Source organism: Lynx canadensis, chromosome D2 (genome assembly GCF_007474595.2).
Source record: "Lynx canadensis isolate LIC74 chromosome D2, mLynCan4.pri.v2, whole genome shotgun sequence".
Classification (NCBI taxonomy): Eukaryota; Metazoa; Chordata; class Mammalia; order Carnivora; family Felidae; genus Lynx; species Lynx canadensis.
The window spans coordinates 13,106,280-13,250,458 of NC_044313.2; the positions used below are offsets into that span (position 1 = coordinate 13,106,280).

General features: G+C 42.0%; 1 protein-coding gene across 1 annotated transcript; it reads left to right on the forward strand.

Annotated features, from left to right (window-relative positions):
- The first annotated feature begins 39,107 nt into the window (after positions 1-39,107).
- RAB11FIP2 (RAB11 family interacting protein 2) lies at positions 39,108-78,201 on the forward strand. Its single transcript, XM_030334131.1, is given in 8 exon segments — positions 39,108-39,553; positions 39,556-39,715; positions 45,403-45,443; positions 45,446-45,844; positions 46,569-47,018; positions 47,021-47,036; positions 71,148-71,193; positions 76,995-78,201. Coding segments are annotated over 8 exon segments (1,530 nt in total). The 5' UTR covers positions 39,108-39,363; the 3' UTR covers positions 77,223-78,201.
- Positions 78,202-144,179: the final 65,978 nt, after the last annotated feature.

Below are 144,179 nucleotides of genomic sequence, written 5' to 3' on the forward strand. Positions count from 1 at the left end.
ACTCATACGTGACATTCCTTTCTATGTCACCACATTATCCTATCATTGAGGCAGTTCATTTATACCTGCCATCTCTCTTATTGGCCACAAACTCCTTGAGCCCAGGACCACAGTCTCTGTCCTCTTCAGTTTGCAACAACATATTTTGTCATACTTTACAGAGAATGGTACTTCAATAGCTATTTGGTGATTAACCGGCTGAATGAGCGAATGAATGAATGACTCAAAAGGACACAGCCTGTCAACGTCTAAACTTCCACCCGCTTAAGACTGTTGAATCCTTCCAGATTTGTCCCAGATCTGCTTTAACTCTCCACCAAATCCACCACTCGAGGTATGAGAGTATCAAAAAACCTTCATTCCTTCCCTCTGCGCAGTGAATAAAAGAGGCAGCAAGTAGCAAAACACTCATGATACCCATGGGCCTATTGGACTCTTTTTTGGCCACTAACTCACTTAATTTGGTGTAGTTTAGCACATTACAAGATTGTTCAAGAGTACTATAAATGATGTCAGATACCATCAGAAACCACTTCAGAAAATCATTGCCTGTAGCCGGATCAAAAGGTGAACACCTGGAAACTAGCAATGCTAGAAAAACAGAATAAATCATTTTTTTCTCTACCCCTTAGATATTTGCACCTTTTTGCTCTAAGGAATGTCTATATGAACTTAAATGTTAAGCTTCTATAATATAGTTATAAAGCCTTTGTATAATACGAAAACACTTTGGTGCCTGATTAAAGAGGAATCCTCCCGGGTTCTCTCACTCCTGTTTGCAACGTTCTGGGCTGTTTTCAGGTCATTTTATTTATTCAGGTCATTTGTTCAGGCTATTCTATTTTGCTGCTATTTTCAACATAAAAGCAGTCGTATTTAGCCCAATCACCATCTTGAGTTTCCAAGGGATGAACTTAAGCAAACTTTGTGAATTTTAAATGAAGTATTTTAAAATTGACATTAAAAAGCAACGTGGCAACGTTGAACTGTTTTGAGCCCACCAGTGTAGGCAGAAGGCAGGGCTTGTAACATAATGCTTTTACACCTTTATGTTTCCCTCTCAGAAGACAGTTGCAAAAGCAGGTTGGCCGAACTGAGTTCTTGTATGAACGACAGTTAATTTTAATCCGATTATTTATTTCTTGGAGCGTTCGCTCACTCACTTCTGCCTCCTCAGTGCCTCACAAAACGGTGAGTGTGGTCAAGAGGACCTTGCCTCCGCTGTCAGCGTGCCTGGGGAAGGTAACTTACACTAAACTGTGAGTAGATACCCAGCCAGCATCCAGCCATGGACATCTCTGCTGCAACTCTCCCTACCAAGAGATGCCAAAGCTGGGCTTTCTTAAAGTGGTGTGGGAAGAGGAAATGAGATGTGGGAAAAATTAAGACCTTTGGGGGGTTGTTTTATTGCTCGGACGTGGTTTATCTGAAATTTTGCGAACTTGATATGCTATTGTGTTAACGCATCCAGGCTGCAGAGTTCAAAAAGAGATGGTTTGTTTGAAATTATGACACCGAATGTGTTTCCACTTAAGATTTTGCAAAACAAATGCTTTGGAGATTTGGAGAAGGGCACAGCACGGAAAGAAAGATCTTTCACATTTTAATGTTAACATTCACTTCTCGGTGCTCAGAGGAATTCAGCCCAGTACAGAGAGAGAGAGAGAGAGCCCAAGCAGGGGAGGGGCAGAGAGAGAGAGATTGTGCGACAATCACATCTGTGGAGCCCGTTTTGGATTCATCTCGGTCTTGAGTGGAACGTTCAGAAATGCCCAGGAGAGTTTTGTTCCTCTGCAAAGTGAACCTACTTCGCTCTGAAGACACTTCTGAATAGACCGTTACTTTCTTGAAATGTCACTAGACCGGAATTATTGTGAATTGTGTGTCCCTGGACTCCCTTGTTTAAAAAATGGAAAACTATGAAATTAATCAACCGATCAAAAGTGTTTCCAAGTGAACAGTTTGCTCTCTAGATATTTTTCCTCCTTTATACTCAATAACCTGCAATAGAACAGATAAGGAAAATAGGCGTGTATGCAATTATGTGTGCATGGGGGGGTTAGGTGCTTTGTTGTGGTTGGTATGCATTCATTCATTCATCCCTCTACCCCCTCACCATTCACAGAAGGACTGGGGAGGAACAGAGACCTGGCTGGATGTTGGAGAGGGAGAGGTGACCAAAGGGCACGTGCACTTGAAAAAGTCAGTTCTCCTAAGAGTACATCCCACGCTCTGCAGAATTTCTCCCCTATGCTGTTTGGCCTTCGAAGGCGAAAGATAAGACACATAAACCAGAAGCTCCCAGATATGTTTCGTGAACTTGTCGTTCACATCTGATCTTCAGAGTTTTTGACATACTCAAGTGTCACTGTCCTGTATTTACCTAATCCTTGTTAGCAAATTTCACACACACACACACACACACACACACCACAAAACAAAGCAAACACAAACCTTAAATAATTTTGTTAAGGGGAAATTCATTTCACTATCATACCTGTTACCATGTGCCAAAATTGCATTCCATAAATAAAGAATTAGGGAGTTAAAGTGTAGCCATCCTTCTAAATCTTATCACAGGACCTGAGTCTAGTCTGAGCCAGAGATGCGTTCGGCTGTCTTTAAATGATGAAAAAAAAAAAAAATCAACCATGTCTCTTGAATGTTAATACACTATTTCACACGGTCATTAAATGAAAGATTCTCATTCACAGAAGTTACAAACTAAATTCTGAGAGGTTTATTCTGAACCAGAGCAAAGGGAAAAGAGGAATGTCATGATTTCGGCCTAAAAAGGGCAGATGAGTTGATTGAATTCTAATTAAGGTTGGGACTCAGCACAAGTTCGAGGTGGGATGAAATGGGTAGTGGGGAGTGGGGAGCCTGTAGGAGCCGCCTTCTGGCCTAAACCAGGGCCTGAAATGTCCACCTAAAAGAGACTCAACATACTGTTTTTTGTATTTATTTTGTGTTATAAAGCACTAATTTGTTAAAAAAAAAAAGTTGTTTAAAATTCACTAAAATTTAGAGATACTGAATTTGCCATTTCTTCACTTTTTTTTTTTTTAAAGATGTATTCAGAAATCTAGAGACATGCCAGTAACTTGATGGTGGCTTTTCTTGGTTTCTGTTCTCTGAATGCTGGTGATCACCAGAACCCAAACTCCGTGGGTGCTGGTAGGTTTGTCTCTTTTACCCACCGTGATATCCCCAGTGTCTAGAACATTCCCCGGCATACGGTAGACACGCCATCAACATTTGGTGAATAAACGAAGGAATAAGGACGATGCGTACATTTCCAGATTTGTGTTCTCAAAATGTCTGTCCCCTCCCTCCCCCCCTCAGACTTCCGGGAAAGCCCGCAGGATGAACTGGTAAATCTTTTTAGTCTTTCTATGGGATAGTCCTCAAAATCTGCTCTGATCTTATCTTTAAAACCAGCAGAAAGTGATGAACAAGTACCCAGTAATGCTAGGCCGCAGCCACAAATAGCCCCAATCAAAAGGGTAAGGATGCAACCCTTTTTTCCTTGACCAGTTAGCACTCAACCCTCTCTCTCGCCGAGTTGTTTCTCCGGCAGGAGACGTTGAATTCCTGAGTGAATAAGGTTGGCGAAGGCTGACTCTTTCGCCTCCGCTTTGAAAACTTAGCGATAGTAATAAATACCACGAATGATTACTATAAAACGAATTTGTACAAGGTGCTTATTTCGTGTCAGGGCTTCACACCTATGAACTCAAATAATTCTCGCAACTCTCCTGAGAGATATGCCCCGTGTCTAGCTCTGTCTGCAGATGAGAAACTGAGGTACAGAGAGATTAACCTGGCAGTCAGTGGTGGGTCGGGAGTCAGACCACCAGGAGCTCCAGAGTCTACGCTCGCAAGCGCTCCGATCTGCTGTCTCCGAGGCTCAGCAAAGAAACATCTTCAGCTTTCTTTAGCGCAAAGTTCTCAAACTTACTTGGCCGCATGTGCTAATTGATGTGTCCGGAACGTAATTTGGCAAACGCTGCAGCAGAAGATTTCTTTGGCTCCTGACAAGTCAAAGTGTTGTCACAAGGAAAGGAATTCTACTTGGAAATATTCCCCTAATTTCAGGAGAAGGTTAACATGGAGTGAGTTTGAACTCTCATCCTCCCATGCCATCTAACTCACCCACCAAATAAGGGGAGGAGGTGGATATTCTTTGCCATGTCTTAAAAACGAGACTTAATGTCTTTGGTTGAGATTTATGATACACAGCAAATAGAATATCCAAAAAGTACATCGCTGGTAAAGCACCATGACAAATGATACCATGAAGTTCATGCGGAAAGAATGCTGAGAAATGTTCATTTCTCCCGAGTATCGAAATCTGGGCTTTTTCTGTGCAAGCATGAGCATTCTAGCTGCCAGAGTCCTCACAGCCCAGTGGGATCTAGACGGACTCCGGGGCGAAGGTGACATAAAACCCTGCTTACGACCTTAGGTAAGGGAAGTAGGTTTGGCTCGGTAAGGATGTATTTCATAGGAGAAGAAGGAAGATGAGCTTGCCCTTCTGAGAGGCATGCGGTCCAGGTCTGCAATTGAGAAGAGGGAGCTTTTGACACATCTTCAGCTGTATTTTGAATTCTTACTCCCATCCAAGTTCAAGTTTAAGGTGGAGAAAGGCTACCAGGTGGAGGTGATGGAAGGAGCAAGGCCCGTAGGCAGAAGAAGTAGCTGCCAAACACTCATCTTGGGCTCAGTCAGTTAAGCATTTGACTTCAGCTGAGGTCATGATCTCGTGGTCCGGAGTTCGAGCCCCGCGTCGGGCTCTGTGCTGACAGCTCGGAGCCTGGAGCCTGCTTCGGATTCAGTGTCTCCCTCTTTCTCTGTCCTTCCCCTGCTCGCTCTCTTGCTCTCGCTCTCACTCTCTCAAAAATAAATTCAAATCTCTCCATCTCACTCCCAGTCTCCTGAGATGGACATCAGTGACAGCTTTGTCCCAAATGAAGGCTTGGGTCAAACAAGGCATCTTGCAACACTCCTACAGCTTCACTTTAGTTTCTTCACCACTCACCGCTGAATGGGACATGATTCAATATGTTCTCAAAACGAAAGGGCTTGGTGAGCTGAAGCTGTCTGAGTTTACCCTTGGGGCCTTTTTTTTTTTTTTTTTTCTAATTCTGGTTATTGCTGGTCTACAAATCAGATAGTGTCAGATGCCAGGATGTACGGACCAGGCCTGTGATATATGGCATAGCATGTGAGTCCGCTGTAACCAGGCTATTTTTAAATAACGAGTAGGGGGAAACTGGCTTTTAATTATTTCACTATTAAGCCCTAAAGTTTATTTTACTAACTTTCATTGTTAATGTTATAAGCTGACATAACTTTTGAACAAAGGAAATATCTTATATTGATGACTGCAAGAATCACACGCATATCCATTCTCATAGTGATCCAAAGTTAAAGGTACAATATGAGATAGATCATTGGAATACATAATAGAATCCTTGAATGGTTCAATGGATGGCTTGAATTAATAAAAACCTAGGGAAATTATTCTTTAAAACCATGAATTCACAACTACAAAGCTTATTTTTGCTTGCTATTATTATACAATAAGAGTTGACTTTGACCTTCAATCACAAACGTGGAAAACATTAACAGTATTATATGTTACATGTTCTGAGCCTCTCTTTTTCTGTCTTAAACTGAGGCTTCTGACTAAGTTTGGAGGAGTCCCTGTGGCACCAAAATAAAACTAAACATTCATAAAGACTAAGATCAAGGAGGTCTAGGGAACCAAAAGATTCCAGCTCCTTGATAAAAGGAAGTCTGTTTGAAAGCACTGGCAATTATTAATGTTTTAAAACTATAATTTAAGAAATCATTCTTTATAAAATAAATATAATCTTTTAGAAAATCTGTCCTTTATAATATGCTCTATAGCAGGGTTTTCAAAGACATTCAGGCTCATGTTGATAAAAAATCATAATCAGTAATCATTAATCATTAATGATCATTAATCAAAAATCATTAATCATTAATCTAGCCTTTTTCCTTTAGCCAGGATACGTTTAAACTATAAGGATGAATGAGAAGCCTGTATCTTTAATATGTAGCACATGCCTCATAATAAAAATAAGCCACCTTTTAAAATGTTATAACTTTTCCTCGAATATTTAATACTTAAGGTTGGGTTTCGGCAACGTAAATAAAATGAGATTTTTGTCTCCCAGATTGTCAGTTAGTCTACTCTGGTGTAATAGGGTGAAAGTTTGTTGCGAATTTTGAGTTTTGCAAGGCTTCTCTGTAACATCGCAACAGGCCAAATGCATGTGGTGTTCCTTTAGAGGAAGGCACAATACTGTCTTTCTCTTGCTTTTCAATCTCAATAAGCCAGTAGCCACGAATCATGCTTTAATGGGACATACTTCAGAGATAGGTATATAACAGAGAAGCAGGTAGGAAACAATGGTCGCTGGTCACCTGGCGGTGGTATCTCCAGTAAGGACTCACTGCCAGCCTTCCCCAAAGAAGATAATAGGCTGGAGACTTGGTTTGAAGCTTGTCGCAGCATGAAAAGACCTTGCACGAATCCAAGTGCCTGTAAATACTGCTGACTACAGCTCAGTGGTTCTTTAGACATCGTGTTTTCTTAGATTTCTTGCTGGAATTACCACTTTGGGAAAGCTTGCAGGATGAACCACATTTCTGAAGATAATTTCTGTCAGAGAAATGTATCAAAAATTACAAATAAAATAATTGTGAGTCTTTAAAGGGTAGTTCCTTTTCAGGCTAAGGTAAATGCAATGCTAAAAGAGTACATTGTAATGAGGTTTCCAAATTCTTAAAATGGGTTTCCAGCCTCACTGGTCTTGAGACACATTACAGAAGCAGTAAGTACTTCATTAAGACAAGGTGAGTGCTGAATCTGTTTTTTGGTTGAACGTTGGTAAATGTTGGTTTCTCAATGGCTAAAGGAAGCCATCTCCTAAAACAAAACGAAACGAAACAAAACAAAAAGCAATTTGGATTGACCTCCTTGATCTCAAAAAGGATGTGTTTTCATTCCAAAAGCGTATATACTTATGGTAATTGACATGTTCTGTTGATTTACTTGGCAAACAGTATTGGGCCCCAAGTTACCAGGATAATCTGACTCATTGCGAAACTCCCTAAGTGGAAATATTTTCAAACATCTTGGGTTATAGTTGACATCAGTTTCTGTTGTCCTTTAGTATAGCTTTAGTGTATTCGAAAGACTGTTTCTCAATTTATTTTTGCTGTAAACAATTGGTATCCAATTTACATAAGGAAAACCTTAAACTTAAGAATCTCTTCAGTCCATGTATAACAAATATTAACAAGTTTTTCAAAGGGGTTTAAAATAATGTTTGGTTTCATTGGTTAAACACCTTCTAACACTATAAGCTCTGCTTATAAATTTAATATATTTCTATTTTAAGTACTTCAATTATCTGAACTATCAAAACCCCAGTATAGACTTACATAGCTTTTATATATTTAGTACATTAAATTTAAAGACACAGTAACACTAAAGTTCTCTGGAATGATACAGTATTATACATGAGTTTAGTAAGATTTCATTTTAAAAACTCAGCTCTAAATTAAATGGCCAATCTTGCTAAACCAAGGAATGTTCAGGATGCAGGAATTTCAGTTTAATTTGATTTTTAAATTAAAAAATTTTTAATTTAATTTTTTAAATTACAAATTTAAATTGAAGTTCCAAGACCGTCATTCCTAATAGGCCAAGTACATAAAATAACAAATATGAGTGTTTTTTTTCTTAACCGCTAAATAGTAATACTTTAATGTTAATCATTGTAATCTTTTCTTTAGTAATTCTGAATCTTCCCAGGGTTAACAGATTCTCAACCACTAAAGAAAGCCTGTTACCGTCCCAGGTAATTTAGGTTATTTGTAAACAGATTTTGGCCTGGATGGGAACTGGATTTTTTTTAGAGACCCTGATGAGTCTCACTGAATCTTGTCTTATGGTTGAAATCTCACGGGCCCATTGTACAGGTGAGCTCAGTATCACTAACTGTCAGGGAAATGCAAATAAAAACCACAATGAGCTATCACTTCCCATCCATTGGGTTGGCCACTATCACAAACAAACAAAAAAATAACAAGAGTTGGCAAGAATGTGGAGAAATTGGAACACTTGTGCACTATTGGTGGAAATGGGGAAGGGTACAGCCACTATGGAAAACAGTATGGCAGTTCTTAAAAAAATCACGAATAGAATTATTATGTGACACAGCAACTTTACTTCTGGGTATATACACCAAAGAATTGAAAGCAAGGTCTCTAAGAGATATTTGAACACCCATGTTCATGGCAACATTATTCATAATCGCCAAATGGTGGAGGTAACCTATGTGTCCGTGGATGGATGCACAAACAAAATGGATGGATGGACCGAAAAAAATGTGTGTGGAATACACATACAATGGAATAGTATTCAACCTCAAAAAGGAAAAGAATTCTGACACCTGTTACAACGTGGATGAATCTTGGGGACATTATGCTAGGTGGAATAAGCCAGTCACAAAAAGACAAATATCATATGATTCTATATATGAGGTACCTAGAGTGGTCAAACTCGTAGAGACAAACAATAGAATGGGTGGTTTCCAGGAGCTGGGAGTAAAGGGAATGCGGAGTTGCCATTTAATTGGTATTAAGTTTTGGTTTTGCAAGATGAAGAGAATTCTGAAGACTGGTTGAGTAACAGTGCAAATGTACGTAAGATTACTGAACTGAAAAGTGGTTACTCTGGTAAATCTTATGTTGTGTGTGCTTTAAATTACATTAAAAAAAAATAAATTTGTCTCTCTTTTTTTTCATTTTATTTAAAGCCAAGTTAGTTAACATATAGTGTAATAATTATTTCAGGAGTAGAATTTAGTGATTCATCACTTACATGTAACACCCAGTGCTCATCTCAATAAGTGCCCTCCTTAATGGCCAACACCCATTTAGCCCATCCCCCCACCCAACACTCTTCCAGCAACCTTCAATTTGTTCTCTGTATTTAAGAGTCTCTTATAGTTTGCCTCACTCTGTTTTCATCTTATTTTTCCTTCCTTTCCCCTGTGTTCATCTGTTTTGTTTCTTAAATTCCACATATGAGTGAAATCATATGATATTTATCTTTCTCTGCCTGACTTATTTTGCTTCAGCATAATACATTCCAGTTCCATCCATGTTGTTGCAAATGGCAAGATTTCGTTCTTTTTAACTGCCAAATAATATTCCATTGCCTATATATAGACCACATCTTCTTTATCCATTGATCAGATGATGGACATTTGGGCTTTTTCCATACTTTGCCTATTGTTGATAGTGTTGATATAAACATTGGGTTGCATGTGCCCCTTTGAATCAGCATTTTTGCATCCTTTGGATAAATACCTAGTAGTGCAATTGCTGGGTCATAGAGTAGCTCTATTTTCAATTTTTGAGGAACCTCCATACTGTTCTCCAGAGTGGCTATACCAGGTTGCATTCCCATCAACAGTGCAAGAGGGTTCCTCTTTCTCTGCATCCGGGCTAACATCTATTGTTTAATGACTTCTTAATTTCAGCCATTCTGACAGGTGGGAGGTGCTATCTCATTGTGGTTTTGATTTGTACTTCCCTGATGAGGAGTGATGTTCAACACCTTTTCATGTGTTTGTTGGCCATTTGGACATCTTCTTTGGAAAAGTGTCTATTCATGTCTTTTGCCTATTTCTTCATTGGATTATTTGTTTTTTGGGTGTTGAGTTTGAAAAAGTTTTTTTTTAATAGATTTTGGATAAATTTGTTTTTAATTATGTTGAGAATCAAAACTTTTCACCAATGAGGGGCGCCTGGGTGCAGTTGGTTGAGCGTCTGACTCTTGGTGTCGGCTGGGGTCATGATCTTGCAGTTCGTGGGTTCAAGCCCCTGGTCGGGCTCTGCGCTGATGACACAGAGCCTGCTTGGGATTCTCTGTCTCCCTCTTTCTCTGCCCCCTCCCTCCCTCCCTCTCTCTCTCTCTCAAAATAAAAAAAATAAATAAGCTTAAATATTTTTTTTCGGTAATGAGAAGCATAGAGGCAGATGTATGGAAATAAGAGCCTGCACACGTTGCTGGTGGAAAGGTGAAATGATGCAACCACTTCGGAAAACAAATGATTAATCGCAGAGTTACCATCTGAGGATTTGCCAGTAGCAACTTCCAAAACTGAAAAACAAAGAGAAGTAAGACTGAAAAAGATGGACCGGAATATTCAAGGGCTGTGTGACATGTACAAAAGATGTAATATGCTCATAATGGGACTACCAGAAGGAGAAGGAAGAAAGTCACAGGGGCAATTTTGGAAGCAATAATGCCTGTGAATTTCCCCCAAATTAATGTCAGATACCAAAACAGAGATCCAGGAAACTCAGAGAATATCAAGCAGGATACATATGGAAAATGCTATATTTGGACACAGCGGATTCTAAGTGCAGAAAGCCAAAGACAAAGGGAAAAATCTTGAGAGAAGCCAGAAGAAAAATCAATGGAACACCCATGACACGTGCCACAACAGGGATGAACCTTGACAACACACACTAAGTGGAAGAAGTTAGTCACAAAAGGCCACCTATCATATGATGCTACTCATATGAAAGTCCAGAACAGGACAAATTTATAAAGACAGAAAGTAGATTAGCAGTTGCTTAGGGCTGGGGGAGACTGATGGGGGATAGAGGGCTGACAGCTGAGGGCACAAGGTTTCTTTCTGAAGTGTTGAAAATGTTCTAAACTCGACTATGGTGATGGTTGCATGCATATATCTGAATTGAACATTCTAAAATTTTTTTTAATGTTTTTATTTATTTTTGAGACAGAGAGAGACAGAGCATGAACAGGGGAGGGGCAGAGAGAGAGGGAGACACAGAATCTGAAACAGGCTCCAGGCTCTGAGCTGTCAGTACAGAGCCCGACGTGGGGCTCGAACTCACAGACCGTGAGATCATGACCTGAGCTGAAGCCAGACGCTTCACCGACTGAGCCACCCAGGTGCCCCTGAATTGAACATTCTAGATGGACGAATTGTATCATCAGGGAATTACATGTCAATAAGGCTGTGAACATGCTTTTGTGAAATGTATAGACTATTCTACTGCTGACTGTGATATGGTAAGACAGCTATTATTCCTCAGGTGCTTTTTTGTGGCCAAAGGATAATTTACAAATAATGCTGATTCTTTGAATCACCAATTTTCCAAACTTACAAAATTCACCAGAATTATTTAAAATTTGATTATGTTGCCTATCATAAAGTTTGCATAAATTAGTAATGCAGGGGATGATTTCCATACCTTTAATAGGTATGTTAAATTTGTCAGAAGCTAGAGATCACATGGCAATTTAATCTCGTGTGTATACTTAATATTCAGAAAAGGAACCACAATTTCCAGGAATTCATAGTAAAGCAATAATAATGAATATATGTGACCATAGGATTTATGACTTTTTTTTTTAATTTTTTTTTCAACGTTTATTTATTTTTGGGACAGAGAGAGACAGAGCATGAACGGGGGAGGGGCAGAGAGAGGGAGACACAGAATCGGAAACAGGCTCCAGGCTCCGAGCCATCAGCCCAGAGCCTGACGCGGGGCTTGAACTCACGGACCGCGAGATCGTGACCTGGCTGAAGTCGGACGCTCAACCGACTGCGCCACCCAGGCGCCCCAGGATTTATGACTTTTAATTCGTATAGAAATTTTGTCGTATATACTGTTATGGGCTGAATTATATCCCCACCAAACTCATAGGGTGAAGCCCTAATCCCCCAGTGGGATTGTATTTGGAGGTGGGACCTCTAAGGAAGTAATTAAGGTTAAATAAGGTCAAAAGGAAGGGACTTGAATCTGATAGGCTAGTGTCCTTAGAAGAAGAGGAAGAGATCCCAGGAGTGTTTGCACAGAGGAAAAGCCATGTGAAGACACAGTGAGAAGAGACCGGAAAGATCTCACCAGAAGCCAACCCTACCAACACTTCATCTTCAATTTCCAGCCCCAGGACCAAGAGAAAATACATTTTTGTTGTTTAAGACACCCAGTCTGTGCTGTTCTGTGACGGCAGTCCAAGCAGAATGATACAACACAAATTTTTAAAAATTATTCTGATGCTTGGGGCATCTGGGTGGCTCAGTCGGTTGAGCGTCTGACTTTGGCTCAGGTCACGATCTTGCGGTTCACAAGTTTGAGCCCTGTGTCCGGCTCTGTGCCACCAGCACGGAGCGTGGATTGGATCTGCTTTGGATTCTGTGTCTCCCTCTCTCTCTGCTCCCGTGCTCATGCTCTGTCTCTCTCAAAAATGAATAGCCACCAAAAAGAAAAAAAAAAAGCTATTCTGATACCTGATTCTATTTTGAGAAATCTTTTAGCCCTTTTTAGGATTATTTCACTGTTTTCCCAAGTCACGTGGCAACTTCGATGTGCTGTTTTTATCTAGTGGAAGCCAAAATTTAATAGGCAATGGGGTGGCCCCCTGTACCTTCGTAATTATTCTTATATTTGTTTTTCTTTTTCTTTTCCCATCTTTTAGCATTCTTTAAGGACTGGCTACCAGTTTACTCTTTCTTGGATAGTTCTTTATTTATGGCTAATGTAGTTCAAATTCATAGTTTGAATTTCTACTAGCACATAGGAATTCCTTCTTGGCATATCTTTACTTCTGCACATGGATGTGCTGTCCAAAGAACATAGCAAGATTTTAGCAAATCATGTAACAAAATGACGAAGAGTTTTTCCAAGTTTTGGATTTAGTTTGGTTTTAGTTTTGCCGTATTCCTTTTGCCCCAGGCATTTACAGTGGACTTGTCAGTGTGGTTCAGTTAAATGTCAAGTTCATTGAGCACCTGAGACATTGAGCTCTTCTCAGAAGCTTAAATAAAACACACGGAAATGGTTGTATTGGTCTGATTAACTAAACAATGAATTAAGGAAAGTACAGAAAGCTGGATTGAAAATATGTCAATAGCAAAACCTATCCCGTTGCTTATAAATCGTGACAGGCCACGCACCTACATTTGTAATTTGAAATATACAAGGATATTTTTCTTTTCTAAAGTATGGCCTATGATATTCTGGTTTGGTTAACCACTGTAGCTGCAGAAAAACGAAAACCAAATGAAAGCTTTGAAAGAAAAAAGAAATCCCTGGGAGATCGGCAACCGTCTCGTGCATCAGGGTTACTGATAGTACGAGACAAAATTCATGGAAACTATTTGATTTTCAGCAAATTGCTCATTCGACAAATTGGTTTTCCACCAAGCTGATTTTTCCCCTCTCCTTCTTTCTGAATGTGTATGCTACCAATCTGCGTCCATACAGAAGTTTAAGCTGTAAAGTAAACTCGTTCAGTAAACTGTGAGTCTTTATTGTGTATCATCTTCCTGGTTGAAACAGAAGCAAACAACATGTCTCTGTCAAAGAACATGATACATTTGCCATCTGAGGAGAACTTCACCGTCAGAAACGTTTTTAAGCTTAACTGAGGTTACTAGTGACAAATTTAATCTCAATGGAAACATCTTTTTGTGTGTTCTATACTAACTAGAAAGATAGCTTTATTCAGCTGGACATTTTAAAGCACTTAGTAAAACAGCTATTTGACAGGTAACATTTTTCCCTCTTGAAAACAAATTTATCTTTGTAAGGGTTTGAAGTGATAAATACACTGAACGTAAGTGAATACTTCGCCGTGGCTTCACATGGTTATCCACTGTGTGCCGTTAATGCGTAATAAATAGATGTTTTAAATATTTGCCCCTCAAGGTCTCTTCTTGAACTTACACAATAAGTTAACCAAACAGTTGAAAAAAGATTTATAGTTATGAAGAGGCCTATATGTCAAGGGAAGTTTTATGATATGTTCCATAATAAATTAGCAATAAATGGATACAGGTGACTGCGGAATTTATGACCTCTAATGCTTTAATACTGCACGAAAGAAAAACTAATTATGAAGGTCTTAAAGGGTAATATAAGAATACCATCTACAAATTGTCAAATTAAGCCGTTAGTGCTAGGTTTTTGAGGTGGGTGCTTTTTAGGTGAGTGGACTGGGGGCAGATGCATATATATACAAGAAAACTCAAGGCCATCAAGGAGTAGAAAAGCAAGGCTTTCCTGCAGAGATGAGAGAATTATTTCTAAAATTTCCTCTTCTGTTTAAGAAGAGTCATTCTTTCAGCATTTAGTGGCATGCAAAAAAAAAAAAAAATTGCCTGAATTGTTAGCTTCTCCCCTGGCATTTGCTGCACATTTCCCCCCAAGTCCCATGAAGATGTTTGCATACAAGAGGTTCCAGAAAAAGTTATCGGACTGAAAAATCAAATTGAAGCTACTTGCAGGTTTTAGAGCTGTCCCTTCCATAAGGGACTTCAATCAAAGCAGTCGTGGTGGGGAGGCATCTGTCCTTTCATCTTTAGTTTTTCATAAGAAAAAAGAACTCACCCTTTTATTCCTAATTTGAACCTCACCAGGAGGTAGATGAGTTTATTTCCTAGAGGGAAGAGGCTATTGTAAAAGTCGGCCTCCAAAGTGATCTTTCAGTTTCCAATCTCTCACCCTTTTAATCCATTCTCCACACTCACACCAGAATGGTCTTTATTTTTAGGGGAAAAAAATGCGATTATAGCACATCTCTACTTAAAATCCTTTGACGGGCTCCAACTGTGTAGCCCAACTCCGAAGCAAGGCGGATGGCCTTTGTGACCCAGTCCTATCCATCCTTCCAGGCTTGCTCCCTCCTGGGCCCTCCGCTCCCGTGTGTTGGGCCACTGGCCATGCCCATGTGGCTTGCTCAACCCCCTTTCTCCTTATTCTTCCTCTTCTCTCAAGGACCAACTCAAAGGCCACTTCATGTGTCCCATCACAAACACAACCATCGTCCTGTCAGACTCCATTGCTTTCTCCTCACTTCCATGGGATCGCATCCCTTTCCTCAGATTGTAGTTAATCGTGTGGGCGTCTACCTTGCTACTAAGTTGAAAATCATGGAAGGCAGGGCCCTCTAGCAGCTGTTCATCCTGTGCATCTCAGTGTGGAGGGATAGAATAGTGCTCAGGAAGGGTTTCTTGAATGAAAGAGCTGGGGACAGTGAATTGAAGGGAGAGGCCAGGGTAGATGGGTTATGAGTCTGAGACATGGGTCAGCAGGCTTTTCTTTCTTGTGGGTAGAGTCAGGGGAGATTTCGGGGACAAATCAAGGTGGACTTTTCGTGTTTCATTGTTTGCTGCAGAGGTTCCTAGATAAAAACATAGAAAAGAATGCACGTTATCTGAGTTTGAAAGATATTTATGCATGGGGAAAATGAAGAAAAAAATTGTAACTATAATAATAAGGAAAATAAGGTGAGGATATTATCTTTAATTTTCTAAAAAGGCACAATGTATTGGAAACTTTTTTAATGTTTATTTATTTTTGAGAGAGAGAGAGAGGGAATGCGAGTGGGAGAGGGGCAGAAAGAGAGACACACACAGAATCCGAAGCAGGCCCCAGGCTCTGAGCTGTCGGCACAGAGCCTGACGTGGGGCTTGAACTCATGAACCATGAGATTGCGACCTGAGCCAAAGTCAGACGCGTAACTGACTGAGCCACCCCGTTGACCCAAGAATTTTTAGTTTAAGACTAATCCAGGGGCAGGTTTGCTATGAATTAATGAAACTTAATGTTTGGGGGGGGTCCTTCATTTGCCGGATCTCTCTTCTAAATAAATGTTTACTCAAACCACTCATGTCTTAGGCCCCACAAAACTTGCAACAACCCCTAAACAGGTCGAATCTGAAAGTTTCCAGCACAGTTCTCCCCTGCTTATAACTTGGCCTCTGGGATTGGCTCACTTTCTTCCCAACTACTCATGTTCTTTGACTCATTGTACACGTCTTGGGTAAATCTAAGGGTAGGCAGGGCAGTAAAGGTTATTACCAGCAACTCCAAATATCATACCAGCTCTTTGTGGCTCAAGGTGTACCCTTCAACTTCCATTCTCAGAAAACTTCATCCTTCTCCTCTGAGTTTAAAGGAATATTTATGGTCACTCTGCTTATAAAATAAATGATTAAAAACGTACGACGTGAAGGGGTAGCCGTGGGTGTTCTTTGTGGTGATGGAACAGTTCTGTTTTGGATGGGGATGGTAGTTACATGAATCTATCCAAATGATAAATTTCATAATAGCATGCATTTTGAAAGAGTGCAGGTAAAAACTGATAGTCTGAAAAGGGCTTGCAGTTTACTTAATTGCATTGTATCAATGTCAGTTTTATAAGGTACGATGGGTCATTGGGGAGCTTTGTCATTGGGGAAAGCTAGTGAAGGGTATATGGGAAATTTCTATGCTATTTCTACAACTTTTTGTGGTACGTCACTTATTGCAAAATATAAAGTTGAAAATACATAATGGATTACTTCTACACTTATTTGAAAAATTTTCAAGTTTGGGGCTTGGCTGATAATACAGGTCGAAAACCATCTCTAAGACACTGCCTCAGTCCACCAACTCTGCTACCCTCCTCCCCAAAATGGAAGAACAAAACAACAAAGAACGTAGAAAAGTCTCGGTTTTCAATAGCATCTTGTTTTAATATATATTCCAGGGCAGAATAAAAAGTCCCGCTTTCTTCTGCCTTTCTCCAAGTGCCGGAAAGGTGAGCGGTAGATTTGGGGGCACGCCTGCTGTGATCCTCTTTCCCATCTATCACTAATCACAAACAAGAGGCGGGAGGCTATGTGACGGCTGGATGTGCAACACGCAGATCTTCAAAGTGGTTTAAAGAGGAAGTTTTACTCGGGTGGAAGGTTGGACTAGGTTGGTGGTTTCTAAAGTGTAAGGACTATGCTAGTACAATATGAAGATTTGCTGCTACGTGAGAAAAGTAAGGAGAAGAAAATAAACAAGCAGTTTTATATCTGATGGACCTATTTTGGGTAAGGATCAATTTTGTTGTTAATCCCAACATAATGTCCTTTGAATTTTGTTTGTGCATGTTGGACTTTATTTTTAAACCCTATTTTGCTTCTATGCTGTGTTTTATGAAATAATGATGATAGATAATTGTGTATTTAAAGCTCTTGGCAAAATAAAAAACTGGCGGTTCTAAGTCACCATCCCCATGTTTTTCCTTCTTATTTCACCAAATCTGTGAAATCCAACTGGATTAAATGCCTTTAAAGTATTTTCAAATTCTAATCATTGTTCATTCACGTAGCGGTTTATTCATGTCCTCGTCTTTGCAAAGCACAGTCTTCGTCATTATGGGGTTCTGCTCTCCAAAAACTAAAGATAAGACAGGTGCAGAAATAAAATAATGCGAGGTAGAAAGTGAAAAATGCTGTGCAAAGTTTGGAAAGTGAGCTGGGAATTTATTCTGACACCTATAAACCCAGGCAAAGCTGGAAAAGGTGGGAACTGAGATGTCAAGTGGCATGAAATGCATTGGCTCGACCTTTCGATAGACAGGGAGCCTCTCATATCAAGACTGACAAGGATGAAGCTGGAGAATGGCAAAGCCTGTCAAGCTCGAAATAAACATGCACTGAACTTGAGTAAGTTTAAAGGGGCTCAGACATGAACCAGAATATACATCTCGGATGGTGGAGGGGGGGAGGGTCCTCACAGCACAAAGGGAATGGAATCATTTATCTCTGTACCCTTAAGCAGGTTACAATGACACTTCTTTACAAGCTAATCCTGAAAAAAAAAAATTGGCTCTAACCTTAGAATTGGGTAGTAGATTTTTTTAAGCTGAATCCTTAAAGCCAGTAAATTTTTAAAAAATCAGTATCTCAATACCTGGATTTCTATAAATGATGAGCAAAAGAAAAAAGCAAAGCAACAAAGGGAAAGAGGACGCGAAAAGAAAGACAAATTGTAGAAGTTACCACTGCAAAAACTGGGGGGCAGGGGGAAGGGAGAGAAAGGTTGGTGAAGGAAGAAGCCAGAAATTCTTCCATTGAACAGAAGGCTTCATTTTTTCACTTCTTATTGTCACTTACAACTTTGTTCACAAAACACACAAGTAAGTATGAGTTTGAAAGGTCCAGGGTGGTGGCTGTATTTGTTTCAGTGTCTACACAGGTGAAATTCCAATCATCAGACTCATCATTAATTATGCTGACATTTTACCCCACTACTACAAGCAGGACAGTTTATAACACTACATGTTTATTATTCTTAAAGTTTCTGTGGTTCAGGAGTCTGGGCATAACTTGCCTGGGTCCACTTCCAAGAGACTACCGGGCCACAATTATAGTATTGGCGGGCCTCAGTCTCATCTGAAGACTCAACCGAGGAAGAATCTACTTCCGTACTTAGAATGTGGGAGAATTCGTTTCCTGGCTCTGTATGCCAGAGGCCCTCAGTTCTTAGAGGCTGCCCCAAGTTCCCCAAAGCATGGGCTTCTCCACAGGCAGATTCATAGCACAGCAGCTATTCCTTCCAGAGGGGCATGCGAGAGACGGTATTCTTAGGGTCTGTCCACCACGGCTGCTAAAATAAACTTTTCATATTTCCAGTATCTTCTATACGTCAAAAATAGAACTTAGAAGGTAAAAGTGATAATAGGGCACAGTGCTTTTTAATAGAGGGTGAAACGGTTAAAGAGAAGAACACTCTTAAATTTTTTTTTTTAATGTTTATTTTTGAGACCGAGACAGAGCATGAGTGGGAGAGGGGCAGAGAGAGAGAGGGAGACACAGAATCCTAAGCAGGCTCCAGGCTCTGAGCTGTCAGCACAGGACCCAATGCGGGCTCAAACCCACAAACTGTGAGATCATGACCTGAGCTGAAGTCGGATGCTTAACTGACTGAGCCACCAGGTGCCCTGAACAAAACTTTTTTTAAAAAAATGTATTTTAATGTTTATTTTTGAGAGAGAGAGAAAGACAGAGACAGAGACGGAGCCCGAGGGGGAGGGACAGAGAGCGAGGGAGACACAGAATCTGCAGCAGGCTCCAGGCTCTGAGCTGTCAGCACAGAGCCCAATGTGTGGGGCTCAAATTCACGAACCGTGAGATCATGACCCGAGCCGAAGTTGGCCAGTTAACTAACTGAGCCACCCAGATGCACCTGAAAAAAACTTTTTAAAGGTACTTTTAGTAAACTCAGAATAAGATTTTAGGAAATAAAATCCAAGTTTACACTTTAAAAATTAATTAAATGATAATTAAATGGAACTGAATAAATATGGTAGCTGATTTCTTGAAATGTTTACATGTTAGCAATATTTTTACATGTTCAAACAAGATACAGAAATCTAAAAAGAAAAAAAAAAGCAATGAACCAAGAGAAAATCTTTGCAACATATTTATTAGAGAATTCATATCCAAAGTACATGAAAAACTTCAACAACCCACTAAAGTAAAAGCAAACAACCCGAAAGAAAAATAGACGAATATGAATAGGCAACTCTCAAAGAATGTATATGGTAAATAAAGACATACATGCTCAATCGTTCTTATAATTAAGTAAATAAATGATCAAAATAATAATAAAATATAAGTGTTCATGCATACAATTGGAAAGATAAAAAAAAAAAAAGATTTGTAATCCCAAGGGCTTCCCAGGATATGAGAAAATGAGTATTCATATATTTAGTGAAAAGATAAGCTTTTTGGAAGGCAATTTACCAAAACCTATAAAATTTTTTAAAAACCTTACTATTTGACCCAGCAATTTCATTTCTGGGAAACTATCCTAAAGAAACACTCCCACTTTTCAAGAAAGTAATACACAAGGATATTCATTGTTGAGTTTTATAACACTAAAATACCAGAAGTAACTTAAATGTACTATAATAAGGAGCTGAATGTGATAGATTCATGTTATGGAATTCTAGGTAGCCAATAAAAAGAAAGACTTTGATTTGTGGGTACTTCCCTTGAAAGAAAGTTCTATGACATATGGAGCGAAAAAACCTAAAGGACAACATATAAATCATGATCTTATGTATATAAATAAGATATGGATAGATATGTGCATATATGTGTGAAGCACATGGAAAGGGAACTGAAAGCATGTACGTTCAGCTCTCAACCACCCATACCTGTGAGTGAGATGTAGCAGTGGGGAGGGTGGCCAGACAGATTCTCATGCTTTGTTTGTGAACTTGATTTGGCTGCCTCATGAGCATTGAGAACAGAAATAAATGAAGTGGGACTACCTTTTTCTTTGCCATTCTAAGTGGAAAAACACCCCACTTGAATAGTTAAAAAGTAACCAATATTTTTAAAAAACAACCACACCTAAATTCATTTCCATCCTTCCTTGCAAACTTCTGGCTGAGTCCACTAATTTTCTGGCTTCTGATAAATATAAGGAAGAAATGTACAATATAAGGGAAACTTCTAATATCCACCTACTGATTGACCTACCTGCCTACCTACCTAACAATGTCCCAATCCCGCTATGTATATCCTCTGCCTTTCCTAAATAGCTTGCACTGCCCCGTTGCCGGTCCTAAAATGTCCACCATCTTCCCCTCATGAGTTTTATTTCTCAAAGCCCATGAACTAACTACAGCAGAATGGAAGAATGACAAGACTATAATAACAAAAGCAACAAAATTAATAGAAGAACTGTATCAAAATACAGCTTGAGAATCGTGGCATCATCTGAAAAACCTTCCCTGCCTGTGCTCAGTTGTCACGTAGGAAAGATTCAGTAGCTCTGTTTTCTCAGCAAAATGATAACAAGCTGCAAGAGGTTTGCCATGTAATTCTGATTTATTTTGTCACAGTGAGGAATTTTTTTAACATGGCCTCGTGTCACTTTCTGCCGATATGAGTGTTTATTGTCATAGTCGGTGCATTTTATTATGATACAAGCAACATTCTTCAAAAAGCTAACCCAACTTCTTTTCCATCAAAAAGAGCAACTAAAGAGCTTAAAAATTAAACCAAAAATGAGAAACATATGGTTTTGGGTCTTTGGATTTGATTGGGTAAATATGTATATAAATTCTACTTAGACTTGAACACACCCTTTGCCTATTTTTACTTTATGATTACCTTAAGTCAGTGTAGTGCCTTGTAAAAATGTACCTATGCTGCAGCCATTCCATAAAATCTATGAAATAAAACACATCTCTCTGGCTCGGCAAAGTTCAGAAAATCTGGGTCTTTGCTCCTATAAATGTATCATGTTGCATTTACTGCCTAATAAAGTCTCAAAGAACAAGACTGCCCTTCTTTTCACAACTTGATCCTTTACAAATTTACAAATGTAATGCTTTAACCTATTTGAACTCGACTCTGGCTCCCTGAGGGAAGATGCTTAACCAAGTAAAAGTGTCTGTTCTCGGTTAGTTGGGCCTTGGCTAACAGCAGCGGGTATCAGGAGGGCAGCCCCCATGCCGGAGGGGTACAGCTGGCCTCCCAGCCTCTGCTAGAGGTCTGTGGCAATGAGATCAAAAGAAGAAGACGAAAGGAGTGGGCACTGAGAAGGCAAAAACAAGGCCCTGGTACCAGAAGGTTAGGTCACAAGGGAGGGCAAGAAGTGTTATCAAGCTGGAGGCCAACTCCCTGAAAACCAAACAGAGATAAAACCAAATAGGTGACATTCTTCAGAATTGAGGCATTCATTCCTTCCCAGCCACCAAATGCTTAGAGAAAATGTTCTCCACAGAGCTTCTGTGTCTAGACGACCTCAGCCTGAAAAGCAGTTGGGACATTCAGGTGGCGTGCTGGAGGGGCCTGCAGAAAAAAGCCCGGACCTGAAGCCCACCCCCAACAAGTCATTTCAGTGTCTTTTTTTGCGAAAAGGTTATAGTTTCAAAAGCGAAGCTCCAGGGGAGGTAAATATGTAAGGAGGGAACTATAATAACCCCGTAGGCAGTGACTTGAATGTGACCTCGTATGAAAATGGAAATTTCTTTATCAAACACTGAAATTTTGTCTACACAACTCAAAGCATTCTGAACGTGGAGTAGTAAACCAGTGAGTTTGTATAGGAAGCAGAGGCAGGTGGAGAAAGTAAAGGCCAAGGAAGAGAGAAGACGTAAGGGGTAGGCGGACCACAGATGAAAACATTCCCTCTCAGGAGCAGGGGAACACTTCCCCCGTCACGTAAAAAGAGCCAGGCTCTGCTAGAACCTCAAAAGTCTGAAAATTATCCTCATGTAAGGTTGGATATTTTCGGAACTCCCTGGATATTTGACATCAAGACCGTTCGCCTAGTGAAATGGGCGACTCAAGCTGTTTCCTAAATAATTCAAAGAATTGCTTCAACCACACCCCCCAGATGCAACACATACATCATCTAGATACTTTCAAATCAAAGCAATTGTATCTAAAATGATTATCTAGCTTTCCATTCTGACCTGTTCGTTGAGGAACACTAGAAAAAGTCCAAATGATTTTTTCGAGTGCGAAATGCACAGGGCCCATGTGTATGGAAGTTTTTAACTGGGCAGAGGCACCCTTCCCTGGTGGTTAAGAGCCCCCTCTAACTACCTTGTTACCTCCTCAAAGAAAAAGCCGTCCATGATCACCACCAAAATGCTGACAATAGAATCTGTCTGTTTCACTAAGCTTCAAAACCAACCACGGAAAGCACTCAATGACCACTGGCCACCTCGTGCATGTTTCCTCCATCTTTTAACAATTCAGAATCTTATGGAAAGCAAGCAATTTTCATCAAAATGGTTGTAGTTCTGGCTGTCTCTGGATGAATATGGGGCCCTCAGGAAATAACTTTTCATAAGGTCTCCAATTACTAACATTTTAATCCAGGTGAAAATCAAGTTACATGAGTCTTTGTGGCATCCCTAAAGAATGAAAGGAGATCAACCTGAAGGTGGAGGTGAGGAGGGGCAGGTAAGGAAATACTGAAAGGCCATATTTTCCGAAGAATGTTCTCAGGGAAACGAACACCCCCTCCCTTCCCTTTTCTGTTTCCACTCCATTTCCTATGATGTAAGAGATGGGTTTCTTTTCTTTCTTCTTTTTCATTTTTTTTTTTAAGCCTCTATGGGGAGCCACCTCCATCATCCCATGAGCTGCTGTCTTAGTCCCACAAGGCAGGGGCTGAAACAACTATCTTTGATTAACATAAGGAGAACAAAATCCACCCTAGGTCCAGCCGAAATACCAGTCGATCTTTGTTTTACCAACGTTTCTGTAGTTCTATCTTTATTTTGGATGCACTTGAGACAACATGTTCGTGTGTGTGAGTGGGAGTGGGAGTGTGTGTCTGTGTGTGTATGCATGTGTGTTTAACATTTTGAACATAAGAGAAAAGCTTTCCAGCGAAAAAATCTGTTTACAATGGTAACGTGCAAAATAACATGTCTGTTTGATCCAGAAAGCAGTTGTTCTAGAAGATAAGACAATAGACCCGTTCTGGAAGATAAGCCTGTATAACTGTCAATAGCTTACTGATTAAGCCGAGCAACTTGCTCAACAAGATTCTCTTCAAAACCCTAGCCTTGCTTTGCCCTTACCCGGAGCCATTATGGCACAAACTGCCCCATCTCCCCCAGTGAGCTCCTACCTTACAACACTCCCTTCAAAGCACCAGCTCAGACTCTCATCCCTTTCCCAATTTCTCCACTTTGAGGCATCACTGAGACTGTCCAAGTGGTATTCATTCTCATTGCAACGGATCTGATACGCTTCTCTTGGCTTGACCAGTTGCGTTTTCTGGTCGTTTTTGAAGATGTCAGTGGTTGACACATTCCTTAATAATATCTCCAGCAGGTTTCATATAGGCCATTCTGGAACTAAAACACATACCTACCTGGTCTGGCTTACAAACTTCAACTTATATCCTCTTCAAAGCACCTAGCAAGCCTTACCTCACCCCAGATGGATGGCTCAGGGGACTTGAGCTGGGGAGGCAACTTGGCTTTCTCTTTAAATCAGGGTGGGACAAGAGGGGAGGGACATGTGGTTTGAGATGGCCTTACCCTGTTTGAAGATGTAACACCTCTGGGAAAAGGAAGGATCTTCGTGGGTCACCAGTCAGCAGTGTGGAGAGCTGCTCTGGTTGGTTCCATATGTTTCCATGTCCACCAATATGGCGGGCCCTGTGTACATAGTATGCATGGCTTTCTCTGAGCAGAGTCCACACCACACTGGCGTCTCTCTCACTGGTGTCCCATCCGAAGAGGATCGTCCCCTCCATCAGTTTCCTGGTTCCATAACCTTTCATGCATTTTTGCCCTGTTCTTCCCCCTCTTATAAACATTGTGTCCCTTTGTAAGGAGACACAGGAACCAATGAGAAAATGAGAATAAAATAGAATATTGTTCTGAGAATTAGACACACTTTTCAAATATGTGCCCCATAGGCAGTGACTAGTAATCTTTCTTTCCTATTATACACAATACACTATGTTGGCAATATTACTTTTGTAATTAAGAATGAAATGTGAGAATATTGTATTAATTTAACAATTTTAAGAATATAAAGAAAGGCTCATAAACATTTGTACCGCAAGAACTAAATGACTTCGGTTTCGTCAAAATAGAAACCAATGCAAATTTGCCAACAAGTATTTTAAAATTCTAGTTCAGATCAAGAAGGAAGAAAACTTTGATGCTGGAGTGACACTCTGTTTTGGCTTCTTTGTTGTTGCCCCTTAATAAATGCTCTTCAATTTTCTTTAAAAACATGGATATTTCATTGTTGCTGTGGTTAGACGTGATTCAAGGTGTGAAATTAGTATGTGGCAACATGAAAGGGGGGTAGTTCTCTGCCTAACATCGTCCATGACATGTCTTAAACACTGCGGCCATTCGGGGGACACCCAGAAGAGCAGAGTGAGAAATACTTATAGCATATGAGTGTAATAAAAAATGTAATCATGAACAAACAATACATTAAATTGGTAGGACACAGTTTAGATTAGATCACAGGAATGGATATCAAAAATATAGTCAATATTTTTGAAAAAACAACCAGCAGTGAAAAATTTATTTATAATACAAACCAGACACTCCAAAATAATTTGTGGTTTACTTAATTCTTACCGTTCATCCTATATTCTTTTGAATAAGCTGAAGTAAGGCACCCGAGTAACTACCTCAGCTGTTTTTAATTTTGATATTGAATTTTCAGTGAGATGAAAACTCTGGTCTATGTAACAAACAGAGATGGCATTTTTAGAAATTTGGATTTTTCCCCCTCAGTGTAGATTCCTATTAAAAAGAAATGTATTACGATAAATTACTATATTTCCAAATTGTCTCATTATTGCTGGGCAAACAATAATTGCGTATAAATTCTGAATAAAGAAATATCACATTGCATTTTATGTGTTCTGCAATATGCACTCATAGAAAATCATTACAGTAACAGAACCAGCTGCATGTAATAGAAAGCAAATGATTTACAATGTTACTATGAGAAACTACTTTATTTCATATTATCATAAAAAGAGCAGAACTGAATATTTGCATGACAAACAGAAGAATCCAGGAAATTCCAAAAGCAACTCGGTTTTTTTTTTTTTAATAGGTATTAATGCTGGAAGGTGATTTGAAAGCCTTCTACTCTAGAGAATATTAGCAATTATAATTTGCAGTCATTATTAGGCCAACAATTGAGAAAGAAAAAATCTACAAACATTAATAGGATATAGAAAGAAATACTTGAAGTAACATGTTGTGTTTCTATCATACGACATCTATGTTACAAGAGCTTACATTTAGTGATGTTGAACATTTCATTTAGGCTGAGAAGTAGAGTGTGTTTTGTTCCTAAATGAAGCTCAATCCTGAAATTTGAGCCACACCGAAATCTTCAATGTCTGTATTTTAATGTGTTTTGCATGCCAATCAACGTATCTGCCTATCAACAGCTCAGTCCAAGTGAATTGGCCCCGCCCACGTCCCTAGTACAAGGGGGAAATCATCTGCAGACCTCAGGGCCCTGCGCCCTCTCCTCCCACCCATCGTGTGCACAGGTGCAGGTGGCATAGGCAGAGCTATGATATGGCTTGCAGAAGAAAAGTTGGGCTGGGTTGATGAGACTCCCTCTCAGCCATGAACTTAAGTCCTGGCAAAGGGGAAGGAGCATTCAGATGAGGAAGAGGTGGCAGCATGAGGCAGAGATCATCTACACAGTCCAAGGTGGGAGTGGGTAGTAGGCTACACAGCGGGAAGCCAAAAGCAGCCTGGGCCCAGAGGAGACACACATCGGTGGTGGATCACTGGTGCAATACATAAACCCCTGCCACCAAGAATGCCAACCGTCTCCAACTCCAGCTCTGATCTCCCGGACACCAAGCCCAGAACCGACTCCTAGGCTTAAGTACCCATATCTCTAGTACCTCTCTCTAATTTCACTCCATATATTATCAGTGTAGTAAACAAATTAACTGGTAGGAGTCTCAGTTTGTGCAACCCCAACACCTATAAATTATATAATATATATACACACATATCATATTAATTATATACCTTATACACAGTTCATAAATAATAAAATAATGGCATATAATATGACATAATTGTATACTTTATATTTATAATATGGTATAGTATAATATATATAATAGTATATAGTATATATAGTATAATATATATAATATAGTATATATAGCTACTACTATATAATAGTATAATATGTATTATATATATATATAGTATATAGTATACTATATACTATACTATATGTATATACCATATGTATATATATGTATATGTATATGTATATATGTAATATACTATAGTGTATATACTATATGTATATAGTATACTATATATACTATAATATATATACTATATATATATATACTATTACTATAGTATATAATAATATTATATATATACTATATAATATATATATAATATTTATATATTTTTAATATTTTATAATACTAAATATATGGTAGCCACATATATGTTATATGCTATATTTACATGTATAACACTGTATGTTCTTATATAAAATGCATATTATGTATAAGTATATAAATCAGAGAGAATATATATTACCTATATAACACTGTATGTTCCAATTAGCGATTGCACTTTTCAAAGGATCAACTGGTTTGAGTTATTTAGTAAACTTTATGGTAGGAGCAGAGTAAAAACATATTTTAAACATAATTTTACAAGGCACTAAATGAGTACAATAAACTGATTCATGTTTTCATTGCTTACCGTTGTATCTCACAGTGACCTTACACAGTCACACACCAAATGCTACAAGAGTAGGTCATCCCTCTGAACCTTGGTGTTCTTGTAGGATGTCTTTGCTTTATAAATTTGAACATTAATGGTCCCTAAAGGATGATAGATGTAAGTGGTTAACTATGTCAAGTGTTGTTAGTCGGCCAAGGAAGATGACTGAAGATTGACTCAGGCAATATGTAGGTGTAGAGTGGCCAAAGACAAAAATCTGATTGGAGCATGTTCAAGAGAAAATGGGAGAAAGAGAGAGCAAGTATGGACGAGTCTTTCAGGAAATGTTTCTTTGAAAACAGAGAAGCGGTGTGGTAGCTGGAGGGGATATAGGGTCAAATGAGTTGTTGTTTTAATATGAGAAGTATTAGAGAATATGTCCGTGGATGAGATTTGAGCCAGCAGAGAAGAAAACAATTGAGAATGCAAGAGGGAGAAGGGATACGGCAGATGCAATATTCATGTGTTCATGAGAACATATGAGGAGATGAGGCCCATTACCTGTGCTGAGGAACTGTCTTCAGATGAAAACACAGATAGGCAATCACTGTAACAGGGGAGGAGAAGGAAGGATAGTATTGGGGCACCTTCGTGGACTGTATTTCCATTAATGCACCCAAAATTTGCATTAGCTTTTCCAGAAGCTACACCACAATATCAATTTCAGTGGCAGTTGGGTTCAACCATGGCCCTACATCTTTTCCCCGTATGCTGTTGTGAGGTTGTCCAGTTCACTTGCAGGTGATTTGTAAGACCACGTTCATTAGACACTTCACTTCAGGTTAATACATTTGTATATGTTTTACATATGTTAATACATTTTAACAGGCAGCCCTAATGTACAACCATAAGCTGATAGAAAAGGAGATCCGACGCTATCTTATAACATCATGGAGGGGCCTCTCAAATCCATGGGTTCTGGCAGTTCCCCCACTTTTCCTGCAATGTATTATCCCTTCTAGCAAATGTAGCATTTCAGGCCACGTACTCAGGTGATATGAAAGATGTGTAACTCCATTTCCCTGTCATTCAACTTCATCTCTATTTGGGTTCTCCCATTTCCACTCCTGTCAAAATTCATCCAGAAAACATCCTAACTGGATACATTCAGTCATTTCAGGTTTTACACTCAGTAAGATAAGAATTTCTGTCTCTCTATCCTTCTCCCCGGGACAGATGTGAAATTCTAAGGGCTAAACTGAAGCGGAGGCCCCAGGGGAGAAGCCAGGATGAGCCCATGGCTGTCGTGTCTATTCCCACTGGCCTGTCATGTGTCCCCCATCATAGTGGGGCCCTTGTCCTTGATCCCTGTACTCCATATCTTCCAGATCTCTTGAGTTGGGCAATCATTTAGGTCTACCGGTGTTTTCTTAGTCATTTTCACACCTTTGTCGAGAAGATAAAACTCTCAGAGTTTATCTGGTGCTTCTGATGACAGGGAGCTCATGGAAAGCTTTCCTCCAAGCTTCTCTGTCCAGGGCGTCTCTGCCCTGCTAATCTGCTGCCACTGATGTTCCTTCAAGTCAGCATGGTGCAAGGCACTGGGGCTGGGGGGGTGGCTCTCGGACCTTCCTCACTTTCAAGGACCCTCCTAGGAACCAAGATTCAACTGATGACTGCCTTTGGTGCTCAAATTGGGCTGGAGGCTCTATCAACAATTTGCTCAGTTCCCATTGCCAACAAGGGGGAAAGGAAAAGGTCTTGGAGACATTTAAAAATGTGCAGCAAACTTGATCTTCTCCCCCAGTCTTTTTTTCCTTCCCCCTGACCAGTGACATCTTTGTCAGTTCAGGCTCTTTCTTCAACTGGATTCCTCCAAAATTCTTCATTTACTGCGTAAGCTTTGCTTTTTATGCCTCTTCCCCTACTGGCTACTATGAAATGGGAAAAGTGAAAATGGTCGCTGGAGCAATAGTAAAGTCTGGCTCTGCCTAATGCTGCCTGAAACTGGGAGAAAGGTCACAAGGGGGACTGGGTACTATTGGGAATGAAAAACACACACCAGTTATTATCAACATATTATCAACCTTACAGCCACATGAGCTTGTGAGAGTGTGTTTTTCCGAGTGTGTTTATCCACTTAGCTATCAAGTTCTTTATCCGTTGCCCTTACAAAGTTGATTGTATTCAACATAGAATTCTCTTGCTTTTAAATCTGTTCAACTCTCAATCATTTTAAGCAACTGTGGATGCCAGAAGAATGTGGGGATGCTACGAGGTGTATGTTTAATAGATACATGCCTAAAAATTACGATAAAATCTTATATTTGTAAAATTTTTCACAGTTTAACAAACTGCTTTTCCATACATTGTTGTGTTTTGTTCTCCAGCAAATGTCCAATAAAACATAATGGGTAGGTTGAGATGGTGTGTGAGTTTTGTTCTCCTGAATGAATGAAAATCCAGTGTTTTTCTTTTCTTTTCTTTTCTTTTCTTTTCTTTTCTTTTTTCTTTCCTTTTCTTTTCTTTTCTTTTCTTCTCTTTTCTTTTCTTTTCCTTTTTTTTTTTTTGATAGAGAGAGAGAGAAGCAGAGAGAGCGAATCCCAAGCAGGCTCCGTGCTCCCATGGGCCTCAATCCCACAAACCGTGAGATCATGACCTGAGCCACAATCAAGAGTCAGACGCTTAACCGACTGAGCCAGCCAGGCGCCCTACGTACCCAGGATTTTTCCACAAGAGACTACGTATTGGCATTTTGTCTTTTGATTACGAAAGTGGAAGAATGGGGTGATGTAAAAAGTGACTTTTTTTCTCAATGTGTTCAGTAATACATTTCAATCCCTCTGCAGTTTATGGATGCTGAACACCACAGCCCAGGCCTGCTGCTTCACAGAAGATGCTATGAGTTGCAAAATCGATCAACTGCCTTGTGCTTTTCACTAAAGCAGCGCCAGGCTCTGGGATCTGTCAAGGGTATTTTGATAATGCTTAAAGCCAACTGAAGAACAAGCATTGGTCAAAGGGTATGAAGGATCTGGTTTCCAAGTTTCCTGCCTCATCCCCGTGTGAGCAATGCCTGAAGACGAGAATCCACCACACCGACGCCCTTCATTCTTTGCGATGGGATAGGAAACAACAATCGTTGTATTTGAGTTGACTATAGTGCTACCTCTTGGAAATCCAATGAGATTGTGATGTTAACGGCTTCGGCATAAGGTTAGCAGTCAGCATATGTTAGCCATTGTTTTTATCAAAAGAGATAACATGCTTAAAATTAGAGCAGTCCATGGGAGTCAGAAAACACCGATTAGTCATGCAATGTTTGCAGCTAGGTGTACCAAAGGATGTCACACTGGTGTTTTTAAATTCGTAACATTTCGATGTGAAAATCTAGTGTATTAAAATATTATCTGGTATCTGATCTGTCACTCAAGTTTCTAATTCATCCACTTATAGCGACGGAAGCTTATATTATTTCGCGAGTCCCTATTTTTCTGCGACTCGGGAATCAGATTAATTCTCAGGAAGATGTTGAAATGATTGCTTAAAACGTCATCCTTAAATTCCAAATGAAGGTTTGAAACATTACTGGGAGAATAGAAACATTCATTTCTATTTTTGTTTGGGAAAATGTTGGGTTTGGCTTAAGACAAGAGTAACTCAGGGTCTCCATTCACTGGCTCCTGCCTGCTGGGCTAGGAGGGCACCTGCCGCAGCCCCAGATCCTTAGTTACTTGGTGAAGAGCCGCCCAGGATGAGTGTGCCGTCCAGTCTTACCTTCAGAATGAGGAAAGCAGTTGCAAAGAGAAGTGGGGTTGATCACCAACCTCCCAGCAGCAAACATTTTGTGAGTACTTCCTACGCACCAGGCCCTCCCGAGCTGTGTCCAACCCTTCATTTAACCCTCCCAACAGCCAATTTAGGGTTGCAGACAAGCAAACCTAAATTTAGAGAGTTTACACGATTTGCCCAAAGTCACACTGGTAGTGAGTAGTCAAGGGACAAAACCTATCCCGGGACAGCCACTCAAGGGAAGCTGAGGGAGTGTCTGTATCCTGGGAACTTTGGAGAAAATCTTGTCTTTGAAAACATTGCCGGCCCTTGACTCCAGATGTGTCTAATGCACCAGACTTCACTTGTATAAAGCCAGTTTGCACCTTCATATGATGCACTTCATACTTGGATGGGAGTAATTTTTTTTTAAACGTCATCATTTTTTTAAGACCTCAGTTTACAAGAGCACGGTTATAGACACAGATTACACAGTGTAAACACCTTATCCTCCTGCGTAAGCCTGATAAACAACTACAGTAAAACAAAATGGCTCATTGGGGTGAGTCTACTGGGAAGACATTCTAGCTAATCTGAGATCCAAGTTTGGAGGTAGAAGAAATTTACAAGTTGCTATTTTACTGAGGAAGAATTTAAGTTGCTCAAGGTCGTACAAGCCATTAGTGGTTTGAACCAGATGACTTCTTCAGTTCGATGTTCCTTTCGTTATACCAGTTAACTTCCTGGAAGCAGGTATTTCTTCTCGGTCTACATTTCAAGCTAAGTCCTATGCTTAATTCTGCATCATCAGTGATGATTCCAATAGCTACAAAATGATTATGATACAGTCTCAGTAACAGTCTTGCTCTATGTTATAACCTATAAATGTTCTGAAGGTGACCTAATCCAGACTGGATAAAAGATAAGCACCCAGTTCCAAGTCAAAACTATGAGATATTCAGATGGACTAAAACATTGTTCTGGGTGGTGGAAAACTGCTTAGCAGAAACAGTATAAAATCTGACCCTGGAACAAGAGAGTTGGATTCATCCCTCAAATTGTTCCACCTAGTCAGCCTTTCTGTTACACACACACACACACACGCACATCAAATACTTTTAAAGCCCTTTGCTTTGGTTAGCATACATTAAATAAGTATACAGGGAGAGACTACTAGATCCTTTGTATGAGAAAAAAACACAACCACTAAATGTTTTTGCCAGCTGCCCACCAGTTTAATGTCCTCCAAATGAACGTATGTATCAGTTCCAAAAATATTATAATTCTAATTCCTTATTATTTGTTAAGAAATTCTCCATCTTGGATTTTAACTGAACATGAAAAAATGTTAACATGTTGACAAAGTACAAAGATACTAAGTTTACGTAACTATGATAAATCTTACTTCCAATAATATTCAGAATCATCCAGTGTGTGTTAACCTCTACATAAATCCATATAAGTTGCAATGTTCTAGGAGATTTCAGAAAGGCTCATGATGACACAATTGAAACTTGAAGATAAATATCTAAGTTTCACAAAACTTCTTCCCAGAACCGTAATCTTTGCTCTTCAGTAATTTTATGTATATGTAAATTTATTTTATTTGTATGTAAATATTGAGAGAAATAAATCATATACAAATTAGTATGCTATATATATATATGCTACATGATATAACTTAAAAGAATATGTTATAAATTGCACATAGTATGAATTATATATTAATAGTATAATAGTATAATGAGAAAGTAAATAGTATATATAAATTAATGAGTTAATAGATATATAGCATAGCACACATGATATATAGTATCATTCATAATATATATTATATGTTAAATTTATTATGTAATATATAATATATAATACATAATATTAGATATAGTATATTTATATATACAATAATATACATTATAATAAAATGTATATAACAGTTATAATACATAACATATAATATAATATATAAACATATATTATACATAATATAAAATATATAACATATGGTGTTTTTATATATATACTATATAATATATATATAGTAATATACTTATAAAGGGCTTTGAGAACTCTGAAGATGGAAAGAAACTCAGTGGCACAGAAAGATTATGACTTGTCAGGATTACAACTCCTTAGTTGTAGATCCAGGATTAGAACACAGATCTGATGCTCAGACCCCTAGATTTTCCACACTACTATTCACAAACTCATAATAATTTCAATGTCAGCTGTCAGAAAGAGGCACAATTATGAAAAAAAGTTCCCTGCACATGTATACAGGAGACCTACACGGATATCTCTGCAGCATTGTTTATGATAGTAAAAAATTGGAAACAATTGAAACATTGTTCAGAAAGAAAAGAGCAAATGAGACTTACTCATCTTGCCCAACACCATATAACAGTTAAAGTACATGAATTCACATTCTGTGCATTACCATGGGTAAATTTTTAAAAAAATTTTTAATGTTTATTTATTTTTGAGACAGAGAGAGAGCATGAGCAGAGGAAGAGAGAGTGAGAGAGGGAGACACAGAATCCAAAGCACCTCCAGGCTCTGAGCTGTCAGCACAGAGCCCGAAGAGGGGCTCGAACTCACGGAGTGTGAGAGCATGACCTGAGCTGAAGTCGGACGCCCAACTGACTGAGCCACCCAGGTGCCCCAACATGGGTAAATTTTGTTGAGGGAACAAAAATCACACAACATTAATAGTATGATAGCATGAGGAGGAAATTAAAAGACATCCACACAAAACTTTCTGATGTGTAAATATCTATTCTGGTCCATAAATTCTTGTCCTCCTCAGTCTGCATGTCTTTGTAGCTTGAAAAAGTTGCAAAGAATATCGATAGAACTTATGTTTATTACTACAAGTGAAAAGTTTAAGTCTTTCCAAAACCACTTATATAATTTCTTCCAAATCCTGGGCTGTTAGTGTCAATTTCCTCATGTAGAGTCTGTTAATAAAAGTTGTATTTACTTCCTTTCTGTGATGATCATTTTCATTTGGGAGAGAGACTCTCCAGACATTTTGAAGATTTTTTTTTTCTCTTGAATTAGAGGATCCTTTATGAATAAGTTACATAGAAAGGGAATCTGCTTTAGTGTGTTGACTGAATTCAATTAGAAAATTAAAATGCAATTTGCTTCTTTGTGTTGTGGACGTACTACTTAGAATTATTAAATATTATAGAATGCTTTAGTGATTCCCATTATAAACTCTTATTTTACAGATGAAGAAACAGAGGTCCAAGGAAGGAAAATTACTTCCCTAAAGATATGTAGCTAGTAATAGGCAGACTGGGGATTAAGACCCAAGTTGCTGACTAGAGCTCTTTATGTTATACACCCCACTGCTTCTCGTGCACTATATGCTGAATCCATATACTGCCCAATCCCAGAAGACAAATTCACCAATCCAGCAATGAAAACAATCATCAACACCTCCCAATAGTAGTTTATTGTGATTATAATTGTAAATCAACTTGCCAAATACTCTTTTATTTTTTCACTGATTATGTGAAAATTAATCTATGTATATATCTTCAACGTGATTCTGGAATTTTGCCATATGTATATATATACAAGTTATCTGTATCTTTGAAGTGTGCGTGTGTGTGTGTGTGTGTGCATCCGAAGTCTGAAGATTGTAATGATACTTTGGAAAAGCTTCTTGCTGCCCTTATGTCTCTGAACCTCCAACTGAAAATAATTAACATCTGTTACATTATGTATATGGGAATGACCTAGTGGGTTATTTAAACACTAAGAGCATTGTAATTGTCCTACAATAGATTTGCAAGTTGCAAGTTTAGAGATGCTGCTGCCCAAAGGGAAGAGTCTTTCACAGTGCTTGGAATAAGTCTCCCTATGGGGCGTTACTTAAAGGTGCAGCACTTAGTAAATATTTTAAACTGGAATCTTCCACTATTGGAGAATAAATATTGACTTTATTTTCTGGTCAAATTTTTCCTAATCATTGCAACTGGCTTTGTAACAGTTTAAAATGAGAAATTTCAGCATTTTACTCCTTTAAGCTGTGTTATTTTCCCAAGCCCTGGTGTTTGGTTTCCCAATACTAAATATTTCTGCGCATATCATTAGTCATAGGATAATAAAAACAAGTGACTGTTCAACTCTGGTATGTTGTCTTTATGTATGTAATCCTTCTTCCTTTTTTAAAAAAATTAATATTTTTATTTATTTTTGAGAGAGAGAGAGAGAGAGAGAGAGAGAGGGGGAGGGGCAGAGAGAGAGGGGGAGACACAGAATCTGAAGCAGGCTCCAGGCTCCGAGCTGTCAGCACAGAGCCTGATGCAGGGCTCTAACCCATGAACCATGCGATCGTGACCTGAGCAAAAGTCCAACGCTCAACGACTGAGCCACCTAGGCACTGCTCCTTCTTCCCTTCTTAAATTACCTTCCATGTATATCTTAAAATTAGTAAGAGATTTTTAAAACTGTAAGACAATAAACATTTTGCAGAACCACTTTGATCCCGGATCTTATATAATTGCCATTACTTTTCACTGTGAGCCAACCACATATTCGATCCAACGGACAAGTTTTTACTCTCTTAGTAAACAATTGAGAAATTTCTTACAGGCAATCACTTCACTTTTACAATGTAATTCTGGCTTCTTTTTAGCTCATTTTTGTTGCTGTTGTTTATTTGCTTCCCTGGGGCAAAAATACGCTATTTTCTTATTCTGGCTTACGATCATTAGGTCGTAACTTCTGATCTTGCCAGATAGTAAATCTAAACAATTTTGGCCCTAGCTAGGTTTGGGGAAAACTCAAAAGAAATTTCGGTGCCACAGGAAGAGATGTTAGTAATTCCAGTTGTTTCGCTCTTGCCTTTAGAGTATTCCTTGAATTGTGTTGGAGTGTGTGGTTGTGTTGTTGTGAACTATTGCTGCTAACTCCTACCCTGGAGATGGCTGTATTTCAGAGATGAGTGAATTGATACTTGTAAACAAGTTGATAATCGTTAATAAAGCTTACCAAACAATTTAAGCTCTTTAGAAACACACATCCACTATAATTAATTGCCTATTGTTTATTTAATTACAACCTTTAATAGAGGCATGAAGGCTTCTAAAAATGCAACTTATACAAATCTGAACTTACATTTGTTTTCACGATGTTTATTTTGTTTCCATGAGTTTCAGGTGTCAAACGATTTCTCCCTGGAGATCCTGGTTGAAATTCCACCATTGACTATTCAGTGCCCTCTTTAAAAATCATTAAGAATATTTTTCTTTAACGTTGACAATGGCCCACTCTGGGATCCAGCTGCTATATTCACAGTATGATGGTGATTTTGTTTTATTTTCCACACATGGCCTTTTCATACACTGTGTCTCAGAGATGGAAAATTCTCTTTAAAAAAGAGAAAAGAAAAAGAAACCCCACTTTTATAGCATGCTTTCTTTAGAATGACCTAAAACCAGGTCTTTTCTTTCTAGATGGTGTCTAGCTCAGGATTATTCAAGATTCATCTATAGTTTATTCCCCTGAAGATTTTGGTGGCAAATCCATCCAGTGTCTCTTTTTGGAGTGCCTACTTCATGCAGAACTCACACCAGCTTACTGTGCGTAAGCAGAACTAAAAACTGGGAGTTTCCAATAGATGAGAGAAAATCTATAGACACTAGCAAGTGCCAGTGGGTCCCTGAAAGAATGTGCTAGAATCTGGGTAGTCTTTGAGATTTGTGGTGTCGTCCTTTAGAATTAGGACAATATCTTCTTTCTTCAAGATTAAAATAATGTATAAGGTCATCCCCTCCCTAACTAAAGTTTTTCACTGGCTGCTCTGGTGATACAAATATATTAGGCCTTCACACGCCTCCATTCAAAAAACGTTTAATGAAAAGACCTTGTTTGTTAGTTTTAAGTGCTGCAGCTAGTATCCTGTAAATATGGGGCACTGAGGAATATGGATAACATAATGTCCTCAAATGGAAAAGTTGTAAACCTTGCCTAAAAATAATAAACACAATACCTTACTTTTACAGCCATTTATTTTATTTTATTTTTACGTGTATTCACTTTGAGAGAGAGAGCCAGCATGTGTGAGTGAGCAGGGGAGGGGCAGAGAGAGGGGGAGAGAGAATCGCAAGCAGGCTCCTTGCTGTCAGTGCCGGGGGCTTGATCTCACAAACCATGAGATCGTGACCTGAGCCAAAATCAAGAGTCAGAAGCTTAACCGACTGAGCCAACCAGGCGCCCCGTTTTACAGCCATTTAAGTCGGAAAAGTATATGCACATCTATCGTATTGTTTGGGTCTCAAAATTAGTCCTATAAAGGGGAGAAAAGGCAGTAAGTCATTCAATAGGTCAAGTACATACTGAATGTCAGCCACTGTGGAGGGAGGATCCATGATACACAAGGCAGTTCAAAGAATTTAGAATTTCCTTGGGAAGGTAAAACATGAACAGAAAGAAATACAATAAAGGTAGTATATGCAGGTCTTGTCATTGAGAAATTGAGGGGCAAAGGAGACTCGGTGCCACACTATGCTAGGAAACGTACATTATCTCAGAATACTCCTCCAAACTATTTTATTCACAATCAAATCAAATCAAAACCTATCTACAATCCAACAGCCACTTTATCTACAAGTTACGGACGAGTCGGAGGCTCCCAGAATCTCAGTTCCTTGCCTCAGGAGGCTAAGTGCCCGTCACAAGCACTATACTGAATTTCTGGCAGAGGCAGAGGGTCAAGGAAGGCTCCTGGCTCGTCAGGCATTATCCATACTTTCCCCACCAGATCAGGCTAGTCCAGAAAAAGCTCAGCATGAACAGATCCCCATTTCTTCTCTTAAAAAAAACCCCTTCCATTCCAGCAGCACTGGTGTCCATTCGGGTTTGCCCTAAGGCGCAGGTAAGGCCATAGTCTGTAGCCCTTGGTGAAGGAGAATCCTCTCCGGGTTTGGCTTCCGAAGTAGGATAGTCTACCAGACTGTGCCCACGAGGTGTCCTTTTGACGTGAACCCATACAGTGGCCAGCGGTCTCAGACGCGGTCTTCTCACCCTTGAAGAAACTGGGGCTCAGGGCGGGGAAAATGACTTGTCCAAGTCACACGGGCTGATGATGCAGGCATGGGTGTAAAACCAGGCCTTTTGACTGCAGCCCAGTGTCTCTCGCGATCTTTATTAAATTCCTGTGCCGGTTTTGGAATCTTTTATCGGCTGCCCTCTCTTCTTCCACTGAGGTGGAGGGTGGGGGATGTGTTTCCAGTGAATTTGAGAAGAGTGGATAAGGGGTTGGGGAAGTGTGTTTTCGGTCAAGGAAGAGGGCCCATGCATCCCACCACCATTTATCTAAGGTCCGCTCGGTGCCGAGCGCCAGGCATCAGGGTACCCCCAAGACGGTTCCCAAAGATTAAAACTGGGTCTCTTCCTAGATCGGGCTTGCCCGGGCCTTGGTTGCCACCTTTCAGGAACGTTCCCTGGCTTCCCCAGCCGCCCCGTGCAGGTGCCCGCGTCCCCAGAGCCCAGCGCCGTGCCAGGCCGCAGCAGCGGGCGCGAAACCCAGGAGGAGCACTCAGCACTGGGAGAGGAGCTCGCGCCGCGCGCCCCCGGTCGCCACGGCAACCAGGGAGGCGCTGACCCTTGACCCCGCGGCCCCGCCCGGCCCCGCCCCGTCGCGTTTCCCGAGATCAACATGGAACCCAACCCGGAAGTGCCGCCGCCGCCGCCGCCTCCTCCTCCTCCTGTTTTAGCATCATCCTCCCGTCTCCCGTGAGCCCCTTCCCTCCGCCTGCATCCCGCTCCCTCCTTCTCCTGTTTCTTCCTCTTTCCCCTTCCCCCGTCCCTCTCCCATCCAGGCGACCCGCCCCCCCCCCGCCCGAGAGGAGCCGAGGCGAGGGGAGGATGAGGGAGGATGGAGGGGAGGAGAGGGAGAGGGAGTTTGCGAGAGGGAGCCAGGCCGCGCGAGCCGCCGGCGGTTCGTATTACCGGGTCGGAAGGAGGAGCCGGGCCGGGCCCGCCGGCCTGCGCGGGCGGGCGGGAGGTGCGGAGGAGGCGGGGCGCCCGGCCGCGAGGCGGGCGGCGGGGGGGGCCGGGTGCTGCGAGTTGGGGCGGCGATCCCTCCGGCCTCGGGGCGCCCTCCCACCCCCGCAGCCCTCCGCGTCCCCGGCGTCAGGCCTCACCTGCCCGCAGCCCGAGTCCCTCCCGCCCCCCCTCCTCCCTCAGCCCGGCCCTTCCCCTCGGCCGCGCTCGTTGCGTTTCGGGTCCTCGCGGAGGCCTGGGCGGCGCGGCCTGGGGATGGTGGGCCCCTGCGCTTCTGCGCCGGCGAGGGCACCCCCAGAGCAGCCGTGCCCCGGGGCTGCCCCAGCAAGGCGCTTGACAGTGAGCCCTGGCGAAGTTGGGCAGCTGTGAGTCTGCCCGTCGCCGTTAAGTGCCCTTAGGATGCAGCGATTAAGGAATTAGGCTCTCCCTCCGGGAGGGGCACTGCCTGCGCTTGAGAACCCGGTGCAGAGAAAAAGGACAGAATGATGCTGTCCGAGCAAGCCCAAAAGTGGTTTCCTACCCACGTGCAGGTCACAGTGCTCCAAGCCAAAGATCTGAAGCCCAAAGGCAAAAGTGGCACCAATGACACATACACTATAATTCAGCTGGGCAAGGAAAAGTACTCCACCTCTGTAGCCGAGAAAACCCTTGAGCCAGTCTGGAAGGAAGAGGCCTCTTTGAGCTACCTGGGTTGCTAATGCAGGGGAATCCAGAGAAATACATTCTTTTCCTCATAGTTATGCACAGGTCCCTGGTGGGTCTGGATAAATTTTTAGGGCAGGTGGCAATCAATCTCAATGACATCTTTGAGGACAAACAAAGAAGGAAAACAGAGTAAGTTATATAATTTATTTTGAATTTGGGGGGAGATGATATCTTATTTATGGATTTTCTGTTCTTGGAAATTATTTGTGTAACTGGGGCGTTGGTTTTTGGACTGAAACATGACCTAGTTTTGGGCACCACATTTGCACACATCTGAAGTCGAAGTAGCCCTTGTGAAGAAATATTTTTTAAATGGAGTCGTTAAAGATCCATTACTCTCATTTTGCATTTAAGGGAAACATCTTAAATAATTGAATATTTTGCATTGAATTGTAAGTAAATTGACATTGTTTCACTACTCCTAGGAGGACTGGATCCCAGTGTTGACCAACTAAAACTTGATGTATGTGTAAATTGTTATAATCATTAAACATTACAATTTTCCAGGAATTGGAACATCAGAAAATTAAGTCTTCCAATATCAGGTCACAATTGAACTCTGTCAGAAGATAAATTACCAAATTTAGAGCTCAGTATTTCATTGCAGCTTTATAAACTTGGCCTTTATTTAGCTCAACCATCTTTCAGGGTCAGTACAGCTTGATGGAGTCTAAAGCCGTTACAAGAAAAAAAAATGAAAACTATGTACAAATATTCTCAACCTTCAATAGACACTAACATTTTTCTTTGAATTTACAACGTATTGGAGGGAGTGTATTACTTCAGAATTAGTTCTGTAAAGTCGGCATGTTTAGACTATGTGGAATGTTCTCAGATTGGAGACAAGGGTTCAGTTCTGATGGAGTGATTTGATGACCTTTTCAATACAAACATGACCTTTTACCTGTGACTTTCAAGCTTAGAGTAGATACGTTCTCATTTAAAAAAAGGATAATATTTAACACTGGATGTTATGTCTCAAGTCGAAAAAGTAAATTTCCAGGGATAGGTGTACTCACCCTTTCTTAAGCCTATAATTATTCCGGTCTGAGAGACCCTTAAGATTAATGGAATTAATGAGAGAAAAATACAGGTTGAATTTATAACAGGACTTCAAGTTTCCGAAGCAGCTTTGGTGTTTCTTTCAGTCATAACTGAAATTTATTTGCCCTTTTAAAAACTTTTTATAAGCGTAACTTTCTTGAGGTTCGTGTTAATTTCTTACATTTTTAGAACAACCGTGTCTTATTATTTTCTGTACATATCTTCCTGCAGGCTTCTCCTGGTTGCAGTTTTTATTTTTATTAAAAAATGTCTTTTGAAATCGGAACTGTATGTAAGATTTAATATACGCAGGGTAAAAGGGTACAGGGATAAGTACTGGGAATGCATGAGGGAAAATGGTAAACGTTTAAGCTCACCAAGAGATAACAGTATTTTAAGAAAAAGAGAAAGGGCTTAAAAAATGTAAAGTTGAATATAAATCAGTGATGTTGATCACTGTTTGATTCCTACAGAGTGGTATTCAGTTTCCCCTGAGGAGTTCTTCATCAAATTTAAACTGAAAAAAAAGTGGATAATTAGCAAATAATTTGTTTCAAATCACCAACTTTGGATGGCACTCACTCTATAATATTTAAAGTGCTTTGAATGTAAACTTTTAAGTATATTATAACTTGAAATATTATGCTGCACTTTTGGTACTTTTTAGGTTATCGAATGATGTATCTCAGGCCTTCTCTCCAATAGAAGTTTTCTGAGTGAAAGTAGGCCCAACTGTGAATTCGGAAACTCAGAGGATGAACTAAGCTTTTAAAGTTCCTTCTTGTTGTACTCTTTATCTTTGTCAGCATCCGAGTGACAATAAATTTGATCATAAGCAACACTCTCTTATCGTAGTCTCCCTACGGGAATTCTCTATTGGCCACTACATAAAACTGATAAGAACTTTTAGGGGGAAAACGCTTTTAAATGTTATCAACAGGGCTTGTGATGTTTATTGCATGTGAAGCGATTTTCATATGTTATTAAATCCCATTTTCTTTGTGGATAAATGAGGACCACATATTTGATGAGATATCTTTATTGGTAATATTTCTGGGTTTTTAATATTTAATAGCTTCCTTTTGCAGCACAGCTGTGCACGTGGCACAGTGAGCGATGAACTTGAGCCACCGGTGTATTGCAAGAAAGATATTTAATATTCTGCACAGTGCTGAGCCTTGTCGGCCTATCCCCAAGTGCTTTTTAGAAAACCGGTATGAGTGATGAAGGCCACCAGCTGATTTAGAAGTCCCATGAAGCTGCTGGGTGTGACACTTTTTACTCTCGACGCTGAAGACAAGTATTTACAGCTTGTCTTCCAATTGTGTCATGATAGGGAGAGAAGCATGAAGGCTAAAACTCTTATTTTGCTTATTTTTATGATTTGAAATTAAATGCCTTTTTTTTTCTTTTCTTTTCTTTTCTTCTCTTCTCCTGTCAGGAGAGGGAAAGGGCCTGAGCCAGAACACTTTGAGTGGGGCACGGAAAGAGAACTTCTGTATCTCCCACTTTTATGAGTGTCTGGGTTGGTTCTGGCACAAGATTTAAGGAAATAATACAATGTTTAATAATAGGATGGTAAAATCGTTCATGCTGTTATGTAATATCTATTGATTTTTTTTTTTTTTTTTTTTTTTTACAGCAGAACTGGGTGATGTTGATTTTTTTTTTTTTTTTTTAAATGCTCATGAAAAGTAATAACAATCAGAGTCCCTCGAGTTAGGTATGACTCAAACACATGCAGATTTTAGGACTTTTGTGTGAGTCTGCAGTGCACCTGTGTCCTGGCCTCTGGCACCCTTCCTGCCAATCTTGTCCCGTTTCTGACCACACAGCATCGATTGCTTGGGAATAGTTCCCACATGTGTGGTGGCTTTTGAACATGGGCCTGTGCCCGCTAAAAATTGAACAGAGGCCAGACGCAGTTGAAACCCGGTACTCCAGAGGTGAAAAAAATCAGCATTAATCCACTAAGCCCCAAATGATGTCTTCATTTTATCTTTCTGAAGCCTGGGAAAATAAGTACTATCTCTGGAATGATTCTTGAAGGTCTCATTAAGACTTCTTCCCCATTATATCACTTTCAAAACAAAGCAGCTGAAGTTATTTGTCATGCCTAAATTTTAAGTTATATATTCGTTAAAAGTGCTTTGCAGTTTTCTCCTTGGGGCGGGGTGGGGGAGGATGGAAAATATACTATATTTACAGTTTGTATTCAAATACCGACTTGCTTGATCCTTCAAAGCTTACCTAAGTCTTTAGTGTTCCCTACCATAAAATAAAACAATGCAACACACACACGGAATTATAGCTCGGTTGTGTTAAAAATAGAGTTTTAGAAAAAGTATTCAGTAAACATTTATTGAGTGCAAGGCAAACTCTTCAAGTAGCTTACCCTTTAGCAGTAGGAAACCTGTGCTGCCTTCCTCTTTGGCTGTCACTGTCTCTTGATTAAATAGAGTGTTCTATAACATGTGACCAGCCCTGCCTTTAATGTTACTAACATATGTGGTTCATCACATAGGAAAGAGCAACTGTTTTCATGCACATGTTGTTCATCCACTTGGATATTTTCCTTATTGAACTTTAATCTGACATTGGGAAGTTACTTACCGTTTGTGCCTCAATTTCCTCTCTGTGAAAAGTGGATGTTAAATTAGATGATTGGTTTGGCCTTATCTCTGAAATTCAGTGAGTTTCGATTACTTCTACCCTCTTCCATTTATTGGGTTATTGGTTTATTGGTTTATTTTTTTTCCCAGATTTGCTTTGATTTGTTATATACATGAAAGGCCTACATGCGTAGGTTTTTTGTTTTGTTTTTGGTATGTTTCTTGCAAAGTGTATTTCGCTTATTTTGTGTAAAGCCTAAAATGGTACAGAATATTTCCCATGTACCCTCCGTCAGAAGCATTTCTCCCCTTTAAAATGGCTTTATTATCCCAAACTGGGAATTAATAACTGGGTATATAACCTTGTTTTATCACCAAGCTTTTCAAGTGCTAAGTTCTGTATTGTTCAAGGTTTTCTATTCCACAGAGTTTATTGCTGTCATTTCTTATTTCTAGTCCCTGTGTCTTCAGATTTCACCATTGGCCTCAAGGGCTTTTCTCGGTTTAGGGTCTCTGATTAAGGCTTTCTGTTATAAAATACTTTATTTTAATAAATTGCTTGCTTTGATGCAACTAAATCTTAATTGATTGAAATGCCTCAAATTAACGAAGAAAATATTTCTCTTGTGTGCTGCTTGCTAAGATGTGGCTGGTATATATGCTATGTGCTAATTTCCTCTCCTGCCTGGAAAGACCCGTGAACCAGTCTTCGCTTGGTGTATGGTAAACATAAGCTTCTTCTTGGGTATCTTCTTAGTAACAAGGAGAGAAACTACTAATGTAAACTTAGATCAGAGTTCCTTTGTAGCTAAGAAAATGTGTTAACACTTTATTAGAGCTGTATTTAAGTACTAACCTGTGTGCGGTTTATGCTTCATTGTTAAGTAATGGGAAAACACTGTAGAAACCTTCTTCTAGGCTCGATTTTGCAAATTTTTTTCTTTTTCTCTTGGCTGTTTTCCCTATAGAATGACCACTTGTAACACTGACAACTGAAGACTTTCTCATGGATAAAAGTACTGTGAACAAAACCAAAATAAACTTTGCCTCTTATCCAGTAGCCCCTTTTATCCACGGGGCATCCGTTCCAAGACCCCAGTGGTTGCCTAAAAGTGTGGCTAGTACCCCACCCTAGATACACTATGTTTTTCCCTATATATGTGTGCCTGTCATAAAATTTAACTTATAAATTAGGCACAGTAAGAAATTCATAATACAACAGAACAGTTGTAACATATGCTATAATAAGAGTAACGCGAATGGGGTCTCTCTCTTCACATCTCTTACTGTCCTGTAATCATCCTTCTTGTGATCATGTGAGATGATAAAATGCCTCCGGATTGAGACGAAGTGGGGTGAGTGATGTAGGCTTCGTGACCTAGCATGAGGCTACCGCCGACCTTCTGAGGAAGTACCAGAAGGATCATCTTCTTCCAGAAGGCGGTTGACCACTGGTAACAAGCCGTGGAAAGTGAAACCGCGGATAAGGGGGACTCCTGTAACGTCATTTGAGAACGGGCAGTGCAATTCGGCGAACTGACTAAAAGCAGAAGATTTGGCCCCAATTAAGAGAATTTTTATTTGGTATTGTTACGGTGGCAATAGCAAATGAAGCAAGTCCATTCTAACAGGAAGCATTTAGGCTTTCTCTTTTCTTCAAAACCCTTACAAGAGTTATTAGTAATTGTCACTTCCTACGTTTTACACATTTTTCAGATTTTATTCAGGAGAAGACTTTGACCCACTTCACATGGATCTAAATTCACATCACATGTAATTTTCATGATTAGCAAACTCCGGTGCAGTGGTCTCCAATATCAACAACATTCTTTTAGTAGTTTTTAGAGAAGAAATATTTGGGGGTTGGGGCTAAATATGTATTTGTTAAAAAATGTGATCCTTTATCATTTTATAGTGCTCAAAAGTAGTTTGTATTGATGAATTCTTTCAGTAGTCTTTACCTCAGTGTCTTTTAAGCTTAAACAGTGTTCTTGGGCCACTAGCAATATTTACGTCAGATGGACACATAATCACTGTCATGCTTAGAGTGCCTTGATTTGTAATAATAGCTTAGCCTGAAAAGCTATTTGTACATAACAAGCACATATCCTCTCTTTGTTACATGTTACAACCCAGTTTTTTTTTTTCCTTCTCTTTAAGGTGGTTTAGATTAGAATCCAAACAAGGAAAAAGAGCCAAAAACAGGGTGAGATAAAGGTCAATATTCAATTCATGAGGAACAATATGACAGCAAGTATGTTTGACTTATCAATGAAGGACAAAACAAGGTCTCCTTTTGCAAAATTAAAAGATAAGATGAAAGGTAGAAAAAACGATGGGACATTTTCTGATACGTCTTCTGCCATCATTCCAAGTTCTCACATCCCCGATGCCAGTACTGAATTTTCAAGTGGTGAAATGCAGATGAAATCCAAACCAAAAAAGCCTTTCCTTTTGGGTCCTCAGCGACTCTCTTCGGCACATTCGATGTCTGATCTGACTGGGACCCACATATCTTCTGAGAAGCTGAAGTCTGGCACCGCTGGTCAGACACATCTTCTTGGACGCCAGATAGATTCCTTCGGAGCGGTTCCGGAAAGTGGTAAGTGACACTTTCTAATCGTAGCCTCAGTGATCTGAACTACCCTTTTAAATTTCAGAGTTTCACTTAGAAAATTAGAAAATTAAAAATTGCAACTTCTTGATAGTTTTCAAGTTTGGTTATCAAATCTTTGTTGAGTGCTGACTATCCTCAAAATTGATGTTTATTAAAGGCAGAACTTGTCTGCATTCAGCATTGTGGTTATATTAAGTGATAACAAAAATAAGTCCCAGTTGCTTTTCAAAGCCTGGATTCTCTTTCTCTCTCTCTTTTTTTTTTTTTCTTAATTGCTGTTTCTTCAGTCTCAGAAGCCTGAGACGTAAATGGATATTCCACTTAATCAGAAAGTTCCTAGAAGAAAAACCTTGCGTGTGCAGGAGTAGGAAAGTATATTTAATGCTAATGATGAAAAACGTCTTTGAGAATTTATAGCACCATCATGCCCACAGAACCTCTGGTTTTGACATTAGTGTGTTTATATGATTGTTTCTTTCTGAGCTGAGTAAATTACTGATTGTCTAGCAATATGCTAATTATTAATAGCCTCCTACTTCAGACTGCTATACTTTAGCATTTTAAGATTGTTTTCCTTGATTATTTTAAAGGTTAATATCTTTAAATAGCTAATTGCTCTCATTCTAAAAGCAGCAGTGTGCACACAGAATCTGTCAAGTAGCATGATGCAATGTGTCACTGATTATGCTAACTACAAAATTGTTTGCAGGAAGTCTCAAATCTCCACACAGAAGAACATTAAGCTTTGATACTTCTAAAATGAACCAACCTGACAGCAGTGTGGATGAAGGTGACTCGTCTTTCGGAAGACAAAATGACCCATTTACAAATGTGACTGCTTCATTACCCCAAAAATTTGCAACACTGCCAAGGAAGAAAAATCCATTTGAAGAAAGCAGTGAATCCTGGGACAGCAGCATGAATTTATTTTCAAAACCAGTTGAAGTAAGGAAAGAAAATAAAAGGGAGAAAAGGGAGAAAGTTAGCCTGTTTGAAAGAGTGACTGGAAAAAAAGATAGCAGAAGATCTGATAAACTTAACAATGGGGGATCTGATAGCCCTCGTGACTTGAAATCACCCAATGCATTTAGTGAAAATCGTCAGGACTATTTCGATTATGAGTCAACTAATCCGTTTACAGCAAAATTCAGGGCTTCAAATAAATGCCATCTTCAAGGTAAGCCTAACATGGGGGAAGTTGGGCTATTTTGAAAATAGCGTCCTTAAAGTATCAAATATCCCTTTAAAAATACTTTAATGTTTTAAATTCCTTTTATTTGACTTGAACAAAATTCTTATCTTATTTTTATAATTAATTATGGAGCCAGGAATCATTGCATACATCTTTGGAATTGAACTTTTTATCTTAGAAGGATAAAAGATTCTTAATCCCTACCCTAGCCTATTTTCTACTTATGTGAGCCAGAAACTCAACTGAAACTTGTGAAGAGAGCAGCATAGCTTTTGATGAGACATGGTGAGAGTGAATCACCAGTGGGTGTTCATTTAAGCCAGAAATTTAGGTGATATGTTTGTTTCTAGATATTATTTTCCAGGGATTAGTTCCTGGGCTCTCTGGAGAGGATTAGTGGACCATAGCAACCCGTGGGCTATTCTCTAAGAATAGCTGGCTCATGTTAGGTCTTACTGGTTTTCATAGTAGGTGTCACCTGCCTTTAGCAAGTGGCTCTTTAGAAGTAGCTTTTCTTTGTGACTGTTTACTGGAATTTTGTGACCCTTGTGGGTACTGTAAATATCAAAGTGCATCTATATGATGATTTGTAGGCATGGGAATGATCACTCTCATGGTAATGATAAAGATTAGGTTTTCAAAATCTGAGTTCTCAGTTATGCATATAACGGTACTTTTCTTATTCCTTAGTACAAGTTGGAACTGCGAATATACCTTTAAATGAGATTATGGATTTTGCAGAAGTCCACCGTGGAACAGCTGATTAAAGAAACCTTAAGCAAAGACTAAGATGAATGTATTGGAATCCTAAGCAATTATAGAATAGTATCGTAGAGTGTCTGCCATGGGAAATAGAAGTTTTTCCTCAAGGCAGTAATGTCTAGAATGCAGACCGGAGCGGGAACCCTGGCTCGCTACCTCTGTGACCTCTATAAACCTCATCATCTCCATCTTTGAAACAAGGAAAAGAATACCTACTGGTAGGACTGGGTGATGATAAGTTACAAATCAAGTACATGGTATAAAGCCAGGGCCCAGATAGGGAACCCGTGAACGGTAGCTGTTATTATGTTTTATATACTGTCATATCATACTTTATTCAAAAGCAGTGCTTTGTTTTGTCCCACTATAAGCGAAAACTACAGTGCTAACAAGCACCCGTTTAGACCGTACTCTCCCACCTGTCTTCCGATCTCCTAATGACTCGTTAAAGTAGGCATTTAACATTTTCACGGGAAACGTGTTTCTTTCGTTTTCTTTTAGCAATAAATATTTGCCATGGCTTTAAAAAGTATTGTTCGGTTTTCTTTATAAACTACACTCCAAAGAAATATATTTTATCATGTGGTATTAATGTTTTATTGAGTCCGTAGTTTTGTTATGCTGCTCTCAAATATTTCATTTTGGGATTTTACGTAGTATATTGCATATATTAAGTCCTAAATTACAGGGGTAAATAGGAATATATTTGCTTCTCCCCACTTTCACTGAACTTCTTTTTATGAAGAAGATAATTAAAAACAACTGTCTGAGATAACTTAGAGATTGGGTAATTTATATAATTTTAGAGTCAAAGAAAAGCAAGAAAAATGGGAAATGATAGGAAAATAATGTTTTTAAATTATGGCAGCATATGGAAAAATAAGTGTCCTCAGCTCTTTAATTGCCCTTTACTTGGGCTGTTCACATGGACTGCCACAGATTTGAAAAGTGAGTGTGGCATTTTGCCCGATTCAGGCTTTGTTTGGGCGATTTCAGTACGAGTGCTATTTCTATCAGAATTAGAGTTGTTTCTTGATATATGCATAAAACGCTCGCAAGCATTTAAAAAAAAAACAAAAAACAAGATTTAAAAATTTTATTTCTCTTCTCCCTATTCTTTGGGATGTCAGGTATGAGGATAACAACCATCCAGGTTCCTGGGAAGTTAACCTTTCATCTGTGTACAAACCATGTTTGTGGTAAATGTAACACATTTGGAATAAAATGGTTGCGGGTTGCTCTAATTTATAGTGTAAAGAAGGAGGATCGACTATAAAGACCTTGGAAAAGAAAGCAGTTCAAACTTCCAGAAAGCAGCTTTATCTTGAATGGAATTTGGAGAATACGGTCAAGGTAGTTAATGTCGTTACGTAACAGTATGTTCCTGTTTCTCGTCCCGACATCAGCCGTCAGTGATAGGAGACATTTTAGATTGCTCACATTAATATCTCCACCGAAGGTATTTTTGAAGCTATGGACTCCTATCACTAGGATGTGTGCTGCAGGTTATTTTTTTTCCAGTTGTGCTAAATTGATCTGTTTAGAGTCTCCTGGACTCTTGGGACTAGTGTCCGAGAGAATGCTGAGCAAGGTTGAGGGTAAACTGGGTAGCTGTGGAACTGGATCGTGTTCTTTGTGATGTCTCTGGCTCACCTGTGATGGCAGGTGCAGGGAGGCCGTGGTATTGCCCTGCGTGTGCATAGCGTAGGATTAAAACTGGAAAGGACCAAGGAACACTTTCTTAGACATCACAGTTTTTCTTACTAAAAAGTGAAATCCACCTGAAGAAAGCACCTTGTAAACCACAAACAAATATGGTATTTTGCTTCTGTTCTTGGAATAGGTCCTACAGTCTTGCATCAAACTGATAGGAGAAATGAATCAGGCTTTTTGTGGGATTACTCCAACAGAGAGCGGGGGTTCTACGCTTGTCCTGGCAGTCACTAACTTGCAGTCTCTTTCATCTCCCTGCCCCTCTTCTCGGAAGCCCGGCCTGCTCTTTCTAGGGAGGTGGAGAGGGTAATTGATCCGTGTGCTGCAGCATTTTCTTACGTAAGTCTTCCTTTCTACGGGTCTCCCATCGTTCACTGTTACAGGCTGGTCACTGTTTTCCCTCCCGCCGCCGTGGAGAACTTGAGGGCAGTGCCCACATGGCATTCGTGTTTCTGCCCCGAGTCTCCAGCCTGATGCTTGGCAGGTAGCAGGTGTTAGAAAAAAACAGTTTTGAGTGAATGAATACAAAGCTTGGCAGACCAGTTTCCTAAAATGTGCTTTTATTCCTTCAGTCTCCTCTTCCAGCCCAGGGTGGGCTGCAGAGATCGAGATCTTCTGGGACGTGGAAGACAGAGCCACAAAGGCAGATACGTGCATTTTTTGTGTACAACTAAGCATTATTCAGAATCTGAGTGTGTTTAAAGGACTCCTGAAATGTAATATTCATACCCTAAATAGCACATTTTCTGGAGTTTCCTAAGAACCCAGTGTTAGGCAAGTTACCAGCTGTAATGTAATAACCCCAGATTTCAGTGGCTTATCACCTATCACGGTACAAGCATACAGCTCTGTGTCGTTGCCTCCTGACTCACGATGCCGGGGACGAGGGAAGCCAGTGTTTTGCTCCCTGCAGCCGTTCAGCGCCACCCTAGTATTCTGGAACCAGGCTCCTTTCTTGTGCCACCATTTACCACCTTGTCTCCAAGGTCAGGCAGCAGGCAAAGCGAGCGGAGGCCCCCACGCAGCACGCTTTCATGTGCCAGGCCTGGCCGTGCTGTACGTCACTTCTGCAGATGTCCCCTTGGCCAGAGCGCAGTCGCGTCCCAGCCTCAGTGCAGCCAGTGAAGAAATCGGGCTCAGCGATGGACCCGGAAGAAGCTGAATGGGGTGCGGTGAGTACACCGCATTGACTTTGTGGTCTGTGCCACCTCTGAAAAGTCTGGATGCCGTTGAACACTTGGCATGCTGCAAAGCACCTACTGCACGTGGACTGGAAGGTGTAGTTGGAATTCTTGCCATTTTCAGGAAGATGTTTCATCGCTTTATGATGGGTATCGAGTTATCTGTGATTTGAAATTGCTACGCTTGCTTTTTTTAATTACAAATCACAGGTGCTTTGGCATCATCAGCATCAACTAATGTGTTGTGTGGTTAACTCCACAATTCGTAAAGTCGTGCCTGTTTGCATCAGCAGTATATAATTTTCCGAAAACGAAAAACCCCTGTGTGTGTTGCACCATTTTTAAATAATCTGTTCACAGCCATTTCTTCTATGACACTGGGCCGGTCTTCCAGTGGAATGTGGAAGGGGTGGGTGTGTTCAGCACACATGATGCCCTTTCTTTTCAGACAGACACAGACCCTTAGTTAGGTGGGGACATGTGACGAAGTTCTGGCTTAATGAAGAGTTAGCCGAAGAGATGTCGACCATCTTCAGGTCTGTTGGTGAAAACGTACTGGATGGTCATCACTGTTGCCTCTCTTCCTCACTACCTTAGACCAGGGCGTTGGCAAACAAGGCTCGGGGGCCAAGTCTGGCTCGCTGCCTATTTTTGTAAGGAATGTTTCAGTGGAGCACAGCCTACCCGTTGGTTTATGGGTACTTTTGTGCTACAGTGGTAGAGTCAAGTAGTTGTAACAGAGGCTGTATGGCCAGGAAGGCCAAAGCCAAGTTTGGCAGTTTACTGAACTAGTTGGCGGAGCCCCAGGCTAACTGAGTGGAGATCTTTGAGAAGGGCAGAGCCATAAGATAGGGGCAGCCTGTGTCCCTGAACACGTGTGGAAGGCCACCTAACGAAGCATAACTGGTTAAACCTTGTCTGAATGATACATCTTTACAATATTAAGTGAAACTGCAGTTTTTGCATTTACTTCTCACAACCCTTAGCGCTATTATTAATCGTTAGGGCACAGGGGCCATGGTAACTTTGGTGTGCTTAAAAAGCCTAGTTGAAAAAAGTTTAAGAACCACGGATTTGTAACACCAGATCCAGACTTCCTAAGCTACCTAAGCTTCGTAACAGCTATGCTGAATTCTTCTTTTGTGGGTGCCCCACAGCACCTACATCGGTGCACACCCTTAGTGCTGATCATCAGGGGCTCCTAGGGACTTCTTTTCAACTTACAGTTTGTTGGGTGCTATCTCATACTGAGTTAGAATCTTTAGTGGAATGGGCCCTGAAATAAAAATCAACCTTTTTAAGACTTAACCACTGATTCTCAGTCAGGTTTAACAATCACTAATCTAAATTATATCATGTATTTCCTAAGAGCTCCGTAAATACTCATTGATGACTAGGAATTAGGAGTCCTGTTGGTGAACTCATAGTTGAATAGGTGACATCGTCATGTCAGTTTTGCCGACAGGGCCTTCGCTAAGGCGGAGGCCAAAATAAGGAGATCAGCTTGACTGTAACAGGGATGTGGAGAGGACTATGAGATTTGGCCGAATAGCTAAGACACATCTAAATCATGGTAGGCATTGAAATGTCTGACGGTTTAATATTTATGGCCTCTGTGCATGATTTGTTTCTCAGGGTTCAGGTAAAACCTAGGCATCAGTAGTGATGAACAACACTTACAAAACATGCGTGTGTTTATATGCTATCTATAATAACTTGAAGAGAAACTCTGAGATGGGTGTTCTTCTGAGCCTCCATGAAAAAGTGTAGGATTGAAGAACTCTACCCAGTCAAGGGAATTCGTTAAGGAGAAAGTTCGTTGGGTATGTCTTATTCTGAAATTTAAAAAAAAAACACAGTCGATAATATAAGCGTACCCTGTATGGAGAGCTGATGTTTGATGTTAAGAGAGGAAGCTCGTCGGAGAGCAAGAACTTACGGGAGGTATTTTTACTGGAGAATTTCGTTTTGGGAATATCCTTCCGTTTGTGACTCACACAAAGAACATGCTTTCCCCTCATTATTTTTCCGCCTTACTGTAGTTGTGAATACCATGTGGCAAAAAGTCTCAGTTGCTCTGTGTTCACTTAATGGTATGTTTTATAATATCATTCTGGGTGTTACTGATTTTATTGGAACATATATGCATGGATTTCCATTGACAGTATTTGCTATGGAAAACCCTGTGTGCCCCTTAGCTGTTTTTTAGGACAGTGCAGACATAGTGTCTGAGATCAAGAACTCCTATCTATCACTAGTATTTATAATTTTGCATGACAGAATGCCTTTTACTTTTGGGATCACATTCACCTACTTCCCTTTCTCCCTTCTTTCTTTCCTTAACTAGTCAATTCCTGTCTATGGTTGTATCATACCTTTCTTAGAAGGTATAAAAAATTGTTACCTAGAATGTATATTTAAATGTGTTTCTTATTTTCACAAATCACCAATCACCATAGGCTTATAAGCGTGTAATCATTATTATGGAGTTGCAGAACATGTTCATGAAAAAAAGACTGTTTACTATAGGCCTACATTTTGATTTTAAAAAGTTATAGCGAACAAATGCTCCTAAAGAAATAATCCCATTCATGGTTTTAAAATCTTCATTTTTATAACACTCCTTATGGACCTTTTGTCCCCCTCCCGTGTGAATTTACAACCCAGTCTTTGGCGTGGTAAACCTTAAAGTGCATGAGGTTTATTTTAATAGCAGTATTTACTTTTTGTTTGTCTAATATTAAAGATAATTTTGCCTATTATTCATGACAGGCTATACACCTTTTACATAGCTGAAAACTTGTAGCCTCATTTATGAGACAGAAAACAAAAACTTTTGAGGTGATTTTTAGAGCTGTTAATCCATTAGTGTCCCGGGATTTGCAGAATGTATCCAATGAAACAGTGACTGGGAGCACGGAATATGCAATATGATGAGTTCCCTTAACACTAACTAGAACTTTCCTGCCGAACTCCCCAGATGCCACTTGAAACTTTTTTTACCCTTTGTTCATCCTAATACTCATTATAATAGCTCTCATTAATTGGTACATTTCCCGATGGGTAATTGGCAGATACCGGACCATGCCATCCTTTTGCTAACTCACTAATGCAAATTGATATTATAGCTTCAAATTGAAAACAAAAAAAGCTCCATACTAAAAAGACGAAACTTGTTAAGTTGTTTGTTGTTGTTGTTGTTGTTATTTGAGCTGAGAGATTAAGATACAGAGAGATTTTGTGAGAGAAGCAAACCAGCCAAAAAAAATCCACAAAAACTACTGTAGGCTAATAAACTGATGTTGAAAATTTCTCAATTTACAGCACTTGACAGGTGCTAAAAGAAAAGCATCTTTAATTTTAATGTGTTGTTAGGACCTCTTAGAGAGACTGTACAAGTATTAACAAGGTCCTCTGAGACAGGAGAGGTAATTAACAAGACCTATGGAGATATAGTTAGGTAATAACGAGCTCTTAGGCACTGGACACAGGCTAACACAGCGACGTCCCAGTAGTTTGCCTTAAAGAGAACAAGTGTTATGATATGATCAAATACAAGATATAGTATCTACCGTCCCCTTGAGATTTCTGATAGGAAAGTATTAAGATTATTCTAGTGACCCCCAGTGCACCAAATTTGTAAATCAATATGTAAATTTTAATTTTTAAGATAGAATTTGAGAGGATTATTTCTTTGTAAGACCAACAAGCAGGGAAGCTTGCTACATATAGATTAATAATCTTTGTTAATCGCCATTAATGAACCTGTGCATTATGAGGAACCAATACATTGGAAAGACACAAATGATATGATTCTAAGTGTTTTAGACATTTGCTGTTCTGTTTAGTCTTTACCTGTGTCCTGTCGGCCTAAAATTGTCTATTCCAAATTGACCTGCTTTCCTCATTCCCTTTAAAGCTCTCAGGATCAAGGCCAGAAGGCAACTGGTTTTCACCAGTGTAGCTTTTATATAATATGCACAGGTCCCTCCAGTCATGCTCTTATGGTACTTTCTAGAGATTCCCCAATTTCAGGCATTTGGTGCGTTTTTTTTTCCTGCATAAATTTGAAATGCTTGGGGTATGAATCGATTTTTGGTTCAGAAGACTCCCACAATCAGCAGACCTTTATTATAAACATGTTATACTCTGAAGATTAAGAATAAAAAGAAAGCCCTTGCAGGTCTCCTGATTCATTCCATTGCCTCCTCAGGGTGACCTAATCCAGGCCTTCCAGATGATTTACTCTAAATTTCAGATCTGAGAATCAAATGGTATTTTCATTTGCATTATTTCTGGATACTTACTATATACAAGAAACTCAGAGGTTATCAAGGTATAATCCTGCTCTTAGAGTTCATAGACGCAGGCAATGTACGTATTAGGTCTCAATTCCATGCTAAGGACTGGACATTGTATAGGCACTGGGGAACCGTGAAAGATATTTAACTTAGGTCGTGATAGGATCAGAGTAATTATCTTAGCTAGCCCTGGAGCTTGGGGGAACTCTGGTGGGACATGAATGGGAAGGGGGAGAGAAAAGCTAGTTAGAAGTTAGAACGATTGTGGGGGGCGAGAGTTGGTGGAGATTACTTGGCAGTGAGTGAGTTGGAAAGAAAGGAACGTCTTGGAGATGTTACTTTTGCATGCAGAGGTCTGGATGGTGGGGGGTTGGTCTAAAGCAGAAGAAACAAGGATCATTCCAATGGTATGTCTTTCATCAGTGTCTTAAATTAATTGATGAAACACAAGTTACAATGGTTCACCTTACGAATTTTCAAGTTTGTGATGGTGGTTAAAACGATACGCATTCAGTAGAAACCATGCTTCGGAATTTGAGATTTGCTCTTTTCCTGGGCCTATGAAATGCTGTAGGATCCCTCCCTCATGAGGCTGGACAGCGGCAGCCACCACAGCTTGCGGTCAGCCACTCGGTTTACGAGGTCAGACAACTTAACAACCACTCTGTACCCATACAGCCATCCTGGTTTTCATTCTCAGTATAGTAGTCAATAAGTTACATGAGATATTCACCACTTTATGATAAAATAGGCTTCATGTTAGATGATTTTGCCCCAACTGTAGGCTCATGTAAGTGTTCTGAGCCCATTTAAGATAGGCTAGGCTAAGCAATGATGTTTGGTAGGTTTGGATTATTAAATGCTTTTTTCAACTTATGGTATTTTCAATTTATGATGAGTTTATTGGGCCATGACCCCATTGTAAGTCAAGGAAGATCTGTATTACAACAATGTCAGACCTATTTTTGAATCAAAGTTGGCATTTAGTCTAATGGAGAGGTTCAAGTTTTGGGTTTTTTTTTTGTTAATGAGTTGCTGTTTTGTTTATTTTAGAACTTTATTTTAGAAATTGAAATCACGTGTTCTGAGTTATTGAAGACAAGGAAATTAGTATCAGCACAGTAATAATAGTTCTTGAGATTTTGTGAATACTGAAACACACTGGCTTCTTTGAACACAACAATGCAGATTTCTGTAATTGCTTATGGATTTAATGCATTTAAAGTGTGTTCACCTTAGCATTGTAATGACTACATGTACTTCTCTCCAGCGGTTTTGAGTTTACCAAAAGGGTTGTTGGAACCTTTTGTTTGTTTCTTTCAAGAGAATAACTTCTGTTTCTTCCATACTTAGCCCTTACTTCTGCATACACTACTTGTGCAGGCCCCTGCTTCTATGTTTAGAACATTTCTTTTGCGCCACTATGACTAATGACCTCACCCATGGTTACTTCTTGCCATAACAGTAAAGCTTGACTTTTGAAATACAGGTACTGTTTTTATATTTTAATATATGGTAGGAGTGTTAACCTGTGGCCACGTTGTTTTAAATAGCTGCCGATGATAGAAAATAAAGCAACTAATCTGATTACGAAACAATTTCCTTTTTATACGTTTAACTAGTTTCTCAGAATATTAGGATCCAGATATTTGACATTTGTCTCCTTGAACTTATATTTAAGAACAAATTATTGTTCTTTGATTTGATGTGTTAAATATAATACAATTACTACTATATAGCATAATACAAAACATTAACATGTGCTATATAAATATTGTATGTTAAATATAATATGTCATACATCAGATAAAAATGTGTGTATTTTATGTATTTATTTTAATCTTAGAAACCTTTCTGACAAAAGTGCTAATACCACTTAAATAGCAATTACATGAGTCAACTTGGCCTGGCTACAACGGTAATTACCAGTTTTTTAAAATTGTTGTAACAGACATGCATATGTAGCTCTACTAGGGCTAAGGGGTGGTGGCTGAAGATGGAATTCATAGTGGACTAAAGTCCTAGTAGCCACGCAAACTAGGGAGAGGGATATGTAAGCAGTGACCCATAATCCAGGCAGAATGAACTGTGTGTGTTGCACACGGAGTTCACTATAGACAAAAGGTAGACGAACACTTGGCTAGAAATTGGGAAATGCTTCCTCAAGGAAGAGGCCTTGAGCTTAACCTCGGCCATCAAAGATGATTTTGTAGTTGGGGAATGAGTGGGAGAGACGGTTATTTTAGTAGCTAGCAACAAAACCTCATTGAAAAAAAATGCGAGACGCATTTTGAAAGGATATTTGATAAATAGTGACTGTATACTGTTAACTTCATTAGTCTTTACTAACTACTTGGTAATTCTGCCATTTCTTTTTTTAGTTGGAGTCTTGGAGCTATACTCTATGTCTGTCATTCCTGCCGGTAGGTTCCTGAGGAAGTACGTTTGCTACTTCAGGGGACCAAGGAGCCAATTAGCCAGGGCCCTGCAGCAGCCCTGCGTTAAATATAAGGACCTCTTTGTTGTGGATCCTGGAGGGGGAAGGGGGGGGGTTCAGGTTCATCACGTGTTTGATGCCTAGAGGTAAACAGTATATTTGTTTCCTATAGACTTTTTTTTCCATTTTCAAAGAAATTAAGTGCCCCGCATTAATGAAAAATGGAAATCATACTGCACATAATTTAATATTTGTTTCAGAACGGTATTATGTGATTACCTTCTTCCACTCAAAGATTTTGCCGGGTAACATGAAAATATAAATACGGTAAATAGTAGAATATTCTGAAGAGAATTTAGGAGAGGGTACTAAGAGTTCAAATTTAGGCCTCAGGCCTGGATTGAGACCTGTATGGTCTTATTTAAAGCCTTTCTAAGCCTCATGTTTTTCAGCTGTAAAATGGAATAACCAGCCTGGTAACCTGGAGTCGTAGAAGAGATTGAATAATGTAGGTGCACATGAAGTGCTTAGGGTTGTTTGCCACAGGGTGACCCGGAAAGTGGGGGCATCTTCCACGGCATCTACAGAATATGTAATAATCGCTTTAAATAAGTTACAATTATTTTCCAAGTAATAATGTATTCTCAACTTAAATCTTAAAGTCGAATTTAGGGGCTCATGTTTCTCATTTGATGGAGGATATACTTTTGGCAGAAAACAATTAAACTTGATAGTTTTTTCTAGTTTCTTTCAAGATGTATGTCCATAATAATCTTTGATAAACTAAATCACATTAAGTAAAATATTCTCCGTATTAAGTAGAAAATGTATTACTTTGCAAGGCAAAAGTATTATAATCAATATTGCTATGAAACCTTGCGTCAGAAATTCTTGCATAGCTCTAATAAGGATAGGGTAAAATATCTAAGCTTTGGCTTTACCTTAAATCATGGTGAATATTTTCTAAACTCATGTGGCTGAGCTTAGATTAAATGTTAAAGAAGGCAGTTTCAGACTATGAAAATAAGAAGGATAAGTGCTGGGGCGCCTAGGTGGCTCAGACGGTTGGGCGTCCCGACCTTCTTGGGCTCAGGTCATGATCTCGCGGTTTGTGAGTTCGAGCCTCGTGTCAGGCTCAGTGCTGACAGCTTGGAGCCTGGAGCCTGCTTCGAATTCTGTGTCTCCCTCTTTCTCTGCCCCTCCCCCATTCACACTCTGTCTCTCTCTCCTTCAAAAATAAATAAACATTAAAAAAAATTTTTCTTTTAAAGAAAGATAAATGCTGCCTACAGAAAACTCCTCAGAACAGTCCAGAGTGCCCTTTGGGAAAAGGGTCGCTGCCTTAGGAAATTCACACAGGCCACTAGTGTATCCCTTCTAACCAGATTTGGAGGTGGGCCTCTTTCATTCTTTGTTGGGGAAAGCGTCCTATATTCTATTTTTCACCAAGAAGATAAGATTGTGCTTGAGTGGTTCTTTAATATGCCTGAAGTAATATTAGTTGATGTTTTTAATGTTCTATCATTCTGGTTTTAAAAATATTCCTCACATAAGAGAAAAATACATATAACCCAAAATTTAAGGTATTTTTCTATTGTCATCAGTTTATTTTATGCAATAATAGGGATGGGTAAGGTCTTATAATGCCATCTTTTTGTGCCTTTTATCTTTAGACTACAAGACAGTATGTATTAGGGTGATATCCTAAAAAAAGATGTTAGTTTTAGAACTAACCGGACGCTTCACCTACTGAGCCCACCCAGGCGCCCCTATGACAATTCTATCAATACTGTGAAACAGGGATGCATAAGGCAGTGTCTCTGTCTTTAGGATCATTGGCAGGTAGATACAAGATATGTAATTAATTGTGCTAATTGGTGGTACAGTTAGTAAATGCTCAGAGAGCTAAAAATGACAGGAGATTAAATGGGTGAGGTCGGCAGTCTAGGCATCATGGAAAGGTAGAATTGTCAGAGCCTCAACGGATGGATCTCTGAAGAGAGAGGAAAGTGCTGTTTTGAATGGAGATTAGAATGAGACCAGTAAATGAGTTAAAAGTTAGTGTTTTAAGTGGCTCTCAGGGACCTAGCCTACCTGAAACTATTAAGGTTGGAGGTAGCCGTGGAGATGGGACCCTTGTTAATGGGAACGTAGAATATCAGAATGAAGACTTTGCACCTAATGCTATAATAAGTGTAAAGATTTTTTTGGCATATGAGCGATGTGAAAGGGAAACAATTGTGGGGACGACCAGAGAACAGCGACATGGCTACTGCATGTATGATATGGGCCGGAACAGGAAGAGACACTCACGAAATCAGAGAATGATGCCAGTGAAACCACATTTCTAAGTTCAATTTTTTAAATTCGAATAGAAACCGTGGCAGTGAAAAGTAATTTTTTATTATCGCTTGTAGGAGCAAGAACTATGAGGAAGTTACTGGTGGCGTCAGAAACTTGCAAATGGGACAGGGTACACTCTTTAAATCAGTGGGATTCCTGTGTTTAAAATGTTCTTCGTGGGGGGCTGAGGTGGATCAGTTGGTTGAGTGTTCCTACTCTTAATTTTGGCTCAGGTCATGATCACAGTCGTGAGACCCAGCCCGCTTTGGGCCTCCTCAGTGAGCACGGAGACTGCTTGGGATTCTCTCCCTCTTCTTCTTCTTATTCTTCTTATTCTTCTCTCTCTCTCTCTCTCTCTCTCTCTCTCACCCCTCCCCTCTTTCCCCTTTTCCCTCTCCCCCTCTCTGCCCCTCTCCCCCGATTATGTGCCCACATTCTCTCTCTCTCAAAAAAAATAATAAAATGTTCTTGGTTTTTTTTTTACTATTAATAATAAGAACCATTTTAATAATGAAGAAACCATTCAGAAAAGCTGGCTGAGGGATACAGTATAATGTATAATTTCCAATAAAAATAATTATATTTACCGACTTCTGGAGGGTCTAGGGAGTATATTTTTACACAAGACAATATATTTTCCGGCAAAATTTATAATTTCGTAGCCCCGTGAAATCAGTTCTTGATCACCCGGAAAGTTTCAGGGCTGGCCTTCTCCCCTGAGGGTGTAGAGAAGCCAGAAATCTCCCAGTTGCCCCAGCAGCTCTGCTTCCAGAGAGTATGCACAGGAGTCTGGGGTGCAGATCACCTAATGGAAGGGCCCTGGTAAGTCTGGCTGCCTTGGGCGTCCCTCCTTGAAGGCTCAGCAGAGATGACTGGGGTTGGGGAAGCTGCCTGCTTTCTGGCCAGGGGCCTAATTGCAGGGTGTTCTGAACCTCTGAGTCCTCCCTGGTGACCAGAGGGCTCCATTGACCTTCCTCTGCACAACTGACTTTGTCCCGGTACAGAGCCAGCTTGGTACTCTTGGCCCAGAGGTATTGTGTACTCTCTGGCCTTCTTTACCTAGGCCCAAAGGGACCCAGGGCCAACTTGTCCACCCCTTCCCCTCCCTCCAGGGAGGAGGTTTCCTTCCCCAGGCCCTCAGCCTCTCACGAGGAAAAGGCCGATCAAGGGTGCTGGGTTGGCCTTGATCATACAAGCCATAGGGCTTAGGTTTGGAAATTTGTGAATGGTTTGACCTACTGTATTTAAAATAATTATTTCATTTCTTCATCAGGAGAAAATGGCAAGTTTAAATTGGATTGAATATGATATTCTTGATGAAATGTACCTTAATTTCATAGATCTCTTTAAGTCCTCAAATTTTAGGACATCTTCAACAATATATTCATTACTATTCATGATCGAGAAGCAGCTTGCTCTGAATTTGCTGTCCATGATCTCTGGTGTCATTGACCACAGGTTTTAATTGTCTTGCCTGTGAGATCTCATGAAAGACATCCTGTGAGAATATTAATAAGTGAATTACAGTTAATCCCCGTAGACATTTATGTATTAGGTTTTGTTTTGCCATTCAGGTATTCAGTTGTGTGTGCCCAGTCCCAGGAGAGATCATGTAGTATTTTAATCTAAAATATCATTAATTTGATTTGGAGCTAACTTTTTCTTTTCCTAAAAGAAGGGAAAAAAAATACTGCGTTCCCACCTTGCCTCTGAAGCCCTCTTGAAATATGCTAAAGGTTGTGTTTACTAGTGAAATCTCTCTTTGGATACTTTATTTTTTAGGACTTTTATAAAGAGGATCATGAACATTTCTTAAACTCCTTTAACATCGAACCTCTACGGAATCAGTGTTTTCAGGATTTGCCAGAAAAATCTCAAATTAATCTGTATTGTGGTCAAATACTCGAACTGGTAGGACCTGATTGGTAAACTGGATAGATCGCTAGTTGAACTGAATTTTATTATAGGTCACCAATTTGAAACTTAGGTCAATTCATATTAGCAGTTTATAAGCCTCAGAATAATTCTTCCTATCTTAAAAAGAACTGAAAGACATTCCATAATATGCTGTCAGGTCTAGGTATAATTAATTAATCTTTGTTACTCAGACAAATGATTTCCTCTGCTCTTTGGGGACTTGAAATCTTGTTGTTAAAATTTGTATTGGCCTACCATTGATTTTCTTGGTCAAGTATTAGCCCAGTTCTTAGACATTGTCATTAAGCACTGGCTGTTGTCAACATCTATTTGTTAAGCATCTGCCATGCTCTAGGCACTGGGTCAGATGCCAGGACTGAAAGATTAACGACGTTATCATTTCTTTCTTCAAGTAAGTTATAGCAGAAGGGGCGGGGAATCCAGGAATTAAGATAGATTCCCAAAAGGCAAACTTAAAAAACAAATTGTTTATTTTTTTAGAGCAGTTTTTAGGTCACAGCAAAATTGAGCAGAAGGTACAGAGATTTCCCATATGTTGTCCTACCCCCACACATGTGTAGCCTCTGCCATTATCAACATCACCCACTAGGTGGTACATTTGTTAAAATTGATGGGCTTACAATGACACATCGTAACTCTACAAAGTCCATAGTTTAGGGTTCACTTGTGGTGGTGTACATTCTGTGGGTTTGGGCAAATATATGATGACACGTGTCCACCTTTATAGTATGATACAGAGTGTTTTTCACAGCTCTGAAAGTCCTTGGGCTCTGCCTGTTGATCACTTCCTCCCCCCAGACCCTGAAAACCACTGATCTTTTTACCGCCTCTAGTTTTTCACCTTTCCAGAATGTCTCTATAGTTTAGCCTTTTCAGATTGGCTTCTTTCATTTAGTAATATGCACGTCATGTCTTTTTTTCATGGCTTGATAGGGCATTTCTTTTTTTTTGGCACTGGATAGTATTCCACTGTCTGTGGTACCCCAGTTTATCCATTCACCTACCGAAGAATGTTTTGCTTCCAAGCTTTGGCAGTTATGAATCAAGCTTCTGTGTGCAGGCTTTTGTGTGGACATAATTTTTGACACCTTTGGGTAAATGCCATGGAGTGCTCTTGCTGGGTCGTATTGTAAGAGTATGTTTAGTGTTGTAAGAAACCACAAACTGTCTTCCAAAGTGGCTGTACCATTTGGCATTCCCGCCAGCAATAACGAGAGTTCCTGGTGCTCCCCATCTTCATGGGCCTTTGGTGTCGTCAGTATTCTAGACTTTGGCCGTTCTTACAGGTGGATGGTGTCTCATTGTTCTAATTGCATTTCCCTGATGACACGGGATGTAGAGCATCGTTTCATATGTTAATGTCCTCTGCATCCCTTCTTTGGTGAAGTTGTCTGTTGAGATGTGGGGCCCATTTTCCGATGGGTTTTGTTTGTTTTCTTATGTTGAGTTTGAAGAGTCCTTTGGCATATTTTGGATAACAGTCCTTTATCAGATGTCTTTTGCAACATTGTCTCCCAGCCTGTGGCTTGGCTTGTCATCCTCTTTAATGTCTTTCACGGAGCAGAAATATTTTTAATGAAGTTCAGCTTATCTGTTCTTTCTTTCATGGATCATGCCTTCGGTGTTGTATCTGAAAAGTTATTACCATACCCAAGGTCATCTAGATTTCCTCCTGCGTTATCTTCTTGGAGTTTTATAGCTTTGTGTTTTACATTTAGGCCTGTGATCAATGTTGAGTTAATTTTTATGAAAGTTGTAAGATCCGTGTCTAGGTTGACATACCTTATATTTGAATAGCACTTTGTCATAAAAAACATTTCATGTTCACTTCTTTTAACCTTCTTTTAATCCTGATATTTTGAAATAGGCAGTGGCATTTCTTCGTTAAAATCTGAAATTTAGAGCAAATAGGTTGAACTAGGGGATGGGCAATAAGTTTGGAAAGATAAATTGAGCCAAATCCAATAGGCTTTGCAAACCAGGCCTAAGGAAATTGGTTTTTTTTTGTGAGGAAGTGGAGGCCGGAGGTTTTTTGACAGATGACTGACAAGGTTAGACTTGAGCTTTAGGGCGTCCTACCCAGCCGTGTTGCCTAGGCTGAATTGGACAAGGAAGATTGTGAAGATTGTGAAGGCAGAGATTGTGAAGAGGCTGTTGGATTAGTCTGGACTGGGGGTGATGTGGTCTTAGGATCAGAAAGGTAGCAGTGACCACGAGTAGGAAGGAACCTCGAGAGACCCATGTCCAGAATCTGGCAGCTTACCGATGAGGCATACAAGCTGAGGGCTGGAGTCAGGGGTATCTCTGAAGCTTCACCTTGGGGCACCAGGAGACTTGGTTGTACCAGAAGTTGGAAAATCAGACAGAACTGATAAGAAGTCAAGATGATGATTGGTTTTGGGACATGTTAATTTTGAGGTACAGGTAGGATATCCAATCCTAGACATTAAAGAGACATTTGTAAAGGTGGTATTACAGAGGGTGATGCAGTTGTAGTTGAAGAGAAAAGATTTAGCAGTCACCAGGCATTATCGCGGTGGTAGGTGGAGTGGTGGGAGAATATGAAAGCACCAAGGTACAGTAGAAAGAAGGTCTGAAAACAGAACCTTAAGAAATACCCAGTGTGAAAGACAAAGTTGACAAGGAAAAGGAGTCATTGGTACGTAGGAGAAAATCTCGGCTGCCAGATATCACAGAAGCGAGTCCCCAAAAGAAAGACCGGTCTTTGGTGTCAGATGGTGCTGAGAGGCCAAAGAGAATGAGGCTGTTGGTGCCTTTGATAAAAATAATTTGTTGTGATGATTATAAAGCAGCAGCGAGTGTTGGTGGTGGGGGATAGTTTCAGATGGTAGCAGGTGAGTAGCAAAGTCAGCGGGGGTTACTTGGGAGGGATTAGAACTTGGCAAAATAAAAATGGGCGTGTCAGAGGGCTGTGTGCAAGCTCTGGGTGGAGAGGTGAGGAACCGCAAAGGATTAGGGAACGACTGGGGTGGTGGTGAGTCCGCAGAGCAGGTCCGGCAGAGGGAGCGAGTAGGGGAAGCACAAGGTGAAACTGATCAGCCGGGATTTTATTGAGTGGATCTGGCCGTGAGTAGCCGTATCTCACCTTGAGGACTCTTCCTTTGGAAAACCGTTCAAGAAATTCGGTTTGTGACAATGTGTTATAAATTGTAAGGCAGTATATAAACAGGAGGCGGGATTATTCAAATTTCCAGTCACTTTGAGCAGTGACACCATTTCAGAACTTGCAAGTGCAATCAGTCTTTAATAATGTAATTCTAAGTTGAAAATAATTTTTGAACATACTCTAGCTCCGTGAGTGTGAAAAGTGTTGTTAAATGAAGGCCCGGAACTTTTCTGCGGCCGGCATGTAAATGTGAATTATCGTTTACAAAGTGGGAGACTGTGTATATCTGGGAAGAAAGAAAAGAGTGTTAAAATAAGTAGTTACAGAGCAAAAGCCAGAAATCGCAGGGAAAGGGGAAGTGGAGATCATTCATATGATAATTGTGGTAGATTGTTTTTCTTTGGTTTTCTCTTTTTTCTTTCTTCCTGGTAGATTGAGAGGACAAGCCTTTGTCTTTAACCACTTTCAGTTACGAAGTTAAGAGTTTATGGCATTTATTGTATGTTCTTGTGTCCGCTATAGAGCCCCAGCAGGAAACAGATGACACAGAACAGATCATTGAAGAACGTTTAGTGAGAGACCAGGTACCGGGGGGTGCCTGGGGTTAAGGACACCGAGGAGGGAGGGGATAGCACCAGGAACCAGCAGTGTCTTGTAGGGACTGCTGTGCTCAGGTGTGAAGGGACAGCTGTGGCTGCATCTGTGGTTGTTGATAGAGAACCTACCGCTTCAACCTGGAGCACAGCAGGGACGGCTTGAGGCGGCGGTGGGGCGGGGAATGAAAACCCTGCCTCCCCTTCTTTCTGTCCCCCGTCTCTTGCAGGTGCCTCCCAGGACCAGAGAGGAACAGGAAGCCACTGGGCAGGGCGGCCCAGATGATGCACTGTGCAGAGATCGGCCTGCTGGGGTGTAGGGAGGGGCAGCCTGGAGCAGGAGGGGGGACGCTGAAAACGGTGGGCACAGTTATTCCAAAACCTATTGCTTTTCAGCCTGTTGTCCGGCTCTTGAAGACAATCTGAGTCTTGGGCTTTTCGTAGTCATCTCTGACTGGGAGAAACCTCGGGAAGTGGCCCTGGACTCCCCGAAACCAGCCCTCTGTGAGCTCACAGTTCAGAACACCTGTGCGGGAGAAGCGGGGTTCATGGCCCCAGAGGTCGGGCGGCGGAGCTTGGCTGCTTTTCTTTGAATCCTGACTCTTCGACTTAGTAAACTCTGTTCCCTTGAGTCAACTTCTTAGCTTCTCTGTGCCGCTTTCCTCTTCTGTAAACAGAAACAACACAGCACATCACAAGGATTAAGTGAGTCAACATGTCAAGGGCTCTGAAAGTTGCCCGGTACCACAGTTAAGGTCGATAAAATACCAGTTGTTGGGGCACCTGGGGGGCTCAGTCAGTTAAGCGTCCGACTCTTGATTTTGGCTCAGGTCACGATCTCACAGGTCGTGAGTCGGACTCGGTGCTGACAGTGTGGAGCCTGCTTGGGATTCTCTCTTCTCTCCCTCTCTCTCTGCCCCTACCCCGTGCGTGCTTGCTCTCTCTCTCAAAACAAATAAATGTTAAAAAAAAATTTTTTTTTAAGTGTCCGTTGTCGTAAGGCTCACCTTATCCTTTGCCCTTGCTTCACTGTAAATGGGCATTTTTCTTTTCCTCTTTTCAGATTCATTAAAAGTGTTACACGTCACGTGTAGTTCTTAGGATATACTCCTCTCCCAACTACATTTGCCACCAAGGAGGAGCCCTGGGGGTCTAGTCCCTACTCTTACAGTTAATCAAGAAGATCGGCAGGATAGTGTCCTTTGGAAATGCTGTCAGAAGTTCTTCTGTGGTGGTTTAAAGTTCTTCTTCTTTCCCATCCTCAGTAAGGAATTGAATGGTGTTTGAGAAAAGTGACTCCATTATTACCCCCCTCCTTTCCTTCTTTGCCACCCCCCCCCCTTCCAGCCAGGTGGGTCACCTACCTCCTGGATTTTGCAGGTGACTTGAATTCACTTACTAAATACACAGTGAGTCAGGTGGTAGGCCAAAATGGATTTAGCTTTATAATTTCAGCAGTAATGGGGGTTGGAAAGCGATATTATGGAAGACGTAATAATACCTGTTTTTAAATGCCTTCAAAAGCGCTGCAAGCATTGTTACGTGACTTTTCACTGAAAGATTTAAAATCCTAGAACCAGGAACTTACACAGTTTGCATTGTCTTATGCTAACAAGACAGTTAATCAGTTTTCATAGATCTTTGCTCTTCTCTGGGTTTTTGTTGTTGTTGTCGTTTCTTTTTCTTGACAAGCCCTGTATACATTTTTGCTCTTGGTAGTGTCTGCCCTTTCATAGATACTCCTGCTCCCAAGGTTGGTATTTGGTAGAGAAAATGAAGGACAGAGAAGAAAATGATCACTGCCAGATGCTTAGTGATTTGTGTGGTGATCGGTTTGATCACTTTGTAAAGATTGGTAGACTTCTCTGGCCTGTCTATGGCAGGCTGGTCTCTAGTTGACATTTTAGGACAGTTTCAAGTTCTCACCAATTTACTTATTTCCTTACTCAGTATTTATTTTACCTTCAAAATAAATTAGTAAGTGATGTTATGAAAGAGATACTAATGGCTCCTTGAAATCTGTTCGAGCACTACTAATTTCAAAATTGTCAGAGTTTACCAATTCTTTAAAATGGGGGAAATATCACGAGGTGAAAAATAAGCTTTTAGGTAAGAACGCTAGAATGTTAAGGTAAAATACTTCCTTGGCTTAAAATCTTTTTGAAAACGGGAATTCAAAATGTTTTCATCAGCTTAAAATTTGCTTTAAAGTTCTTTATTTATCACCCCCAAATTCCTTCGTTTTAATTTCTAACATTAAGTTTGTTTTAATCTTACGTTGAAATTCGTATAGACTTTTTCAGTAGGAGCATGTCTAAGTTTATCCTATACCTGGTTAAAAACACCATTTTCCCTAACCTGTCAACAGCTTAGTTGAGCAGTCAGACTGTATTATTCGGTATCTTGTCTGACAGGAGGACAGCAGTCCAAAGAGAAAGATAACACAAATTGGTGCCACACTTCGATAAATAGAGACATTTTATTTTTCACCAAGCTGATTCAATCCAGTTCAGTTAACTCTTTTTCCCCTGAAGGACAGATCAAAAAAAGGCAGCCGTGAATGACTGAGTTTGTCATGTGTTTGACACGTCAGTGTGTGAAAATAAAGCCGGCCACAGGGGAGGGGCTGTGCCTTTGGATTTCAGACAATGCCCCGTGCAAGAGCCCTGTCCCTCCGCTCTGCGCTGTGGGCCGCTGGACAGTCCCAGCCCTCAGCCAGAGTGGGGAACCTGGGGACGGCCAGCATTGTTGCGCACGACCCCCTTTCCCTTCCAGCCTGCGACCGTTGTGATGTAATCATCCCTAAGAACTCTCGGGCATTTTTCAGACTGCCACGGTTTCACTTTAGTTCCATAGACTAAAGCTATTGGTTATTACGTGGTGGTGGTGTCGTGATTTGGGTAACACGTGTGTCCTAAATGTCTCCTTTCTAAAAATCTGTGTTACAATAATTACACCACCAGTATTTCTCAGTTCAGTAATTTCTTCTTGAGATGCAGAATGAAATGTCTATCAGCATAATAATGTTTATGAGACTTGTACGGTCATAATGATTTCTTGTAATGCTGTCATTATACCACGGGACATGAATTGTCTAAGAGGCATTTATGAAGGAAGATTTAAATTGTCAAAACCCTGCCTGTTGCTCCACGGATCAGGTCTAGGAGCCCCATCTTCTGCACCCAAAGCCTTCGGGGACTGCTTTCCCCTCCCCCCCCCCCCCCCCCCCCAGCACAGCCCTGCATTCCAGTCTCTTCAGTGTCCTGCCAAGGCACTGCTGTCGCCCAGCCCCAGGCCCCACGGTGTCTGTCTTCGGAGCCCTCTCTCTCTGCCAAACCCATCCTTCACTTGATCTGGAATCCTGCTTTTCCCTTGACTTTGGCCTTGCTCAGCTAATTGCTGCGGTGGGACATCTCCTTCCTCCGTGTGGTCGAAAGCTAGGACTCTCAAGGGCGTGCTCCCCACCTCCCCAGCCACAGCTCTGCCGTGTGCCCGCTCAAAGGGAGGTGGTGTTTCTTTTCTGGGTAATCCACGCGTCCTGCCTGTTCCGGGCCTCAGCCGTGCCGCCGGTGCCCAGTGAGCAGAGAGCAGGGCTCGGGCTCTGTGTCACAGTGAAGAGGACAGGTTTGAGGGCCAGATACCCCACCCCACCCGCCTCTCTTACCAGCCGTGGGACCACACTCAAGTTACCTAACCTGTCTGTGACTCGTTTCCTTATTCTGAAAATGAAAGTCATACTCACCTTGAGGGTTGTAAAGATTAAATGGGTTAATTTTGGTCAGGTGCTTAGAATCGTATCTGGCACAGTCCAAGTGCTGGGTAGATGTTTACTCAGTAATTTGCTGAACACGTCCTGTGTGAGTCACTCTGCTGGGTGTTGTCCATGTTGCTAACTCTTCGTCTTTCCGGGAGTCTCTGTGCAGGTGCGTCCGCAGCCCCATTTTACAGACGACGCACCGTTAAGTGACTTGCTCAGGGTCACACGGCAAGATTAGGGCAGAATCAGGATTTGCATTGATGCCACTTGGCTCTGGGGCCCTCGGTCACTCCTCTCCTTTAACCACCGAGGCGTGCTGCAACCCCGGCTGTAAATCGCGTTGTCCTTGAGACTCAGTGGGACGGAGGGAAACGCAGCTGGATGTGTCTCTTGTCCTCTTCGGGACAGCAGTGTGCTGTGAGGCGACGGCCGGGAGGGAGTCGTCCCACTGGTCTGCCGTGGGCCGCCTTGGACTGAAAAATGGGCAGGACGGGAACCGCACGTGTTAGCTGCTCCCACGGCACCCCCGGCCTAGCTGTGCCGTACGATAACGGATTTTATTTTTGGTATTTTCTCTTAAGCCACTCTTTTGTTAGGCTCTTGCGGCTTTGCTGGCACCACTGACTCTAGTCTGGAACCATACAGAACACCGCAAAGACAGGGAAGGAGAGAGTGGCTCAGCCGCGTCAGCCTGCTGACGGCGTGTTCGTTTGTAGGTATTTAAAGCGTGTGTTAATATGCTCTGCCGTGGCACCCGGCTCTACTGAAATACCAAATTTATCCACAGGGATTCTAGCTAGAGAAGGTCAGCAATCAGTTCTGGAAGCTTGTACTCCAGATCTTTGTCCTAGCCGATGAAGCGTCGGGTTTGTGAGTTATTCTCCCGTGCAGGTACGTGCACAGAGGCCCTGCAGATTGACCGCCTGGGCCGTGCACCTGCAGCGATAGGGATTTTCCAGACGTCGCATCCAGCTGAGACTTTTCGTGCACACCGCCAAAAGTTTTAAAAGTGAATTTCTTCAAAGGATTCCAATTATTTGGCTGATAAAGCACAGATAATGAAAAAAAAAAGTATACTTTACAGTTAAGTCTTTTTGTTTGGGGGAAGGGGGGTAAAAAGGTTCCGAGGACAGTAATGCTTTGTCGAGGCTCTAATGTCCAATACTCTTAAGTGCCGGGTCAGAGTTAAACTTGAATGGCAATGATGAAATATTTACTCATCAGATGGCTTTGAAGTTCAGCCTCTTTTTGGTCACAGCCCCTTCCTAATGGACATGTTTCAAAGAAGAAAATGATTATAGCATTCAGCTGTGACGTTCTCTTACTCTCTGCATGGAAGAAAAACACATTTTGTTTGGGTCCATTTGGGTATTTAAATTTTGAAGGCCAGTTGCTTGGAAATCACATTAATGACGGAAATCGTTCATACAACTCTGACTCCGTTCTCATTGAGAGGATAGTGTATAAAAGTTAATTTTTCTAATACCTCTATAATGTTTTTAAAAGATTGCTTTAACTCATGTATTCTCCAGTCTTTCCAATCTACATTTATTGAATTCTCCATAGTTTATAGTACAAGGCTTGAGGTGAGTGCATGTATGTAAAATGAGTAAGTTATAAAATTCAGTTTTATAAACTCTCCTGCTGGGTAAAATCGCTTATGTTTAAAGATGTTTAGAAACTGTATCTATTTATATATGGTTCTTCAGTTCTGATAATAACTGGAGGGTTTTCCTTTAAAGTTTAAAATTATAGATACTTTAGGATGTTGAGTAAATACTGTTTTTCTTCTACATCCTGGATTAGGTTTCATTCGTCCAAGTAAATTAGGACTTTAGAAATTGTTCGTGCAGTGTGGGTTAAAAACGTTATGTTTTTGTTTCCTCAACCACTGTGGACTGTGTGATATGCTTTTAACATGGATGTTTGTCTTTTGTTACTTAGTTTTCATATGAATCCAACAAGCAATGAGGACCTCAGGAAAATCCCGGTAAGTTGCCGAGGGGGGGTTAGTGCATCATCAGAAAAGAAACCACAAACCGACCTTCTGCCTGGCATACATTTTTGAAAAAACCTTCATCCTGAACCCCTCAGTTACCTTTGGATGATAGCTTAATGTGGTCATCTGGGGAGAAAGAAGAAAAGCAAAATTCAAACTCAGTCTTTAACGTACGATAGGGCGTGACTTTATGATGTGTAGAGACTCAAGCAGTATTAGAGTTATAACTGAAGCCAATTTAGAATCTACACATTTTGTTTACAGACTTTTAAAATTAATGTGAAAGCTGTAGGTCAAGGTCAACATCACGGTTATGAAATGAGAGCGTGGGGAGAAAATGGACGTTTTTTGTTGTTGTGACAAAGATCGAAGAAAGAATAAAACTGCCTGTTAACTTTCAAGAATAGGAAAAGCATCTTGGCAAGAGATCGAGGTAACCGGGAGAGTCTTTGAAAGAACCTTTAGGACACTTACCTTCTTAGAACAAAACCAAATATATTAACAGGCTTGGAAGCGACCATCTAAATGTAACTCACATTTTGCAAGGATCATTCAGATATCTTAACTTCATTTTACTGTGTTTGAAGTCCAGGTTTGGATCTCTGTTCAGAGTTCACTGCATCTTCAGTCGATTCTAAAAGCATTAAAATCTAGAAAGTTACTGTACAAAAATATGGGCACATGTTCTCGGTAGAAAACTGGATTCCCACTGAATAACAGAAATAGAGCCGTTATTCCAAGAGGCTGGTGGTTGCTGTTTGAACCATCTGTCCTTAATGTGTGTGATCCAGATGTATAATAAGAATTTTTTAAAGCAATAACATATCGCAATTTTCTATGATGTGATATGCCTAGAAGAAACTGGTGTGGTGTGTAAACCGTTCTAAATGTAGTTATTTGTGTTTAAAATTATAGAAAACATTATAGAAGCAGAGGACTTTGTACTGCATTTTTGCTGTTTTATGTAAATGATTTATAAGTTTTGATGTTTCATAAATACTCGAGTCTTTATAATATGGCAGTCTGGCGAGAAATGTCAGAATATATGAAGTCAGCCTTTGATCAGATAGTAAAATGAATTCTATCAGGCGGTTACTTAATCTCAAACAAAATGCAACATCAAAAAATCGATTTAATGTGCAGCTATTGTTTATTAAGTAACCTTAATTACAATTTCTGTGTGCTTGTAAATGTACTTTTCCCAATCTTGTGATTTATTGCCGTAAAAGCATCCTTAGAATTCTTTAAAGAAATATAAATGTGAAAATTGTTTTAGTTAAAGGATTTAAAGGTGATAAAAGAATCCTTGATGTGCGATTCTTTTTCTCTGGAATACTAACTCTTCTAAATGACAGTTGAAGGATTACTAGGTGTTGTTAATTTACCGCAGGATGCAATTAAGAGGAGAAAGCTCATCCTTCTCCGGATCGTTATTGAGGGAAAGCATTTGAACAATTCTTCTGTTGAAGATTATAAGATGTTTGAAGTAATTTACATTAAGTTCTCCAATAAGAGCCATCCCCCAAGTTATTTTTTCCCCTTCTGGGCCTAGTATTTTGTAATTAAGTTTGTATGTCTTCCATGCTGGTGCCAACACCTGTCTGTGAAAGCGCAGTGTTTAAACAGGAGCAGTAGCCAGTTGAAAGGGCAGCGCGAGCTCTTTAAGGCCTAATTAAGAACTGAAAGGGAGGTGAAGGCAGTCGGACAAAAGATGTGAAAGTAGCTGAGATGATATTCCCAGAGCAAAGTTCCTCATTAGAACAATAATGAGAAGATCAGAGAATGCCAAGCCTTCATCTTTCTGTCTCTTTCCCCTGGCCGCCTTGGATGGCAGTTAGTGCCCCACCAATATTTGGTTGCCAGGACAACCTCTCTTGAAACCTCCAGTTATTTTGAGTCCTGATAATTTGCTTTTGTTTAAATTTCAATATTGCAAAAAATATACATTTCCCGGTGTAAAAGGCTAGGCTACGTGTGAAGTAAAAATAGCTCCCTGGTAATTCTCAAAAGTCTTTCGTACAACTGTGTTACTTAAAATTCCGATTGGAAAACTTCACGTCACGATTCTGCTGTCCTCTCACCCCATCCCCACTGTCTGATATCTGCGTATGGAAATTTTGAACCGAAGTTCCGTGGGGATGACAAAGGATGGGTCGTGAGAGGGGAAGAGAGAAGACACATTTACGTTAAATTTCAGTACAAGAAGACAGCTTAAAAACATACGTGCTGTCTGTACGGAGTGCCGGAGGAATAAATACTGAGTACCTAGGAGCCCTGCTGGGGTTATTTGAGTCTCCACCAGTTTGGAGGTTTCTCAGTTTTAGAAGTTCTTCTGAGAACAGTGTTAGAAATATCTTTTGGAAAAATAATTAATTTTTATATTTGCCTGAGAGTTTTCCTCTTCAAGCCAAAGGACTTTTGTAACCAGCAAATAACTCCATTCCCTATTGTATGTGTTAATATTAGTCTGTATTATTTTGTTGGGAATTGTATCAGCGAACAGAAGGAGACATCTATATGTATTCACTGAACAGGGCAGTCAGTGCAAGCATCTGATGCCTAAAATTAGAAGGGTTAACTGGCTTTCAACTGTGGGATGAAACCTGGAACTAAGCACAAAACTGTTTTTAATTATTTTATATTCTTTTCCAGAATATAGTTTATAGTACATGTGTTTCTAAGATGTTTTCCTGCCTAGAAACTCAATGCAGAAATTTGGGGGGAAATTTTCACATAAAAGGACAAATGGAAAATTTATTGAGAAGGCCAGAAATGTATTTCCAGGAAATCTGTCTCTATATAAGTATTAGATGGTCGGGAGGGGGGAAAAATAAGCCAAATAGTGGCTTTTCTACGCCAGATTATGGCTTTAAAGCGTTGAGCAGTATTTATGGTAATTGTTTTGAGAGATTAAATTGTTAGATCGATTCATATCATGGCTTTCATGTAAACTACACATGTCAAAATAAGGATTCTTTGACATGTTCTTCATCCTCATTGTCTTCACAGAAATGTTTAAAAACGATTTCCATTACATTATCTGATAGTCCTGGTGTGGTGGTAAATATAACCATCTGAATGATTTTCTAACTGTGTATCGTCACTTAATTAGTTTGGAGGAATCAGTTCATATATGTGTAATTTGATTAAGATTAGAGAGACTCAGGCTGACGCTGTTATTATGTTAAACTAAGAAAACACATAAAACAGTCAACTCGGCAGTAATGAACCCTATTTAGTGCAATTTCATTAACCCCTGCAGTTCGCACAGGAACTCTGTTTTTCAGTAAATGTTTTATTAGATAAATGAAGTCACATGAGTTGGATGTCGCTACTTTTTTAAAAATGGAGTTCAGAAAAAAATTGCTTTGTAGACCAGGAAATCTTAGAATTGAAAGGGACCGTGGAGAACATCTCATTTATCAGATAAGGGAAGTGAGGCCTAGGCCGGTATCTGTCTCAAATCTATGTAGAATTACTTAGGTTATAGTAAGAAAGTTTGGCTTATTTTTAAGACATTTTAAAAATATACTTACCTCAGTATTGAGTACTACTGTAGCTTATCTTTTCTTTAGAAATCTGCTTAATGTAATAAATGTTTAACAAGAATGTGGTTAGGAAATTATAAGTTTTATATCTCTAAACTGCTCGTGACCAGTTATATAAGTTAGTAAACATGTGAGTCTGTGTGTGTGTGTGTATGTGTGTGTGTGTGTAGTCTTATTATTACAAAAGATAGAGAAGAGAATAAAAAGTAAACCAACACTTCTCTCCAGAGTTGTTGTGAAGTAATATTCTTAAATGTTTTTAGGGACAAAGGTAATATGACTCATAAAGTTGTATCTGCTCCCAGTTTCTAGTGCTAAAATAAGTTGTTTTAAATATAATCTTATGGAATGGAAGCTCACTTTTCCGTTAGCATCCGCTCTGTCCTTTCTGCTAATCTGTTGGAGGCTTTTATTACTTGTCTTTAATGTTTCATTCAGTAGCTTTACAACTAAGCTCCTCCAAATGATCCTACCCACTGCTCCCATTTTAATTTTCCTAGAACTTCGCTTTAATCATACTCTGCCTCTGTGTAGAAACCTTCCATGGCTTCCTCACCATTGCAGTAAGTCTCAAAAGTCCTTAATAATAGCATCCAGCATCCTTGACAGTCTGTCGGAACCTACCATTTCAGCCTCTTGGCACTCTGTCCTGAACCTTATTTTCCAGCTGTTCTCCACGGATTACCTACTGTTGACCCTTATGCCTTCAATCACGTTTCCTCCTTTAAACGAGCAGAGCGCACTGCTTCAGATGCCCATGGCGTTGGACCAGTTTTGGGTCCTGAATTTTTCCTTTATCCTTGAGAAGGGAGTGACTTTGATAACCTAAGCATCAAATGGGCATCTGTACTTCAGGTGTTTCTCCGGACAGCAAAGTCAAGGTGCGGGGGGGGGAGGGGATAAAAAGTTACACTTTGACTTTCCTCATGAGCACCAGACACATATCAAATTAAAGTAGATCCTGAAAAAGGACTAAAGACAAATTTAACCCAGTGGAGAGAAAAAAGAGTCAAAGGCCTTTCTGCATTTACCCAGCAGTCCCCATTCTCTACCCTCCACTGGATAGATTAGATCAGTTAGTCCTTAAGAGCTAGACCCGTTTCCTCAGTATTACAGGGTTTTTTTTCCCTTAAAGCCAAATGGAAATGTTTTGAAAGAAAGTGATAAAAACCTTTTTTAAGTTGTTGATTAAGGACAGAACTGTGTAAAAAAGGCATAAAAGTTGTTACTTTATATTTGGACATATATACATATTGCATATATACACATATAATGAAAAATCTAAATACTCCACACCATAGGTGATGTTCCAGTGCTGTTTTGATTAAATTTATGACAGATGTTTTTCTTTTAATATTAGAATGCTTTGTAATAAAGGTCAAATCCATGTCTTTCTCTGTTTTATTATTTTTGTGTAAAAAGGAACATTCATCAATAGGATAAAGTTAGCAAAATAAGTAAATGAGTGAATGAGAGAACACAGATCCACTAATCCTAAGTGTTAGTTAGCATGAGTGTAGTCGAAGTCTGAGTTTCCTAATAACCAGGGCAAAAAGGGAAATGAGTTATGTGGGTAGTAGTCCTAGGAGGAGGAAATAGACCAGTTACTGAGGGGAGAAAAAGCTTTGTTTGCCTCTAAATTAAAACAGAAATTAACTCCCATGGGTAATTACTTCTTACAAGGCTGCTCATTGGTTTAATTCTGAACGACTTGAACATTTTACAGCAAATTGGAGAAGCAGATTTGATACGGCTGCTTTTTGAAACCATCTTCAGTAAAAAGCCAAAGTCATAGCATTAAACCACAGTTCAGTAGAAGCAGTTCATGAGGGCTAAGCTGTTGTGCAAATGTATACTTTTCCATAGCTACTTCGAGTTTTTCCAAGTCAAATCTTAGAGATCTTTAGTCTTTGTCTATTTTAATTATGTTTGTTGTAGAGCATTTTATCTGTTAATCCTAAATTGTGTGTTCAATTTCGTCTATTAGGACACTGTCCACAACGTAAGGAACCGTTCTAGAAAGATTTAGAATTACAATCGAGGCTTTGGTGTGTCCGCCCTAATTCTTGCCTCAGGACTGGCTAGCCACTCTGAATGTCACATTGGTTCTAGCCAAGGACACAGAAGAAACTTGATCGGGGTTTGAAAAACCAAAAGTTGAAGTTCCAGATAATTCTTGCCTTGCCGTCCCCTCCCCCTGGCCATGTTCTGTCTACTGAAATGACCACCTTTCTCCTGTTCCAGGACAGCAACCCTTTTGATGCCACCGCAGGGTATCGTGGTCTGACCTACGAGGAGGTCCTACAGGAGCTGGTGAAGCACAAAGAGCTCCTCAGGAGGAAAGACACGCACATCCGGGAACTCGAGGACTACATCGACAACCTCCTCGTAAGGGTCATGGAGGAGACGCCCAGTATCCTCAGAGTGCCATACGAACCGTCCCGGAAAGCTGGCAAGTTCGCCAACAGTTAATAAGCCAGTCGTACTGTGCTTGCGTTAGGGGCAAGAAGAAAAGAGACAAAGGAAGAAGGAAATCTCGGTACTGCGAGAAACCACACGATCAGGCTTCGTTACATACTCGCCTTCATTGCGAAAAACTACGTCCCGTGTAAATACTAGCAGGGACTCTCAAGAGTGACCTGTGAAGTGAGCTAAATTATTTACACTTTTAAAGTGAAAAGGGGCCAGATTCTCCATGAATAAGCAGTTCCTTCGGCTTCACTTAGGTGCTGGTGTCGCCCACGAACCTGCCATAGGCCTAGGGGCAGCTTCGGAAGTACACGACTCGTGATTCCTCAGGAATAGATTTCTCCTAAAGCAGAATCGACGCCGTGGCCGGTTTCTCAGAAGTCGGTTTGTAGACACATTTAGCTGCAGGAATACCGTTCATTGTAAACACTCAAAAGAAAGTTCCTATTTTATATGCATCCGTATGTGTACATGAATATATGTTCATGTATCTTTGTGTATAAAATACATGCATATACCTCATATATACATGTGTTTTTAAAACATTTAAGAACAACTGGTTGCCTCTAAAATTAAGATACCGATTTCTCAATGTGAAGATCTATGTGTGCTCTCTCGATGCAAAACAAAATCGTCATCGCTACCGTATCACGTACGGTTTGTTACCGGGAAGCTGCTTCAGATCACTCTTGACTTTGTGAACCTTGGTTTCACAGAGCTGCTCCCCTGTGTTATTCCAGTATCAGATGTTGCTCTTTTTCTGAAAGGAATGATCCAAAGTTCTGTGAGTTTTGTTTTTGTTTTTGTTTTTGTAGTTTTTTGAAGCATGACCTATTTTAGGAAACTTGATTAGCTTCAGGAGAGTAACTTGTTGTCTTCGCGTTTGAGTTTCGTTTAAGTCCAAGAGAAGCTAAGGTAGTCTGTTTGGTTGAGATTCTGAATGCCTTTAGATCACTAGCCAGAAAAATATTAGGAAGTTAGATCTGAAAATCATTCTGAGGGAAAAAAGGAGGTGATCGTCTGATGCCTGATAACCCAAAGCAACGAGCAATTCGAGGAATGAAGAATTAGGCTTAGTTTCAAGTTACGTAAATAATAGAACAGACGGTTGCATTTGGGTCTTGAACCAGAAGAAGAGTCACCGAAGGAAGAGTGAATCGTTGGCCCTGGACACAGTTCTACATCTGCCCTTAAGAATTGGTTTATCACAGAAGTATATGTTGGCCCTTTTCTTAAGTCAGTTCCCCCCAAATGCCAATACTTCCAAGAATTATCTTGATATATCTGTACGAAATTAGCCTGAAATTTACAGTGGAAAACAGTGGTCTAAAAATATCGCTAATCATCTGCTTATTTTTTCCCGTAAAAATCTAAAATAAATTATGAAACACTGAATCTGTGTCTCCAGTTTTCAAATGGGAAAATTTGCTTGTCTCTGGAGACATCTATTCTGCAGTCTTTTAATGAACCTCATTTTTGTCTAATATTTATCTCTATGAAGACTCCATTGAAAGTTCAATGCAAAGCAGAGAGAAGAGTTTGGCTCATTTTAATATTCTGAATCAGATAATACTTGGCCAAGTTTAGATTCATAAGCTAAAATTGCTTATTTGTGTTAGCTGACTCTTTAGTTTTCCTATGAGAGCATACATTTGGAAATTCTGAGAACTTCTCCTACATACAAAAAATTAGGATTTTTTTTCTTTTTTCAAAAATTAAATAACTTTTTAAATGAAGAAATGGAGAAGGAAAAATAACTTCCACCAACCTTTTTTTCCCCACTTATAAATTTCTGTAATGACCCTCAGAATTTGGTTTATTAGTATTTTATTTTCCCATTTGAGGTCTGAGTCATTTTTTTTAACACGGTGCCACTTTTAGTTAACATTTTATTAAATATTACAAAACTTCCAGCATTTTTTTTTCTGATGTTAGTACGACCGAAGCTCTTCTTACACTTTTTAAAATACTAAAGTCCATGTGTTTGCAGTATTGTGATAGATTATCTGCCGATATTTCAATATGCTTTGGCCAAAAGATGTCAGTTTCGTATTGGGGATATGTTTTACGTAAATCGAGTTCATTAAAAAGTATTACTCACATACTGCTCTTTTTATGAGGAAATTTACTTTTGAGGAGAGATTCTTTGCCAATATGAAACCGTTAAGGATTAGACCAATCAGATGTGAATGATTTGGTTATAACTGAATCGATACTTTTGTTTTTAAATCTAAGACAAGACTTGTATTGAAAACTGAATCAGCACTTGGCATGGCTGGTTGTCGGCATTTGGGTCCAAGTGTCGTTCCAGTGTTTATGAACTTCCACTCATGACCCAGAGTACAACTTCGTGTATGTTTTCGTAATTGGTCACTACAATATGCTAAAGTCAAAAAGTAAAAATGAGTTCCCAAGTAAACACATCAGTGTTTCCGTGTTTGGACAGAAGTGCAAACAGAGCAGTTTTAGTTTCTAATGTTGTAGGAAAAAGGCCATCAAGATCACCTTTAGTTAATGTCTCCAAAATGTGACTTTTAAGCATTCCAATGGTGTATTTTGTTAGTAGCGTAGAAATAGAAATAAAATACGTGTGCTCATTAAATAATACACAGCACAATAGACTTTATAAACAGATTTTACTTTTGCTTTTATGCTGAAAACTGCATGCAGTAGGGCATTCCCACTGTGAGAGAATTTCCTGAAATCCCAGAATGGGTATCTATCCTAAACCTATCTTCGGCGAACGTACTTCTGTTACCGATAAAAGTATTTCTGCTATTATTTTCATAACAGTGTTTTACAGTTGGTTCCCTTCCAGTTCCAAAATTTGGCTTTGAAAGTTGAACACGCTGTCTGTCCTACCATCCCATGCGTCAGGTTTCGTTTTCTGAATACCAGGGTCAGACCTGGGAAATGTATATAAAGTGATGCGTCACCCATTCACGAAAACGTTTAGATATTTCTTTGTGCCGCTGTATCCTACATTGAGCCTAGTTTGCCGTCCTCCCGGGAACGTCATATTATCCATAGATTATGCACAGCTACGTGTATTGCTTTGGGCAGTAAATGAAGATTTACTTGTAATTTTCCAGCTGTGAAGATGTTGCCTCGTATTGAAAAGGATTTCATGAATGGACACCTAAGTAAAACTCAGCGCATTAGTGACAGACTTGCTTTCCTCACATCCGTCCGTCACCTTTTCCTCCAGCCTCGCCTCCCTCCTGCCTCCCACCCCCATCAGAGTGCTTATTGTTTAGCAAGGAGAATCTTAAAACAGAAACTAAAAAACTGCTGTCTTCAACGTATCTAGTCATTGTTACACTGGAGCTTGTTATTTTCCCTCTGTAGTCTTTTTAGGAGAAGCACCCTACCTTGGATTTGTAAATCCAGCGGAAACTTTTTGCTGTCCGTGTGTTCACGTGTCTTCTAGATATGCTAGGTGTCGTGTGTGTGCGTGCGCATAAAGCATGCTCATTCACTTGACGTCTTTGAAGTAGGAGGTAAAGGACCACGGTGCCGCCGGTTTATGGAGATGTAGGGGTCTGTCAGCACACATCGCAGGCCCCCATTTCCACAGCTTTATAACCTGAATAATCCAGATGCAATCATTGGAAGTATTTAATATGCAATAGGTAGCACCTTAACTAATTAATCTGCATATGAAGGGTTTTCTGATGTATTTAATAGGAAGTGTAGAAGCTTTCGAGCATTAAACTAGAGTTGACGTTTTATTTCATTTATTTCCTATGTCGACATTGACATTTTCCACTCTTACGATGGAATGGAAGTCTGTAAAAAAACGATACATTGGACTCATTAATCCTTGAAGCTCCCAGGTGGTTCGTTTTTCGAGGTACAAAAAAAAATGCTGCAGATCTGTAAGTGTATATATTTAGCAGGTATTTGAAAGATAAAAGCATTATTTATAACTGATGAGTATTACACTTAAGTAAAAAGCTCTGGAAACTTGTATACATTTTTTTGCAGGTACAAACTCAAAAGTCTGTAAGCATTGCATATGTGACAGCTGTATAATTTATGTAATCTGATGCATGAATCAGAATTTTATATAATATATAAGTATTGATTTATTATAGTTGATTAAAGTGTCTAATCTTAATTCAGTTGTCATAATTTCCTTTATTTTTTTTATTAAAAAAATTTTTTTTAATGTTTGTTTATTTTTGAGAGAGAGAGAGACACACACAGAGCGCAAGAGGGGGGAGGGGGCAGAGAGAGAGAGGGAGACACCGAATCCGAAGCAGGCTCCAGGCTCCGAGCTGTCAGCACAGAGCCTGACGCGGGGCTCGAACTCAAGAGCCATGAGATGGTGACCTGAGCCGAAGTCGGCCGCTCAAACGACTGAGCCCCCCGGCACCACTGGTTGTCATAATTTCTTACTGCAGAGAAGACTGTAGGATGTACGCATTTGTACGTGAGTCCTTCTTGCCTTTGAAAAGTACTTAGGATGCCTCTTACTTGATGTATTACGATAGCAAGTGTATTTTAAGGCCTAAACTCACTTCACTGCGGAAGTTGTTTTGCAAAGTGACTCAGAGTGGTTTTGCAGCACCTTAGAGTGGACGTTCTTCAACAGATGTGTGAGTGCCCTCTGTGTGTGAGGCATCCCCTCACAAAATTGGAACTTACGGTTTGGTAGTGAATGACATTTTAGTATTTAGATGGAGGCTAAGGCCTCTCTTGAACGCTTTCTATTTCTGCATTTTTAAAAATGTTAATTGGAGAGGGAGAGAGGGAGAGTGCGCATGGGGGAGAGGGGCAGAGGGAGAGAGAAAGAGAGTCCTAAGCAGGCTTCCTGCTCAGCACGGAGCCTGACACCGGGCTCGATCCCACGACCCTGGGATCATGAGCTGACATCAAGAGTCAGACGCTCAACCGACTGAGCCACCCTGGCGCCCCTCGTTAGACGTTATTTTATTTACTCCTCACAACAGCCCTGTACGGTGAGAACCGTACAGGCTTTCGGAGGAAAGCGAAGACGACTAGCGAAAAATCTACGTGTGAAACTCGAGAGTAAGTTGGCGGACCCATAGCACTTCTCACCCCTTACCGTCCAGCAGAAATCACCCGTCACCGCTTCCACCCTCTCGGCCCAGCAGTCCCAGGGCACCCCTGCCCGTCCCGGTGCTGGCTGCAGGAGGCAGGAATGGAAGGAGGATGGCTTGGGTGCCGTTATGTATATGGCAGCGTATCAGGCAGTTCTGTTACTCCAGACGGTGAGATGGGATCCGTGTGGAGTAGTCTGGGCCATAAGTTGCACACGTTTGGAGCCAGGGATTTCTCTGCAGACCAGAACACCTTCCTGTTCTCTAACTGCTGGGAGGGTCCATTTAACGTATCCCTGCACTCCCCCCCACATTGCTCCCCTTTCTGCCTATCCCCACACGTATGTTCCCTTAGTCTACGGAGACAAAGATATTCGGGGTCATTTGGGAAGAGGCACATATTTTTTTTTTTTTTTAGTGTTTAATTTTTATTATTTTTGTGAGAGAGAGAGGGAGACAGAGGATCTGGAGTGGGCTCTGCAAGGACAGCAGAGAGCCTGATGCGGGGCTCGAACTCACAAACCGCGAGATCATGACTTGAGCTGAAGGCAGATGCATGATGAGCCACCCAGGAGCCCCAAGTGTTTATTTATTTGGTGAGAGAGTGAGAGCACGGGAGGGGCAGAGAGAGGGAAAGAGAGAATGCCAAGCAAGCTCCGTGCTGTCCCGGGGCTCAAACCCAGGAACCATGAGATCATGACCCGAGCTGAAGTCAAGAGTTGGACGCTTCACTGACTGAGCCAACCAGGTGCCCCAGGAACAGGGACATCCTCTTAACGTGGCCATTCTCCCCCTAGCGTTTGTTGTAACGCGATGCCTGTCTCAGAAACGTTCCTGTTCAGTTTTCCAAGGTAAGGGGCTTGTGACCTGGGTTTCTAACATTCTACATTTCCTCCCTCCCGCCAAATAGTTTTACATGATAACACAAATGGCATGCTTTCACGTTTTTATGATTGTACAGAGATCCTACTTACAAGCGACATTTTTTAATAAACCTGTAATTACATGCGCTAGGAATGCTTGACTCCGTTCTTTTACTCCTCACATCCTAAAATCTGTCAAACGTTCAATGGTTTCATCATTTGTTGGGCATACCAGCATTTATGCTGGGAAGCCAGCGATCAGATTTCTCCATCGGGTTTTCCATTGTAGTGCGTTGTGGTCAAACGTAAGGTATGCCCGGCTGGTCACTGATATTAGTGCCCAAGTTTGCACGTGATTTTTTTTTTTTTCTTTTTTAACGAATTAGAACAGAGCGAAGGTTCCACCATTATAACGTTACGTGCACTCTCTTAGGCTCTGGCAAATGACCAGAGAGTGTAGGAGACCGAGTCCACAGGTCGTGTTCGGTTCCCAGCGAACTTGCTCATTTGTACAATAGCCTCAGTGCACGGATTGCAAGCTCCAGGGTTGACAGGGTCCGGTGGGTATGGTGGCGAGTAAGGCAGGCCCAGGGTAGCAGAGCAGGGATTCCTGGGGACAGTAATGGCAATCCGGACAGCCTGTTTTCTAGCTCATGCGGCCATATAGAAATGAACGTGGGGCCAGGGCCGCCAAATCCGATCTGCCTAGAGAAAATGAAGATACAGATTTCTACGTGGAATATGATTTCCAGATGTTAGCAACTAGTTCGTTGGTTTTTTTTAACAAGCAGTCACCAGTGTACTATCTCGTCCTTAGTCACTGGTTCTGAGGTACCATTGAGTCATTGTCGGAGCAATTCAGAGTATGTTTTACTCCCCCCACCCCCGATGGTTCTGTGTTTCATCAAAACCTGGGTTGGCCAAGGGCCCTGCGGGCTGTGTGGGAGGCGTAACAACCCTGTTCAAGGCTCGCAGGGGGTGAGAAAGAGTAACTATTCAATGGGTATAAAGTTTCGGTTATGCTACATGAATAGATTCTAGAGCTCTGCTCACGACCTTGTGCCTACAGTTAACAACACTGTTTTGTGCACTTACAAAATTTGTCAGGAGGGTGGGTCTCATTAAATTTTCTTCCTACAACAAAGAACAAAGCCTTGCCTGATTAGCCTGTCCCTGAACCCGAGTTGCTTTTAAGAAGGATAACAGTCCAGGTAAGTCCAACTGCACTCTGAAGGCCCCTGCTCTAGTGTTTAGAGCTTTTTAGAATGTTTTCTCAGGATCTCTTATATACCTTTTTTGTGGTAATTATGATTTTTCGATATCTTATCTATGAGGTCCTTGCCTTTTGGCAAAAATTGTGTTAAAATTCCTTAGTGTCTCAAAGATCAGTGATGCACATAACATTGTGCTCTGTTAAGGTCATGTGGTATGTGAGTTTCCAGTAATACTGACTTTATATTGACTCTGTGTTCCCATGTTGCTTTTGTTAGGATAGGAAATACGTATTTCAATGAAAATATAACGGCTGTTGATTCCATAATTTGTCTGATTTTTGTACATCAGCCATTTAAAATTCTAGCACACTGTTTGACTCTAGCCAGATCAGGAAAGGTGAATCGTTTAGATCACTGGTTCTTAAAATGTGGTCCCTAACACAGCAATGTCAGTATCACCTGGGAACTTGTTAGAATGCACTTTCTCAGGCCCTGTTCCAGAACTACTGAATCAGAAACTCTGGGGGGGTAGGACTCAGAATGTTCTTAGAATAAGCCCTCCAGCCACATTCAAATTTGAGAACCACTGAGATAGAGACCCCACCATCTTTTTGTAGCTTATTATAATCTTTTATTTTTGTTTACTTAATGTAACTTTCCTCACCAGTCCTGAATTTATGAACCTATTTTTTGTTTCTTTAGTTCCTTGGTGACTACTTTACATTAAAGAAACTTAGTCGTCAAGATTGATGAAACTTAATAGAGTAGAATCCTCCTAAGATAAACACAGTGCATTATGCAAAGGAGACACATAATGAATACTATGGATTCATCGATACGATGTTTTGGTTCACGCGGTGAGATTTTGGATTGGAATTGACCTCCGTGTAAAAATGCCAGAAGGTCTTCCCTTTGTTCTGACTTGGTGATTATTCTACGTTTGGGTAAGGAAGGCAGTATCTTTCTCCGCTGGATACGGAATGTGGTAGAATGAAGTTGTGACTCTATGTGTGAAATTGGGTAGCGAACCTTAACAGAACAAATGAAGCCAGCTTATGACTGTAGCTCAGAGGCTTTATTTAACAGCCACCTCATAACTTTGCTGGTTAGAACCATTTTGTCAAATAGTTGTGAAAGCATGTATTATTTTCACAATTAAAACTGGGTTGAATTCTCTCATTTCCAGGGGAATGTAGAATGAAATTTAAAAAGTCTTGTAAGATCCTGCATCAATTATGAGAAACACCAAGTGATTAGGAAAAGGCCATCATGCATTAAATTTAAGCAACATGATTTAAAATAAGGGTGGTAGGAGTGAGAGCATCTAATGTAGGGAGAGTCTATGGGTTTTTATCCCTTGGCGGAATAATGGCTAGAACATTAACAGTGTAAAATGGATTCAGAGACATCTGAACACTGGCAAAAGTTGTTGGGGTTGGGGTTTAGTTTTTGCGAGTTCCCCCCGTGGAGACCTCAGTGCCAAACTTGGCGAGTTGTGGAAGGAGAACTAAGAGCACAAGGGCATAAAGTCACGGCCAGTTCAGAATCCTCACCGTGACCCTGTAGCTTGAACCTCTTTCAGCAAAATTCTGCTCAAGTTAGTCTACAGAGTACCAAAATCGGCTTACCTATTTCCTTTCCTTTCCTCGCTGTGAAGGAGGGGTTAATGAGAGGAAAATGGCAGAGGAAGCCACCAAAGTTGGGTGCAGGCCAGAGTGAGCCAGGCCCGCAGGTAAACTGGTTGCCAGCCTCAGATTAGTTTAGGTTACAATCTGAGACCCTACAGGACGACCACCTCTTTTAAGAAGTAATTCATTTGTCAGGGTGCCTGGGTGGCTCAGTCGGTTAAGCGTCGGACTTCGGCTCAGGTCACGATCTCGTGGTTCGTGGGTTCGAGCCCCGCGTTGGGCTCTGTGCTGACAGGTTGGAGCCTGGAGCCTGCTTCGGATTCTGTGTCTCGCTCTCTCTCTGCCCCTCCCCTGCTCATGCTCTCTCTCTGTCTCAAAAATAAATAAAACATTAAAAAAAAATTTTTTAAATAAAAAAAAAGTAATTCATTTGTCATAAACAGTTGACTGATCCAATAGCGGCATTAAATGTTTTTATGTTTACATTTAAAGATTTTTTTTTATTAATGTACTGTTATTGAACATCTTTCATGATTTATAAGCTGTAAAATATTTTAATCCTTGACTCATTTGTTTACCAAGCTATTCACTTAATGCTATATAATATGTAGCACTTGAGACCATCTGTTGGGAATATTTGAATAATATGCATGCTGTGAAGATATGTACAGCAAGTAAAGCACAAAACACATGAAATATTCAGGAAGAGTTTGTGAAGACAATCCATGTATTTTAATTAAAAAAAAAATGTGGACTGAAATCTAGCAGTAAGTCTTTCCAAAAAAGCAGCTCACTTCTTATTCTGGGCAAATTGCTCTGCTGAGTGGCATTAAGATGTCATTTTGACTTTAAGTGAATAGATTTTAAATGAAAACACTGGAATTCATACTAATTGGAACTGTGCTTATATGAGCTCTTCGTTAAGTGAGAGGAGGGCTCGCAGAGAGATGGTAACAGCCTCATGGAATCCATGGACAGCGGACTGTGTTGTGCAGCCGGCCAGGTCAGGAGGCTGTGACAGGGACGGCTTGGGTGTCTCGGGGTCATCCTTGGAGGAAGGGCTTGGGGGGAGCATCGGGTTTAATTTGGTAGTCTTAGAAACACTGAGCTGGCTGCGGTGACTCTATTATGGAATCCTAGGTCTTTAATCCCTTCGGAGTTGAGGCCATTTGTTTATTTCTTTTCTCCGAATTGATGGAGGACTGGGGCAGGTTGGTACCATGGGTGGGTCCCCCAGAGCAAGGGATCTCGTGTGAAGGACTGAAAATGGAGGTTTCTTAAGTCACTCAGCTGCGTGGAGGCACCCGGATTCTTCCATGACCCGCATGTTATTTTAGTCACGAGAGATTCCAGGGAGACTTGTCCATTCCTGGGAGGCTTGTTGTTACTTCGGGGTCGCACCACTTGAGGAGCTGTGGCCTAGACACCTATCATGATGCCTCCTCTAAGAATGTGCCAGAATGGTGTATCCATGGGACAAAACTTAGTTCCCACCAGACTTAGGGAATGTTTCACTGATTATAAATCTTAATCCTGGTATTCATTCTTCAGTGGGGCCTTCTCCGACGGCTTTCAACTCTTGTGTTTTGATGCCTAAACCAGGCTCCTTTGGAATTCAACCTATTTTTAGTGCCTGTTACTTGCTGGTCTCACAGCGACAGGAGTGACCTCACTCATGGGTGTCCTGCAAACTCCCAAAGCATACCTCCTGTCAGAAGCCAGATTAAGGGGCACCTGGGTGGCTCAGTCGGTTAAGCATCCGACTTCAGCTCAGGTCATGATCTCACAGTTGGTGAGTTTGAGCCCCGTGTCGGGCTCTGTGCTGACAGCTCAGAGCCTGGAACCTGCTTCGGGTTCTGTGTCTCCCTCCCTCTCTGCCCCTCCCCTAGTTACGTCCCCTACTCTCTCTCTCAAAAATGAATAAATACACATTTAAAAAAAAAAAGCCAGACTAAAACCACAGCAATGTACTACACCTTAATTTCTGATTTCGCTATTGCAAATATCTCACTATTATGGGATATTAACATATTATTTCAACCTTTTGTCTGATCCTTACTCTTTCAACATTATTACAGACTCCCTAGGCATATATTATTATCCACCTAAAGTAGTTTGGGACTTTCTTATCTGCGGATTCCCACAAACTGGCCAATCACTTTATAAATGCCTTTTAATTCTCTGTGCACTGAGTTCTTCCTAATTGCGTAGTGAATCATCGAGTTGAACAGATTCCACCTAAGTTATTTTTCAGTCTGGCAATCACTAGTGTTTGGCATTCCCTAGTAACTAAACAAATCTTAGTATGCATTTTTGTGTTTTGTTTTTTTAAGTAGGCTTCACCTCCAGTGCAGGGCCCGAACTCATGACCCTGAGATCAAGATCCGAGCTGAGATCGAGTCAGATGCTTAACCTACTCTCAGAGCCGCTCAGGTGCCCCTTGGTCTGCATTGCTCAATGATAAATTTACTCCTAATTTTATGATTTGTAGACGCTATTTCTTTCTCCTGACTCGTTTACTTTCATCATTTGAATCGTGTGTATGTTTGTAAACCACCTGTTTTGTGAAATGAGTTACCTTGAATACATTTCCATCGTAGGAATACATTTCTTCCGATCGCACTGACTTCCCTCCATACAAATTGCCCCGTCTGATCTCTGCCAACCTCCAGCAAACCCCCACCCTACACATTCATTTGTCCTTCTTTTGAGTCTAGTAGTTATATATTTTTTTAATATCCCCAAAAGACACAAAGAATTCCTGGCAAAGAGCTGAGTCTCGGATGACACCATAGCACTGATGGATAACTAGCACCATGCCCGCTATATAGTTGGGACAGGATAAATGATTGCTGAATGAGTTAGCAAGGTTTTTTAACCAAGATTCATATAGTCGTTACGAATATCTATTATAAATAGTGATTTTATCTTATAAGGGAGCCCCCCCCCCCACACACACACACTTTGAAATGGATGAACATAAGGGTTTTTTACAGGTAGTGGGAGTTGGGTCTAGAGGAGAAACAACAGGTAGCAACGCATTGCCTGGGGAAACGGGCAGGACGCAGAAATAAATTCATCTCAAATTATAGGCAGCCCGTCAAAATTTAATAAGCGTGCTTAATCAACTCCTTCATTCACCATTTTAGCGAGGGTTTGGAATATCTTATTGTAGATTCTTGTTTCCTTGTCTACGTGCCCTGCTCATCTGTATGCAAGCTGAACGGAACGAAATAGCTGCTCACCTTTGCTTTCCCACCACTTACAGGTCACACATCACGTTCCAGGTCCTTCCTGGATGCCTGTTAGAGAAGGGAGGGGAGGGTGGGGCTCAGTAGCTGGTTCTTTGAAATAGGATGTAAGGTTTTACTTTTTTTGTTGTATGTGGTAGCATGCTGAGATTTTAATTATCTGCACTTTAAAATATTGCAACCATGGTTATTATAAAAACACTTTCCATTGTCCTTGATGAAGGGAGGAGCTCCCATCCTAATATGGCTTATATTTGTAATTAATGAGAAAGAAAGAAACCTTGAGTGGTCCCTAATTGAAACAGAGAGTACATGGGTCCACTTTTGTTCAGGAGTCTTATGGAAATTCTAGATATAAAAACAGTTTACTTAATTGTATCATGATGCAAAAAATAAATAAAGCATCTTGCTGAGGACACTAAGCAAGATAGGCTTTTCTGACTCAAGTGTTTTATTGAATGTACATGTCTTTCATTGAACAGTCAGGAAAAATGAGTCCAGAATAAAACCTCAGTGCAGCATGGTAAATAGGTTTCCCCTCGAGTGTTAATTGATCAATGAACAGTTACTGCTATGTCACGGACATTGGTAAAACCTCATCTGGGCTCTCCCATCATCCATTGATCGGAACCTATGTCCACCTATCCTCCTTCCTTCCACTCAACGAATTAAACACCTGCTCTGTGCAAAGCACTGTTCTAAACACAAACGATACAGAGTTGAACACGATGGACAAATAGTGCTGTAATCAATCAGTGATGTCTGCCAAGGGTTCAGGAAGTCCCTGCTCCCTCATCCCATCCCATTTAAAAAAACTTTTTTTTAACATTTATTTATTTTTGAAAGAGAGAGACAGAGTGTAAGCTGGGAGAGGCAGAAAGAGAGGGAGACACAGAATCTGAAGCGGGCGCCAGGCTCCGAGCTGTCAGCACAGAGCCCGAACCAGGGCTCGAACTCATGAACTGTGAGATCATGACCTGAGCCGAAGTCGGACACTCAACTGACTGAGCCACACAGGCGCCCCCCACCCCATTTTTAAAGGATATTTTTGAGTCTTTTAGGGTCTACTCCATAACCAGTTAGGTGTTATCTTTTTATGACGGTAGAAATTTATGTCATCTGATGATACCAAGATGAGACAATAGTTAATGATAGATGTATCCAGTATCACAAAGAAGTAATGATGAGCTCATATGCAATGCTTCCATGAGTCTCTTAGTTAATTCACGAAGTTTAATTTTGAAAAAAACGTAGTCGAAACCTGGGAGATGTTTCCAAACCAGATTAGAAAGAAAGAAAGAAAGAAAGAAAGAAAGAAAGAAAGAAAGACTAAATTGTCTCCAGTATACAGACAATTCTCAAATAATTAGAAGTAATGATGTAAATGGACTATTGTTATCCTTTTCTGCATTGCAGAAAACTCATTATCATTCTCCACTTGGAACTGCAAACATATCATTTAGAAATGAAAGATGAAGAAAGTCTGTTTTATTTAGGAAAACTTCACCAACATTTATGACACATGATTTCTTTGCTTTGCAGAAAAAATAAGTCCCAAACTGCCCAATGGATTAAGAGTTGTATATAAAAGAAATTCTTTTCAGTAGCTTCTAGACTGAATAAACTAACTGAAAAATTTTCATACTCAGGATCTAATGATGTCTGATTTAGCCTTTTTATTGAGAGTAATTACCTTCGAAAGATGAAAACCAAGCATCAAAGCAATGGGAAAAAGATGAGCCAATCAATAAATAGACTTATGGCAACTGAACGCCATCTGGAAAAAATACAAATTCAAATCCAAACCTCACTTTTTATACCAAAATAAATTCTATATGGTTTAAATATTTAAACACAGATAGTGAAAAGTACCAAAAAAGTTTGGAAGCTTTTGTTCTGTTTTTGTTTTGTTTCTTAACAATGTCAGAGCAGAGAAGGGCTTTCTTTCAAATCACAAAGCCTGAATTCTATAAAGGAAAAGATAGATATATTTGACTACATAAACCTTTTAAAACATTTGAACAACGACAAAATACCATAAGTAAAGTCAAAGGGCAAATGGTAAAATGGGGAAAGATTGCCTCACACATGACAAAAAGGTCTAACTTTTCTATTGTATAAAGAGCCGCCGCATACCTGTAAGATAAAGGTAAACCATTAGGAAAATATTCAGAAGACAAACAGGCAGAAGAAGAAACCCAAATATCCTTATAAACATCTGCAAATTAGAAAAAACAAAAACGGTGCCATATTTCACCTAGCAGATTACTTGGCGGTGTTAATGCACAAGCTTTCCAGGAGAGGTCATTTGCAGCAAAACTTGAGACGAGCTCTTCGGAGGACAGTTTCACAATATCTGTTAATATCTTCAATGCGTAACTTTTTTGATCCAGTTAACTTTTTTCTAGGAATTTATCTTACAAATGTTCTGGAACATATACAAACAAGCGCTTGCCGGAATGCTGACTGGCAGCACTGTTGATGATCACACAAAACCGGAAAATCGGCCACCAGCCAAACATTTTTGGTATCTCATGGAGTACTAGGCAGCAAGTAAAAAGCAGGAAATCTGGGGGCGCCTGGGTGGCGCAGTCGGTTAAGCGTCCGACTTCAGCCAGGTCACGATCTTGCGGTCCGTGAGTTCGAGCCCCGCGTCGGGCTCTGGGCTGATGGCTCAGGGCCTGGAGCCTGTTTCCGATTCTGTGTCTCCCTCTCTCTCTGCCCCTCCCCCGTTCATGCTCTGTCTCTCTCTGTCCCAAAAATAAATAAACGTTGAAAAAAAAAATTAAAAAAAAAAAAAAAGCAGGAAATCTGTGCATAAGCTGATATACCAAAATATTCAAGGCACATTGTTAGGGGTAAAGGGAAAGGCAACAGAAAAGTAGAGAGAGCTCCCAGTAATTTTCCTATTAAAATATGTATGGGTGTGTGTGTTTGCAGGAACATTCCTCAAGGAATATATGAGATGGTGGTCATTTATGAAGAATAGGACTGGGACATACGGAGACAGATTAACTTTTCGTAATGTCTTTTGGTCTGTGTTAATTTTTCATCATATCCAGGTGCCAATTTCAGAAATAAGATACATCTTTTGATCAATTTCAGAAATATTTCACCATTATCTGATTATAGACTTCAGCCACTCTATAGAATTTGGGGTGTCTGTATTTGGAACGTATCATGCGGAGAGCCTCAAGTAAACCACTGCCCTGCTGAGGTGAGTGGTTCTCCATCTGGCCAAGAACAAGAGTCAGGCTCTTCCATTTTCAAAACTGTCAGCTTTCCCTATTCTCACATCTGGTATCCACAACACATGGGGCCCTTCCCCTTAGAGCACAGAATCCCTGTGACCCAGGCTCCCCATGAGGGCTGATGCTGCCTCCGCTGGGGAGCCACAGGGAAGGCGCTGCCCATCATGTTTCTTACCATAGATTTCCGGCAGATATCAGTCTAGGAATTTCTCTTTAAATTTTCTGTAGGAGTTGGATGGCGCAGTTCTAGAATTCAGTTTCTTTACCGGATTGCTTTTTTTTTTTTTTGCCTGGAATCTTAGCACCAAATTCAGAGTTCAGTACATACCTGCGTGCTTAATAACTATTTAAGGATCCGGTTTGTGACCAAGACATTTGTTATAAATCTTTTACAGGAGAAACCGTGACATCAAAGTAAACTGTAAACAAATGATCAGGCTTAATGCCTCTCTGATGAGAACGTTTGCTGTTATATAGGTGAGATGTAGTTCAGACGTGCTTTCCTTCTGGGAAAAACAGCTATCTCCTATGGAGTGTTCTTGCCAAAGATATTTAATCTTAATCTAATTATGAGAAAATAATCAGATAAATCCAGGAGTAGTACATTCTAAGCAGTTATCTTTGAAATCCTAAATGTCATGAAAAACAATAAAAAAGTGTTGCTTCAGGTTAAAATAGTTTCGTGAGACATGACCAAATCTACTGCACAGATATTGGGTCTGGATTAGGAAAAAAAAAAGGCAAAAAATATATATATTTGGGGAACATTTGAGAAAAGTGAATATGAACTATTAAGTAAAATTAATGTTAATTTTCTCAGGTATGTTGATGGTTAAGTAATAGAATGGCCTTCTTATTAGGTAAGGGGCTATTAAAGTATTTGGGATGGAAACATTTTGGTGTTTGCCATTTACTTCAAAACGGGCTCAGGAAAAAGCACACAGCCAGAAAACTAAAGTAAATGTAGCAAAATGGCAACAATTTATAAATTGAGACAAAAGCTATATGGGTGCAGAGTGTATTTTTCTTGTAACTCTTTTAAGGAAGTTTGAAACGTTCAAATGAAAAAAATGGAGGGGGGGAAATCCGATTCGACTCATAAAATCATACCGTTCGTAGAGAAATACCTACAGCAAAACCCAATAATATGATGGTAGTTAAAGAGTACTAAAATTAAAAGGTTAGTCGTATCGCTCAGTATTAAATAGTAATAATAGTATCTAATTTTAGGAGTATCAGATAGCATAAGCATAAAATAATGAAAAAGAAGAAGAAAGATTTTTTTTAGCTTAGATTCTTTACTTTCTGCCATCCCTCCGGATTTGACAGTTACCGCTATTTCCCACGGGGGAGGACGTTCTCTTGGTAAAGGTCCCTATCAGTGTTTTCACTTCGTCCTGGTTCATTTGACCTCTTTTGACGAGCAGCAGGCTGACCCCCGGGCAGCCTCCTTGACCATCCTCCTTACACCTTCTCCCGCCGGCGGGGAGTGTTTCCATCAGGGTCCCAGGTGGCTTGTTTTTCTCAACCTTTGCCCCGACCCCCCTTTTCCTCTCCCTCCCCAGGTGTCTCTGCTTTCAGACCTCACCCCCCCACCCCCACCCCTGAAGCCTTTGTCTAATTAAACTGAAGTGTTGCCACCTGGCAAAGCCTTCCTTCCTGGGCCTCTTTGGGTGGGTTTTTTTTTTCTTTCCTTTTTCCCCTCTGGGGCTGTCATGAATTTCTTGTCAGCATCACTGGCCTTTCCTGCCCTCCCTGCCCCAGGGCTGGGGCTGGGGCTTCCCCAGGTGCCCAGTTCATAGTCGTGATGTAAATTGCTGTTGGCCTTTTCCAAAACCAGGAAGGCCCGCCGGAGACGGCCCCATGCCTTTCCAGACCCAGGTTCCAAACATGGGTGCCCCGGTAGGTGTTTTCAATCATCAGCATCTGTTTTCTGGAGCTGGGGCATGTCTGGGGGGTGTGTTACCACTTGTCAGTAGCCTGTGTGGCAAGAAACGTGCCGTCCGTCTCTTCCTTCCTGGGGGCCCTGTCGCCCCTCCTCACCCTCGTTTGACCTTTTCAGTCTCGCCCTTTGAAATTTAATGCCCCAAACCTTTCCTATCATTCTCCTGGAATCCCCAAGACCTCCCAAATAACGCCAAAAGCAAATAAATCTTAAAACAGTTGAGGCCAATTTAATGATTTTCATACACCTACGTCAGGAAGCAACTCGTGGGTAAGTTCTGGCTTTCCCAGGTTTGAGCTGCGATCCGTCCAATGTGTTGGACCCATTAGTACAGCGACTGGAGTGTAAAATCTATGGAGACGAGAAATGGAAAAGTGTGGGTACCAAGGGACAGTCACACCGCAGGCTGGAACATACTATCTGCAACGTAGATGCAGCCTTCGTTAAGTACTTCACCGAGTTAGCACCATACACAAAATACAGGTAGCCTGGTGGCATTGGCACTTCTTCTCTTGACTCTTGGGTATTCTTCCTTAAAGTTTCCAACATTTGAGAAACAGAGACTAGTAAAGCTGGAGAACCTGAAAACGTGAGTATCTGGCCCTGACCTAGTCAGTGACGAGCTTTGTAATTTTGTTCAAGTTACCAAACTGGTTTGTGTCTGTTTCCCCCTTGCTGTAAACCGAGGAAGGGGGTTGGAGGGGCTGGTGGGTCTCATGACCTGTACAGCCTCCTCCAGTCTTAAAGCTCCTTGACTATGCAATACGGTGGTTTTGGGGTTTTACGTTCTTCCCCTGTATAGATTCTAGAAAATGCCTTTTGAACACTGAGGGCCCTTTGTGCTTTTCATGATTCTGGTAGCTCGGTTTTGAACAGCCAAACCTGATCAGAACCCAGGGTGAGGCTAATATAAAACGAACCGTGTGACGCTCCAAGACGGGAGCGTGGGGGGAGGCACGGCTGTGCATCAACACCCAGGTATCGTCCTCCTTGATCTGAATCCCAGAGGAGCCCCTCTGCCAACATCCCTGGATGCCCATGCCTGTGTGTCTACATTCTACACCACCGAGCTGTGCCTGGTTTCATCACCTCTCCCCAAGTGTTTGATGATGGTAACTTTGATCTGAGCCTGAAACTCCAAATCAAAGTGATCGTTTGTTTAATATTTGTCACACATCCGGAAATTCTAAAACCCAAAACAGAATAGAAAGCACTATAACAAGGATTTCTCTTCCCAGCCAATTAAGGTCATTAAAGAACAGTGTCCTGATTCAAATAGTTGCCTGAGCTTAGAATTAGCAAGTTTCCCCAGCATCAAATTACAAAAAGAGTATATACCAAATCATGTCAGAGGACAGAAGGAAAAGAGAAACGTCGAAATGAAAGTGTGATCGAGTCACTCCTTTGACAACAACATACTTTAATCCAAATAGAAGGCAGATCTAAAATGTGGATCTAAGCAAGGATGTAAATTTTAAAGTTGGTTGGAGGAATACAGGTTTCCCCCGCTATTCGAAAGTAGAGTGCTCCTACGAAAACTTTCTTAAACCAAAAAGGCACAAAGTGAAGAATCAATTACGATGAACTGCTATGAAAAAAAAATCTTTTTTGAGTCTTTCCAGACCTGAAAAATAACCCATCTTGGGCTTTTCTGATATCTTAGGATGCATCATGTTAACAGATGAGCAAAACAAACCAAGACAAAGCACAGGTGGTCATAGACAGAGTTCTGAGCTGAGGGCTTGATGCCATTCCCAGGGAAGGAGCTGGGCAATGCCACTCCCGCTGCCCTGGTGCTTGCTGCCTGAACAGGCGCTCCCTGCAAAAAAAGTGCTGAACGCTATTTTTGCTTTCTCTACAACCCCCCCACTTTTTATTTTTTTTCAAAAACGGAAATCCTTTTTGGATTTCTTTCACTCAGCGGAAACAGGTACTCATGCGGTTCTTTCCGAAGAGCAAAGTGGCAAAAGGTGAACTTTGGAAAAGCGGGGGGTGCCCATATTTGCCGATAGTTATACTCCGGTTCCCACAGTAAGAGTGGGCTTGAGAATTCTAGCCATAGTGAAGCCCATATAGAATAATAAAACATACCCTTTTAAAACCCCTCCCTCCCCCCATTCTACGAAAGAGGCAGCACTTCCCACTCTGCTTCCAGAAGGGAAAGGCATTTGGGACGCTTCCAGCTTCTCTGGGCTAGGAGCGGGGCCGGCTTACCAGATTGGTGGGTGTGGGAAGGGAGGTGAGCATCTTTGACTCAGAGGCAGGCTGTCCCCAGGAGGCATATGCATTCTTGGGGGGGCTCAGTCACATAGTAGCCCATGGGGCAGGCCCCCCCCACCTGTAGAGGAACCTCTAGTTGGCCAGAGCTGACTGTGACTGAGTGGCCAATTCTGTCTACCGCAGAACGAAGGATTAAGGAGCCCATTCTGAATGCACGACGCCTTAGTTTTATCTTTAACGAAGCTGGTAACTTTCGTCTCCGGTTGTCCAATTCCCCCGTGTGTCTCAGATTGGGAAGAAAGGGGTGTTATTTATCGAGGTCCCTGCAACTCCAGTGAATCAATCAACACTTACCTATGGGGAGCCAGGTTCGTTCCCAGGAACTGAGTCTATGAGGAAGGTTAAGCCGTGGCCCCTGTCCTGAGCAACCTGTAGTCTGGGATTATGAATTCAGGTGGATTAATTATAACTGTGAACAGCGTTCCCTCCCTCACTCTCCTTTTGATCTCTTTGGGTGTTATCATTCTGCCCTAAAAATAAATAGCATTGCGTTTCTAATGTGAATTATGGTGGAGCTATTTTGGTCCTCTTTGTATTACTGTTGGGTTTTAACAGCTCGCACAGAACAAATTTGATCGTGTTTATATTTAAACCTTCTTAACAAGGGAAACAGAAGGATTAGATTCAAGAAAAACAGAGCAGCATTCTGAATGTGTTTAAACAAGTTTTCCCCACTGATAAATAGAACTATGGAGTATCATTTTCAACTAGACTGACAAGAAAGAAAAAGCCATCCGTCCCCCCTGAAGAATTCGTACAATGCTCAAGGCAAGTTACAGCTGGATCCTCTTAAAGAAATCAATCTTTTCTAGTAAATGACTCGTAAGACCATTTAAATCTATGAAGCTTTTCAGTGAATTTATTCAATTAAAAGGATTTTCGATATTTTAGCAAACATTAAGTTACTTATAATATTCTCTCGATGTCAGAATGGAAAACAAAACACGGCGTGCACCCACCAGCCCCTCTCCGCAGCATCCTTCCAGCCCCTAGGCAAGTCTCCGCTAGGCTGATGGAGGCTATTCTGGTACGCTAAGGCTGACAAATTTACTTATCAGTCGTGGTGATCACTCCTGCCGCTTTAGGGAAAGAATTTTTTAAGCACCCAAGTACTGGGGGATTACATGACACCAAAAGACAAGGAAGAACATAATTTCTGTAATGACAAGGCACCATTCGTCAAGACTTTGGACCAGATCATCATGGTGCAGTATTCTGTTACCAAAGCAGAGGGACTTCTCTGTGTCCAGAGTGAGTTCATCTCAAATTGGGGCTGTGACTTTTCCTAAAAGCCATTTAAGGTTTGCTTTAGAGTCTATTTATGGAACAATCCTTGTTTTGTTTTGTTTTGTTTAATTGACAAATCATCGTGGTAGGAAGTAGGTGTTGTTATTCTCACCCGAGGAGTCTGTGCTAGCGATAGCATACTGAGTTGATTAAATGGAAGGATACAATGCTAAGGAAAGCGGTCTTTATCCCTTCCTTCTTGCCAGTAGGTGGAAGTTAGAATTTATGAGGGATAAGAGTTTTTGGTGCAGAACTGAATCGACGTCAAGTCAGGAGGATCACTCTCCCCTTCCGGGTCTGAGGATAAACACGAAGAGCGTTTCAAGTCTTTTGAGCTTTCCAAAAAAAAAAAAAGGAAAAAAATGACTGGGTGTCTTCTAGAAGGACTCTTTGGATCCATAGTGCAATGAAGTGTCACTTTCCATCAGGCTGGGAATAAGGAAATTGTTGGGGACGCAGGAATACAAGCATATTCCCACCCTGCCGGCGGTGCCGTGTGGGTAAGCCCACATACTTGACCATTCGGCAATTCTGCCTTGCAAAGTGCATCCCAAGCAGAAGCTCGTTCAGGTTCCTACAGGACCGGTAGAGGATGGTTTATTGCACTATTATTTCTTACAGGGGACCCTGGAAGCCACTCGAAGAGTGTGGGCCGGTCAAATACGGTGGGACGTATCAGATGCTGGGCGGTAACTCGAAGTCACAGAACAGTTATCGACACAGCAAGATGAATTGACTTGAAAGACGTAGTCCTGACCAAAAAAAAAAAAAAAAAAAAAGCAAGCAAGACACAGCATAAGATCTATACGACAGAACTGTTTATGTAAATCAACAATACTTGTGTGCAGAGCAACAGTCTCCATTTTACAAGACCACATACAAGCAAAGGACACCAGCCGATTGGTACGGTTGCATGTGGTGTGGGTGGGTGAGGGGAGCAGGGCATGAGGAGTAAATAAATAACGTAATCAAAAATATGCGTGAAGGGGCTACGCATGGAACGATAGTGTGTGGGTATGACTCCATATTGAAAAGAATACGCGAAGCAATCCAGTTTGTTTCTCATGAATGCGTCAGGCAACAGGACTGTAGCGATCTCTAACGTCCTGTTTTTATTTGTTAAGATTTAGACAAATCAAGAAATAGGATAACGTGTATCAGCTTCGCCCTGTGCGCCAGGCATACCGTTGGGCTCTGAGAATATGCTGGCGAAGATGAGGACAAGGTCCTTGAAATCTCATGGGATTTCCAGGTCAGGGGACTCGGGGGTTAACATCGAGGACACAGACAACGTGGCACATGATTGCAAGTGTTAAGTTTGAGAAGGAGAAGCCTGGACCTCTGCGAGTCAGGAAAGTCAGGGAATCTGCTTCAGCCCAGGAATCTGGAAGGGCTTCCCTGAGGTGGTGACCTCTACGTGGAGTCCTGAAGATAGGAAGGCTCGGTCCAGTGATGGGGGAGGGGCAAATGCAGCAGCATGTGCAAAGGCCCCGAGGCAGAAGAGAGTTCGATAAATCTTTTTTTTTTTTTTTTTAATTTTTTTTTTTCAACGTTTATTTATTTTTGGGACAGAGAGAGACAGAGCATGAACGGGGGAGGGGCAGAGAGAGAGGGAGACACAGAATCGGAAACAGGCTCCAGGCTCCGAGCCATCAGCCCAGAGCCCGACGCGGGGCTCGAACTCACGGACCGCGAGATCGTGACCTGGCTGAAGTCGGACGCTTAACCGACTGCGCCACCCAGGCGCCCCTCGATAAATCTTTTTATTCAACGCTTTGGGTGGGGCTAAGGGAGATTTGTGATATTTGGTGGAGACTCAAAAAGGCAGCCCTTCGGAGTGGAGGTGAACACACACCCCTTTGATCCCTAAGTTGCCCTGATAACTGCACTTGTTACCGAAAATCATTTTTCTTTTTTTTTTTTTTGTTTGTTTTAAAGTTGATTTATTTATTTTGGGAGAGACAGAGACAGTGAATGGGGGGAGGGGCAGAGAGAGAGAGAGAGAGAGGGAGGGAGGGAGAGATTCCAAGCAGGCTCCATGCTGTCAGCATAGAGCCCGACACAGGGTCTGAACTCACGGATCATGAAACCTTGACCTGAGCTGAAACCAAGAGTCGGATGCCTCACTGGCTGAGCCACCCAGGCGCCCCTCAACGTCATTCTTGATCTACCATTGTAGCTAGGTCTCACTGAGTATTCCCACTGAGGAGAGGGGGGAAAGGGTGTGGTTTGAACTGACACTAGGGTTTGACTTCACCCCACACATTCCTAGGAAATACCCCATTTGGAAAAATCGCTCCCAAGGCAAGAGACTGGATGGCACCACAAAGCAATGACTTTGGCCGCTTTTCAGTGAAACCAGGGACCTCAAAGACCTCATCCAAGGCAGTGAAAATGTTTGATTGTCCGACCTTCATGAGGGAGGTGGGGCAAGGTAAGCCACATTGTCAGGTGCGCAGTAAACGCTAGACCCCCGTGTGGATGTCAGGGACTCCAACTCTAGAGCAGAGAAACAGCCCCGCATCCATCAGAGAATGATAAGAACATTTCAACAACAAATCTCCAAGCATTTGATGCATCAATTCTATGCCGTCCTCATTCGATGGCAGCATATCTTTTGCCCTGTCTTCGAAGCTATCGTAAAATAGGCCAGGGATTTAAGGAGCTTTCTTTATTTTCATCTGTGGGTAGGCAAACGGACACCAGCCACTCGTGGCAAACTGAACATCTGCACTCACCTTCCCTTTAAAAATAAGCAAGCAAATCCAATTCTGAAAGCAAACTCTTCGCCTAGATTATCTTTTCTATGCTTTCGCATCCTTGTTTGCCAGCCCTGCCTTCCGGTGCGACAAGTTACGTTTTTCAGGACTCCAGCGCAGTTTTCATTATTTATTTGCCTTTTGCTTTTCTTGTGACCTTTTGCTTTTGCAAAGTTCCTCTGTAATCTTTGCTTTGGCTTCGGTTTGTTTTAAGCTTCTTCCTGATCTCCCCCTTGCCTGGGATTACTCTGTGTTTTCTGTCTTACTGGCATCAGTCTTTACTTTTCTTTCCTTCTGAACTTCTGACCTGAACTTTTGGCTCTTGTGGATTTCCCCTTACGCATCTCTGTATCATTGCTTCCCTCGGATTTTATTTTTCCCAGTGGTTTCACCATTTGGAAAGGTGTCAAAATCGCATTAACTTTACTCAACACCTAGTAGTCTCCGCAATGCACCGTGGGCTGAATTTAGTCACATTAAAGTCTAATTGCTGCACTAAGTGGATTATGATTACATACTCCACTCCTTTGGTCTGTGAAGTGTATTTTCAATGAGGTGAAAACTTGCCTCTTTGCCTGCAAAGAAGTTTAAAGAGAAGGAGGATACTAATTCTTCAGCCAAATAATACCCATGTATTCATTCATTGAATATTTATTGAGCTTCTATTATATGCTAGGCACCGTGATCATCATGGAGTACAAACTGGTGAATAAAAGGAACATCAGCCCTGCCCATGAGGAGCTTAAGTCTGAGTGGAGACGCAGACATTAACAGGCAAAAGCGCAACACATAATTTAAAATCGTGGCAGGCAGGGGCGCCTGGGTGGCTCTGTCGGTTAAGCTCCGACTTCCGCAAAGGTCATGATCTCATGGTCCGTGAGTTTGAGCCCCGCGGCGGGCTCTGCGCTGACAGCTCAGAGCCTGGAGCCTGCTTCTGTTTCTGTGTCTCCCTCTCTCTCTGCCCCACCCCCCCCCCTTGCACTCTGTCTCTCTCTCTCTTTCTCTCTCAAAATAAATGAACGTTTAAAAAATTTAAAAAGAAGGAAAATATTTGAGAGTAAATACTATGGCATTAATAATGGTGTTGGGCCTGGAACCTGCTTCAGATTCTGTGTCTCCCTCTTTCTCTGCCCCTTCCCTGCTCATGCTTTCTCTCCCTCTCTCTCTCTCTCTCTCTCTCTCAAAATAATAAATAAACATTAAAAGCCATTTAACAAATACAAAAAAATTAGATTGTGATGGGTAAATGGGTAACTATTTAGGTTGTTGATAGGTTTGCCAGATGAGCAAATGAAAATGCAGTATGCCCAGTTAAATCTAAATTTCAAAGAAATGATGAATAAATTCTTGGCATAATTATGTCCTACACGATGTTTGGGATTGACTTATACTGAGAAAAATCTGTTGTGTTTGTTACTTATCTGATATTCAAATTTAACTGGGTGTGCTGTGTTTTATCTAGCAACCGGGTGGGCACCTCTCTGACGAGGTGATGTTTGAACTGAGAACTGAAGGATGAAAGAGAACGGAGTTGAAGGCCCTGAGACTGAGAGGTGGGCATGACAGAGGGGCGGACTGGGAAGGGGGTCCCTGATTGGGTGGGAGGCAGAGACAGAGGCCAGATGGTACGGGGCTCTGTATGCCTTGGTAAGAGGGGTAGATTTAACTTGAAATACATTACAAAGCCTTTGGAGCATGGTAAGCATGGGACGTGGGTGATAGATAAAATTTAAGTGCTAATATTCCAATCCTGGCTGCAGCATGGAGAAGAGCTTGAAGGGGACCAGAGGAGACCCGAGGGAAAAAGTAAGTTGAATATTCCTGCCAGAGCTGTTTGGATGGAGGCTAGATAAGGTAGGTGGGTCCCAGATATATTTTGCCGGCAGAATTGACTGTGTTTGCTCATGTATTGGATTGAGAAAGCAGATAGACAGGAGACATTGTTTTCGAATGGAGGGCCTGGGTAGACGGTAGGGCTACTCCTGAGATGAGGGAGACTGGGGAGGAACAGGGAGGAGGTGATGGGGCGAGAGGGGTCAAGAGTTTACCATCAGAAGGGTTAGGTTATGCCAGTGGTGAGACACCCAGTGATCCCTATCACCGAAACACCCATGCAGCATCAGGGTTCACAAATGGTTCCCACCTAATTATCTCATCTAACACGGCACTTCCTTAATTTGGGCGTCATTTGATTCTGTCTATAGTCCTGAGGTGGCCATGTTGTATCTGAATTCAAGACGCCTCGCTTGGCATCTTGGTGGGGCCCCATTGGTTTGCACCCTGAGTGATGTATGATGTCTTTTTCCTCCTGCATATAATGTGGATGTTTTCTTTCATCTAGAAAGCCAGATTATCATGGTCTTCTATTACACAGATCAGAATGGAGCCTATCTTCCAGTTTAGTGGTGCCATCTACACACTGGACTTCAAAGAAACCAGCCATTGGGCATGTCCATTTTGGGAAAGGTTGAGCCCCCAGTAGCCCTGTCTTGGCTTCCTGAGAGAGAAACTCTGAGTTCCCCTTGACCTAAGCCTGACCAGGGTACCAAACTGCCAATGGCCAAGGTTGTAGACATCAAGAGACCTGGGTGTTCAAGCCCAGGCTTCCCTACTAACTAGCTTGGTGACCTTGAACATGTTACCGATTGTTGTATAACACGAGCAACTTTATGTTTAACATGTGTAGCATGGAGCCTAGAGCCGAGTAAGCAGTGTATAATTATTGTCCTTTGTTACCTTCTTTTATAATTAATCATAGTACCGAAGGAAGTTACTGGTTAGCCTGAAAAATTTGAGTGCGAGCGATAAGCTGTGACGATTCTGAACGATGGAGAAGCCAGCACACTGGTTAAGAGGCAGCACAGTGGTGAAGAACATGAACCCTAGAGCCAATTGCCTGGATTCGAGTGCTGACTCTACTGCTCGCTATCTCTGTGGCCTTAAGCAGCCATTGAATTTTGCACAGCTCAGTTTCTTGATATTTAAAATGGAGTAATCAGGCTGCCATGAGAATTACGCGAGCTAATATATGTGAAACACTCAGAAGTGTGTGTGATGTGCAGTAAGCCATCGTAAAGCCGTCATAAATGTCAGCTACTGTTATGGAAGGGACCCGGTTGGTGGGAGGCAGGAATGGAGACTAAGTTGAAGTAAGGCAAGTTTGAGCTGTTGCCCCAAAAAGACTGGACCTATTCCCCAGCGCCGAGGCACTTGGGAGAGTTTCTAATGGTGGTGGTCCATTTCTCCTCATTTCTTTAATATTCCAAAATTATAAAGAGTGACATTTACTTTGATGCTCATGAAGAAGAGACTGTCAGCCCTCTGGAATATTCTGCCCCTGCAGAAGACAGAACGTGTAACCACGCAGAGTGAAGAAGAATAAAGTTGTACAAAGAGGGAAACAGGAAAAGACAGGGGAAGGAAACAGGTTCACCGTGATGGACCATTGAACACAAGTTACGGGACAGGAACCGAGGATCGGGGCCATTTAGTATGTGCTGAGGGGTGTGGAACAAAGGGGGATTGGTGGCCATCTGATCTCAAAATTCACATGCAGAATTTTTGGGGAAAGGCTTAAGTTGAGGGTAGGCCTTCACCAGGAGTGAGAACTACTCTCTGCATAGACTTCTCACTGAGGGATATTGCCTTGGTCAATTCTCTAGGTTCCAACCTTCCTGGAAGCCCATGTTTCTGTTTGGGGTTCCCTGTGGTTCCAGGGAAGGTAGCCCCAGCTTCCCACCCCGAGGTGAAACTCCTGACGTACTTTCAGCCAACTCACACCTACATTTATCCCCTGGTGCTCTTACCCCAGCGACTGGTTCTAAGGAAGGCATGTGAGTCAAGCTGGTTCAATGAGTTAATCTCAAGTCTTTGGGCGTTCTAGGATAAATAAGAGAAATAAAAAACTATGTTCACAAAAAAAGCCGTTCAGGAATGCTTATAGCTTTATTTATAATTTCTGGAAACATCCCTGATGTCCCTTAACAGGGGGACGGTTAAACAAATGGCAATAACCCATACTACAGACCCCTACTCAGCAGTACAAACAGATGAGTGAGTCATCGATGCAACAACCAGTACAAATCTTCAGATAATTATACTTAGTGTCAGCGTTCGGTATCGAAGAGGTGACATGCGCATGATTGCATTTATAGAACATTCTGCAATGACAACTTACAGACATTACAGAACAATGGGGCGCCGGGTGGCTCAGTCGGTTGAGCATCTGATTCTTGATTTCAGTTCAGATCATGATCTCATGACTCCTGGGATTGAGTCCCGTGTTGTGCTTCACACTGAGTGTGGAGCCTGCTTAAGATTCTCTCTCTCTCCCCCTCTGCCCCTTTCCCTGCTCACACGCTCTCTAGAGAGAAGGAAAGAAGAAAGAAAGAAAAGTAAGAAAGGCAAGAAGGCAGGAAGGCATGAGGGAAGGAAGGAAGGAAGGAGGGAAGGAAAGAAGGAAGGAAGGAAGGAAGAAGGAAGGAAGAGATAGAAAGAAATCAGACAACAGATTAATGCTAGGGATTAAAGAGGAGGTTGGGGCAAAGGATAAGTGGATATGACTATAAAAATGTAATATGAGGCATTCTTGTAAGGGTGGAAATCTTGTGTGTCTCAACTCTATCATTGTAAATACCCTGATTGTTGCATTCACTGTAGGGTAATAGAGGTTTGCAAGATGTTACCATTGGGGTAAACTGTGTAAAGGGTAAATGTATCTTTTTGTATTATTTCTTAAAACTACATTTGAATCTATAATTATCTCAAGATAAATGTATTAACTTTTTTAAATGTTTAGTGTAACCATTAAAATAATAATACTGTAGGGGCACCTGGGTGGCTCAGTTGTTAAGCATCTGACTTTGGCTTAGGTCATAATCTCATGATCTGTGAGTTCGAGCCCCGCGTCGGGCTCTGTGCTGACAGCTCAGAGCCTGGAGTTTTCTTCTGATTCTCTGTCTCCCTCTCTCTCTGCCCCTCCCCTAGTTCATGTTCTGTCTCTTACTCTCTCAAAAATAAATAAACATTAAAAATGTAAATAATACTAGTACATAATAAATTTAGTACCATGTACATAGTATATAATACATAGTACCATTATTTTATGGTTAATCGTATTTAATTAAATGGTATTAAATTAATGGTTATTTAATGGCATATATATATGGTATATAATGGCATATATGGTATATAATATATGGCATATATATGGGGTGTGTGTGTGTGTGTGTGTATATATACATATATACATACTGATATATATATATATATATATATATATATATATATCACCATAAAGCTATCAGAAGGTATATTGATACAATGAAATACTACTAAGTAATGAAAAAGTAACAAACTCCTCATAGAAATAAGACCATAGTTAAATCTCAAAACCATTATGTTGAGTGAAAGAATCCTGATACAAAAGAGTATATATTTTATAATTCAACTTCTATGAAATTCTAAAGGAGACAAAAACTATTCTATGGTAGAAACAAACTGAGAACAGTGTTTTTCTCTTCAGAGGTGAAAGTGGGGATTGACTGAGAAGGGTAGGAGTCCTGAAAGAACATTCCAATAATAATATTTTCTTTCTTGTTAGGGGTTTGGGTTATACAGGTGTATGCCTTCATCACAACTCATTTAATGGTACATTTATGATATGTTCATATCATTGTATACGCATTTTATCTAAAAACTATAAACAAATGTTGAATTCTAGTAATTTTGTACATTCTTAAGTGATTAGGGGTGAAGTGTATTGATGTTTGCAACTTACTTTAAATCCTTTTAAAAATAGGGGCTCCTGGGTGGCTCAGTTGGTTAAGTGTCTGACTTAGGCTCAGGTCATGATCTCACCGCTCGTGATTTCGAGCCCCGCATCAGGCTCTGTGCTGACAGCTCAGAGCCTGGAGCCTGCTTTGGATTCTGTGTCTCCCTCTCTCTCTGCCCCTCCTCTGCTCGTGCTCTGTCTCTGTCTCTCAGAAATAAATAAATGTTAAAAAAAAAAAAGTGAAAAAAAAAGTCCTTTAAAAAATAAAGTGAGTTGGTGAGTGAATAGTGGATGGATAGATGGATAGTTTTGAGAAAACAAGTACAATAAAATGTTAATTTTCATTCCAAGTCATGGGCATTTGTGTGTTCACTATATAATTCAGTTTCTCTTTATGTTCGAAAATTTCCATAAGAAAATAAATAAGAAAATAAGATGCTAACAGAGGGAAGATACCATCATAAGAATAAGAGTAATAACATAAACCTTGTTGATCTAAAAGAAACCAGGAAAGGAGGGAGGAAGGAGCAAAAATGGAAAGGTCACATATCTGTACCACATTTGATGTAAATGAACTAAACAGTCCAACTAAAAGATTAAAAATGGAAGGTTGGCTTTAAATAAAAACAGTGATGTGCTGGGGCGCCTGGGTGGCGCAGTCGGTTAAGCGTCCGACTTCAGCCAGGTCACGATCTCGTGGTCCGTGAGTTCGAGCCCCGCGTCGGGCTCTGGGCTGATGGCTCGGAGCCTGGAGCCTGTTTCCGATTCTGTGTCTCCCTCTCTCTCTGCCCCCCCCCCGTTCATGCTCTGTCTCCCTCTGTCCCCAAAATAAATAAAAAAAAAAAAAAACAAAAAAAAAAACGTTGAAAAAAAAAAAACAGTGATGTGCTATTTACTAGAGATACATTTTAAATATAAGGACACAGATGGATTAGAACTGAAAGGATGAGGGGCGCCTGGGTGGCGCAGTCGGTTAAGCGTCCGACTTCAGCCAGGTCACGATCTCGCGGTCCGTGAGTTCGAGCCCCGAGTCGGGCTCTGGGCTGATGGCTCAGAGCCTGGAGCCTGTTTCCGATTCTGTGTCTCCCTCTCTCTCTGCCCCCCCCCCGTTCAGGCTCTGTCTCTCTCTGTCCCAAAATAATAAACGTTGAAAAAAAAAAAAAAAAAAAGAACTGAAAGGATGAAAAAAAACAAAACCAAAAGACTAACCAAGAAGAGGGAGCATTTAGACTATATTATATCAGACAAGGTATATGGTCTTCGCTCAGGCTACACAATAAAATACTACTGGCTGGTTGGCTTCAACAACAGATGTTCCTTTTCTCACAGTTGTGGGGGCTGGAAGTCTGATGATCATGGTCATTTCCTGACGAGGACTCCCTTCTGGGCTTGTAGATGGCGCCCTTCTCTCTCTATACTCACATGGCCTTTCCTTGGTGAGTGTACCTGAAGACAGACAGCAAGCTCTCTCGTCATAAGGGCGCTAATTCAGTCATGAAGGCTACACCCGCATGACCTCATCTAACCCTAATTACCTCCCAAGGCCCATCTCCAAATCCCATCACACTGGAGGATAGAGCTTCAATATTTGAATTTTGAGGGGCCAAAAATACTCGGCCATAATAAAAGTGAAAACATATTAGAGATTAAAAAACACATTTTTTTTAATGCTAAAGTTTCAACTCAGTAGAAAGCTAATGATCCTTAATTGAAGGCACCTAATAACAGCTTTAAAATATATAAGGAAAATGTTGACAGATCTAAAGGAGAAATAGACAAATCCACAGTTATAGTTGTGCTTTGTAGGTGACTCTGTTATGGATCTTTTGTTTGCAATAGCAGAAACTAAATCAAATTAGCTTAAGATTGTCCTCTGGCGTCTGGTAGAACTATTCAAGTTGTTTTATTCTGTGTCGCTAATTTGAATTCTTATATTATTGAGTTTATTGCACAAAGTATTGCTTCTGTCAAAGTGGCGTGGCAGTTATGTTTTAAATGCCCCCTACTCTTTCCTTATCTTAGCTGGTTACTGGTGATTGATGTTTTAGTTTATGCATTCTGGGTCCTCTTGAATCTTCATTAGCATGAACATTTTTAAGTTTTTTTTTTTTTTTGGTTAGAGAGAGAATTTTCTGGGGGTTGATGTCTTCCAACCAGCAGCCTTCAGGGAGTGCTTCAGGCTTCTGAGGCTGAGCCCTTGAAGCCTACTGGGCCAGCCTCTCATGATTTCTACCCCAAGGTGAACCCTTGACTTTCAAACTGAGGAATGTCAGTGGGGACATATTAAGGCTTATCCAATCCTTCCTGGTCACAATGCTTTCTCGCAAGCAGTGCAATTAGTCCGGTCTGATTAGGAATCTCTATGTGAAAGAGACCTTGAAGTGTTCGGTAAGGAAATGACACCCTTCTTAGTTTCCAGAAGCAAGTTTACCTTCTGGGGTAGTTTTTGATGACTGGAGTTGGGAGGGAGTGGTTAAACACCTGTATGTACTCCATCGTCTCACTGGAGGCCTTCCCCTAACATCCCAACATCCATAGCTTGTTTATTCTTTTATTTATAAAGCATGTATTGAGCGCTTAATGATATTGGGCTCTATGCTTCTCCCTACGGACACATAAGGTACCCACACTGATGTGGTCCTTGCCTAATGCAGCTTACAAGCCAGCAGATTTCTTGTCTTTCCCTGGGATCCCAAACAAACTCATTGCATATGGCGGACAACCAAGGCAATAGTTCCGTAACGGTCACCTACCACTTTGTGTGCTGCTTATCCTTCCACATCGGGCACACCATGTTCCGAGCACATTCAGCCTAGAGCCGCCACCTACACTCCCTATTCCCTCATCGAAAGTTCTAATGCATAGAACTTTTCAGTGATTTAGTTGCTGTGCTATGATGTCAACACCGCTGGATGTCTAAGTTTTCATTCCTTTTTTTTTAATTTTTTATTTAAAAAATTGTTTTTTTAACATTTATTGTTTTTGAGACAGAGAGAGACAGAGCATGAACGGGGGAGGGGCAGAGGAGAGAGGGAGACACAGAATCCGAAACAGGCTCCAGGCTCTGAGCCGTCAGCCCAGAGCCCGAGGTGGGGCATCGAACTCACAGACTGCGAGATCATGACCTGAGCTGAGGTCGGCCGCTTAACCGACTAAGCCACCCAGGCCGCCCCTCCTTTTTTTTTTTTTTTTTTAATGTTTATTTATTTTGAGAGAGAGAGAGAGAGCGAATAGCAGGGGAGGGGCAGAGAGAGAGGGGGAGAGACAGAATCCCAAACGGGCTCCATACACTCGGTGCAGAGCCTGACACGGGGCTCAGTCTTATGAACTGTGAGATCGTGACCTGAGCCGAAATGAAAAGCTGGACTCTTAAATGACTAAGCCACCCAGGGCGCCCCAGTTTTTCTCATTTCTTTTATGGCCCACTGAATAGCCCAGCCCAGTCTACCTGAAGAAAGTGCCGGAAGATGGGTTCCACCCCTGGAAGTCTTGATGTGGCAGTTTCATGACATTCTGTCATCGAGGAAGTTTTCCCTAAGCGGTGGCAGTGATACGCTTGCTGAAATGAACATTGCTTGAAACGCACGTCCCCAGCAGTATCGATGGCGGGACGGGGGGCAGGACTCTCAACAAACAAACCCAGTGGCAGTCAGCCAGGACACAGCCGCAAGCCACTTTTCGTAGATTTGGCTGCCGAACTTTCCAAGCCCGCTCTGGGCATGTGTTGCCGGTGGAAGGCGCGCCGGTTGTAGGTGCAACCTTGGCTCCCTCTGTGACAAGCCTGGGAGAAAATTACTTACCCGTGATATTGAATTTTATCTAGAATAGTTCTTCTACAAGCTCTTAGGGTTTGCCTCGTGTTTTTCATGCATCTTAATTTCCACTAAGCCAGAACTGTAGGACTGGGGCTAAAGGAGGTGATGTTTCTGAAGGAAAACAGGCCACTTATTGGTCCCAGGTGGCACTGAGGCTTTTGATCCTAATGCAACCATTTTTAAAGCCATGCCTGGGACTTGTAAAATTGGTCATTTTATTACAGAAATACATTGGGCTTTTGGTTAGAAAATGCCCTTGTTGGGAGCTCCCACCTGATTGGCCAATCACACGGTCCACTTTCGCAGCCACTTTCTAACCAAAGAATACATGAGGTTTTAAAAATGTTTTTGCTCGTGTGGCTCGGGGAGAAAACCATTCTTTATGTATAGTGAGATGCAGTTGAGGGCACTGAGACAAGAAGATATTCAACAAATGTTATTTTGAATGAAATTGGAAGAGAAATTTGCTAGTTCGTAAATTATTATTAACAATCACGCCAAAGCTTTGCAATTATCACTTGTTTATTATATCACCATCTCGTTTGAACCTCATAATGGCCATATGGGATGGGAAGGCAAGAGTCATTATGCCTGCTGGTCGGATGAAGAAAATAAGGTTCATGGGACAGAAATGATCGGTCTCGTGTGGCCACGGACAGAGGTGGGTCTAGAATTGATGGCTTTTATTCCAGTCAGCTTTCCAGACCATTTCTTTCCAATGCTCACGATCTCTAACATGGGGAGCATCTTGAGAGGAGTCTTAAGATCCGAGGGTTTGGAGGATGAGCAGAGTTGGTCCCTTTCTGGGAAAGGATAAAGTTTTAGGTGGCGACGTAGGCAAGAAGGAGGCAATGTGGAAAATAAAATAATGAGATCCTTCCATTTTTTTTTTCTGTTCTTTGTTTTGCTGGCTGAGGACAGAGTGTAAAACTGAAGACCACCAGAAACACACCCTATCGTCTGTTATTTTGCTTATAAAGGATCAGCCCTCTTTTAGTGACCAACACCACCTGACCATCGTCTTTTCCAGTGGAAATAATCTGTTAAGAGCCATCCTTCTCTATGAGTGCACCTTTATGGAGCAGACCAGAGGGAAAAGTAATTGAATTTAATAAAAGCTGTTCTCACTATAAAGCCACAGGGAAATACGTTTAACTTCAAAGCCAAGATGCATGGTTCCTAAATTATAATTAATTGCCTGGCTGTCTTCTTCCATCAAATCTCAATTTGACAGTAAAGAAGTGAATTCTTTGGCGTTAAAAAATTTTTTTAAGGTAACGCGAATTCTCGTTGGTAGTTTTGGATAGATTGAATAAAAGTCATCTCAGAAATGTCATTCTTTGGATTTATCAAAGTGGCCCAGCTGTGACTTCTTACCCCGTCTGTTTCAGAGAGCTAGAAATCGTGTTAGGTACTCTCAAAAGAGTGTCAAAGGGGAAATTTGGAGAACAGCACTTCTCCCTCTTAACCTCCTCCCACCCCTCTTTTTAAACTTGCCTTCAAAAGGAAAAAAAAAATTTTCAGAGAGAACCCTTCTCTAAGCAACCCCATTGAGAGAATACTTCTGTTTTTTGGTGCTCTTGTTCTCAAGGGCTAAGGATTGGTTCAACACAGAATCATCGTTGTCTGAAGCCCAGGAAGGGGTAAATGCCTCTAACCTCAGCAGAAGACGAAAGTATTCCCAGGGAAGCCTGCACCTCGCTTGAGGAGGACCTCTGGCTTGCCTGACCAGCCATTGTAGGCTGAGGACTGGCCCCTTCCTACTCTCCCCGCTCCTGAGGGAGGGGTGCATTCCTCATCTCTGAACCCCGTCAGGAGAGAAGGTAGATCTAAGAAGGGAAAGGTTATTTCAAGAAGACCTTCTACCCCAAATTCGTTTCCACAAAGAACAAGCATGGGGCATCCCAGATGAGTCCGAATGGGAAGTTTGCCCAAAAACCATATGTAACTTCAGCATCGCAAGTCGCTACGGGAGACTATTTTTCACCAAGAGGCCACTTTGAACCACACTGCTTGCATTTTAGAAGTGTCTCTGGAAACATACTTCATGGCTGATAAAGAGATGGTAACATAAGCATGAACACATGTATTTTAAAAACTTAATGATATCAAGTGTCTGACAAAATTTGAAGACAAAAATTGTGTGCGTGAAAATATTGACTGCAGCGTATCCTACTAGTAAAAGACTAAAATCACCGTAAATGTCCAAATGAAAGGTATTGCTTAAAAAGCTACAGTCCATTTACTTGGCAATATAATAATGCAGTTATTAAAATGTGAACTATAAAGGCTGGCAGGAATATGGAAAAGTGTTTATGATATAATATAAAATTTAAAAACACAAGTATGTGCATATAGGACGGCAACTATGTAAAAAAGTTTAAGGGCAAAGACTAGAAATAACTACTATGTAAAGAAGAAAATATTTATGTTGGGATAATGAAATCACAGGTGGTTTTAAAACTTCTGCATTTTATTCGTCGCATGATATGTATTTTTATAATGAAAAAACATAGTAGGAAAATTGAAGCCACTATTAGGCATTTATCAGCTTCTCATCGAGGATTTTTAGCTCTAGGTGCCCTTTCTCCAGAGTCAACCGTTGGATTTTAGCCACAGGCCCAGAGCGCAGGAGGGTCTGTGTGTGATTGGAAAAGCGTTCCCTTCCCCATCTGCCCTGTGAGCCAGGACAGATCGTTTCATTTCCCTCTGTTCACGGCTCTCTGCATTCTCTAGAATATCTGATCCTCACCTGGCCGATGGATCAACAGTTGGATGGGGCCTCCTTGGGGTTTTACAAAGAGCGAGATTATTGAATGCTTTCTGATGACTCAGTTCCCCTAAGGGGGAATTTACGGGAGCAATTAGGAGCTTGGAGACTGCAGGCCATGGGGATGAACCCAATCTACCACCTTTCCGAGTATCAGCTCTCTGAATAACATTTCTGCAATGAAACAGGGTGCCCTTGGTCTGGGAGTGTGCTGACAGGAGTCCATCAGGAGGCTGTCTCCAACAGATTGGAAGTCAGTGAGTCTCTGGACCCACGCCTTCTGTAGCTGAGCTGGGAAGGATTGGGACAGTGAGCTCCCTCTGAATTGGAACAGAGAACTAGTCCTCTGGCATTGGTCTGTGTCACCTGGAAAGAACGGGAAAAGGCCAGCGTGGTCCTCAGCCCCCCATGCTGAGCAAGCAGATTGTGCAAAATATGGAAGAAGGCCATGTGATCTGGCCCATGTTTACCCGCCCACTCTGGTCTCACTCACTGCCCCTCCTCCACTCTACTGGGCTTCGCTCAGTGATCCAACATGGAAGCTCTTTGTCCATCTCAAGGTGTTTGCATTGTCTCTTTGTAATTCTAGGAAGAACCTCTCCCCCTTTCTTTTCTCACCGGTTGTCTTTTCACCCTTCTTAACTGGAAGAACACTCACCGAGTGGCTTTCTCTATCCCCTATTTAAAGTCTGTTGCTCCCCAGTTTGATCATTCTCTACTTCAACTTCGTGTTGTTTCTATCAAGCAAGCTCTTGGCCATAGAAAGTATAATTGTTTATTTACTGGCTTCCTCATCTTTTTTTTTATTGTGCCTTCCTTGCTAGACTGTAAGCTTACTGAAATCAGGGACCGTGTCGGTCTCATTCACCCTCTCATCCCAGCAACCAGGACGGTGGTTGGCACATGGTAGGGGCCCAATCAAGATTTGCTGCGTGAATGCACGAATAAATGTGAGATGAACCAAGATGGCATTTTCTTAATCAGCGCCCGTCTCAGAGGGCCTGGCCTCAGTACGCTCCAACACAGACCTTGCTTCCTGGTGCTCGTGGCTTCTATGACTCAAGATATGGTGTTCTCTGAGTCCAAAAACATCTGGAGACACTGCCCTCATTCTGAGTCCTCAGAAGGGGAGTGACACAGAGTGAGGACTATTCATGCATCTTAAAGGTGCTGGTCAGTAGGTGGCTGCTGGACCCAGTAATCCTTGGGTCTCCTGCCAATCAGGTAGTGATGAAGGAGGGGGAATGCAAAGGTGAACTTGACAGTTGGCATAAAGGCTTGGTGATCAGTGCCCAGCAACCTCCATCCCGTTGGGAGGTGCAGCGCACCATATTTCTTTCTTAGACTCTTGATTCAAGTCTAGTTTTCTAGAGTATGTAAGTTTTTCATGAGAGCCTTTTAAAAAAAGTCTCTGCTAGTAATTTCTCATATTTTAGAAAACGCGAGGTCAGTGTTACTTACCGTTGTGCTCTTGTGGCTGGAAATCGAGGCAGAAATAGCATTTAAGTGAACATCTCTGGTCAATAAGTAGCCCAACAGTAGGAGGAATCCCACTCCTAATTTCTAGTCCAGCCCATCTCACGAGTAGAGTATTTTGGAAGGTGGAAGCTTTATTAACTTTCCAGTCTTAGAAACCAATAGCCATGGACTCCAAGCCAACGATTTTTGCCATAGTTTATTTAACTACGTCTATATTGGACTATTCTGGTTGGTTCTCCTTTGCTTCTATAAATTGTGCTGTAAAGGACATCCTTGTACGTATGTCTTAGTATATATATATTTTTCTCCTAGGAAATCTTGTTGCCCAAGAATAAAATATATTAGGAAACATTTAAATCTTTTATTATGAAATACAGCACACACACTGAGTACATATAACACACGCATGGACAAGGCAATAATTATGAAGTTAACACCTATGAATCACCATGCAACACATGTGGAAGCGTTCCTTTTGCCCCAACTGTACCCACTCCCTGACTACTGATCTTGTCCTGGTCTTTCCCTCCAGAGATCATCACTCTCCTGAATTGTGTTCAACCACTCGTGCATAAATTCCCCAAAATATACATATGTGGCTATTCCTTTTTTGCATGTTTTTGCCCTGTGTGTAATGGAGCCAGAGCCTAGATAGCCCTCTGTGACATGCTTTTTCTTCCCTCAGTATTAGGTTTCTGGGATTTAACCAATGGATACGTGCCATTCCTTTTTCACTGCTGTATAGTATTCCTCCAAGTAACTATATCACTGTTTGTATCAATTTTACCATTTGGGGGGATTTCAGTTGTTTCTAATTTTTCCCCACAGACAACACTGCCGGGACTCTTTCGTCCATGTTTTCTGGTGCACATACGCAAACGTTTGCACTGGAGTGAGATTTGGGTCACGGTCACGAATATACACGGTCAAATATAAGAGAACACGATTTAGATCCACGTGTCCTATAATGAAAGCATCGGCATTTTTAAAGCAGCCAAGGGAAGGTTTTAGGGTTTCTCTGCCATCCCTGACACGTGAGTGAATAACACGCATGACACGCGGACACGCGGTATCTCTAACTCCTCCCCTCCGGTACCAGCCACCACCCGCCCATGAGGGAAGCATCGCTCTGGCCCCGGTGAGGGCCACGGAAGGCTGGGCATTTCCAGGGCTGTGCAGCGTGATGTCTCCTGACTTAGACACAAACGGGCACCGTTTTTGACCGACCTTTGGGGAGCAGGACGAAGGGGACACAGGTTGACTGTGTTAAGCGAGTTGTCAGGCACTTTACATACAGTATTCTGTTACGCCCGTTAGTTTCTGCAGCTACCCGTCGACGTAAAGAATATAGTCCCCTTCCGCAGGTGGGAAAACGGAGGCTCCCGGAGGTTGCGGAATTTGCTCAAAGCCGCCGTCGGTAGGTGGCGAAGGTGGGGACTCCAGTCTTGCCTCGTCATTTCTTCTCACAGGGGATAATGCCTGGCCCATGGCTGTGCTCCGTCGAGTTTGTAAATGAATTGAAAGCGGAAAGAAAGGTGTGGGTTAGGCCTAAAAATCTAACCAAACTCAATCTCTAGCAGGCTCCAGGGTCTGGTGTTAATCCACCGAGAGCTGTGATTGCACACACCCCTTGTTCCCTCCCAGCCCTAGTCCTTGTGTACGAACCGAAGAGCAGGTCGGAAATCGCCAGGGTGTCTTTGCTTGCGGGGAATGACGAGGGCTCTGCGAGGCCGCCTGTCTCGGGTGAATGGTCCTGTTTTCTGACCTTCAGAATGGCCTAACGTTAAGTAACAGCTGGAGGGGCAGATGTTCTCTCTGTCGGGGGAGGACATTGGCCCTGGCTATTCCGTGCTTGCTCAGAAGCCTCCAGATGCTAGGCCAAGCCCCCCTGTTTTTCACTGCGGGATTTCAAAGAGACTTGTAAAGAGGACTTCCTAATCCACCCAAGCCCTGGGGAGGAGTGGTATTATCTCCAGGTTGGGGTGGGGAGGGCCGGGTTCATCGCGGAAGTCGTAAATCAGGGGCTGGGTGGCTGGGGGCAGCCGAGGAATCCTCCTTCCCGAGGGCCGAGATGCGGTCCCAGGGTCAGCCCTTGGCAGCCCGTGAGGCTGGCCCCCCGCCCGCGGTCCCTGGAAGCAGGGGAAGGAGGCTCACGCTCTGGGTCCAGGTGTCCTCACCATTTCCAGACCTGAAACTCCTCCCTAAGGGGCAAATGTCATTTCCTCAGACCCCGACACACAGCACGTGCAGACACTTAGGGAAAAATAAGAAGCCAACAACACTAGGGCCTGTGTGATAAATGACGCTGCTGCTGTCATGGAAAGAGCCAGTATGTGTTTAGAAGACAAACTAATTTCACGTTCGCTGCATATGTACGGATGTATGGATGTATTTAAGACAGAGATAGAGTATAGTGGGGGAGGGACAGAGGGAGCGGGACAGAGAGAATCTTAGGCAGGCTCCTTGCTCCGCACGGAGCCAGACAACGGGGCTTGATCCCGTGACCGTGAGATCGACACCTGAGCCTAAATCAAGAGTCGGACGTTTGACCAACTAAACCACCCAGGCTCCCGGAGGACAAACTAATTTTAAAACATGGGTTTGTATTAAGGGCTCCATAATCAGCCTTTGTTGCTACTTGAAAGAATAAACAATTAATAGTGATAATAATAAATATGTGTATGTATGCAGACGTAAATGTATTTTTTTGTAATACATCATTTAATTTTTCTGAGGCCTTTGTTCTTGACCAAGGTAACTCCAGCTTCTAACCTTGGCTGCCTTGGGTTAAGAAGTATTGTTCTTCTCACCTTATATGTTAATGGAGATTAATAATTTTTACGTACTATATTTTATGTAAGTATATAAATATGCAGTTATATAATTACCTTTATTATATATATGTATTTATGGTATAATTATGTATGTATTACTATATATTACGCATACTTTTATAGTCTACAGTTAAGTAGACAATACAACATTTAAAATTTTATACATTTATACTCACGTAATGCATATATGTTTATGAATACAGTATGACAATCTAGATACACACGATGTGCATATTTAAATGTATACTTCAATGGGTAATATGAATTAATGCGCCTCAGCATGGGCATTGGGGGGAGGGGTGATCAGTATCTCAGCTCCCATGGGAACAAAACTGGTGCCAGAAACAAGAGTTTGGGTCTCCCCTTCCCTCTGTGGAGTAACACCAAATCTCTTAGCAGCTCAGGTATTGCATCCGTGTTCTCCTTGTGGAGAATGTCAGCCTTGCAAGTCTTTGTAAGCTGCAGGCCTGTTCATCCAGAAGGCCGTGCAGACGGACCAACTGAAGCGTTAGTCAGTTAGTCTTACTTAATTGGGCGAGTGGCCCTCAGAGCTGTCTATAAACTGTGTGTTCACAGTGAGGTATTAATAACGCCACTTCCTTTCGGGAGACCATATCATTAGCCCATTATTTCTAGAAACATGAACATTGATTCTCTTTATTCAGAGAGGTAATTGCAGGTTTCTGAAAGAGTGTATGGTTTACCCCAACAATTCCCCACAAATGACATCATCTCTGGAAAGTAAAACCCACAAAATCTGTCATTTTAAATCTATAGTTGGGATTTGTTCCCTAGGAGGTAAAAGAAGACTCTGGAAAAAGAAATAATGAACGATTTTGGTATGGAATAAGCGTGAACGATAAGGTTTTTTGTTTTGGTTTGTTTGGTTTCTGTTTTTTGTTTTGTTTTTTTTTATATATTAGAATTTCTTTAGGAGCCTGGGTAAGGACTTGACTTTGTGCTTGTTAGGATTCTAGCAAGAAGTGAGACAAAGTCAGCTAAAACGGAAACATTTTAACGGTTTACAACTGCCTTAGATAATAGTTTTTCTTATTGTGTCTTAACAACGTGCTCACAATATGAATTCCATTTCAACATTAACATGTTGAAAACCCACGAGTTCCAAAATCCAATTCATAACATTAAAAGGAAGCAGAGAGACGCAACACAGGACTTGACATTGCATGATTGGATTCTATACTGCAGAGCAAGAATCAAAGGAGAATTTCAGAACAATTTTTGCTAAACCTCTAGCTGACTTCCCGTCAACCAATCCTACTTCAGTGTTCACATCAAATTGAAAAAAAAAATCGAACTTGCCCACATTTCACTTTTTAGGGTCTTGTAAGGTAATGGTAGGATTGAAAAGAAACAAGACCTTTATTCACTTGGATTATTTCTGGCCAGTTTCCAAATCCTTGCCTGGTTTGGAGAAACACCCTGAGTCCATTTGAGAAAGGAGGGTTAGTAAATTAGAACCAACGTAGCTTATTTACGTCGACTGCAAGATAATCTGCTTCCAAACTCTTTTGTAAACTTTGCACTGTAAACCGTGTTGTATTTGTTGGGAATTCTGCAAACTACGATTTTCCAAGCATTCTTTCTTTTTATAAACTGTTTGACACCAACTTCCCCTGCTTTTTGGGTAAGGCTTCTAAATGGAAACCAAAGAACCTCTAAATTTGCCATAAACCAGCATTTCTCAATTACATTAGAGGGGAAACCCAAATGTGCAAGATGTTGTAAATAGATTTAGAACATGATGCATGTTCTAAATCTCCTCTTGGAACATGCCTGTTGCCTATTGGAATATTAAAGGGCTCTGAGAAGTCCTGTAGGGAAGAGAGAAGCTACTTAGCGTGTTTAACTGGAGGGTTTTTTTTAAAGCTCTTTTACTCTTAACTTTCTGTATATTTTAAATGTGTGTAATAATGGGCTAAAGCAAAACAATTTTACATTTTTGGGGATAATATCTATTAATTTTTTTAATTTTTTTTAAACATTTATTTATTATTGAAAGAGAGAGACAGAGCATGAGCAGGGGAGGGGCAGAGAGAGAGACACAGAATCCGAAGCAGGCTCCAGGCTCTGAGCTGTCAGCACAGAGCCCGATGCGGGGCTGGAACCCACAGACCATGAGATCATGACCTGAGCCGAAGTTGGACGCTTGACCGACTGAGCCACCCAGGCGCCCTATCTATTAATATTTTGCAGAGTGAATATTTCTTAAAACTCTTAGGAAACGTCGTCCTAAGTGTCTTCGCTTAATCTCTTTGAACACACAAGAGAATCACTTGCCTATGGATCTCCTGATTAAATATGAAAGCTTTAAATTGGGAAACTATTGAATGTCATGGGTGTGAATTTATTTCTCAGGTAAAAAGAATTTTCAGTGGTCGTCAAAGCTGGTAAGATGGTATTGACAAGACTAGATTTGCCTTCAGCCCGAAAATAGAAGAGAAAAGATGTTTTTCATTAAACGGTGGTAATCAGCAATACATTTACTTTGCTGGAAACAAAGTCAAAATTGTGAGCGGAACTCGCTGAAAGAAAACGCGTCTCTTTTAAATTTTAGGTTGGAAAAAAGGATGGAATTAAAAATGATGTTCAAATGCCTAAATAATTATTTTAAAGATAATCCTGAAATGTCATTTAATGTCTCAATTCCAAATGGGTAGGTACTGGATTGGATAATTTGGCATTTTTGGATTTGGAGACTTGGAGAGGGTATTTATGGCTTATGAGTTTTAAAGCCATAATCTCGTGATGAATTTGGTTAGCGTTATTAAAAGCTACATCTTAAATGTCTCTGCTTTGTTTAATATATTAAATTTATTAGTGCAGTTGTCTGTTGGATTTTATTTTTAACCTGGCAGGAGCATATGCATTTTCATCTAAATTTAATGTAAATGCTCAAATTTATCTTCAGATGCTTTGCTTAGTTAATTATGCAGACATATCTTGCTAATGTAGCAAACAACCCCATCCAAGATGTACTTTGGATGCTTAATTACCCATAAGAATTAAAAATCCTCTGATGAAAACAAAACACTCCCATTAAGAATCAAAAACTCCCGGGGCGCCTGGGTGGCTCAGTCGGTTGAGCATCCGACTTCAGCCCGGGTCACCATCTCGCGGTCTGTGAGTTCGAGCCCCGCGTCAGGCTCTGGGCTGATGGCTCAGAGCCTGGAGCCTGCTTCCGATTCTGTGTCTCCCTCTCTCTCTGACCCTCCCCCGTTCATGCTTGTCTCTCTCTGTCTCAAGAATAAATAAACGTTAAAAAAAAAAAATTAAAAAAAAAAAAAAAAAAAAAAAGAATCAAAAACTCCCGTTTTCCTCTCCCAGATTCAGATCCCAACATGTCTCTGTTCATGATATTTACCACTAGTGGGGCTTTGCTCAGGGGGATGGGGACACCACAGGAGAGCCTTAGGCTAGGGGGCTAGGGGGCTGGGGGTAGGTACTGTGGTGGTTTCTCTGAAGAGCTTCTTAGTTTTAGGGCTTCTTAGTTTTAGGGGTGTTAAAACGTGCTGATGAATCTGATGTTTTCCTAATGTCTCGGGTTATCCTATGTGTGACAAATAAATAATGGAAAAGCCTTCTAAGGGGTATTTCAGTTAAACAAATATATCCTGGCTCCATCAAGTTAGTAGATTGAGATGTTTTTGTCTTTCCTTTCCTGCCTTGGCGGGTCTGATAAAATCAGAAACTTCTCTACCCTTTGGATTTTTAAGTAGGAAAGAAAGACCAGATTTAGGCCTGGATGCCTCTCCCTGGGCCCACTGAACCCGAACCAAGTGGTTGTGGATTGCAGAAACAAGGGTTCCATTGTCGTCTTCACTAATCAAACCCACCGAGCCAGATGAATGGGAGGCATTTTTTAGAGTAAAATAATTCACCAGAATTTGGATGTGTTTCTCTTTAATTAGTTTGATGAGCCCTGAGTCTGAGGACTTGTCAAACACCTGGTATTAACCCTGCGCTACTGACCTAGGGGAAAAAAGCCGGGAGAGGCGAAGGGTGGAGGCAGGTGGAATTAGCTGAATGAGAGGCCTTTTCTGTGCAGCCTGTGCTCCAGATGAAAAGGATCATTACCACAATGATACTTCTAATTATACTGTCATTAGGATACGTCTTCGGCCGTGATGCGGGGAGCCTTGCCTTTAGACAACATGATCCAGGAGACAGTGAAAGCGGGGTAGGCCTGGGAGGTGTTTAACCCCTTCCCCAGATGCAACGCAGTTTGAGTCCTCGGCACCGAACCCCAGACCCCAAGAGTTTCCAATCTGCCTTTGCTCCATTCTTCCCACGTTGCACGCGAAAGGTGTCACAACAAGCACTACGTATGTCACCGTGGGGAAGTGTGGCAGCGAGGGACTCTTGGTGCACCCAGTTCCGCCCATGTCAAATGGGCGACACTTCCATGCTTCCGTGTCTGACGTTCCGCTCAAGTTCAGCCAGTGGACGTGTTCACTGCGGGATGCGACAATCATCTAACCGCTCGCGTGCCACTGGGTAATCAAGGACCAGACAAAGGTACCGTAGGATGAATTCCTAAGACTAGCGTGTGTCGACAAAAGCAAAGAGGGTGCTTCAGAATTAAGGGTAGAGGGCGCTCTGTCTGTCCGTGGAGAGGTGTGGCTCGGGGGGAGAAAGTATGGGCTTTGGAGCGTCATGGGTCTGGATTTGAATCTCGGGCTCTCAACTTGCTAGTTCCTTGGCCTTGAGTAGATTACAGATTTCTGAGCCCAGATTCCTCATCTGTAAAATGGAGGTTAATGATTGTACCTACCTCACAGAGCTGTGAGGAGACATAAATAATTCAGGTACACTGCTAACCGGTGCTTACAAAACATGTAGTAAACACTTAGCAGGCGGCAGTGAAAGAAAGTTTTCCTAAAGGGAGTCTTTTCCCTGCAAAGATCAGTCTATTAGAAGATCCTGCCTGTTGTTACGATGAAGGGACTCGCCAGCGGACTCCCTCTTGCTGAGGTTAAATGCTAAGTCATTTCTGTATATTCCAGTTGCCAAGTGCCTAAGGAAGGCTGGTTGGTAAACTAAATTCTTTATTTTCTAAGTCTGCTTTGAATACAACAAGCTGCTCAAAACTGTTTCCGTATAAGTACCTGATAAGACACGTTCTCCTAATAAGATAGCATGTTTCATGTCAGTGACATTTTGGATAGCGAGAATGATATTGTTGGGAAGACGCTGAATTGTTTTTAGAATCTAGTCTTCAGGATCATAAACCACGGTGCCCCAAACGGGGTCATGGATTTCAGCATGAATAAATCCGACCCAGTTGACGTCTTTTAAACACTCGGTCTGCCCCTAGCCTTCAACTGGAGCTGAGGTTTAAAAAGACATTTTGTTTCACATATTGACGTATACATAAAAGTGGATTTACACATAGGATGAGAATCTGAACTATTTGGAAGAAAGGCGCTATTTACATTGAAAGTATTCTTATACTTCATTGCTATTCTTTTGAGAATAGCAAACATATACATGTCTATATTGAACAATAGTCTAAGGGAAACCACAATTTAAACTATTTTGGAATAAGTCATTCTCAAGGCTCACACTTAGAGGGTGTGGATGTTTCACGAAGCATCATGGAAAGCATACATTGGGATAATTTGTTTTAGTGACAAATATCACTGAAGATGTGCTGTGCTGAGCGGTATAGGCCGAGCACAAAGCGTGCATCGAGGGAAGTCGGTGCCATCAGAGGATACGCGTACACACACGCTCTCTCTCTATGCAAATTTTGTGCAAAGAATATACCGTGTGTATATATAACTCAGACAGTGGCGTAACTGCATACACATCCCAGACAGTTACTGACCCCCGAAAAAATATCAATGGATTGTTGTCATATATTTCTAGCTCGGTAATGGGATTTTCATTAGGTGAAATAATTCTTCCTCCTCCCCCTCTTTATTTATTTTTAAGCTTCTGCTGTCATTATTTTAAAGTTTATACATTTTGTGGGTTTTGGTATCATGCTAAAGTTGAATTATCACGAACCCTGAAGGCCAGCTAGATCTATGAGCTAGTTAATTTCTACCACCATTGTAAAGATGACATTGTATTGCTATGGATTTTAATTAAAATGGCAGACTTTGTTTAATCCTTTTATTAAAAAGTCCCTACAATGCAAGTCAAAAGTTTATGGAAGAAAGCGTTTAATTTTGAGATGTTTGAATATCTCTTCTGTCGAATCATAAGCGAGCCCTCCATCCATCCAACACTTTTCCTTTCGAGGCCAGCCGAGACCATTTTCCAGCTCTTAAACGAAGTAGCTTGGAATTGGCTTTGGATACTTGGGGCCTAAAATGTATGTTGCCTCTGAAACCATCCTCTCCGAGCTCTTTTGCATACAAGTTAATTAATGGATGTAGATATTTGGCAAGATGCATATATTTAATGGGATTACTGCGCTATACGTTCTCGTGACTGATTGCAATCTAAGCTCGCGGAACGAACGGAGTGCTGAATTTCCAGCTCTTTGAGAGTTAATGTTGTGTTAAAGGAAAGTACAATTTGAAGCTCATTGTTCATGAATAGGTGAGTTATTCCCGTGAAATGGAGCCGGGCCCTGCAAGGGCTGCAGCAGGGCAGATGCGTGTTCAGGAGCTCGCAAACCATCACATTCCAGCCACGGCCCCGGGGAGCTCGATCCCCACACCTGAACTCCTGACAAGTTCAAGGCAATTGTGTGTCTCGTCAAAATAATGGCCCATTATTCAGCGTCTGTCTCCCAAGTGGGATCGATTAGATGCTTCTGCTCCACAGGCTTAAAGATGAGCACCCGTGTTTTGGTTGGTTGGGGGTTAAAATGACACCACACATGGCCATCCCGCCCCCTAGATCTGACCACTGTGAGCTCCGAGCGTTCCACATCCATCTTTCAGTGCAGTCAGTCAAACTACTCGTGATTATTTCATTCGACTGTGCGGAGAGGTAAGTAATAATTCGCTCTGAAGGAAGATCAATAGCAAAATGTCAGCCTTTCAAAGGAAAAATCCCTTTCCATGCATGTCTGCCTTTGTCTTACTCTCGCTCTTTTTGTTAAGCAAATATACCCCCGCCCATGAGTTGCGTTCACTCCAACGCGACGCCTTCAGTCACTGAACATGACATCACTAATGAATATAATTTAAATCTCTCTGATCAGAGAACTACTGTAAAAGTAGCATTTTAACTAAGATGTTGAAACTTTTATTAAATGTATAAATATTAGCTCAGTCAATAACTATTAAGAGAAAACTTAAATTCTCCCTTAGTTGGAAGGCTACATAATAGTATATCCAGTCTCTCATTTTCGTTGGAACTCAGTAAGTGAAATGGTTCTTTGTACTTGACCTAACGAGATAATTTCCAGGGATCCATAGACACAGTCTGTGCCTGGTATCTGAGCCCTGGATTCTCAAACAAAAGAATGTCTTTAAAAGGAAACACCCACGCCCTTCTAGAATATAGACAGGACAGCTTCCCTCGGTTTTCAGCTAGGTATTCATGGAGGGGAGCTGTTGGGCAAAAATAAAAGTATAATTTGAACACGGGTGTCAAGAAGTCAAGAGACCAGAATCACCTAATGCAAGAGCTGAGTCAGCAGAGACATAACTTGGTCTAAATTCCCTCTGTGAATGAGAAGGCTGTAGTCCAAAGAGGGGAAGCGATTTCCTGGATGGGGTCGTTGGAGCCTGGACATCATTGAGCTTTGGAGAGCCCCTGGGTAGATGGCTTAGGCTGAGGGGGTGGGGGGTGATATGGGAAAGGCAAGGCACACGAGTCAGGGAAGGAGTCTGACTTTTACTTTTGTTGCTTCCCGAACACTCCACGGAGTCAGAAGCCACTCACAGGGACACACACCACTCACGTGGCTCCCTTGTACTCGGTCTCAAACACTTGTGGATGGGAAGTCCCTTCCCCGTAGCGGATGGGCTCACAGGAATTAGTACAGAACTCAGTAGTCCTGCAGTGACTCTGGGTCTGGCTCCAAGGGCTCCTGACATGACCCCTTGGGAGGCACCTCCCCCCCTCCCCTCCCCCTGCTCTCCCAGCCCACTTCAGATGAAGTCAGTCCCTGATTTCCCTCTTTTCCTATTCCTTTCCTCTTTGGAGGGTCATAGAAAGAACTATTTTCCTACCTTATTGAACTTTCCTAAGTCAAGGGAGTTGGGACTCAATCTTCCAGCCCCTCTCACCTTTCTTTCAGACCTCGGCTCTTTTTCAAGCCTTGTCTGACCTTCACAACCAGGTCAATCCCTCCAACGTGGCTTTCGTAACGTCAAGGATGTCTCCTCCGTGGCACCTTCGTATAATTGTCATTTTATGGGCATTTGTTGTGCTGTTGCTAATAGAAACTTTTTATTTTTGAAATAGTTAAGAACTCAAAAGAATTTGGAAAATTAGCACTGATAATTCTGCATGCTCTTACCTTAGTTGCCCTGTGGTAGCCTCAGTGAGAGGTCTTGGCGATAACCACAGTAAATTGTCAAAAGTGGAATTGACATTGGTACAAATATTATTAATTCAGGCGAAAGCCTTACTATGATTTCAACAGCCCTTATATGCAATATTGTGTGGGTGGTTTTATGAAATTTAGGGGCACCTAGGTGGCCTCGGTGGGTTGAGCGTTCTGACTCTCGTTTAGGCTCAGGTCATGACCTCAGGGTTGTGGGATTGAGCCCCACACAGGCTCCGCGCTGAGTGTGGAGCCTGCTTAATAATCTCTCTGCCCCAGGACACCTGGGTGGCTCAGTCGGGTTAAGCGTCCGACTTCGGCTCAGGTCATGATTCTCACGGTTTGTGAGTTCGAGCCCCAGCGTCTGGGCTCTGTGCTGACGGCTCAGAGCCTGAGCCCTGCTTCGGATTCTGTGTCTCCCTCTCTCGGCCCTTTCCCCCACTCACACTCTGTCTCTCCTCTCTCTCTCAAAATAAACATTAACAAAAAGATGCTCTCTTGCCCCTCTCACCGGCTTTGTGCTCTCTCTCTCTCTCTCTCTCTCTCTCTCTAAAGATTAAAATAAAATCCAGTAATGAATTTTAGATTCTAGCAGCTATTGTCACAGTCCGGAGACAGAGCTATTCCTTGACCCCCCAAGACCCCCTCGCGTTGTCTTTTAAGAGCTGCACCCTCTGCTACCTCTAACCCCTGGCAATCAACTGACCTGTCCTCCATCACTATTTTCTCCATCACAGTTTTTTTTTTTTTTTTTAATTTTTTTTTAACGTTTATTTTGATTTTTGAGACAGAGAGAGACAGAGCATGAACGGGGGAGGGTCCAGAGAGAGAGGGAGACACAGAATCGGAAGCAGGCTCCAGGCTCTGAGCCGTCAGCAAGAGCCCGACGCGGGGCTCGAACTCACGGACCGCGAGATCGTGACCTGAGCCGAGTCGGACGCTTAACCGACCGAGCCACCCAGGCGCCCCTCTCCATCACAGTTTTACAACACTGCAAATGTTATAGAAATGAAATCATACGGTATGTAATCCTTTGACGGCGGCTTTTTGCACTGAGCCATTCAAGGGATCCATCCAAGCTGTTTGCATGCATCGGCGATCTGATCCTTTTATTACGAGTCACATTCCCTGGTATGGATGTTCCACAATTGCTCTTCCATTCTCCTGTTGAAGGATGTCTGGGTTGCTTCCAGTTTGGGACTATTGCAAATAAAGCTTCTATAAACATTCATCTGTAGGTTTACGCGTGAACATACGTTTTCATTTCTGCTGGACAAACACCTAGGAGGGCATTGCCGGTTTGTATGATGAGCGTATAAGCAGCAGCCTACCCGTTTTCTAGGGCGGCCTGTACCATTTACATCCCCCCCCCCCCAGCAAGTATGAGAGACCAGCTGTCCCCCCTCCTCATCAGCACTTGGTATCGTCCGTTTTTCTTCACTTTGGCAATTTTAACAGGTATGCAGCAGTCCCTCATTGCACCTTTCATTTGCACACCCGCGATGGCTAATGGTGTTGCCACACCTTTGCACGTGCCCACCTCGCCACCGTAGCTTCTGTGGCGAAGATCCGTGGCAGTCTTGCCCATTTCCTAACTGCCTTGTCTGTTTTTCTTCCTGTTGCGTTCAGAGTGTCCTGTCTACATTCTGGATACAAGTCCTCTTTCAGATATTGTGATGCGCAAATATTTTGTTCCGGTCTGAGGCTGATCATTTTATCTTCTGGAGAAGGTGTTTTGCCGAGGAAGAGTTCTTAATTGTGGTTGAGGTCCAATTTTTTTCTTTTGTGGATCATGTCTTTGATATCATGTCTAAGACACCATGCCTAAGAAAACTTTGCCCCATCCTGGGTCACAAAGTCTGACTTGGGAACACTAGCTAGTATGGCGTGTGAGATTGTTCTCAGACTGGGGTGGGGGAAGAATGCTCCTTCTACAATAGCCCAGCTAACCAACCCTCTCTTTGCTACTTTTGTGGGATGGTTACTGACTCGGTACAACTTCGTGGAAAGAGGAAGAATTAACGTAAGGCTTTGAAAATTAAATGCTCCTATGGGGGCGCCTGGGTGGCGCAGTCGGTTAAGCGTCCGACTTCAGCCAGGTCACGATCTCGCGGTCCGTGAGCTCGAGCCCCGCGTCGGGCTCTGGGCTGATGGCTCAGAGCCTGGAGCCTGTTTCCGATTCTGTGTCTCCCTCTCTCTCTGCCCCTCCCCCGTTCATGCTCTGTCTCTCTCTGTCCCAAAATAAATAAAAACGTTGAAAAAAAAATTTAAAAAAAAAAGAAAATTAAATGCTCCTAATAACTATTTGTTATGTTGAATGAAAGATGTGTTTCTCAAAATAGATCTGTATTTGTCCAAATTATCAGTTTATCCAAACAGGGTTTTGAGCAAGAAGAAAACTGTTGCGTGTGTTACAATGACTTTGAGCTCGCTTAGCAAAACAACAACAACAACAAATGATGCATAATACATGCAAAAAGAGATTGGCTTACCACCTAAGACCCTTAATGTACAGCATATCCCAACTGTGTAAAAGCCTCCACATAGAAGAGCTAATTCTATTTCCCCTCCCCGCTTTCAAAACCAGAACAATATGGCTTTTCCAGAAACTGAAGGAGTTTATACTTGAGATGAGATCACGTTCTGTTTAGGGGAAAGGTGGTTACGTGTATGTTATAAAGAGCATAGTCCCCTTCTGGTGATCTTGGCAAAGGGTGAAAGTAGCCCATAGGAACTTCGGCATGACTCACACCAAGTTCAACTGCAGCCAAGATCATTGGATGAGGAATCTTTTTCACGATTTGAAATCTAGAAATTACTAAAATCCAAAGATAAAATTCTGATTTAGTTTCTAAGAAAAAAAAGAAGGAAAGAAGAAAAGGAAGGAAGGAAGGAAGGAGGGACGGAAGGAGGGAGGGACGGAAGGAGGGAGGGAAGGAAGGAGGGAGGGACGGAAGGAGGGAGGGAAGGAAGGAGGGAAGGAAGGAAGGAAGGAAGGAGGGAGGGGAGGAGAGAGGAAAGGAAGGAAGGAAGGAGGGAAGGAGGGAGGAAGGAAAGAAGGAAGGACGGAAAGATACCGTTAGGCTCAATATTTCAATAAATTGTATCTGTACTCTACCAAAGTTCACATGCTTGGATGGCTTTAATGAAAAGTATATACTTATTCATCTGGTTACTTGTGGGAGGTCAATTGAGTTGTGCTCACCATTTGCTGAGAGGCTCACACAACCACACATATCTGAGCAGTGCTGTCTTCACTCTCTGGTCATGTTCGCTTCATGACTCAAAGCAAATTCCGTATCTTAATTTGGAAGAATCTAAAACACTGGTTCCTGTATGATTTCCCCCCCGCCCCAAATCTCATACCACTGAGACTTCCTACCTGTGAGAAAGATGCTGATTCCCAAGATCATCAGAGATGAGGATTCCCGGCCTCTTAATGGACCAGGAGAGGGGACTCGAGCGTGGGGACTTTTAGGAAACCAACTCATGAGAAACAAAATAACCCATTAAATGTCAACACAATACCCTGAATTCCTGTTAGTCATTTTTGAAAAGAGAAACGGGCATTGGTTACACCAAGATAAGGCTAAGATGCTTAACAGCAGGTAACTGAGATGCTCTGTAGCAAGTGGAAGGAGGAAATGGGGGCCCCGTAAAGATGCTTTAGATTTTGCCCGGGGAAACATGTCATACCCATCCAGCGTGCATTCCGGCCTGTCTCTCTGTCGCCACCAGTTTAAACAAACTCTTAAGTGTCCTTGTGAATCTGTATCATGAGATGTGAGGGCAGAACAGTCCTTCAGTGTATTAATGAGCCAGTGGTCAGGTCACCTCTGCAAGCAAATACTTTAAAAAATAAGGCTCCCGGAGCTCTGTCTCTGCCGGAAGCAGGCACGCGTTAACTCCTTCAGAGAAGGAGCTGAAAAAGCTTACATTCAGGACACGTTAGCCTGAGACAAGTGTACTTTTGTGTCCGGGAGGATTCTTTACATCGCTGTCAATTTAGTACATCGATAGACAGAGATCGTACTCTATTCGGGTTGCCCTCCAAGTTGGACCCCTCCGCAGGCCACGCTGAGTGGAACCGTGGACCCTCTCTGATTTCCTCCCTCTCGCCACAGACACTCTTAGTTTCCCTTTCCCCTACGGTGACCCGCTCCCAAGTGTCTAGGGAGGAAAAATGACCTCTAGGCACGCAAATAGTTATTCGGGTCTGTTGACAGTATGTAAACTGGGGGCAAAAGAAAACGCACGCGTGTGGGGCCCCTGGGGTGGCTCAGTCAGTCGGGCGTCTGACTTCGGCTCAGGTCATGATCTCGCGGTCCGTGAGTTCGAGCCCCGCGTCTGGCTCTCTGCTGACAGCTCGGAGCCTGGAGCCTGCTTCGGATTCTGTGTCTCTCCTCTCTCTCTCTGCCTCTCCCCAGCTCACGCTCTGTCTCTCTCTCTCTCTCTCTCTCTGAAAAAAAATAAATAAACATTAAAACATTTTTATAAAGAAGAAGTGCACGCGTGTGTGCACACACAGACACACCCATCCCGATAACAATAAAAGGTTAGCCCTGGTACACCAACACACCACGGTATGGTGTCACCGATTTTGGCACTCTAGGAGTGACCCCTAGGTCCTGCCAGCCCACCGGTCTTTCTACTCTGCTGTGAGTTTTCGGATGATGCTACTGTGCTTTGAGCTATTGAAGTTGGGGAAAGAGATGATTTTCTTTTGGCGATGTACTTGTTGGGTTCCCAAAAATCTGCATGGACATCAGGGTTTTTGTTTGTTTTAATGCCTTTGATTTCTTAGTAGTTAGAGGAGGCAGGGGTTGGACATACCTCCGGTAGATTCCCACCTTTTTACTTTTGGAATATTCTGGAGGCAAACGTCTCCCTCCTCAGGAGGAAGAAATGGAGGAAGAGGCAGCGTGCAGTCACCTGCTGCTGTGTTCTGAGTGTCCTGGCCTTCTTCTCTTGGTACCTCCGGGTTCCCCAAGTTGTGCTGGGGTCTGTCCCCTGGAGGGTCAGAAGGTGGCCGGGGAGTAGACTCCTTCCCATTGCTTTAGTTCATTCACAGATTTACTAAATATTTGCAAAGCGTCTTCCAAGTTCCGAGCATCGTGGCAAGTGCTGGGGAACAGGACCGACATGTTCATTACCCTCATGTGTTCTAGAAAACTCCTCCCAGAACTTCGGCTACCTATCCTTTCATAATTTTAGTCCTTTGGTTTGCTCTCCAATCACTCCTTGGGCACCTAATCTTTGATTTCAGAGAGGGCGAAGGAAATGGAGGTACATTTTTATTTTTCCACACACACTGCCTCCAGCGCTGGGATGGTATTTTCAGTCTCAGAGAAGGAGCCCCTCTCTCCCCCTCCAAATCATTTTCCTTGACTGCTATGGATAAGTGTTTATGTTCCTTTCCAAATAATATGTTGAAAACCGAATCTCCAGTGTGATGGTATTTGGAGGTGAAGCCTCTGGGAGGTGACTAGGTCATGAATCGGATTAACGTGCTGATAGAAAGGATTCCAGAGAGTTCCCTTGGTCCTTCTGCCATGTGAGGACACAACATGGCCATCTATGACTTAGGAAGTGGGCTCTCACCAGACACTGAATCTGACAGCGCCTTGATCCTGGACTTCCTAGATTCCAGAATGGTGAGGAATAACTTTCTGTTGTTTCTAAGCCACTCAGTCTACGGCATTCTGTCAGGGCAGCCCAAACAGGCTAACACACTGCCATTCCCTGATCATTCCCTGCCATTTGGTTTAATCCAGCCAACATTAAGTACTTTCTGTATGCAAGCCAGCTCTGTGCAAGGCATTCTTCTGCTCAGCCCTGTGGTTCAAAGCAATGGTCGTGCTGCGCACAGAGCCCTGAAGCCTTATCCAAGTGCTCCGTTGTCAGTTGACAAACGGGCAATGACTGAGCACCTAGATGTGCAGGCACTGTCCCAGGCACAGAGGGTATGGCAGCGAATAAGACAGACACAGTCCCTATCATGGTCTAGCTCAGTTCCCAGGTAAAGTCCAGGCCTCCAAAACCCTTTTTGCCCAATGGGATCCATGTAACCCAGTGGAATCCATTTGCCCAATGGATCCATTTACCCAATGGAATCCATCTGCCCAATGGAATCCATTTACCCAATGGAATCCATTTGCCCAATGGAATAACCAAGAAATGGGCAGCATTTCAGAAGCATCTTTCTTAAAAAAAAATTTTTTTTTAAGTTTCCCAGTACAAAAGTAATAGATTTTTTGGTGGGGATGGAGGAAGGTAGAAGGAACCATCATCAGCTCTAATATACCTCTTTTCTGTCCAGTCCTCTTTGCTTTTGTATTTTCATGTAGCACGCTCATAATAGCAACAACTTTATTTTCAACGCTGCATTTTAGAGAACGTTGTAGCGTGAACATTTTTCATGTGCTTACAAAGTCTTGTTGAATATTTTTAGTGACTACACAATATGGTAGGAAATATCTCAAGGCTCTTATGGAAATACGAGTTTCCTGTAGCTGCTCTAACTCATTTCACCCAACTCAATGGTCTGAAACAACAGAAATTTCTTCCCTTATGGTTCTGGAGGCCGGAAGTCTAGAATCGGCACCAGCAGGCCCAAATCAACGTGTGAGCAGGACTGTGCTCCCTCCGGAGCCCCAAGGGGAGAATCCGTTCTTTGCCTCCGCTAGCTTTGGCTGCTGCCAGTGTTCCTTGGCTTGTGGCCACATCACGCCAGTGTTCAAGGCCAGCATCTCCAAATCTCTCTCTCTTCTGTTGTCACACTGCTTTCTCCTTTTCTGCATGTCAAATCTCCCTCTGCCTCTCTCTCATAGGACACAAACCAAGAAATAGAGTCTTCACTCTAGAGAACAAACTGATTGTTACCAGAAGGGAGGCTGGGGTCGGGGGGGGGGGGCGGGATGAGTGAAATAGATGATGGGAGTTAAGGAGGGCACTTGCCGCAATGAGTACTGGGTGATATATGGAGGTGATGAATCACCATATTGTACACCTGAAACTATTGTAACACTGTATGGTGACTAACTGAATTTAAATAAAAACTTAAAATCAATATTTCCCTCTGTGTGTATATAAAATATAATATATATTAGAAAGAATTATTTACAATGCATTTTATTTTTGTATTTATTATATATTTACACACACATATATGTGTGTATATACATACATATATGCACACACACACACACACATATATATATATATATGTATATATATTGGTTCTGTTTCTCTGGAGAATGCTGAGTACCACAGGAAGAAATAGAAAATATGTGAACTGGGAGTAATTCCTAACTGAACCAATAAATATACAAAAATAGTAAGAGGGGCACCTGGGTGGCTCAGTATGTTAAGCAACCGACTCTTGGCTTCAGCTCAGGTCAAGATCTCATGGTTCGTGAGTTTAAGCCCCGCATCGGGCTCTGCCCTGACAACGTGACGCCTACTGGGGATTCTGTCTCCCTCTTTCTGCACTCCTTTCTCTCTCTCTCTCCTCTCTCTCTCCCTCCCTCTCTCTTCTCTCAAAAATAAGTAAAGAAAACTTAAAAAAATAGTAAGAAATGCAAGGAGTTCTAAGAATGAAAACGCACACAATTGAACAAAAGTGAACAAAGACCCACGACTCCTGATTTGTCCATCATTGCTGAAGAAGAAAACTTTCCTTAATGTCACTGATTAAAACTAAGCCCCCGTTGAGGGAGGTCCCAGAGCGGTGACGGAGGAATTTCCCTGCAGTTTGACCCTCTGTGTTTCGGGTTTTGCTGCAACCGGAGGCATGACGAGAACAGAGTAAATTCCCGTTTATCCCAAGTGTTTTGCTAATGGGCGCATTATCCAGTGACTAATAGAACATGGTTCCACCCAATGCTCGTGGTGAAGCCACTCATGGGTTTCCCTGCGAATTCACCACCATAGAAACCGTGATAATTTTAGGCTCGTTTTAATGTTAATGACCACTTACAAGACCAGGGCTAAAAGTTTGCAGCGTGAAGCATGGTGCCCGAGCAGGCAGGAACCACAGAGTGTCAGCCTTCCCTTAAGTCAGCATGAACGGTGACTAAAAAGTCCATTTCTCCGGCAGGGCTAATTTAGGTGTATATGATACGGAAGGTGCATTTAAAAAATAACAACTTCCACTCTGTATAAAGGCTTAATGGCTTTCTCTGGTCTTTGGATTCAGTCTTCGCCATGCAATTTAAATGCAGTCATAAGTTTAATAAGATACATATTAGAAGTCGGTTGAGGGTTTTTTTTTTCCCCCACTCCATATGCACATGAGCTCTCATACGCCAGCATGTATTTTCTTTCAAACGCTTTCCCAGGTCCTCATTTTGGTGAAAAGAGAGAGTGAGGTTAGCAAAACTACTTAGGTAAACTTTCCCTGGGTGCCAGCTCCGTGCCCAGGGCCGGGGTGGGACAGAGGAGCCGCCCCCTGGCAACTCAGAGTCCAGCAGGTGAGCTGCAGAGGCAGGTCAAGGCCGGAAGAAGCACTGGGAAGGGAGGGCTTTCGCTTTCCCAGCATGAAGATGGCATTTGTGTCTTTTTCTTTTTAAAATTTTTTAACATTTTTATTTATTTTTGAGGGACAGAGCTTCAGTGGGGGAGAGGCATAGACAGAGGGAGACACAGAATCCAAAGCAGGCTCTTGGCTCTGAGCTGTCAGCACAGAGCCCGAGGTGGGGCTCGAACCCACGAACCGGGAGATCATGACCTGAGCTGAAGTCGGAGGCTTAACCGACTGAGCCACGCAGGCGCCCCATTCGTGCCTCTTTCTAATAAGTGAGGCCGTTTTGCCTGATGGTGAAGTGTGGATCCAGATTGGCATTGCCACTTGAGTCTGGCAAGTTAATGGCTAGTCTGTGCTTCTGTCCCTCATTGGAAGACTGGGGGGTAGCAGTAGAACTGATGTTGCACCGTATTCGTCGTGAGGCTCAGATGCTAGCTTCCTAGCTGGAAAGCATCTGGAACATGGAGGAGACGCCCCTCAGGTTTTAGCGTCACTTTTGCTCTAAAAGCAACCAGTGAACACTCATCAAATAGGTGAGCCGATCAGAACAGGGTAAGGGTGCAAAGGGAAAACTGCCTGCACCCCGCCACCTTGAGCTGTCCGCCGTCCCGAGTTTGGTGGCCATACTTTGACTCGTCTCTTACAGAAGAGAAACATGCCCTGAAATATTGTTTTAAGTAGGTGGATATTACATGCTTAAAAAACCCAGTGTCCCTTTTTTGGTAACCTTTATTTTTGCTTCTTTTTTTTCGTAGCCTCCTGCTCCTGGGTTGTTAATGTGAACATTGACGTGCCACCTTCTACACCTTCCTTGATGCTTTTATGATTGATGCCAAGCTGAGATTGAGAGGCTCGTTTCTTTTCTAAAATTTAGTCATATTTTTTTTTTTTTGCATTTCTCTCCAAGTATGTGGGCTTTGTTTCCTCGAACGGAACAATATAAACCAGAAATATCTCTAAATCAACTTGCAATAGGCCTAACTCATTCTTTTTTTAGTGATTGTATGATATTCCATGGTTCTAATATTCATTCAACCATTCTGCCATTGATCAGCACTCACTTTGTTTTTTTTTTTTTTAATTTTTTTTTCAACGTTTATTTATTTTTGGGACAGAGAGAGACAGAGCATGAACGGGGGAGGGGCAGAGAGAGAGGGAGACACAGAATCGGAAGCAGGCTCCAGGCTCCGAGCCGTCGGCCCAGAGCCCGACGCGGGGCTCGAACTCACGGACCACGAGATCGTGACCTGGCTGAAGTCGGATGCTTAACCGACTGCGCCACCCAGGCGCCCCGATCAGCACTCACTTTGTTTCTGTGTGTGTGTGTGTGTGTGTGTGTGCGCGTGTGCGCGCGCGCGCGCCAAAGACCTCATAATAAGATAATGGGCTTTTTGATTTCTAGGGGATAGTTTTGCCGGAACGGGGTTGTGAAGTGTTTGGGATGGTGGACTGAAGGGCCCTTGGAAAAATAATCAAAGGTGAGGACACTATCCCATACAGGAGCCAGATCACTCCTATGCAGCTTTCCAAACCAACAAATTTGAAACGGGCCCCAGATATATCCAGAGGATGGAAGAGCTGGACTCAAAGCAGGGCTTCTGGCTCATGGTCTACTGCCCTTTCCCCGTTTCCACTTGGACAGAGGATGTGATATTTGTACTCAGTCTTGAAGGATGACCAGAATATAGAAGGTAGGAAAGAGGGCAAAGGCTTTGCAGGTGAGGTAAATAGCACGGACAAAAAGTCCACGTTGGTGTAAGGTTCATGGTATATGAAGGAACGGTAATTTTTCTTACTGCCTAAGCCTAGAGGTTTAGCCGTGTGCTTAAGATGGGGGTTGTGAGCAGGTGAGACCAGATGGGTAGGAGGGAGGGACCATGGTCAGGGGTTTTGACATTCTTGGGCAGACTACGGGGACATGTCAGACTTTAAGCCAATTTTTTATCCTGTGGTTGTTTGCAGAGAGATCCCTCGGGGAACAGGTGGCAGAGGGCTTGGAGGTGGAAACCAAGGAGACAAGGTAGATATCTACAGGTGGAGACATGGGGACATCCCAGGGGAGAGACCCAGCACTTGATGATCAAATGCTCAAGACATTGACCATCTTGAGCACTTGGTAGGATCGCCAACAAATACTGAAAGAAGGACTCTCACGAGGGAAACTAGTAATGGATGGGCAGGAGTCAAGTATGAATATTGATGCTGAGTCATTGCCAAGTTCCAATGCCATTGCCTGGGGCAATCACCCAAGAAGGAGATACCATGGTGGCCCTTCGCCCCACTGCTTTGGAAATGTCTCCCCAGACTCCCCAGGATTACCCTGATCTCACATTTATGAAGTAGGATCTGTTACATGAGGGACTATCTTTTATAGCCCCGTGCTCTTGGCAATGAACAACCATCTCAAATTCCCAAGAAGAAAGCTGTGGTTCTATTATGAAATTAATTTTCCACTGACCCAGGTCCAGAAGGCTGTTTGAAAGATAAGTGTTGATTGATGTGCATATGAAGGCTTCCATCCAGCTTTGCAAAGTACAAAATCTGCAAATCTGTAAGTAGAAAGAGTCCTTCTGGAAAAAATATTAATACTGTACCTTGGTGTTACTGGGTGATTGCTTTTCGGCACCTGGGAGGACTTTTAAATGAACAATTCCTATTTATATCTTCCCCCAAATAGCACTGGAACTCCCAGGCATCTTATAAAAGTTTGGAACAGGCCTGCATTGCTGGGGTCATAACTTGATTAATCATACAGAACGCGCAAGCCCAGGCATATTACAATTATAGAGGGATCATGTCCCAGATGGGCCAGGCACCTGAAATGAGTGAATGTTGAAATCCCAGGGGTGATTCTGAAAACAAAAATGTAAGGGATGAATGCAGAGGACAATATTGGAATCTACGGCATGAGGTGAGCTTGAGAAAGAATTGAGAAATGAAAGACGAGAAGAGAAGGCCGGCGGCTGGACCCTGAGGACGCGTTTCCATAGCAGCAGGCAACTGGGAGGAGAGGTAGGAGAGAGAACAGAGCCGTGAGATGAGAACAGAAGCAGAAATGCACACGTCAGAGACTCTGGCGGAAGTGAAGACTGGAGAGGGCCTTGGAGGTACTGAGTAAACTCTTTCTGCCTCCTACTCTTACAAACTAGGAAATCCAACCATCAAGCCCGAAAGTCGCCCCAAAGCCCACGTCCCAGGATCTGCCGCACGTGTCCTGGTTCGCTCTGTGCCCGTGAGAGACCATGTGGGGTGCTAAGCGCACCTGCTTTCTGCCTCTATTTGCCACAAACGTTGCAATGGGACTAGATGTTCTGTGGAACACTGAGGCACAAATACCGATTCGAGGGAAGAAGTACGCGTTTGGAGACAGATGCGGGAAGTTCTTTCTTGGTCTGCTGTGTTTTTGTTTGGTTTTGCAAACTGGCTTAGGGAGGCGTGTGAATGTGTACAGCCTCACAGCCATGGGAGACATAAGAGCTACAGCCCCAAGACGTCCGTGTCCTAAACCTTATAACCTGTGAACGTGTTACCTCACACGGCAAAAGGGACGTGGCTGCCGATGTGGTTAAAGTCTAGGACCTGCGAGGGGGAGATTATCTCAGGTTATCCGGCCGGGTCTCATCTAACCCTATGAGTTCTTAAGAGAACCTTTCTTGGTCACAGAGAGCCAGAGAGCTAAGGCCCAAGAAGGACTCGGCTCAACATTGCTGGCTTTGGCTTTGAGCATGGAGGGAGGGGCCATAAACCTAGGAATGTAGGCGGCCTCTAGAAGGTGGAAAAATCCAGGAAACAGATCCTTCCCAGAGCCTCCAGAAGAAACACAACCCTGCTAACGTTCTGGCTTTATCCCAATGAGATCTTTGTAGGACTCTGAAGTCCAGAACTGCAAGATGATAAACTTGTATGGCTTAAGCCACCAAATATGTGTTAATTGCCTATAGCAGCCACAGGAGACTAGTAGTTCACCAACTGGCAGAGACAGTTCACTGAGATGAGACTATCCACTAAGACAAGACTATCCACCAAGACATAAGTCCACCGCCTGAGAACAGAGTGAATCAGAGTTCTGCCAAGATGTCATCTTAAGATTTGTCATGGTCAGCTCAGGTGGCTATAACAAAATCCTATATAGACTGGATGGCTTAAACAGCAGACAATTATTTCTCATAGCCCAGACTGGAGGCTGAGGAGTCCAAGATCAAGGTGATGGCAGATTTTGTTCCTGGTGAGAGCCTTCTTCTTGGCTTGCACATGGTTGCTCTATCACTGTTTTCACATAGTAGACATACACACACACACACACACACACACACACACACAGAGGGATCTGGTCTCCTTCTCTTCTTATAAGGACACTAATCCTGTCATGGGGTCCTACTCTCACGACCTCATCCAAACCTAATCTCCTCCCAAAGTCCCCATCTACAAATACCATCACACTGGGGGTTAAGTCTTCAACATAGGAATTTGGGGGTGGCATACACAAACATTCAGTCCACAGCAAGATTTTTGAAGCATTGATGGCAAAGATGAAAAGCAAAACAAAATAGAACCATGATTTAAATCTATAGGCAGGCTAATTTTCCTCATAGGTAGGCATAAAATGTTGACTACAGCTGGTCTGGTAAAATTTCTCTGAGACAGGTTGCTTTTCACAGGATGGGGGTACGCCCTTAACTGACCTCTTGTTCTTGGGAAATGTACGTATCCTGGGAAGCTCACAGGCTGTCGTGGGTGAAGACATGCACCACCACATGAAGGATGCGTGGGCTGGTCATCGTGATGAGAGGAGGACCAAGAAAAGAAACTGGATCCCACCTGATCAAGTTCCATCTGGATGGCCCTGTTGGTGGCTGTGTTCATTAAAATACGCAATAGTGGATGCAACTAACACAATCCTGAATTTCAGCAGCTTAACTCAATTCGCGTTGATTTCTTAGTCATGTAATGAGTCGCCAATTAACCTACCGTCAGTGTGGCATTGACCCTCTGCATGATGATTCAGGGGCCTAGACTCCTTCCATCTGGTGATTCTGTTCTTACCCAGGGCCTTGGAGGGCTTCATGTTCGACCCGTCAATGGGGAAAGATGGCAGAGAAGACACACCGCTCCTAAACCTTAACGATCATGGCCTCACGGCCCCAAGAGATATGTCACTTCCACTCACATTCCACTGGTGACCATCAGTCATGTTGCCTTATCTTGGTACAAAGGAGGTTGGGATATGTCTCTGTCCTAAGGAAGGGAGAACGGAAACCTTCGGGGGGACAGCCGGCCATTTCTGCCACTGTGTCCAGCACGCTACGTGCTTTTTCAGAGCCAGGAGTCTAGACTTGGGGAAGTGTCCTGATATCGGACTATTGTGTTCTGATAAAATGGTCCGGGTGGAGCTGCAGGGAAAAAAAAAAAAGACCATTTCTGGGTGGAGTGTGTGTTTTTCCCCTCAAGTAATGGATATTCATACTCTCAGTCGCCCTGAAAGAGGCTGCTAGCGGGAGAGGATTGGCCTCAGACCAAAGACACAGAGAAACATCTTTCTCCCTCTGGGTCTGGACTAAGGTGCCGATGCGATTTTTATTTTAATGGTATAAGAGTGGCCGCTGTCGAGTACAGACAGGTTGGGGGTTAAGCAAGCTGATGTCTTTTAAGTGGCCAGGGGATTTGATGTGGACGTGTGAGTTTTGAGAGGTGCTCCCGTGCACGAGTGGTTAGGGCTGTGTGCTTCCCTCCATTTTTTCCAAACCATTAGTAAAGTCACATTAAAAGTTGTGAAACGGGGGGCGCCCGGGGGGCTCAGTTAAGCGTCCGACTTGGGCTCAGGTCACGATCTTGCAGTTTGTGAGTTCGAGCCCCGCGTCGGGCTCTGTGCTGGCAGTGTGGAGCCCACGTCAGATCCTCTGTCTCCCTCCCTCTCCCCCTCCCTCCCTTGCGCACACACTCCTCTCTCAAAATAAATAGATATTAAAAAACCATTTTAAGTTGTGAAATGGTAGCAGCTCCATTGTGTAAATTAAAGGAAGGGCTCTTGCTTATGCGCTGAATTGTGCTTCTCCAAAATTCATATGTTAAAGTCCTAACCCTCAATATCTCAGTATGTGCCCTTATTTAGAAACGGGGTCTTTGAAGAGGCAGTTAAGTTAAAATGGGGTCACTAGGATGAACCCTAATCCTCTATAACTGGTGTCCTTCTAAGAAGACGAGGTTAGGACACGGACATGCACAGAGAGAAGAGCTTGTGTAGACACAGGAAGAAGACGAGCAGCACCTTGACCTCAGGCCTCCAGCCTCTAGAACTGGGAGACCATCACTTTTTGTTGGTCAAGCCCCCTACGCTTTGTTACATCAGGTGCTCGGAAACTAACGCAGCCTGGTTCGTACTTGTAGCAGAAGGCAGTGGGGAGGGCGGGGCACACTCCCAAGAGCCGCAGCGCCGGTGTTAGGGAGATCACTGGCAGGGACAAGTGACGCACAGCGAGCAGTGACAATGTCGTAAGTAGCAGAAGGAACCTCACGACGCTGGATGAGGCCAGGGAGGTGTGCAGGAGCACCCCGCTTCTGAGAACACATAAAACTCGTGGCACTTTCTGGGGGACCGACTTCTTCGATGGCGTAGTGGCCCGGAAGTCTTCCTGATGCGTCATTTTATTGGACATACGTAAGACTGCTTTTGGAAGTTCAGGCTGGTGAGGCCAAGCCTCATGCGAGTTGAGAATGAATGTCCTTGAGCTCACTGCTTCAAGGGAACTGACAGTATAGTCTGAATCCTGAACTCCCCCCTCTTCCTATGTGTGTCCTTTACTTAACCTCCACGAACTTGGCTTTCTCATCTGTAAATGTTGACAATCACAGTTCTTGCTTGAATATGATATAATAAGATAATATTATATCCAAGCAAGAACCGAGTCCTCTCATTAGCCTTAAATGCAACGTAATGCTGTGAGGCTTTCATACTGGGCTTGGCATAAATTACGGGCTCAATACATGGCAACTGCTGTGTTTATTACAGAAAAAAACACTCCCTATTGAGAGGAACACAGTCCCCCGGCCCTGGGTCCGTTTTCTGAGGGTCAGAACAGATTTATATGAAGGGCATTGGCCACTTGTGTGTTGGGGAGAGACTTGGCTGGCTCTTTGACAGATCTGGCCCTGATTGGACCCCCTGCGGAATGAGAATGACTTCAGAAAGGGAGCAAGAAGGCAGAGCTACACAAAGATCCATGGTCCCCTTCTATCTCAAATACCAACTCTACTGCTACAAGTCCAAATCTGGGCAGGAGCACTCAATAGAGTCATGTGCCAGTGCCCTCCTGTCTTCTGTTTCGCAAGGTTTACACCGTTTCTGAAGGAGACGCTATGCCCTGGAGCATAAGTGTGTTAGCCATGACCAGCAAGAGGATTCTTGAAGCCAGACCACAGAAGGAGAGTTGCCCAGCATGGTTAGCCGTCTATACCATTTACCGTGCATTTTTGTGGGGGCAGGGGGGGACGAGTATCCAGTCTCCGAGCACAGAACAGTTATTCAGTAAGGATTCAATCTCTTGTTTGAGTTCCCTGTCATCTCCTCCCACCATCTCAAACCTCAAGCCTTTCAGTGTTGTTGCCTTTTGCTCTTTAAGCTGATGGCATTCAGGAAACTTTTAGAAAATTTGGAACAGAATCCCCGACATGCACACTGAACTGGTCTGTGCCTGATTATGCACAGGCAGCCGCACCTCGCAGATGCCACTGGGATCACAACATTCTATTATGAAGTCAGACTTTGAAAGAGTTGAAGTCAAGTGGCAAAGTCAGTGGCTGTCAACAGCCCGAGTCAAGACCTGAGCCGGCATGGTTTAAGTGGGGGAGGTGGCTCTGGGTAGTCTCTAATGGCTTCATCTGGGATTGGGGAAGAGGGTGAGGGAGGAGAAGGAGTCAGGAGACCAGGAAAGTGGGAAACCAGCACCCGGGGCTGAGGCTTTAAGTCACACACCTTGTGGTCCTGGCTCTGCCCCCTGGCTCGGTCTGATGGCTCAGCTTCCTTCTTGTTCCCGGAGTCTCTGGCTTGGTCACGTGCTCTGCCTCCTTAGTCCTGGGACCCCTCCCTCACTCTCTTCAAGATATGTTCCTGAACTTCTACCCAGAGACGTGGGTCGGTAGGTGGGGTCGATAAATGAGTTGAGGATCAAAGGGGCCACACAGCAGGCGTATTACAAATGTCCAATTTCATCAGCTTTGAGAGTGGACCATATTTTTAATCCTCATTCTCTAGACAGGTAAACTGAGGCTGAGAGAATCCAAATGACCTGCGGTCGCACAGCCCCCGCAGGGTGGAAATTCAAATTCACGACGGTCTGCGTCCAAAGCTTGTTTCCTTTTTCATAGCGCCGCGGTCCTCCGTTCCGAAAGGGGAGAGCGTGAGAATCTCTGGTGAGGTATCTCAGGAAATTTACGTGTGTGCGTGCACGCGCGGGTTCCTATGTGTGCGTACGCGCACGCGCCTGTGCGTGCAGGTGTGCGCACGCACATGCCTCTGCGTTTCAGGGACAGAAAGAAGGAAATAAGCGATGAGGCTAGAAAGCCAAGTAGAGGTGAAACTGAAAGGGATTTTTAATGTCCTTTTCACCGAGTGAAAGGTGAAGCGTTTGAATTTCATCCTGCATGAGATGCCCGCGTAGGAGGAAGTCATGAACCCTGTGAGGAGTGGGGAGGAGCAGAAGACTCCCCGGCTTGGGATTCTCTCTCCGGAGAACCCTGCTGTTTCACTCATCGGAGATGAGTGAGAGAGAGAGGGAGAGGGGAGAGAGAGGGAGGGGAGGCTTGAGATGCCATGGTGGATGTTCCCAGAAGCCCCGCTTGTTATCTAACCACTGGCCTCCCCAGCCAGTCTACTCTAAGCTGAGTCTCCGCTCATCACGATTGTCAATTCCTTGATGGCAGAAACTGCCGAATACTCTTGCAAGTCCTCTGCGAAACTCAAGCTGATGCCGAGCACACAGCGGGGACCCAAGGAGCACTTGTTGTCAAAATAATGCCCGTGTTAATTGTTCTTCCCTTATGAGCACATCATAAGCTATTGCCATACATATACACGTTACATAGGAATCCGGAAAGCAGGAAGGTGATAAATCTTTTATAAGAAAAAATTTCCTTCTGTGCACTGACAGTTGTTAATCCTTTAGCAAATGTGTCCTAAGTAAGCTTGGAGATTTCCCAGCCCTCAAAATTAGAAATATCAGAAAAGTCTTGTTCTATTTTTTTTCGTTTGTTTTGCTTTTAGTTCGTTGTTTTATTTTTTCTGTTTCATACTAAAGGAAGCTCTTCAATAAGTGCCATAAAAACCCAGTGACATCTTGTCTCCTTACCCTACCTCGGTTGCTTTCAAATAGAATTTTATATCAAACACGCTGCAGAATTCATGCATAAGTGCCAAATTCCAGAATCTGCTTACTATCTCTAAATTTTCAACACCGAGATTCAACTTACTGGGAACTAGGTTATCTCAAACACCCTTAGAGAGAAAATGTGGTGTTATTTTATTTATTAATGTAATACAACTTATTTATATCCCAAATCGTCCCATCAAGGATTTGAGGGCTTATGCAGAAACACTTCGGACGAACTGGGCACCTAAAAGTCAAATTTAAAAATCAGAACCAGGGTAAGTAGAAATTAAAACAGGAAATCATCCTCAGGAGAAAAATGGAATGCAAATATCTGGGCTCCAAGAAGCTACATCAGAGACTGCAAAATGGCAGCCTTTGGGACAAAC